At 38.1% G+C, this 144,179-nt stretch overlaps 5 protein-coding genes across 9 annotated transcripts; 2 read left to right on the top strand and 3 right to left on the bottom strand.

Annotated features, from left to right (window-relative positions):
- The first annotated feature begins 8,268 nt into the window (after positions 1-8,268).
- On the top strand, positions 8,269-9,479 carry LOC130420077 (leukotriene B4 receptor 1). Its single transcript, XM_056747157.1, has one exon. It carries the CDS (start codon positions 8,269-8,271, stop codon positions 9,157-9,159), a length of 891 nt encoding a protein of 296 aa, XP_056603135.1. The 3' UTR covers positions 9,160-9,479.
- A 1,667-nt stretch (positions 9,480-11,146) lies between these two features.
- Positions 11,147-40,102, top strand: nsmfb (NMDA receptor synaptonuclear signaling and neuronal migration factor b). The gene is made up of 16 exons (XM_056747158.1): positions 11,147-11,404; positions 18,259-18,320; positions 18,607-19,281; positions 19,365-19,437; positions 20,433-20,438; positions 22,833-22,901; positions 27,594-27,646; positions 28,929-29,018; positions 29,989-30,116; positions 30,243-30,326; positions 30,612-30,645; positions 30,807-30,877; positions 30,993-31,072; positions 31,168-31,270; positions 34,569-34,644; positions 35,540-40,102. Exons 1-16 carry the CDS (start codon positions 11,334-11,336, stop codon positions 35,635-35,637), a joined length of 1,773 nt encoding a protein of 590 aa, XP_056603136.1. The 5' UTR covers positions 11,147-11,333; the 3' UTR covers positions 35,638-40,102.
- Positions 40,103-55,351: 15,249 nt separating this feature from the next.
- On the bottom strand, positions 55,352-67,125 carry zgc:162952 (PKc_LIMK_like_unk domain-containing protein). Of its 3 annotated transcripts, XM_056746222.1 has the most exons (10): positions 66,819-67,125; positions 66,318-66,411; positions 61,224-61,417; positions 60,786-60,907; positions 60,121-60,169; positions 59,795-59,944; positions 57,257-57,424; positions 57,087-57,170; positions 56,874-56,960; positions 55,352-56,769 (listed from the first exon to the last, which is right to left on the bottom strand). In XM_056746222.1, the coding sequence occupies exons 2-10, from the start codon at positions 66,346-66,348 to the stop codon at positions 56,668-56,670; spliced, it is 987 nt and encodes a 328-aa protein (XP_056602200.1). In that variant the 5' UTR covers positions 66,349-66,411; positions 66,819-67,125; the 3' UTR covers positions 55,352-56,667. The 3 variants fall into 3 exon arrangements, with proteins under 3 accessions (XP_056602200.1, XP_056602202.1, XP_056602201.1); XM_056746224.1 differs by lacking the exon at positions 66,318-66,411; XM_056746223.1 differs by lacking the exons at positions 66,318-66,411; positions 66,819-67,125 and adding an exon at positions 61,701-61,829.
- A 333-nt stretch (positions 67,126-67,458) lies between these two features.
- b3galt8 (beta-1,3-galactosyltransferase 8) lies at positions 67,459-70,159 on the bottom strand. The gene has a single exon (XM_056745862.1). It carries the CDS (start codon positions 69,585-69,587, stop codon positions 68,616-68,618), a length of 972 nt encoding a protein of 323 aa, XP_056601840.1. The 5' UTR covers positions 69,588-70,159; the 3' UTR covers positions 67,459-68,615.
- Positions 70,160-74,526: 4,367 nt separating this feature from the next.
- tncb (tenascin Cb) lies at positions 74,527-118,476 on the bottom strand. Of its 3 annotated transcripts, none has more exons than XM_056745860.1 (23): positions 118,399-118,476; positions 97,581-98,123; positions 95,943-97,442; positions 95,530-95,793; positions 95,282-95,397; positions 94,346-94,499; positions 92,001-92,270; positions 91,653-91,838; positions 90,347-90,436; positions 89,514-89,777; positions 86,429-86,704; positions 81,682-81,954; positions 81,053-81,175; positions 80,374-80,517; positions 79,746-79,865; positions 79,493-79,636; positions 77,641-77,771; positions 77,373-77,505; positions 77,125-77,276; positions 76,803-76,899; positions 76,493-76,654; positions 75,904-76,067; positions 74,527-75,815 (listed from the first exon to the last, which is right to left on the bottom strand). In XM_056745860.1, the coding sequence occupies exons 2-23, from the start codon at positions 98,047-98,049 to the stop codon at positions 75,705-75,707; spliced, it is 5,343 nt and encodes a 1,780-aa protein (XP_056601838.1). In that variant the 5' UTR covers positions 98,050-98,123; positions 118,399-118,476; the 3' UTR covers positions 74,527-75,704. The 3 variants fall into 3 exon arrangements, with proteins under 3 accessions (XP_056601838.1, XP_056601837.1, XP_056601839.1); XM_056745859.1 differs by lacking the exon at positions 118,399-118,476 and adding an exon at positions 106,361-106,649; XM_056745861.1 differs by lacking the exons at positions 86,429-86,704; positions 118,399-118,476 and adding an exon at positions 106,361-106,649.
- Between the last annotated feature and the right edge of the window lie 25,703 nt (positions 118,477-144,179).

Here is a 144,179-nt window from a genome sequence, read left to right on the forward strand (position 1 = left end):
GTTGTGTAACCAAAAATGGTTCTTCTATGGCATCGCTGTGCAGAACCTTTTAAGCACCTTTATTTTAGGAGTGTAGTGTACATTTGTTCTGTATGTGAATGTAACTTTGAGCTTGAACTTCAAATGCAAGGATCAAAAAAAGATTAGGTTTAAAATTGAGAAATAAATAAGGTACAATTATCCATTCAACTAGTTTTATAGGAATTTGCTGATAAGAAATCACACAACAGGTCAACATCTTATTAATTTTCTAATTTTAGGCAGATTTAGTTTCTCACATCTGCTGGTTTTATTTTATCTAATTATTGGCGCCCAAGAAGTGTAAAAATTAAATGTGGTGAGAAATTATTTGAACATAATCCAGCTGAGGGTATGTGGGTGAAGACTCCAAGGAGGTAGTGAGTGAATCATAGTCTATCGTGGATCAATATTTTAAAGTATTTTTGAATTCTAACTTTCAAATCTGTGAAAGTGTTGTTGCATTAGACCTACACATATTTACAGGACAAGAGAGACAGAATGTCAATTTTTTTTCAAGTTCATATTAGATCAGCTAACCTTTGGTCATTGTACTTTTTTTTGCTTAAACACTATGATTCATTCAGTTATATATATCAAAGCATATATCATTACATAATATAGCCATTCACTCTTAAAAAACATTTTTGGTTCCACAAAGAAACTATTAAGTCAAAGGATCTTTAAAGAACCATCTCTTCCTTTCTCCTTTTTTCACCACAAAGAACCTTTTATGAAACAGAAAGGTTCTGCAGATGTCAAAGACTCTTTATGAAACCATTGATACAAAAAAGGTTATTCTATGGTATTGTGAAGCAATATTTTTAAAGCAATTATTTTTAAGAGTGCACTGGAAAGTGTCAGAGATTGCCTCTTAGTTTTTAAAACCTCATTATGCTTGAATTTGATTGGACGAGAAGTGCTCAAAGAGTGCTGATGAAAGATCCCAATTAACTCGTTCTTCACTGCTATTGCTTTAATGTGACCCTGCAATAGTGTTTCATGATTTCTGACTTCTTTACAATATGGTCAATTTGTCAAAAAACGAGTTGAGGGTATTACATAGTATTTCTATGGCATGTCAAATTAGCTTTAAATCATTCTTAGGACATGAATTTTTGATATCAACAATTACATTTTTACTAGTGAAAATTTTAATTCTTGACACCAAGAATAGAATTTCTACTGATGACAACTGCTATTTTTTTTCACTAGTAAAAATGTGAAGTCTTGATAAAAACCTGTTATGCCAGCTTTAATACCTTCTACCTAAGCTAAAGTGTCTGTTTTGTCATTCAATTGCTAGTTAAATGTTCAATGATCCTTTCCAAAATTCAGACATTTATCATGATTCATATGTCACCTCAAAAGAACAGTGCAATTAAACTGACTGTTCACGTCAAATATCTCATCTGACCTAAGCAGTGACGCGTGCAATTAAAAAGAGCAGCCTGACCTCTTGCAGCCCTCCCATTGCTTCTCAGGAGGAGACAGCCGGATCAATCCACGCGTTGAGCTCTGGGATGAGGTTTGCGGGTAATAATAGCACTAAGACGAGCCTGCTATTTATATGCACTGATTTTTTGGTGAGAAGGTGGGCAGGCGGAGATAAATCCTCATGATTTGCGTCACCAGTTACCTCAATTCCTAAAAACAGCTCTGAAAACACGTGAAAGCCCACGCAGGACACACACACACACAGCGAAAAATGTAGTGTTGCCTTTACTATTGGCGCTGTGTTTATCAGTAATAAAATGTTAGCTTTCTCTCAGTGAGTCAAAGCTGCAGGCATGCCTCGAGGGGTTACCAACTAGAACACAAAACTAGATTCATAAGTGACATGTTTTAAAAGAGCTCTGCCTGCTGTTTCTATATTAAACATGAAGACAAATGTAGATTCTATTCAGGTTCCTCCAATGAATAAGCATAACATAATGGTGTATTCTGAACTACTGAAGTCGCTTGCATCATTAGCACGCGGCTCCCACGTTGGGAATTGAAAAATCATGATGCTCTCCTCACAGAGCCATGACCAGACCTGCCTCACAAGTTGAGACGTGGCCCATGTCTGATGACCCTGAGAATGTGGGAGGTGTTAAAACACATCTCAGCATCTTGGCCGTTTCTTATCGACATTTCTGAGAAGCGTGATCTATCACAACAGGTCTGTGTGTGAAATGTGATGAATACTGTGGCTGGGAAGTTCACAAAGTTCCACAATCTCTCTTCAGACACTTCGCATACAGATGGCCTGCTTGTCTCTAATCTCGCTGTCTATCTCTGTGATCCCTGCACTTCTGGGACTTGATCTTATAAGTGTCTGTGTGTCTTTTTGTGTGAAATCCGAATCTCTGATTTTTCAGGCAGACATCATTATTATGTTAGTACTGTATGTGGTTAGCATAGCTGTAATGGTTTGCAGAAGATGTTTTGGTTAACGTTTTATGTAAGAATTGTACATTTATTATTGGTTATTGTAAGATTATTACTTATTTGTCCCCTAAATCTAAGTTTGATTAAATTGAAGAGTCGAGTCGATTGAACCTTCAGAGTTTCTGGATCCAGGAGACCAAGGATGACACAGACACAGAGATGTGCAGTTCAATCAGAGTCCAAAGTTTATTGAAAATAGTTCCCATATTTGTATTCAGAAAAGAGGAAGTAAATATGTCATTGAAACTATGAATATTATTCACGTGGGTTAGATCTTTGTTCTTAGAGCTCCTTATAAGTTCATTAGTATTAATGTTGGTTAGTTCCTTGTTCTGAACATTCTGTTAACTTGGTCAGCGCTTGAACTCAAGTAAGGTTAGACATAATTCAAGAACAATATTCATTGAAATACATTTCTCACAATATGGTTGTGAACAATAACCATTGCAATACATTTCACATAATGTGTATGGGACACAGGCAAAACCCAAATTCTCACAATTATAATGTGGAATGTGAAATTGAACCTTTAGCAGGAGGTATATGCTTTTTGTTCTTAAATTTAACTCAGGTTTTCATTTGATGTGTAAAAATTTTCGTTAGTTATGCATGCAGGGAGATATTGACGATTCAAGTCAGTGCATAATGTCTCAGCTTTGCCTTAATGTTGTTGGTCTACAGACCAATTTTAACAATCAAGATGGCTCTGAAACCCAGCCAGCTGTGGCCTTTTTCTTCCTCACCTGTTATTTTACCTTACCTATTCTACCTAATGTCTTTCTAGCAGTCTGCTGAATATATTTAGGTCACCGATTCAGAATCAGCCAATAGAGGATTTTAGGCAGACGCCTCAGAGAAAACTGAGAGAATCATATGTAAATATTTTAATCATACCAAGATGTTGTGAGATAAAAATGCTTACTAAGCATTGCAAAACTAGATTTATAGATTTTGGTGAAGACCGTCACATTTCTCAAGAACTGTACATTTTAAAGGACTGTTTGATAGAAACTAATGTAATTGGGTGGACAGGATGGATAGACACAGTTTTTAATTTAACATTAACTTTTTCATTAAACTTTACTTACATGTTAGATTCTTCAAAGTTGCCACTTTGGCCTTTATTGGAAATGTGCTCCCTGTTTGGCATTCCCTAATCTAGCCTCATTATTTGTACACCTGGAATGTTTTCCAAACAAAGTTCCAATACATGCTGGATGGTTTTTCTGTAAGCAAAAAATGTATATAAATATATAATTTATATTTGTCTATAAAACAACTTTAATTGAAACTTTTTGCGGTTCTGAGAAGCAAAAACGTTTGACTGGCATTGAATATGTAGACATAATTCTGTAAGTTTCTCCACAACAGAACAGAAAACTGATTTGATTAACCTTCCTACCACCAAATTAACAGACTTCTTGTTATTTGCTGGCCATTCGTTTACTCCTCCTCTCTTCCTCTATACTTCACTTTCAATATCAATCTGACTTTTTCATGTCTCTTCTGTTATGCATTTTTACAGTATATGTGATCCACTCTTCTGGCCGAACCCTCACATGTGCTTCTCGCTGTCCAATCACGCAAGAGTGATCATTACGGTCATACAAACGAACAGATCACCCTTCAAATGGCTATTGACATGCATATCAATCAATTGTGTTTGCTCGATAAGAAAATCGTTTAGGATGACAAGATAAGATACATTGCATCTGAAAGTCTCCTGCCATGCCAATGTTCTGCTCCTATACAAAGTCATACTGCACCCTGTTGATTAAATTACACAAGTTTGCATTGTAATCTGATTTAAAAACAAGTCGCTCATAATAACTAAGTTATCCTCAGTTTTTCATTCCCATGGCACATTGTAAACCAAGAGACATACCTGACACAGTGAAAATTTACAGTGCAGAGAAACTTCAGACCATTTTATTTGGCTTGATTGTTGTGCTTTTTGTGAGTGTGTACTAGTTTGCCCTACATTGTGGGGATGCAAATTGTGAATATTTTCTCCGTTCTGATAAACAACAAAAGATGTTCTGTCATGACAACTCTCAGGTTTAGAATGGTACTGTTCATGACATATAAATATATTTGGTCTTGGCGGAATTGATCTGCTACGCTTCTGCAGCGGATCAAGTACGGATTTTGCTCCACCGCAGGGATACATGCTGCTGTGTGCATATGAGGAATGCTGCTTCTGCACATATAACATATATGAATAAACCCCCATCAAAGCAGGAGACACAGAATGAACAATGCAGGCCAAGAAACAGAAACGCCCCCCAACTTAACTCTTATGGCCTAAGATGGCCTATGGTCATCAATCAAAACAGGCCGTCAAAGTCTGTTCTCTATATCAAGGATGCATTGAATGTAGCCTTGGGTGCATACGGAACCCGCTTGAGGTCCCAGAAGTCACTGAGGTGCGTCCATCCAAGTTCATTCTTCCGAGGCTGCCTCACAAATCCGGTCCACACGAGAACACAAGTCCGTTCTTTGCGTTATCGGAATTGAGAAATGGCATGTGAGCATTCATCAATTTGTCTTCCTGTGCAACAGTTACATCACTCTGTGTGGAAAACAACTTTGGTTCCTAGGACAGGCTGTACACCAGTAGAAAATACAAACTTCAGAGAAAGTTTATTAATTAAGCTTGTTCTAACATAAATTCCCTTTCTGTCGGTCTCTCGCCGTTGTGTCGAGAACGACAGATGGGGTTCGCCCTTGAGAACCAATAAACTCTGACTACTATAGAAAAGGCCAATGCAATTTGGTGAATGAAATTTGCATGCCGGTCTCCGCCCCCGGATGTCCAGTATAAAAGGAAGCCGGCGTGCAGCATTCATTTTTTATCTTTTGTTCTTCAGAGCCTTCGCTAATGACTACGAACAAAACGAATTCAACGAATTCTTCTTCTACATTGCAGGATCTACGACGTAGAGCAGCGGTTCGTCCCTACCTGCAGCGACCTTCCCCTGGGTGCCTCGGCGGTGCGGTACCCTCATCCAGGAGGGGGATGGACACGATAGCTGCTTCGAGTGTCTGGGCATGTGCTATCTACCTCTCTTTTTACCCAAACATATGGCTAAGAACAGGTATCTCATCAACCTTCCTTCTTACTCAAACACTGGTTAAGAACAGGCATTCGATCCATCACTAAACAAACACCCCCAGGGGGTTAGCTGGGCAGAACAGCCTTCCACCTTAGGCCGGGACACCATATAAACTATCACAGATAGCTCTAACCGGACCTAGAGCTACCGGACGTCTGTAACACCCCCTCCGTGGGCTGTTCCGTCTGATGTATCCTCATGACAATGGTTCCCACTCCTGGTAACCCATGAGCTTCCCCAGGTGGACCTCCACCTCGCGCTTAACTACTCAGTCCGCACGTTCCATGTCTTCTCCTCCATGGATGAGACCATACCTATGTCCACTATATACCTTCCCACGACCAACACACTGGAAGGTTACAGTTTCATGAAAGCTTCGAGATGATACTCCCAGGCCTGTTATCGTCGCTTCGCTAGAGATCGTGACACGATACAGCGTTGTGCCGTTTTCCATAGGTAACCCCATCTGTCGTTCTCGACACAACGTCGAGAGACCGACAGAAAGGGAACGTCTTGGTTACGTATGTAACCTCAGTTCCCTGATGGGGGGAACGAGACGTTGTGTCCCTCATGCCACAAACACGTATCGTATTCTGCTGCAGTCGTGAGAGGCTCTCAGGCTCTTCAGAACAAGAGGTAAATGAATGCTGCACGCCGGCTTCCTTTTACACCGGACATCCGGGGGCAGAGACCGGCATTTTTCATTCGTCAAATTTCATTGGCCTTTTCTGTAGTAGTCAGTGTTGATTGGTTTTCAAGGGCGAACCCCATCTTTCGTTCTCGACACAACGTCTTGTTCCCTCCATCAGGGAACTGAGGTTACAGACGTAACCAAGACGATAGTTATGTACGTCTGAGCGATACGTGTTCTAGACTTTTTGTTGCTCGAGCTGTATAAACGCAGATGGGTAAATCCTGCAGCCAATAGCTTAATATTAGCTCAAGCATGCAATGCAAGACTGCTAACTTAAACTTATTTATCTTGTTATACGGTTGCTCATTTTTTAAACTACGAACTGCATCGACAATCACTAGCCAAGATTTAAACGGAACAGCAAGCTCATTGGCTGCTGATATGGAAGGAACCAATCAGCTGTGCCGTGTAGTAAAGTTATTGTGTCAGATTGTCTTACAATTTAGGACTGTCTAGTTTCATGCCATAACATTTCTCTGTCATAACTTTCTCTTTGAAGAATTTAGGAAAACCATAGATCCCTTACAGTTCCTGTAGATAGAAAAATGTAGCTCAACCTTACTTGGGTATTCGAAAATAGTTTTTAGAGATGCTATAGATGCATGAGTACTGTACATTATGCATACTCTGTGCAATGCAGTAAAATCTGTTCCGGCCAAAATGAATGTGCACCTTCACTGGCTCCATCTAGTCCATCCAGGGTTTTTTGGTCAGCTTCAGCATCAGGAAGTTAAAGTGGTACGTTTTTGATTTAGAAATCCCCTTATAGCACATTTATGTAGAATATAATACAAGCAAGCCAAAAGTTTGAGTCAAACTGATTGACTCATCTCACTGATTGATATCAGTAGTGCAATGGAACTTTTTCAGTTCCAGGTCTCTGTGTGCTAGAGGAAGCTACACAGTAAATCAGATAAGAGCAACTTCCATCTAGATGGTCCTATTAAAATGATGACATGATGTACTGTAAAGACTCAGCATGTGCACAGTTCACAAAATGCAAGACATACTACAGTGAGGATGGTTCTGCAACAAAATTTTAACTGCCCTGACCTCAAGGAAAATCTTTTTTTAGAGTTTCTGAATTTTTTTCAAGTAAAGGAAAGCTTTCGACACTGCCATTAGTTTTTAGACATAAAGGTATGATTGGATGTCAAGGTTATACGTTCCTGTAGTTTTGCAGGACCTTTGCCAATAACTTACTGTAAATTTAATAACTACTTAATACTACTTTCCCATGAGTACTGTTACCAATTTGAATTAAACTTTACTTTAATTCAAATTAAAGCACTTCAAAATGAGCAAGAGGAGACTGGTCTTCTAATTACTGGCATTAGCACAGAAACACTGCAAAAAATGACATTCCTTCTTAGCATTTTTGTCTTGTTTTCCAGTACAACTATTCAAAATGTCTTAAATTACTATTCTGTACATTTACATAACAAGAAAATTGACCCAAGACATTTATTCTTGGAACTAGGATAGTTTATGTTTAAAACAAAATTGTAAATTAAATCTACAGTTATTTAGTGGCAAACCTGCTGCAAAACTACAGCAAAGTCTTACAGTGTGTTGTACTAGTGTAGTATATATTAACTGCATGCTATCAACTGCACTACTTCAACTATCATTTAGTTTGAAGTAGAAATACTTTCACACTTTCTCATCCCCAATGCTCATTCACACTTACAGAACAGTTAACAGCAGTGATGTCTTTCCTGTTTGTTCTGATATTTCCTGTTCAGTCAGTTGTTTCTTCCCATAATATGTTCAACGTTCATGCATTGCAGTGTACTTTGGAAACGCAGGTATGCCTTAGCAACTAAAACACACAGGAGGTTAAATATATTTGAATATCATTCAACTGAAAAGTAAAACCACAATACTCTTTTGTCTGGATTCAAGATGATCTGTCACCGTACCAAGGTTTACTTCCTGAGACTATACTTCCTCAGCCTATCTCGCTCAACACACATCAAGCTTCACATTCACATTAGCAACTGCGAGATGACAATGGAGAACCTGACCGTTTCCAACAGTTCTGTCTTTACTTCAGCGGGTGTGCTAACCACCAGCACTGTTCTGGGAGTCTGTTGTGCGCTGGGTGTACCAGGTAATGTGGCAGTGCTGGTAATGCTCGTCCAACATTTAAAGGAGGGAAGCTTCACTCCAAAATTGATGATGAGTCTGGCTGTCTCTGATCTGCTGAGTCTGATCTTTCTTCCTCTGTGGATCTATGCTCTCCTGAACGGTTGGAGTTTTGGCCAAGGTCTGTGCAAGTTTTTCTCCTACGTTGTGTACTGGAGTCTGTACAGCAGCGTGTTTTGCTTGACCCTGATGAGTGTCCAGAGGTACCTACAGGTTCTGTATTCGCAGCGGTGGGCTAAGCTTGGAAGACGTGGTGAAAATGGACTTATTTGTGGGATTTGGATATTAAGTGGCATTTTGGGCTCTTATGCACTCATTTATAGAACGGCTGGTCAGATTAAAAAGAAGATGCAATGTTATCCAGCCTACAGGAATCATCAAGAAAAAATTGCGATCATACTAATGGAGACTGTTGTGCTGTTTTTTTTACCTTTAACATGCCTCGTCTGCTTCTACCTTCGACTCCATAAACGTATAAGTCAGTCGTCTTCTTTCAACAGTCACAGGTTGACAAAACTGGCAGTGAGAATTGTTGTGACTTTCTTTATATTCAGCACTCCCTGTATGATCAACAACATAGTCCAAATAGCAGTGCCAAATAATTTAGATGACAGCAACGATGTAACTGGGGCTCTTTTCTTTATGAACAGTTGCATGAACCCTTTTCTTTATGCCTTCTCAGCCCGAACACTACGATGCAGAGATAAAGCGCATTCAAGCCATTCACACGATACAAATCCGAATGAGTAAATGCCTCACATGTCTAAAGTTATATCTGGTTGAATTTGCTAATTTCTCTCAATGTAAAACTGGGAAGTACACAAATACATTTCAAATTGTATTTAGTATTTTGATGTGTTCTAACAAGAGATTTTTCTGTAGAATAAAAACGTCATATTTCTTATCTCAGAAGCCGAAGTTAAAATCAGTCATCACTTGGGTAATGAAATGTGGTAATGCTGAGGTAGATATTAATCTCTTGAATAGTGCACTGCTCAATAAGGGAACTTTCCATCTCTATTGCTGTAATTTCCTGTCTAAATCATTTCTATTATTATTATTGTCATTATTATTACTGGTGTTGTTGTTATAATAAATGGTCTCTTTAGACCCTAAACATACCCACAGGTTTATTAAAATCATATTTAATTGAAATGAGTCCAACTATTTATGATACACAAATTCTTAAAAAAATGATTGCTTTTGAATAAATGTAACTGGAAAAATAATGCTATGCTTACAGTTTTAAAGACAATCTCCACCCAAAATTCTGTCATGAATTACCCCACCACCAAGCTGTTCCAGACCAAAATGACTTTGTTATGTTAGTAAATTGTAAGTTACTGACATTTCTGGTACATGATTGACTACCATAATACTGTAAGGAGAATTAAAAGCTGGTCAAAGGTGCCCTAGATGTTATAATACGGATGCAGACACGAGAACAGGAACAGAGGACCCAATTGCAGACAGTGGGTAAAGGGTAACAAGGACTTTAATAACAAAAATAAACGCGAAACAGAAACAGAAACCCACGAGCGGGTAACAAAACATAACAGCAAGGGTAGGAACAGGAACATAGACTCACTACCCTAAACTGGACTAGACTATATACAACATTAGACATGACAACAAATAACTAAACTAGACTTACATACTCTTGAACCGCAAGTAATTGTGCACCCTAGAATCATCTATTGGCCTTTATACTGCTTCAACATACGGTATAATTACAGTACACAGTTTGTATGAGAGAAATTTGACTATTCTGTATCCAGTAAACTGTAGCACGTGCACACCCTGATATTTGTGATTGTCAATTTTACAAATTTGTATTTGTAGCCTTTTTTACCTGTTCTGTATTTTTGCAGAATTTAGTGACGACTAATTACGTAAAGAAAGCTGCTATATAAAATTGGGCCAAAGGTGCAGAGGATGCCATATATTTACATGGCCTTAATCACTTCGCGGTATCGTTTCCGTTATCTTCTCTGTAAGTCACTTTGGATAGTAAATGTTATGTGCAGTTGTAAACTGTTTTGTGTTGCATGAACCATTCATATTGTTCTTTGTTTTTTACTGTAACTTTTCTTGTCTTGAAAGATTTCTTTATAGCAGTGTAATGTTTTATTTTCGTTTCCTAAAGCTCATTGTTGCATTTTGCTCTTTTTGCACTCTTTTATGTTGTATTCTAATGAACACTAAAAAGTTCTTCAATCTCAATAAGAGGTAAGAAATAGTGATTTGAATTGATCTCACCAAGACTATGTTTTAGTGTGAGCAATTTTGAGGGCTTGTGTCATGTCGGGGGAAAAGTTCAGCGAGGGGTTTCAGCAAGTTTGAATGGTTTTGAGAATATAGCTTCACTTTGACATGAAAATTGGAGTTATGGATTTGTGTATTGAGAAAAGGAGTGATAATTTCAAGAAATGTGTTTAATCAATCATGAAAAACTGTACCCTAATAAGAAATCTGCTATTTATATTGTACAATATATTTATTTTGTTATTTTCCAAGCCTGCTGAAAAGGGCAACACAGAAGGACATTTTTTCCCTAAAATATCACGTTTCCATATAATGTCGAATAATAAATCAATAATAGGCAGGTCTATGTATGTGTGCGTGTGCATGTGATAGAGTGAGTGAGAGAGAGAGAGAGAGAGAGAGAGAGAAAGCGCGCGCGGCACTCTGGCAGCGCGCTCTCTAAACTCAGTTCACGACAGACCCGACCGCACACTTGATGTAGTAACATTATGCTGGACATCTCATTCCTAAACATGAGCAGCACACGGAGCACTTTGAATCAAGGAGAAGACAGTTGGCCAATAAGCGGATGATTCGTTTGCGTTGTGCATTTCTCTCCTCCATTATAGATGCGACGAGTGGAATGAGCTGTTTTACACCTCGGTCGTTTCCATTACAGTATGGGAACTGCCGTGTCCAAGAAGAAGAATTTAAGGAACGATGCCATTTCTTCCGTTGCCGCAAAAGTTAGGTGAGTGTCTGCAGCACAGAACGGAAAGACTGAGCTGCGTATCATACAGCACTGCTACACTAGATAGTGTGATGTTGCAGTCCAAAACTAAACAGAACTGACAGAAATGTTACCATATCTCACTGTTCGTATAACCTTTAATTGAATTTAAATGTCGGATTAAAAACACAACCTTTCAGAGATGCGACTATGTTAATTACGGCACGATCTGTATTCAATTTATGCATGCAAAAGGTTTATTTAACTACCGCTTTTATTAAAAAACTACCCAAAATTAAAAAAGCCATAAAATCGGATTTGCACTGTTTGTCCCCATAATGTGTAGAAATCTTAATTCGTCTCTCCAGAGGATATTAAGAAGATATTCTGTGTATTAGTATCATTTATATTGAAGTCTATTTTAAAGATTTTGTGATTCGCAACAGTTGTGTTACGCATGCATTTTCAGCATTTTATAATCTGTCATTTTAAATATCATTTTGGGTTTTTATTTTGGTATTTTTGTTTACCTTCCATCTTTATAGTTTACATCCAAACCCCTTGTGTGTGCAGCTGCGATTTTCACAGGCGATGACGATTTGTTTGGATGTTTATAGTCTCCTCTCGCGATCATTGTCGCGTAGCTACTTCACCCTTGTGTTTTACCAAGAAATGGGCAAAAGCAATCGGACATAGCATTTACACTCCCTTGTTCTACTCTCCAAATACTGTTTTAGAGGTGAACATAAATGACAAATCTTTTACACATTTAGTGCATGTGGCACAAATTAAAGTGAATATCCAAGTCTCAGGTGGCCTGAACTAATGTTGGTGTTTGAAATATTCTGTTACACTCCTCCTGCTTGTGTACTTTTGCACTTGGCAGGTTGGCAGTGACCTGTCATTCTGTTAACTCACTTAAGTGAATCCCTGACTAATTTATTTAGATCGCAACTCTCATGCACTCCCTTTTCTCACTACCTTTTTCAATTACACTATTCTCACTTATTCAATCATATCAGCCATCGCTGGCTTATCACCTCATTTATTAAGTCGGTCGGTGTCATTCGCACACTCAAATCACACTCGCTCACTGATTCATCTCACCCACACCACGTGCAGTGACCTTTAACAAGTTAAATGCATGATGACAACCAATTTTTCACAATAACATCATACTTTAGACTAATCTGCACAACAGTGAAAATTGGTGGGCAAATGTGACTTTTACAGTATTCATCCAAACTTTATAATTCATCTGTTTTTCTGGGTGATGCTTTACAAGTCATAGTTAATTAATTTTCAGTTGAACTGACAGTGAAAAAAACTCTGGACATGAAAAAATGTTGGTTTATGTCCTCTCCATCTGCTGCTGATGTAACCTAGTCGTAATAGTTCTCTCAGGTGGGTCATGGTTGTGTAAGATGCATTTACACCAAGTTTATATATAGTCTGGACTGTATTACAAAGACCTCAGGGGAGCTTTACATGGCTTGAGCTGACTTCAAGTTGATGTACACTGCGCTGTCATTTAAATTCACAGAACAATTTTTTTCTCAATTCTAGACGGCTCTAGATGCATTTCAAATTTCCAATCTTGTAAAGTAAGATTGAAGGGATGATTTGATGAAATGAAATGCTAATTTTTAATCAAGGTTGAGTGCAATTTGGAATCTATTCTGCATAAAATGTTTTCATCAACATATAGAAAGTCTTGTTTATATTTTCGTCTGATGAGAGAAGGAAAATCTACTTACTGTATGAGTATTGACTCAGAACCACAGCATGTTTATAGGCTACGCATTTGTATTCAGTGTTCTTCTTTATTCATCTTGGCACCTGAACTTTTGCACTAACAATATATCTGGTGTTGCGATTCATCTCCCTATCATTAAAAATCCGATAGCCAGTGATACATTTTACACTCTCACATGCAAAAATAGGTTTTAGTGCTAATTATTATGAAAAAAAATCAAATTTGTCAACAGAACAGAACAGAAAAGAACAGAACATTCTAGAAACAAAATATTAAAAATATACGACCATTAAGGGCATTTTCTAATATTAATTGTTATATTGCATTTTAATTGTTGAGAATATTACATAAATATTTTTTTTTTTCATTTTACAGTTACAATAACATACTCAAGATTATAGTATTATCGTGTTTAAGGTGTAACAAGGTCATATTAAAGACATACTAGTAATAAGATAAAAGTGAGAAGAACATTGACCTGTTTTAATGGCTGTGTTGACTTAAGGACTCTGTCCCTCTGCACTTTCAGCCTTAACGTTTCCCCTCATTTAAGGACAAGAAGAGAAAGTGAAAACCAGGCTGCAGTGACAGACCAAGCCAATTAAAATTGTGCAGTAAGCTATACTGTGTAGTCTATGAGCTGCCTCACTGTTTCACAGTCTGATCTGTAAATGGTCTAATTGGAAGATGAGACCACCTGCAGTTGTACTGGAGGGAGGCCCAGATTATGTGAAACCACGTATGTGTTGGCTCTGTAAAACGACATGATGTGATGTTGGTCTGTTTGTGCTTTTATTCATTTTTTGTCACTGTACGTTTAAGATACAAATGTCATGATTGCGTATTCAATAAGTCACAATGCTTAAAGGGATCGTTCACACAAAAATACAAATTCTGTCATTATTTTCTTACCTTCGAGTAGTTCCAAAAATGTTTTCCCGATGAAACACAGAGAAAGTCATTTGGAAGAATGCTTCTAACCAAACAGTTCCTGGACCCCATTGACTACCAAAGCAGGATTTTTTAAAGGATTTTGTTCTGTTGAGCAGAAAAGAAGAATGCAGGACAGGAAACAGTTCTTTGGCACTATTGACAACCATTGTCATTTTTCCTACTATGGTAGTTAATGGGGTTCTCTTTGGTTATAAGCAGCCGTCCAAATATCTTTCTCTGTGTTCAACCCAAAAAATACATTTTACAAAGCTTATAGGTTTCCGTTTGATCCAATATTCCTGGTCCAGCTTCTTGCAATATAAAACCCTGCTTTACAAATTCACAAAACAATGTGCAGCACAATATGTGAAGGTCGGATTGATGTGATACCTTATTAAATACAACATTGGGATAATTTGGAATGCAAAGATGTTAGCCCACACCTGGGAGCAGCACAACATTTAGGAATAATGTACTATATCCTCCTGGTGGTGATGAATAGTTGTAGTATCTCTCCTGCTTTTCTATTTATAGCACTCTAGCTAAACAGGCCAAGTTGCTGAACGCAAAAAAAATTGTGGAGTGTGTTTTGAGTTCTGAAAGTTCCCAAAAATGGATCAGATTTTGATCCCTTAAAGATTTTGGTCTAAAATATTTTGAAGCGATTGCTATAGTGTGTCTAGAGACTTGCAAGTCTCTTTTAAGTGATAATAAATGAATAATGAGGAGATTTCAAAAGCTGAATGCCAACGGCAGATGTTGAGAATTTTCAACGATGACTGTGACTCAGTGTTTAGTTCACACTACAAGCCTGCATAAATCCAACTGTAGCTGTCAATGACAAAAACTCTCAGCTGGCCGCAGGAACCGTGTGAGATAAAGATTGAAGTATAAACTGAAATCAAATTGGCAAAGAGACACAACGTCTTTTAAGTTCAGCTTGAGATTGTGAGCAGGAGGATGGAAAAAGAATGCTGGAGGAAGGGTCACGTCTCACATACAGTGGTCGGCTTAATGCACGCTGAGAAACTGTGGAACAAATTGGGCTTGCTTTTTACTAAATTCGTGTGAGTCTGCTGAAGTCAGAGTCACCCAAGGCAAAAGCATTGGTCCTGCTTTTGAATGTGTGGGGACAGACAGAAAAACAGCAGTGTATGAAAAAAAGCTGTAGGGTGGAAACATCATGTGCGCATCTCCTTTCTCTCACTCTTTGGGCTTAGTCTGTTTTCAATCTGTGTGTATTTGTGACCAAGTTTGTTTTATATTTACTGTATGCATTTGGCAGACGGTTTTATCCAAAACAACTTTACATCCTATCAATAGGGAAATTCTCTGAGAATTTAACCCGTGACCTTGACATTACAAGAATTATGTACCTGCACTACTTGTTGAGCTACAGGAAAGCGTTTTATTTGTATTGTTTTTGCATCTGTGTCTCTGTTGAACTGTTCTTCTAAGTCACTCTGTCCACATCTCATCCAGCAGTCCACAGCCTGGTTAAAGCATCTGCTTTAAGTAATACTGTATGTTTCATATGCTTCTCTCCGTTCATACACTCTCTGTTCAGTTATTTCCCTTATCTGTGCCACTCTTCCCTTGTCCTGCTCTTCTGTGTTTCTTCAATCTTTCTTACCCTTCCCCCTTTTATTTTGTCACATGACTGAAAACATGTGAGATGCTCCCTGATGCGTAAATGTATCCTCAAACTGGCGGATGATAGTGTGTCTGTGGAAAAGGTATTTGTTCATTTTTATCTACTGCATGCCACGTAGTAGCATCAGCATCTTAAATAAAGTAAGTGTCTTTATTTTTTAGGGCTGTCAAACGATTTATTGCAATTCATTTACATACAGTAATGTATGTCTGTGTACTGTGCATTTTATGTTTAAGAAAAATATCAAATGTAAAAAGTATAAACATTTATATCTAATTTAAATTCTTGAGAGAGATTTGGGCCTCCGATACCCTACAGTGGGTCTCGTTATGTATTATTCATGTTGTAATTTGCTATGACGGAGCAGCTTTTGCTTGTTTTTCATCTGAGTCCTCGATTTCTAGTTAAAGAAAAGAACAGTAAGCCATCCTCATGTTAATACGGGGTAATTTCTTGCGCCTGCACTTATGCCAGAGCTATTCTTGCAGAACTGAATTTCAAAAAGGCAAGCCAAAGAAACAGAGCAATCACAGAGGGTTTAAGGTTCAATGGTTCACCCTAAAGGTCAGATGTGATGTGATGTATCACTCCCCCATCCTTTACTTATTACGGGCATATGCATTCGCATTTCATTCCCTGCAACTCTTATGATTTTGATTGACCCGTCACTGCAGAGAGACAGACAGACAGAGAGAGAGAGAGAGAGAGAGAGGGAATGATACGCCTGTGATGGGATGATTCCACTCTGCATCACTCTTCCCATCTGTTGTAAGAGTTTGTTAAGTGAGGAGAGAGAGCGAAACACACATGCTGGCTAGTATTTAATTATTCAGCGTGTCGTCGGAGAAAGCACGGCTACTCCAACATCACATTAATCCCATTTCCTAGCATCCCGTGCGATGTGTGGAGATTTCTCAGTTTCCCCAGCATGCGGATTATGGGTTCGTGTTTCTCTGTGGGGATGTGTTGGTGGGGATGCTAAATTGTTAGTTCATCTCTGGGTTTTTGAGTAACATGCACATTTTTAGACAGGATGGAGGTGAGCCTTAAAGAGAACTCATTGTATATTGACATTCTTGTTTTTACTGTTTTATTTAACAATGTGTGTGTTTGCATGCGTGTGTGAGGCAGAGAGAGGGTTTGTTCATTCTACTAGAAGAACTTGTGTGGGAAATCTTTATTATCATTCGCTATGACTAAATTAAAGACAGAGTGAGCAAAACACTGGTGTAGGTTGGGTACGATTAGTCATTTGTCCATGCTAGTTTGTGTACTCTCCCAGTGGATGAAAGTAATTAGGGTGCATTAGGAGTATTCTTGGTGGGCCACACAGGACTGTGTTCGTCTTTTGCACAGTTCTTATGTAGAGTCATAATGGAATTTGACAGCTCTTTATGTTAATTATTTCTATAAATTATTCATGCGGATTGTAAAGATTATTGGAAATGAGTTGACAATGAATCTGTTTTTATTTACCATATAAAAACCAAACAGCTGCATTTTTGAAAGACATACACATTCCATAAAGATTTTTTTTTGGTTAGACGAGAGAAGGGTCTGCTAGTGTAATCTAGGACAGTGCAATCTCTGAATTTAGCTTGTTATTATTGACCACATCAACAAGCCTTTTTCTCTTCTATATAACTTATTCCCCAAACTCATCTTCCCGGCTGATCACTATCATCCTCCCGTCTGTTCACTCAGAGCTATAATGCCCTCCCTTTCTACAACAGGGAGTCTTATGGGGGTTGTGTTCTCAAAAGCACAGCTGTACACCCTCCGCATGTCCAGCACTTAATGCTTTCAGTACACATCTAGATTTAATTATCTGCTTTACTACATATTGCAATACCTCTCCGGGACTACATGGTTCAGGTTTTCTTCTATTACATTTAATCTATGCTCCCAGGACACGTTGCCACCTGGTGGTTAAGATAATTACTGCGAAAAATGTGCACTGTGCATTATCTCACACGTACTCGTAAAAAGGGAACTGCACTTCAGGCATTACACTTCATTACCCACTAGAAGTCATAGCATAGGATGTTTGACTTGTTTTTTCTGATAGCATTTGAGAGAGGGGGTTGATGACCCCATTTTAATTGCAGCCCATATCTTATGACATTGAACACTAATGTGCTGTCATTTTCACTTGTGAGGTTTTCTTGTTGTGAGAATACTGTTAAATTTAAAAAACCTCATGTACTGTGCAGTACATAGTGTTCAGGTGAAAAATGCGGTCCAATTATAAAGCATTATAGTACATTTTTATATGAAGGCATGAATCACCCAAGCTGTTTAGAATTTTTATGGTTATGGTTAATTTTAACCTGGATGCACCTCGAAAGTTGTGTGAATAGCTACACTGTAGAACAAAAAAGAAATTTGGCAGCTGAGGCAGCAGAAACATTTAGTAATATTTTTTCACGTACAATTATGTTTTTCTTGTCAATGTCTTTTTTCTGTAATTTTAAATTTATACCATATTTTTAAAAAAAAAATTAATTTGATTTTCTGTTTGTCTCTCTGCAGAGCAGCCCGTGCATTTGGAGATTGCCTTTCTCACGCGCACCCTGAGAACCGCAACGGATCAGGTTAGGTCCATTTCACTTTTCTACTTCCCAGTAGGCCACTGTCCAAAAAGTTGCCATTTGCCATTAATTCCACCACGTACCACTCACTCCTCTGTTTGACTTTGTCATCAGCCATTTTAGTTTTGCTCTCCTCCCCTCCAGACCTTCACAGGCAGGCTTTATTTAATTGGTAATTAGAAAAGAGCTTCATTGGCAGCCTACTCCCTGTTGCCAAGCCACGTTGAATACACTGTACTAAGAAAAATGTGTTTTTCCTTGTTCTGTCTCTCCCACTCTTCTTCTACAGCCCATTTGCTATCTGACACATTCATTGGTCAAGACACGGACTCTCCAGACATCAGCCGACTAAACAACAACGACAGCCTCAAGCCATACTCCCGTAACACTCTCATAGTCGAGCCCAGTCAAGAAGAGCTTCAGCCAAGCAGCCAGTCTGCTCCTCTTGCCACAACGTCCAAACGGCGTCTTTCTGTAGAACGCAGTCTCTCTTCTGAGGACCAGAAGCATCACAGGTGCATAGAGAACTCTTTGAAACCAGCCCGTGTCTACACTATTACCAGAGAGGGAGATATGCTTGGCGGTCAGGGAAGCGAGGAGAGCTTGGAACTGGAAGTGCTTAAAAGGACCACAGAGCCACAGCGAGCCAACGCTCCACGTGGCAGCCATCATCGAGGAAGCCATCATGGTGGAAACAGTAGCCACACCCACCAGCATCACTGCGGCCACGCTCCTCCGACGCAACCGTTGCAGAGCTCAGGGAATGCGCATAACATCCGGGATTGGGGATCTAGAAGGAGTAGGTCAAGGGAGGACTGCACCCCAGATTGCGTGGCCTGCATTCGGCCACACTGTCAGAGCCAGCGTTCGCTGGACCTGGAGACCTCACCTCATGATGGTGGCAAACATCATAGGAAGCTTGAGAGGATGTACAGTGAAGACAGAGTTTCTTCTGAGGACAGAGGTGAGGAGATTTACACCTTTCTTTTGTGTAAATGGTTGTTTGTTTGGTTTACTCATATCTTTTTGAACTCTGTTTGTTTGCAGAGGATCATTCCAACAGTTGGTTCCCTAAAGAGAACATGTTCAGCTTCCAGACTGCGACCACCACGATGCAAGCGTGAGTACACACGGGAATTCATGACATGAGCGCTCATCTTCAGTTTCTTCTGGAGAAGGGGTGGTTTATTAAGCAAACATGTAATTTAGGTTTCTTTAGACTCATGTATGGGAGGGCAGGAGGTGTTCTTTTATATATTTTTTTATTTTTTCAATTTCTTTCTCTCCCTCTATGTTTGTTTCTCTATCTCTTCTTTTACATTTTTCTGTGATTGATCATTTTCTATCTTTATTTTTCTGTTTCGCCTTTCTATGTCTTTCTCTTTTTCTCCTCTTCTTTCCTCATCAGTTTTTTTCTATCTTTGTTTTTTTATCTATTTCTTTTGTTATTTCTTTCTCTCCTTCTTTTCTATTTTTATGTCTCTTTTTCCTCCTCTATCATTCTCTTCCTCTCCTTCAGCTGTTCAGTCAGCCGGATTTGAGGTTCATTATTCTCTGTGTCAACAGTCTTGTTCAGTCTGACTTCATAATTATCACCTGTCTGGCAGAAGTCTTAATCACAGAGCCCACCAGTTGAGCCCCCCACTGGGGTTCAGTCCACCTCCCTCCAGCTGACATGCATGTTTCCTCCTCAACCTCGCGATGCCCTCCCTCATCTGGCGTCAATTTTTCTGCCATTTCACCTCCACAACCACCTGTCTCCCTCTGTTAGAATCAATTTCTATCTCCTGCGCTACTTAATTCACTTTACTCCGGATTTGCTTATTTGCTGCTCTTTACTGACTTCTAATTGACACTTTCACGTTGTAACCTTTTTTGAGTTTGTGTGAAATGTCAGTGTTTTTGCTGTCCTTCATTGTTGGCTGTATAACTGTCATTTTTAGTGATAATTGACTGTATTAGAGAGTGATGAAGCACTTGGTGAAATTTTTATGGCAGCTGATAGAAGATGCTTTAGCTTTCTTGAGCAACTATTTCACTTAATACCATGATGTGATGGCTAAAGTACTTGTTTTTGTCTCCCTATTTTTTCGTATATGCTTCTCCGGTTTAAAGAATATCGTAAGTATCTTTTACACTGGCCCAAGAGTCAGCACTTCACCTCATCCCCACCCTCTGCTCCTCTGTACTGCTGCATTTTTCCTGTCCTGTGTAAACCTCTCACTACACCAGCATTGGACAGAGTGTTTGAAGGTATGAAGGAACCCTGTCTCAAACAACATTCACAAGCTGTGTTCCAAAAGCTGTTCTCTTACCAAAATCCTTTTTAGTGAAGTCACCCCACTTGGCGGCCATATTTGCAACAACTCTGGGCAGCTATTTTAGTCATACAAGACCAAGTTAAAAAATAAGTTAGAATGATATTTCTAAAATCGCTTCCTAAGTTCACAATACAAAACAACACATTTTAGACAAATGTTAAACCTGACATCAAGTTTACGGTACATTTTGTTTTGTACGGTACACCTCCTGTGCATACGCAAAAGTTCACAACACTCTGTAAAGCCTCCCGCCCCCAGAGAACTGTGCCATCTTGTTAATATCTGTAATCTTTGTATCTCACTGCCTACATAGGAAACTGCCATCTAAAGCATCATTCCAACTAAAAAAGAAACTTGCATACAAATAGCCGGAGGTCAAGGCTATAGATTTTGATGTGTACCGGTAGCTAATATTTCATAAGTATGAAAGTTGCGTAAAGTAATTATTATTATTAATTATTTACATTTTGATTTAAGTGATTTAATTAATATTGGGAATTTTCTTAATTTAGTTATATTTAGTATATTTAGTATAAACATTTGTCTTAACAGTACATTAGTTGTCAGTGGCTTAAATGCTCTCTATAGACAGTTTCGTTGGTAACTGGCCCGAATTGAACTTTCGGTCTGTGTTTGGTTATATCAATATATTTTATATTAACATGAATTAATATGAATATTTATTGTATATTAAGTGTATTTAATTACATTAGAGTTTGGGCCAGATAACGTGTTAATGCGGTTACCCCTGAAACCGTATTTAGGCAGTGTGCTTAGTTTTGTAACTGAGCTATTAAAGATATTAACAAGATGCGGCACTGCTATTTCCATGACCGGGGAGAAATGCGATGCTCAACATGCTACAATGAAGGAAGTCCTGCCTTCCTATAACAAGAGCCAATCAGTTGATAATGACTGGCAATTCTTTTTTCGAGGGGCTCTATACATAGTCTTACGAAGTGCTTGCTAAGTTAAGCAACCCTGAAAAACGTAATGTTATTAAGTGCAATTTGAACTTAAGAAACAAAGGTTATGGTGCAGTTAATATCAGGTCTAATTAATGGTCAGAAACTTGATATTAAATTGTAATTTTAAAATGAGACTTTTGAGGAATCTTTCTTCCCCCGTTTAAGCACATAGGACTTTAGTCTTGCATGATTGAAATAGCTGCCTGTTGGCATTGGAAACATGGCTGGCATGTGCCACAGCTTCCTCAAAGGGACTTAGTCATACGGCTCTCACTAAATATTTGGTGATTATAGTCTGAAGTCATCACGTATCCGTGTTTTTTGCCAAGTTTAAGAAGTATAGGTAGTTTATATGGTTAGAGTTAGGGTAAGACTGGAAACGGCAAGTATTCAGTCTAAACCATCAAGCCACACCCACGGATCTGACTCGAAACACAAAGTTAAACATTGTTTAAAGCTAAATACATTTTCAACAGTTTTGTAAGAACAGTTTGTTTTTACTTCTTTCAAATGCAACATTTTAACATAAATTATGCTTACAACCTTAAAATCTTGATTTGTTTTACACATGAGGGCAATGGGAACTTGTTCAAAAGGGATTAAGTAATTATTACCACCACCACGTTTAATATTACATGCGAAATATAGCCTGGGTGTACCCCAGAAAAATCACTCATATCGCACACAGTGTTTCAAGACTGTCACCAATCTGTCATGTTTCTTACAGATTTCAAGCACAGATTTTCATCACAAACACATTCACACGCGCTGACTCACAAAGACAGACAAACACTGTCGGAATTTGGCCTCTGGTCTTATATTACCCTCATTTGTTGAGGACAAGAGTCGATTTAACAGCTGTCAATAATGAAGGCTATATCTTCTGTCACCCTGTCAAAATCAGTAGAATTAGATACACGCTACATATGATGCAGGGTTACACTCACACACAGAGGATGAAATAGTTTTTATAGGTGTTTGTATAGGCCTACTTATCTTCTGTGCTGGTTGGTGAATGAGTTTCTATTACACTTGACCTCCCCGTGGTTGTAGTGTTTAGTGTGTATTTGTAAGTGTGGTTGTGTCTAATTGACCTGTGGCTGATCTAAACCTTTTGGCTTGAGCAACTCTAGATTGTTCCCTTGCTCTGTTCTTCCCTGTGCGCACACACAGTATACACACCCACATACACCCACAGCCTATAACGTTGTGACCGGTCCCAGCAGGGCATTTCATGGAATTGCAGAGAGAAAGAGGAGGAAAAGAGAGCAAGAAGCCACCGCACTGATGGAGAGGTACTATCGAATGCCCACATTGTCCTGTCTCCCGGCTATACACATTTCATAGTGTCTACTGCCCATCATAGGCGCAAGGACTCGCCTTACTTGGCCAATCAGTGCATATTTGATATGGAATATTTCACATGAAGAGATTTTCCAGATCTAGTATGAGCTATTTTTACTTTTGGGTTATAGTGTAGGTAACCTATAAGTAGACCCGTGATGTTAGGTTTATTGATCTGAACCGTCAAAAACATACCAAGCACCTGAGTGCAAGTCTGTTCGATTGTTCAGATCAATAGGCCAATCAAGATATTGAACTCGTGGTGCAATTCCTGAAGGGTGTCAGTCGATAGAGCTGACAAATGAACACCTCCTGTTTTTTTTTCAGTCAAGTGTCACGCGACACGCTGACACCATACACGTGATGAATAACTCTACTGCACATTTGATTCTGCCTGCCTGAGCTGGCTTTCATATTCAAACACACCTTCTAATTGACTCGCTGGCAGCTCTATCATCAAAATGTCAACAAAATTCTGAATTGCTAGAGAGAATGAGTGCACAGTGCACGGAATGTAAACCGAGAGGCGAGATATGAGATTTAACTTTATATTTTAAAAAAATGTCTATGACAATACTGAAAAACAAAATGTTATGCCTGTTTACCCAATTTTATTGGTCAGATGTTGCTCTATATCTCATGGGATTCGGTTGTGTTTCGTCTAAGATGTTGCTTTATTGGAGAAATAAAAATGGAAAATCAAACAATTGTCCAAACACACTGAGAGTATGGACTGTAAAGTGAATGTAGAGTGGATAAGTAAAATAATCAGGATTTAGGTTCATTTGTTGATAAATGTTTTAGTTTGTTAAAATCTTCAATAATCATTTACCTTGATTAACTTTTCATTGGAGACTTTGCAAATCTAAGCTCTCTTTGTCATACTGTTGAGATCGCGTATGAAACTGTAATGGAGAAATATGCAAGATTTCTGGCTTTTTTTCTCAGAAAGATATCTGAGACACATAAGACTCCATTTCATCTCATTGATGTTTATCAGAAATAGATCTTATCTGTGATGTTTCTTCCTTATGGATTCATCCTGTGAGACAAATATTTTATGAAGTGGCTAATTCGTATCTTATTTGTATGTTTTAGTACGATTTTATTTCTCGCTGGCATTATGTTTAGGGCTGGGGGGTTTCAGTATTGTTTTTTTCTATTAATCATACGTTTTTGTGCGATTCACATCATATAAATAAAATCTGTACAAATTCCTGTGAGATCAGGTTGGATGTATAATTATACATAACTGGTAAAAAATCTTTATATTCAGACGAGAGTGTGTTTAATGTGCAGTTTCTTTATTTGAAGAAAGGAGCATGTACTAAACCAGGACATTAAGCAAATAAGACCTGAAAAAATCCAGGTATAATGTACATTAAACATCAAATGATGACCCAATACAAAAATATCCTTAAAACATTGAAATGTATTGGTAATAATAATAATAATAATTTTGGCAATCAAAGGGACACACAAAAGTGCTGTTGTCTAGATACAGTACCATTTTCTTTCTTTGCAGTTTTGATTTCATTAATGCAACCTGTCCATTTTGGCATCCTACAATCCGGCAATCTTGTACCAAGTAGGGATGGGAATCGATTCCAAAAATAATCGATTCCAAGGCGTTGAGAATCGAGAGTCAATTCCATTAACTCATTCGCCGCCAGCCTCTTTAAAAAAAAGTTGCCAGCCTACGCCAGCGTTTTTTAACATTTTACTGTTTACATTATTAAAGTGTTAAATATTTTTTAACATTTTAATGGCTCACTGTAAATTTTCTGTAAAGAATATATTGACAAACAATATGTCAAATGAAAGAACAGAGTCTCAGATTTTAAACAAAAGAAACCGTTCATTCATTTGTTCGTTTTTTATTACTCCGTAGATTTGGGTAGGTTTCTTCAAAAATGCATCATTTTGATTAAACAGCTGAGATAATTAACGTTAAAGATATTTTTAAAACAATTTACTGATTATCGATCTGTCTATCTATATTCCTCAAGTACTTTTGTGTACACTGCTGAATAACTTTAAAAACCGTTAATCATGTAATTTGACCTGTGCTTTATATTGGACACATCTAGTAAATTAGAGTATTAATGATATTATTAGTGATACATTGGAATTGCAATTTTTATAGGAACAAAAAACAATAAATGTGAAATAATTTATAAAGATCTCTGGTAAAACAGGGAATTGAGCAGGTTCGAAAACAACAGCTAGAAATCAATTCTTGGAATCTATTCTTTCGATACCCAAACCAGGAATAGGAAATCGACTCCAAAAAATGTAACACCCCTAGCAAGTGACAGATAATTCTTTGCCAAACTACAATAGAGTTTTTTCTCCTCCCTTGTAAAAGTTCTAGTTAAATCATGTTTATGTCCTATTATGAAGAAGAATATTTTTCATTTCCATATTTCTGTGACATTCTCAGATCTGACCCACGACCTACCAGTTGAGAACAACTCCAATATATCATTCAGACCTGATTAGCTGTTTGTCAGAATGAGTTATTTCCATGCTGCCCATTGGACGACTGTGGTTCTTGAGAAACGTCTAATTTATATTCTTTGCATAAAAAGCCAAGGGTGAGGGTAGGAGAATAGGAGACTGTTGATGAATGTATTTATATATACATATGCGTGAGGATCAACATGTCACACACTCCGACAATCTGACTTATCTCTTTATTTTAAGCACGCTCACGACCATTAGAGCATTTCATTAAGAAGAGGGAAAAAAGCGCTGAAAAGACGTTGTTCTCTTTGTATGCCTTTCTATTTTTGAAACTTGATGAAGATCTGCACTCCTTCCTTGTCACTCCGCCTAATGACTTTGACAGCAGTTTAGAGGGACGTCAGCAAGACGGACATATGCAGAAAAGCTATTCTGACAACAGATGCAGATGCATTGTCACATCGCTCTTTGTAACCGCTTCAAATATGAGAAAGGTATTAAAAAAAGCCTTTGTGTATTTTGTGAAATTTTCACGTTGGTGGATTTGATTAGAAGCTCATAGCTGCGCAGCTATATATAAAAGTCGCCGCTGCTATACATCACTTGACTGAAAGAATATTAGTAATCCTGCGATTTATTTCACTGCAATGCTGCTATCTAATATTGCGGTATTGTGCTGCAGAATTATGCCTGCAGAAAAAGCTGCTAACTCAAAAAAATGAGCAGCCTGCCAAGTGCTGGAAATGACACCCTGCCTATCAGTTTCAATGTAGTTTTATGTCTTTTTATCAACTGCTTTCGACACCTCCTAGTCTAGCTCAGTGTTGGGTAAATTATTCTGAAAAAGTAATTAATATAAGTTACTTATTACATATTCACTAGTGTAATTAGATTACTGTACAAATTATTTTCTCCAAAAAGTATTTAATAACTAATTACTTTCTATATCCTACGTCAACATTGATTATATTTGATTCAAGGATAGACATGAAATAACTACATAAATGATTATTTTGAAACTGACCAAAGTAAACAAATGAGAGAAGGATACAGCATACAATTTAAATATAGATCTTGTTTCCATTTTTTTATATGTTACACAGTATTTTGTTAAATACATCCCAAGTAACTGTAAATAAATTACAGAAAAATTATAGTTATTCCTTACTTTACCTTTAGAAGGGAAAAGTAATTCATTTACAGTAACTAATTGCTTAGTGACTAGTCACACAGAACACCTTGATTATAAGGTTTGACTGAATGAGCTGCTGTGTTATTAGTCAGAAAATGAAAAGACCATCTATCTTTCCACATGCCTACTTTACTATAGCACACTACAGTGTCACCATGGAGACGTGATGCACAGTAAACAAGTGTGGAGTGCTAACAAGAGGAGAGAGAGTGCATGATGGAGAAGGTCACCTGAACTTGCTTTGTTTTTCTGATGGTTTGTTTTTCTGCTTTGTAGTGGTAAGTTTTGTGTGAGCCTATATGTGAGATTTTAGTTTCAGTGGAGGGTGATTAGAAAAATAACAATTTGTTTTGGCAAATATTATTTTATCACATTTAACATATATAAACATCATACTGTCACCACACAAAAGTCATTGGTTTCCTATGATGACAGTGTTAAAATACCCTATTCAGGGGCATGTTTGTTTACCATTATTCATTTATCACAGTACTACAATAAACAATGCAGAATTTGTGGAGATTAGTCGAATAGTATTTCAACATGACAGCACCCATGATGGTGTGATGTGCATTATGAAAAATAACACATTGTGAATAACAATTTTCTGTCCATTATTTAAATCATATTAAATATATATTTTAAAGTACGATCAATTTTACAGATTTAAAGCAACGATTGGGAATAGAGAAATTATAATATCTCAAATACAGACAGAAATGTCTCGCTCTCTATTATACGCTTGAAGCAATGTTGAAGGCAAACTGTTGATATCAGCTCATTTATTACAGAGAATTTGTGAGGAATGAGTTTCGTCTGGTGTGCACTGAGGTTGTCGTATAACTTCAAACACTCATCACTATTCAAGCATGGCTTGTCTTTAACATCTCCATTTTAGTCCCATCTCCAATTTTTTCCCTCTTGTTCTCTTATACCTCTTCCATTGTACAATCCACTGTACCTTTGAAAATCCTTTCTATCCCAGAAACTTCCGGAAGCACCTGAGGATGGTGGGCAGCAGGCGGGGGAAGGTCCAAAGTGAGTGTTTGCAGATGTCAGTGTGTTTGTGTATGATTAAAGAAATGTGTGTGTGTGTGTGTTTATGTCTAAGAGTGTGTTATTTTTTTTTATTCTGATATCATCTTTATGTTTGTGTTATTCTTCGCAAATGTCAATGCTTGACAATAATTCATGATGTCACATGAATTATTTTCAGGGGTTAGAGATGCTCCAGACATCTGATGAAAGTAATGAAACAAAACCATTCAATGCTCGTGTCTGATATACTGGTGACATGGTTGTTACATCGTGTTTCCAACTGGAGATGCATTTTACTGCCAGGTGCAAACGCTGTAGCTCAGTGGTGAGAGCATTGCGTTAACAACGTAAGGTTGTGGGTTCGATCCCAGGGGATTGCAAATACCTTTGTAAAATGTATAGGATAAAGCAATGTAAGTCGCTTTGGATAAAAGTGTCTGCCAAATGTCTAAATGTAAATGTAAATGTAAACGCTGCTGCATCTCGCCTATGATGCGTGATTGGACCACACGAGTCAGATCTTAAAGATCGGGTAACATCTATTTCATGTATTCTGACTTCTTTAAACGTGCTGGCTTCTCATGCATAACATGGTCAACTTGTTAATAAACGAGTTTGACGAATGATGTAGTATTTCTGTGCTACACCCTCCCACCCTCCAGCTTGTTTCGTTTTTTTTCTAACACCTTCTCTACACCGGACGCGATCGGTGTGACGCAACACGACAAAATACATTAGAAATTTACATTTTGTCCACACTAGATGCAGAGCAGCGCGACAAACCAATTAAGAACAAACAGGTTGTCATGTCTCCTTGAGCCTGTTGCATCCACGACACGGTGTCCTATTCCCTTTATTGGCCATTTCTCACAGAAAAGCACGCCCACGGCAAGGCAAAATAAATAGTCTGCTGCATCAAGATTGACTGCGCTGTGGGCCTGCAGCTGCAGCTCGCTACTCTTGCGACAGTGAAGTTTAGGTGTGTTTGTTTGTTCATGGCATTTCAGTGATGGATGTTATGTAAACGGTGGATATACGCTGCATTTGAAGATCGTTTGAAACTGATAGATGGCCTGGTCCCAGTGCTAAAAGATGCCGGACATGAACTGCAAGCCGCAAGTCAAACTAAGTCATATGTCTGTGTTTTGTTGGCAATCAGTGTGTATGTGCATAATGTCTCAAACACGTCACACCAGTCCAGACTCAGATATGAGCCCAGAATGTGTTTGTGTGTGTTGAAGAGCAGCATGTATGATGCTTTCCTCCTCCGCTTCGTTATTAGCATTTGCTGATCGCAAAGCGAAGAGTTTCAGCCGCTCCTGGAGTGACCCCACCCCCGTCAAGCCTGACTCTCTCCATGACTCCAGAGACAGTGAGTCCACACACACACACACAGATTGTCTTTTTTTCTGATTTGATCACTTCCACATTATTGTTCACTGGCACAAACTACACATATACAGGTGGACCTCACAAACCCAGTCGAGAATATGTCCGGTTCATATTATATCTCCCCCCAAAATGTGTACTGTTTGTATACACGTATACAGCCAAAAAATTAAGAGAACACTTCAAATACATTTTTTTAAAAATGTACTATTTATAGATATGTGTAAAAGTATCGGATTTGTTTTATTCTTTAAACTCCTGACAACATTTCTTAAAATTGTATGTAGTTTAGGATCAGTTCAAAATGAATATTTGATTGAAACCGTTTATAAATGTCAGCTTTCAGATCTTTACATTCTCCCAGTGTTTCATATTACTGTCGGGTGATTTTGTCTCTCCTCACGTTTGTTTCTATTCAAATTTAACAGGTACTGCGCTGGAATTGCCACAATGTAGAAGTGCTATTTCAATTATTACAATTGGGATTTTTGCATTGTGTCACAGTAATAAGATCTCTGTGCTTAATTATTGATAATGATGCCTAAAAAACCATACTGGTCCTAACAAAAATATTCAATATGCAAAATTTATTTTCTGACAGTCTTGACAGGTTTGAGACATGCACACATTAACAAAAATACAAAGAAACATTCATGCTTTGGCCAACATCCTCCCTCAGACACTTTTATCATTTTTTTTGTTCTCAGCATCTGTGTGTAAATCTGTGTCTGTATGCGTGTGATTAAACAGAGCATTAAAATCCCTTACTTGTTTTAATGTTTTCTGTTGCTCTGACACTTTAAACCTCTTTCTCACAAACAGCGAGCAGAAGGGGTCACATTTGAACCCTTAATTTTTTTAACATTAATTATACAATGCATCTCATCTCAGACCAGTCATAGGCTGCTTTCATGCCTGCCTGCATTTCTGCCCGCGTGTGCTCTCGTCCCCAGGTGGAGACCTTCAGGCATCATCTGGAAACCTAGATGAAGAAGACTGTGATGACGTGGACTGGGAGGAAGAGAGGGAGATGGAAAAAGCAGCATGCGAGGGCGACGATTTTATCCCACCAAAAATCATGGTGCGTGGATCCTGCCATGACACGGGGCAAACGGCCTCCTTGCGACCTGCTGGTTACACAGAGCTGTTTGATCAAGGATGGGCTCATTAATAAGCATGTGTTCTATTCATCTTTGTTTTTAAACAGCTAATTTCATCCAAAGTACCAAAGGCAGAGTACGTACCAAACATCATCCGGCGGGACGACCCATCCATAATCCCTATCCTTTACGTGAGTAGTTTATTGCCGCAGTCACACGCGAGATCAAAGGCTACCTACATTTTATAATCTAGTTCGAAGGCCCTAGTGTTAAGCGGCGCTAATGCTCTTTTCCAGTCAGCTTTCTCATGTAAATTTTAGTAGTTCTAATCATAATTTGAGATTGCTCTGGCGACTGTTTGTAATGGAGAGGATTTAGTGCTGACATTATGCTAAAATTGTGATAAACAATAGATAAAAGTGTCACCTCCTATCCTTTCTTGCATCATTTACGCATGCCGTGTTTTCTCTCCACAGGATCACGAACATGCCACCTTCGATGATATACTAGGTATAAATGTGTTTCTGCGTGCATGCCTGCTGCCGTTTGTTTACTATGAAAATGCCGGATTATAATTTCATTCCCTTGTTGCTGCTCACCCTCGCTCATCTTTTTCTCTCTCTCTCTCCCCACTTCTGCGCTTTCTATCTTCTCTCATCTCTGCTCTTCAGAGGAGATTGAAAAGAAGCTCACCGCGTACAGAAAAGGCTGCAAAATCTGGAACATGCTTATCTTCTGTCAGGTTGGAAAAATATGTGTTATAATTTGCATATCTGGCTTGTTAAGAAGTGTTCATGTGGTGTTTTTATGTGCACGTAAGGGCGCAGTGTGTAAATTGGCTCTTTTCTATTCTCCAGGGAGGTCCGGGTCATCTTTACCTATTGAAGAATAAGGTAGCCACATTTGCAAAGGTGGAGAAGGAGGAGGACATGATACAGTGAGTGGTCTTCTTTTCAAAGTTAAAACAAATGATAGACCATAGTGTAAATGTAATTTATTCTTTCTGTAATTGACTGGAACGTTCTTGCCCAGGTTCTGGAAAAGACTTGGCAGATTGATGAGTTTATTAAATCCAGAGCCCAACCTCATCCACATAATGGGCTGCTATGTGCTGGGAAATGCAAATGGTGAAAAGGTAGATACTGTATACACACTCATTTCAAAATTGCAGTTTACGAACATTTTGTCTGTCAGTGTTAACATAAGAACAAATTCATGCTACAGTACTTGTACTTGTAATTATTCAGTATATACTGTATCTATTCTTTAGTACTCATGGTATAAGACATGAAGGAGTGCATTTAGGGTCAAACTGGGAATTGATGACAAGAGATGGAGATTGACAGCCAACTCTTCAGTGACTGACAGATAGACTGTCTGTCACCCTCCAGCCCCCGCATTTCTCTGCCTGGCATACTCACACAAAAATATACACAAACACATACGCACATTCTTTGGCCACTGTAGCTCAGGACATGAAATTGGTTTTGTCAGGCTGGATGTACATTGTGGTACAGTGATGGTATCAGACAGTACTAGCATTGGATTTTAAAATGTATACCATGGTGGTATTGTATCCATTTCTCATAAAATCTTTCTTAATATCTCTATGATTTATTAACTATATTCTGTAGACCAAGAGGAGCTCAATTATGGACAAGAATAATTTAAGACACACTTTCAGAGATTATAAAATAACATAATTGTGTGTTCTTGTCAAATCATCGCAAGATCAGGATACATTTTTGTTAATCCAGATTTATCAGCAAAGTATTTCTACAAATCCTTATTCAGCACATTTTATAACACAACATAATTACCGTGATAAGGTTTAGAAGGCTGTGTGCTGTGTGTCATTTGGTGGTCTTCTAAAAAAGGAACTAAGGGCCTTTTCATTTTTGTTTTGTGGTTTCAGTTTCTTTCATGTCTATACGGTTTCAGTGTTAAAGTTGCGGATGTGTATTTAAAGAAATTGCTAAAATTATAAGCACCGACTGTATATGCATTATTCCATGGTCTGCTTGAATACTCAATTCTGGTTGGCTGCAAGGTTGTGCAGTAAAACCATTTAACGCACGGGTAGCTCCAGTCACTTTGATTACATTTGACGAAAAATCTGTAATTTTCACCTATTTGATGTAAAAATTTCACTGTAAACAACAATTAAAGCCTTAACTTGGCAAATGACAGTGGTATAAGCAGGATAATCCACAGCTAGCCGTGCATTAAAGGATCCGCTTTGCTTCGGGTGGTTCTTGACTTATCCCTTACGTATTCAAAGATTCAAGTTTATCTATATAGTGCTTTTTACAATGTTGCATTGTTTCAAGTCAGATTTATATAAAAAAGAAAACACAAAAGAGGAAAATGATATGTAAAGAATACAAACAGAGAGGACCATCCTAATAAAGCACTGTTAATGGAATTTGCTTTACCCTAAATTATTACAATATCGGTAGTCTCCGGATAAGCAAGGCAACTCGGCAACAGGAACTAAAACTCCTCTGATGAATAAATGTAGAAAAAACCTTGGGAGAAACTAGTCTCAGCCGGGAGGGCCAGTTCTCCTCTGACGCATTACAGCTGCAGTCAGTGACATTTGATAAGAGATGCCTCTGAGACCTTATCCACTAAAGTCACTTTTGTTACTTTTAAAAGGTTATTGTTGTATTTCTTTTATTGTTTGGTTTTATATTTGTTTATTATTTTCTTAACCGTTTTTGTCTGCCTGGACATTGGCACACAAACTCCAGGAAAACTATCCTTGAATGATACGACATGTTGTATTAAAGTGGCCACAGTTTTCAGACTTAATTCCATGTAGACATGGCGAGCACGAACCTGTAGTGCTTACCCACTCTCACACTCTCACGTGTACCTGGCTAGAATTTCTGCCACTTGAGCAATTCAGCGAACTGGTTTCTGAAGGCAGGTCCACAGAGAGCACAATAACAACACGGAGGCTTTTTTGCTGCATTTAGCAATTTTCCCCCACTGTCCTCTCTGCGGAGGCACGTTACTTCAGGAGTGGAGCTGAGGTGGTGTTTCTTTATATAGCTTCTTACCAGGTGCAGCATATATCCTCTGTGTCACGTTCACTTTGCTATGATTTAACGCTCCTGCTTTTGTTCTTTGTCTGTGGTGTCACCGTCAGATAATCACTAACACATTGTTTCAGTGATTTGTTGCTGTTAGGTGTGCCAAGACAGTAGCAGGTGGCCATATGTCTGCTGCGTTCTATACCAGAAAGATGATAAGTCTTTAACAACTCCCCATTAGCTAGACCAATCAAAGGCCAGCTAAAACAAAAACTTCAAGCTTATGCTTGTTTAATCTATTTTGTCTTGCCAGTAGTTTTAACTTTGAATGTTAAAGCTTTCGCTGGCGTATATCCTATTTGGCTTGTGCTGATAAAACAGGGTTCTTAATTGCAGCACTTTGTTTAGTAATGGTTTGGAAATGGCCTGGCGGGGCTGACACTCACCATCACTACAGAAATGTTTTTATTGATTTGGAGCATGTGGATTTGCTAGGAGATCTGGGGCTTTCATGATTGATGAAAGAGGTGGAGAGGAGCTTCTAGTACATATGAATTGTGGAAACACCAGATGAGGGATAATGCTGACAGCCATCACAAAAACAGAAATCGAAGGATTGGGAGGGGAATGGCAGGAGGCAGTTAATGCACTCTGAGAGCTTTGTCCTGATATGAAGGATTTTAATTGACATTTCCAGACCCCGTCCAGTGGTGGTTGACCACAGCATGGCAGAACAAGTCTTAACCGTTGGCTTCTGTTCACTTCCCACTGGTCTGTAAAGCACACACACAATATGTCTCCTATTAGAAGCTATAAAATTAAAATAATATCAAAGTCAACCAGAGCTGCGGTGCCAGAATCATTGCTAGTTGTATTTTGATGTTAAATTGTTGGCATTTTTAAGGGAGAGTTCACATAAAATTGACAGTTCTTTCATCATTTACATAAACTTAAGCCATTCCACACCTGCCTTACTTTCTTTTGCATAACACAAAACAAGATATTTTGACCCCCAGTGACTTCCGTTGAAAAACTCAGACATGTCTCAAAATGTCTCCTTTTGGTTTCCAAAGAAGAAAGGGTCATATACATGTTTTGAACAATATGAGGTTGAATCAATGGTGACAGATCCAAATAGCATGAGTTGTCTAAGCACATCAATATCCAACAGTATTGATACCCAACAGTATACCAATTGTTTTAAAACAGTAAGGACTTGGCTCATGAAAATGAATCAGTCCTACATTGTCATCACAGCTTCATAGTCCCCATGCCACTGAACCAGAAGTGCATTGAGTAATAAAAGTGTTCCACATTTTCACTTCATGAAAGTTTTTGTTTTTAATTACTGTGAAAATTCTTATGAACTCACAAAACTTTTTCCCTCTTCCTCAGCTTTTTCAAAACCTCAAGCGACTCATGAAACCACGAGTCATTGAATTTAATTCTCCTCTGGAGCTATCAGCACAGGGTGAGTGTAATCCACACACACACACACAGACACACATACAAATATTCTTTTGTAAAAAAATTGAAATAAAGACATAGCTTACCTCATCTTCAGTCTTCGTTTTCATGCTTTTCATAGTTCTTGAGACCATCCTTTGATGCAAAAATCAACCATGGTTGATAATGCCTTTCCCTAATCTCTCCTTTGCAACTTGACCATTCAGTGTAATTGTTTATCTTATCTATTTTTCATGCAGAAACTAAATAAACCCCAAAAGATCCCCATGTCAAAGAAGACAGAACGCAGCCCCCTGTAAAGTAATGGCTATGGACCAATGGTAGATCAAAGGTGTTTACCGGGCAGTCCAAGCATTTCTGGGAAGTTTACTTTGGTTTACTGCAGTTTTCTTTTTTGGCCAAATTTGTTCGATATAACATTACACTTTCGTTCTTCACCTGATGTGTTTCACCTGATGTGTATTGACACCTTAATTCATCAGGCTGTACCAGGCAGACTAATAAACCCTTAAATGTCAGATTACGTGAGCCGAAACCTTTGTGTCAGGTGAACTCTGACCCCAACATCATTTTCCCATTGATTTAATCTTCAATTAAAACCTCATTATCACTCCCGCTGTTTCTCGGTTCATTGGACTCAGGAGGCCATCTCTCTCCTCTCTCTCCTTTCCCATTCTCCTTTGCCCCTATGGACGGTGCACAGTTTGATTCTCACTGTTGAGGATAATTACCACAGTTTTAAATAGAGAACTGTATTTAAAACACCCACAAATGCTTAGAAATGCTTCCTTATGTAGATGTATTTTACGCAGCGGATGGTGCAGTAGATGTGATATCATGCCTGTGATTTTAGCATCTGATATATTTAGAGGAGCTAAAAATGCTCTCTCTGTTTTCAGGTAAGGAGATGATAGAGAAGTACTTTGACTTCCGCCTGTACCGTCTGTGGAAGAGCCGTCAGCACTCCAAACTTCTCGACTACGATGACCTTCTGTGACATTGTGGCATCGATTTAAGAAGCCCAAGAGGCCGGTAGCTTACTTTAGGGCCCACGGGCCAACGTTCCCTCCCGAAAGAGCCCAGGCAATGTCCTGAGGTGGAGGATGGAGATGAGCTTGAGGATGGTGGATGACGGTCGGAAGATGTTTCCACCTTCGGATGTAACGAGGGGGAAGCAGCCATTACTGTTAGGTGCTGTATGTTCACCCCGTCTGAGTACAAGAGGAACATTCGCTAGATAACTCAATCTTATCTTTTAGCCTTTGTAAAGGTATGGACAATGTTCTTCGGTTTCTATGCGAAAGGCAAAGAGGATGGAAAAATGTGACATTTTTTAGGAAACATTCGTGATTAGTTGTGTTTGTGGTAAACTAACAGGGACAGTCATTAAGACATTTTCTAAACAAGACTAGATTTTACATATTACAATTACAGGTAAACTGTGGAACTACACTTACTTATCCACTCTATAGAATAACTACTGTCCTTTACATTTCCGCGTAAAATTATTGCACAGTTTAATTTTTTTAATGATTACGGCGTTTTTCTGGGATTCTTGAGAGGGAGGAAAAACTCAGGTTTCATTTTATTTCTGACTTGCGTCAAGAGACCGTTGATCAGTCAGAATGATTGAGTTTCCTGAGCTGGGATGAAATAACACTCATGACTGATTGAGTAAGTTTGGTTGTTTTAGATTTCTATAGATTTAGTTTGCAGGTCTATTGTCAACGTTTCCACGTATTAATTGTGTAATCACGTTTCATGTTAAGGCATGTGTAGACAGAGCTCATTATAGATACATTTTGTCTTGTGGTGTCTTTTACCATTTACCGTCGGTGGACATCTTTCAATTTTGTAGTATCTTAAACAAACATTGAAATAGATGTTTTTGCTAATTTATTTAAAAATAGACAACAGTGGACGCTGAATTTCTCACAGATTGCGTCGAGTTTGTTTTGCATTCCTCTGGTTGTGTTTTGTCACATGAATTTATGTATTTGTCACAAGCTGTTCTTAGGTCTTCAATATCGCAGGCGTCCCGGGTTTTGTGGTATTTTCTCTGTAGCTGGAGGAGATGTATACCTATTTACATCTCATAAGTTAAAGCGTAATTGTATCTGCTATATTTCTTTTTGCATAGTAGTACTAAATGTGATATATGAGGACTAAAATAGATCTAATGGTTAGCTTTTCACACTTACTGTTTACTTTACAAAGAGTATATAAGATAGTACACTTAGACTCTGAAGTTGTACTCTGGGGAGGAAAATGTTCTCTTAACTCTCGAGTTGGTGCGTGGGTGTTTTTTGGACGCACCAGAGAGATAACAAGATAGATTGGTTGATAGTTGTTCTTTAATGGTCACTAGCAGCTGTTACAAAAATGGTCCAAGGCATTAGAATGCTGGCAGATATAAAATCTGCAGTGTGGTTACTGCATTGCAATATGTATTGGCAGAGGTTTTCAGTAGTCCTTTAGGACCACAAACAGGCTTTATGTGGCCTTGAGTTGTTGATGTGCAGAATTACATGAACATGTATGTGGTGCTTGTACCTGTGTTTGTGAGTGTGGCTTTTTAAGTTTATTGATGTGGAAAAGGGCACTGAGATGTGATTTCATGCATCTGTGTTTTCCTTGTGTTGAGTCACGAATTTTTCATCTCGTGCAGCCACCCAGAAATTCAAATAAAGCACAAAGGCACATCTATGTACTTGAAGGTCCATCAGAGTAGCGGAGTGTGTTCTCTTGAGATATAATCAAAACAATCCAACCAATCCTTTACTGAGGAAATCTCAGCAAATTGCATATGTAATACAAAACCTTCGTGTTTTGCCTTTGGCTCATTTAGATTTATGTAATCTTTTCTACGCTATTTCTACCGAAGCCATCGAATGCCATTATTATGTCAAAAAAGATAAATATACAGCCGCAGAAAAATTAAGAGAACATTTTAAATTTATTTTCAGTTTTTGTTTCATTCTGTGAACTGCTAACAGTATTTTTTCCCAAATTTTAAATTAAACACATGTTTCTATTTGCATTTATTTGCAGAAAATGAAAACTGGAGAAACGGGTCAAAATAACAGATTTTTTTTGTATTTATTCAGATCTCAAAACTGCAAACAAAGTTCACTTTTAAGCAATACAACAGTCATATTTCTACATACATTTGCGAAAAGTTCCAAAAAATGTTTTTATGTGATGACCTCAATTTTATCAAAGTTTCCTATGTCTTGTCATGCTGTCAGTCTTTCACATTGCTGTTGAATGACTTTATGTCACTCATGATGTTTGACTAGACTGAAATGACCACAATACATCTAGAAGCGCTCTCTCTGTTAATTCTCTTAATTTTTTGTGGCGGTATGTATTTATATTTAATATTTAATATTGTCAGAGTAATAAAACATAGACTTTTATTTGTAAGGTTACTTATTGTGTGGTGTCTCAGATTAAGGGCACTGAATAAGAAATATGTTAAATACTCAGTTTGAGGTTCTGTGAAAGATCTATGAACTCCACCACCACCACTTGCAATATGAGATTTAGTGTGACCTATGGCCTTGTGTTGAGTTTATCATGTAGGCATGTCTAAAACCTTTGAGAGTAACTTTCCTTATTCAATTTAGCATATGTGTGGGGGTCTGAAAGTAATGAAAGCAGAATATAATGGAAAGCTCAGCTCAGCACTTTACTCTGAGGTTACTCCATTTAAAATCGCACGTGTGTTTCGTTCATAATACATCCATCTTGAACGATTTTGTAGCAATAGTAACCTTAACCGTATTGTTTCTAGGTAAGACTGTACTTGTATTGTTGTCTGAATTTTTGGATGCTGTTCATGTTTTCAACAGCCTCTATTTTATTTTAGCCACAAATGCTGGCTACATACACCCTTATAATCCCATTATAATAGGATTTTGCAATATTGTGATACACTTTACCTCATGTAAACGCAATCATTCAATCAAAATAATGTGATTAAGCTCATAATTGCAGTAAGCATAGTTGAAGTAACATTGGTGGCACAAACCAATTTTAATCGCATTATGCATGTTAACACCTTAATCGCATTTATGCTTTTCTGACCAAGGCACACATGTGCTTCTGTCATGCATCGTAAGTGCAAATTCATGGTAAACATGACAGTATAATTTTTTCCGATCTACACAACTTGCATTCAGCAGTCTGTCCTCCCTATCTTCATACAGAAACAGGCCGAATACGATGACAGCGTATACAAATGCTGCAGAGGCATTTTCATCATGTCTATATATTTATCACAGCACCAAATAACTATGAAACAAATCCAGATGAAGGCATTTAGCATTTGAATCAAATATATTAAAGGATAGCCAGTAACACACCTACTGTACCCGAGAGCATTATTTGTGCTGTGTATTATAGCAAATATACAGACTCATAAAACTTTCATGTAAATGGGAGTAAAGAGGAATTCTCATGTCATGTAAACATGTTTATTTATTGGATTATTTGACATAATCGCATTATTGGTGCGCATGTAAACATAGTCATTGTTATCTGAAAGCTACAGTCAGGGTTTGTCTCACTTTATTGATGATTCCCATATGAAACAATAAAATAATTTGTGAATTATGATGTTATGTTATTACAGTAATATTGATATGAATAATTTCTAAACTTTAATATGAATATAGTGTTGACAGACATAACATGAATAATGGAAACATACATAGCCAATACTTGAAGGGTTTGTCGATGTGTTGAAATGAAAGGGATGTCCGCAAATGGTACTCTCTGGTTTAATGTGATACCTGGTTCAGGGACAGAAAATACTTCAAGGAGACATTTTTTAATGGCTGGACCATGTTAGACTAACTGAAAATGTAAAATCTTTTATCTCAGCATTTCAAAGCAGAACAAAATTATTTAACTTTTTCCTTCTCCTGCTGCTCTAAGGTGACGTCCTGGTGTTTGATGTGATGTTGTTGAGTAGATTAAGTGTGGAATGATTGACAGCATCATGATTGCACAGTTGGACACTTCGGCGCATTATGTTTTTAGTAGAAATGTTTTTACAAAGGACGTGCTATGTCTCTCTTATATTCTCTAGTGTGAGTCTTATCACTATTCTAAGCATCTTCAGTAGCAATGATAATAGTCTCTACCTAGAAAGATACAATATCTGGAAAGTGTTGAAAATTGATGACTGTAACATGTTCTCTTAATGTGGCTAAATTGCCAAATATTTCAAGTGTCTAGTTCAACAGTGATTTCTTGAGGAAACTAGCTCATCTTGTTATTTTTGCTACTTTAACACTGGATGTAAAAGTTTCTTACTCCTTATTAGCACAGTATTTGCATAAATTGTATTCAGGAAGTAGTTTGCTGTAAAACTGTTCTTTTTTTGAAAAGGTTGTTTTTCATTGTGCAACCTCTTCACAGCAATGAAAATGTTTCCTAATCAGTTTTACAGTAAAATGTGCCCAGTTTTAAGTGGAATTGTGTCCTGAGTCTTCTTTTCTCACCTTGATTGTGGTTTTTAAAAAGGAAAAATTGATCAGTGAACTAACACATTTTTATAACTAAACAAAAAATCTGAAGCGCGTGAAACCAAATAGCCAGCCAAATCCACAAAAGATTTAAAGAGATATAAATATGGATGGGTATTACTCAGAGTTGGAGTTATCCTAGTGCTTCACTTCTATCCAAGATAATCTCCAAATGCTGTTTAAACAGAGCACACATGCGGACATAAGGGATGTAGACATAGCCTGCACTGACACTGAGTCCAGCGGGGTTTGAATCATTCTGCCATGGGTGAAATAGTCTAGTGTGAATGTGAGTAATAGAAAAATGACAGGGGTGAGATAGATTCTCACCAGAAAGCTGCTTCTGTGTTCTTTCAAAAGACACAAAACCAATCTGAACACCATGAACTAATCTTGGACAACCTCTCTCTTTCTCTCTCTCTTATAAAGCATGTGTGTTAACATTCACAATATAACAACAAGTACCAAAACATACACTGTAAACAATGAAAAGGTACATTAAGAATTAGTTCTTATTAGTCATAGTTCACCCCAAAATGAAAATTCTGTCATCATTTCCTCACCATCTTGTCATTTCAAACCTTTATAACTTTCTATCCTCCGCAGAACACAAAAGAAGATATTTTAAAGAAAATTGGTAACTGAACAGCACTGGCCCCATTCACTCCTATTGTATGGACATAAAACCAATGCAAGTTAATGGGGGTCAGTTAACATAAACATCTTCTTTTGTGTTAAGCGGAAGAAATTAAGTCATACTTTAAGGTAAAATACGTATCCCATGAAAATGTCACATATTGAAGTGTTCAATGTTCATCACCGCAGATGTCACTGTGGTTCTAAAGTTAATATTCAAAACCCTGTCTTGAATCTTTTTCTCTTTTGTCCTTTTTCTCTTTTACTCTCGTTTCCAATAATGACCTGAAGTGTGACAAAGGTCACGCCACCAAATCTCTTCATATGATCACAGTTTGCTCTGGTTAATTGGTGCTGCAGCAGCGTTGGGTTGTGAAAGCCACGGTACCAGGGGAATTGTGGTTCATTAAAAATCATGAGTCAGAGACAACTCCATCAGCACCTCTATATTTCAATTGGGAATTATGAACATTAAATTACGGCATATCATCATCTGCATATTCACAGTGAGCAGCGTTTTTACAGGAAGAAATGATTGCCATTGTTTCTGGGAGCATGGGGGAGGATAAACAGAAGTGCTCAATCTCCCACAACCACCCATACAGGCTGTCAGAGAGAACCAGAATGTGTGCTCAGGAACTCATTGGCATTTGGCTCAAATAAACCAGGGTCACAAAACCACTTACACAAAAATGCACTTCAGTGTAAAACACAATTATCCAACAGGATCTGAAATCTGTAATGCATCGCGTCTGCTGAACTATATTCCACCGCCTGCTGCTCTCAGGAATTTGACATGATGTAAAATACGTTAATCTTTAAGGCTGGAAAAATTCCTGATCCTGCCGTTTCCCTTTGTATCCAGATATAGCACAATACAAGCGAAAGGATCTCTGCAATAGTTTGAATAAAGGTTTTCAAATGCTGTGCTTTGCACAGTGCAGTCTCACGCCAGTTCATGGAAAAGATACGAAATTTGGAATCTATTAATTTGTGTTCATGGACATGAATATCCCCATTTTTTGTGTCAGTGAACACAACTTTTTTAATGTCACTAAGCACAACTTTCTTTTTGTGTCACTCAGCACAACTTTCAATACACAGACTGTGTGTGTATTTACATTTATATATTTATAACCTGATATCAAATCTAAAATCACATTCGTAAAGGCCTAGTGGTAAGAGGCCAGACTCTGTCAAGACAGGATGTTAAGGTTGTACAGAGCTTAACAGTAGCTTCCTCAGCATTGAGAGATGAGTAAAGGGTTGAGGTGGGTATAGGGAGAAAGACACCATGGACGAAAAGCAAGTGGGAGAGAGGAAACGAAGATTACAGCGGAAAGAAACAGGGTTGGGGGGTCAAGATTACAGGGATTGTTACAGTGAACTTTATAAAGAAATGATCAGAGACATGCAGGGGAGTAACTAGAATATTATTAGTGTGGAGTTATGAGTCAATCAAGATCTAGCTGTTGACCTCCTCTGTTGGTGGTAGGGGTGTTGGCCCTGTGAAGGTCAAACGAGGAGAAGAGAGCTTAAAAGTCAACTGCTTGTGGTTTGTCTGGGTGGATGTTGAAGTCACCTAACAAAACTAAGCTCCTAGCATTACTCTCTCCAAAAAGTATTTAAGTACTAATTAATTTCTATATCCTTTACAAACTTGATTAGAATCGATTCAAGGATAGACATAAAAAAGCTTATTTAATTAATTCAAATAAATAACTACATTAATTATTCTTATTCATTGACCAAAGTATACAAATGTGAGAAGGATACACTTTAAATTTACACTTATAATATTTGATGTCATTTCCACTATTGAATATTATTATTATAACATTATTATTATCATATTATTTCTGTTACATCAGAGGTAACTGTAATTAAATTACAGAAAAAATTAGACTAATCCCCAACTTTATCTTTTCAAGGGGAAAGTAATTAAATTACAGTAACTAACTATTTAGTAACTAGTTACACAGAACACTGAACATGAGTTAAAAAAACTCATTTTAAAATAGTGGTCAAATATATTTTTCAAGAATCCACCTTGACAAAAGTCGTGGGTGAACTTTTCCTCAAAAGGAAATCAGTCGGCAGACACAGTGGACTACAAGGAATGTAGAATCTTGACTGTTTTCTTCTTCTTTATATGCTTTTCAAGGTTGTCAATCATCCATTTCAGTCCCTGGTGCTCTAACATGCGTTATCCTTGGTTCAAAATGATGATGCCTAGATGTCAATACATCATTTTTAAGGTTAGACTGTTACTGACTGCCCCGACGGCTTCAATAAAAAGACGACTGATTTAAAGATAAGGTTTAAATGTTTGCACTATCTATTTCTAGTTTGGTTATTAAGCGTGACTGGCTGGAGCATTCTGGTGTCTGAAGTAATTAAGCGAATGTGTTCTGATGGGAGAAAGGAGTTATTGGGTGCATTGCCCAAGTGCATCCATCATGATTATGTGGAACCGGGGAACGCTCTTACCCGCTCTGCTTCACTAAGTCGTATTGCCCTTTTGCCACATTGTGATTCTGGAGGTTGGTTTACGGTATACAGAGAAGCTCTACTGAGACTTTTTAGATATTGCTGTTATGTAATGTAATTTCAAATTGTGTTACGTGACTCCATGTAAACTGTATTAAAATTACTAAACAGGGTACTAAACATATAAACCTTTATTGAAAGCATCTGCTTCTGTAAGAGAGTCTATTTCACTGCAAACATCTGCATTATAAACACAATCTTTAGATCATTCTGTGTTTTACCAACAGAGACATCCTTCTAGATTCTTCTCTTATTTATAAAATGTTTTATATGTTTTCTGTAAAGTAACATTGAGTTTGGAAGGGTGCTATGTAAAATGTAAATCTAAATTGCAGCGATTTCGCCGCTATGTCATTTTTATGTCAATTGCCAAAATAACCTCCAATTCTGTTTCAAAAACACATAGGGATGTGCTTTAAAAAAAGCTTTAAAACAAATTTGACCCTGGACAACAAAACCCTGGTCTTAAGAGTTTTTAAAATTACCTGAGAACTGAATAAATAAGCTTTCTATTGATGTATTGTTAGGGTAGGATAATATCTGGGCAAGATACAACCGTTTAAAACTCTGGAATCTGAATCATCCACAAAAATACAGTCTTTAGATGTAATCATTCAGTATTCTTGTGATTTTTGGCATAAAAGAAAAATCTATAATTTTGACCCATACATTGTTGGCTATTACAAATGTTTTTGTGATCCAGGATCACAAATGCATTAACAAAAAATATTTTATAATGCTCCAAGACTTTTATTTTAGATCTGTAAACTTGAATGTTATTTTAAAGCTGATTTGAGTGACTTTTAAAAACTGTTATGCACAGCAAGTGGTTCAATTATTAACTTTGACGACTTTAATCAGAGAAAAACATTCAATCGGATTGTTTACCAATGCGACCCCTAAGGTTTGCGCGTATATCTGTGATGCTCTTCTTCAGCACCATCTGATGCTATCACGCTACTGATTGGCCTAATTTCCTTAATCAGATTGCTGTGATGACTCTCGGTGAGAAAGTCTGTCTTCTCATTAATGTGTGGATACAGCCCCAACATCAAAGAGCGCAGGCATTCACTGAGCTGTGGGTTTTATAGTATTTAGCTCTGCTATGAACAACACAACATTTAGTGTGTTAAGCCGTGTCTTTATCAAGTGAGTGCTGACCAGGGTGCAATTCTTTGAAAAGTCGTATGCGAAAGCAAAATCGGAGCAAATTGTACTGTGCTTTTAAGTGCACTGTACTGTATTCTGCAATAATACAAAAGCAACAATAATTTATTATTTGACATTCTTGATGTGCACTCACATGCTCACTAACCAAAAATTGCCTTTCAGTGCTGCTCACTAGATGTAAAAACCAGATGCTTATGGAGACGACAAGATGAGTCATTAATGCATAAGAACAGCTGAACATATGCAGTGGCAAAGGTAGTGTGTTACATAACTGGCATTTCCACTAAACATCACTGTTTGTACTGCTTGTGTTCCCGCAGTGTATGTGCTTTTTCCTAAACCTGCTCATCCAAGACAACAAACACCTTACTGGAAGTGTGGCGTGTGTTTCGCTTGTTCAGGTGCATGCTGTGCTGTCAGGCCACGCTGACCAGCGAGAACTTCATGTCTTGAACATCGTAACGACTGGAGCACAGCATTCAGGGTTTATTTTCATTTAATCGGTCTCACGCACTTATCTCGACGGGAGTGCAGTCTCATCAGCCTGTGGCAAATGTGAGCCGCTCTACAGGGAGGAGCTGGCGAAAAGAAATAAAAGTTCACCAAAACATCATCTTCTTAAAGAAAGGTTGTCGGGAAGCTTTCGACATCTATTTTTAATGTGGACATATGTCAAGAAACTTCGGACAGGTAGACATATTCTGGTGAAATTTTTCTGAACTAATTTCTAATGGCTTTCGTCTTTCTCTTCGATTTGATTGGATGATTAAAAACAGCACTTGCATTTTGAAATGGAACTGGCAGCTAACAAGCAGTTGAAGGGGAGGAGTTAACTGATGCTCCGCCCAAGCCATCTAACATATGTCATTTAGGATAGATAGTCATTACAGGAAGGAAGTGCATTTTCAGATGTTAACTAAAGATTATGAGGGCACACAGATTTTAAAAAGAGAATGACCAACATTGATAAACTATTTACAGTAAACGTTAGAAAATTTCATATAAAAAAGGCGTTGTTATTTTAGATTTCACTGGTACTTTAAGGTTAGTGTTATACTATTAAACCAAACAATTGTTTTTGATTAAAGCTTTAAGTGATTTACTCTTTAAATCGTTTTAAAATGGATAGCCTTCACTGCACACAAACTAAATTCAATAAAGCATTAGAAGTCTCATTTTACTATTATATTCTATATTTTAAAATTTTCATATTATTCTCATTCTAATCTCAACTCAAGAATACTTCACTCAGAATTAAAAATATTCCAATGTGTTAATGTCTTCTGAGTGGAACAATGTGTAAAGATATATGTAAATTTCAAACTTTAACTATAAACATTGGTTAAAGTAACAGCCACACAAGCCATAGATATAGGCTACACATTAAGTTAAGTTTCAGTGTAAGTGGACCTCTAATTTTAGCAATGACATAGACTGTTAATTTACTTATTTACTGTCTTAATCCAACTGATTTCTTCTTCTTTTATTTGTTTGTATAGCACATATAAACAAAACAGAGCTTGACCATAGTGCTTTACAGAACAACCATAAATTGCATGAGCAACATATAATTATAATAATAATAAAAGACATAAGAAATATAACTAAAATGCCTGGGAGAGAAGATGTAGTTTAAGTTTAGAACTCATATACAGAAGGAACACAGGGATCGTAGAGGTAATTGGAGGCTATTCCATAGTCTCGGCCCAACGTCCGCAAACGCACGATCATCCTTTTTATTTCAGTCTCGTGTTTCGAGGCTGCGACAGAGTGTAATTGTTTGTGGATTGCAGGTATCTGCAGTTTTTGAAATTGAGATTTTTACATCATCTGAATGCTGAAGAAATCAGCTTTCTATTGATATATGGTTTGTTAGGATAGGACAATATCTGGCGGAACAACAACTTTTCACAAAGCTGGAATCTGAGGGTGCAAAAAAAGCAAAATATTGAGAAAAATGCCTTTGAAGTTGTTAATCTGAGGCACTGTAGCAGGCCATCAACTAACAAAAATAAAGTTTTTATCAAATTAACAGTAGGAAATTTACAAAATGTCTTCATAGAACATATGATATACTTAATATCCTAATGATTTTTTGTATAAAAGCAAAATCTGTAATTTTTACCAATAACATGTATTTTTGGCAATTACTAAAAATGTTCCCGTGCTACTTAAGAAGAACCGTAAGTGTCCAATCTAAAGTCTCTGAAAAGGAAAACACATAAACAACAACCCCAAAATCCAGCAATTGTCTGAGCTGAGCTAAACTAAGCTAAGCACATGTGCCATTGCTGCATTCATTATAATGAATCCTTTCATCTGACTGATTTAGAAGCATTAAAACATATCTGCTAACATTGAACGCGCACCGTTCCGTAAATTAATTCCAGGTTGAATTTGGAATTTACGACTCTCAGAGAGCATGTAAAGGCAGCATTAAAAAACATGTACTTACATAAACATTAAGGCTGGATTCACAGACATGGTTTAGTTTAAGCCAGGATTATGTCTTTGTTCAATTAAGATATTTATGTAGCTTTATAAAAATACCTGTGCATCTTAAAAAATATATTTTTTTTATATTTCTGGGCAAATAATACGTATTTAGTTAAGACAGGTCACACATTAATTTTAGTCTGGGAATAGCCTTAAGCCTTGTCTGTGAAACCGGGCCTAAGTGGAATAAAATGCACCTCAGTCATTACCCGCCGGCCATGAGAATTGAACCGGAAACTTTCTATTGACGAGTCCGACCCTCTAACGATTAGGCCACAACTGCATTGGCTAACACAACATGTAAAACCTATTAAAACTCTATTGTGCATAAACTAATGCAAGATGATGACCAATCCTCAGAAAAGAGCGCGCTCGGTCATGGTTCAGATCTGTAGTGACAGATGTTTTTAATATCTGGATGAAAGAGACTTGCACTTCTTGACCCAGCCATGCCCTATTCAGAAAGGTGAAAGCTTGTGTCTGTCTCCATGAATACAAAAACATACATTATTCACCCAGATAAAGAGTAAATGTACTTATCTCTGTCTCTCTCTACATCTCATTCAGTATCCCTCTCCCTTTGTCTCGCCCTCATTTATTTATTTTCATCAGGTTTGTTCACAATATCCAATGTGCCCTGTTGATATTAATTTTTGTGATAAGATGCAATTAGTGGATGAACCATTTTTATACATCAAAGCTGTCTAGCATTCATTACCAGAGGTGGACAGTAACGAATTAAAACAGTAATCCTGTTGAAATAAAAACAACAGAACCCTGCCCAAAATACAACATAAAATGTAATTGATTTAATGGTTATAATGGGAATTGTACAATGAATACTTGTTGTCTACATGTTTGTGATGGATTCTATTGGTGGGATGGTAAATCCTATTGGAATAAAACCCAAAACAGGCTACAAAGAGGTATTTAATGTTAAATCAAATTCTAGTTAAAAAATGCATTGATTTTTTTCAGCAGGGATGGTATTTGCAGTAAATCCACAGTATCCACAAATTAATCATTTTCTATATATATTAACCATACTCCAATGAATAATCTTTAGTAAAATAACAGCAACTAAAAATTCCATAGTTTCATTTTAGTGGCTATATTTTGTGTTTGTATTTAAATTATAGTAATACAAATGGTAATAAATCCAACAAACACATGGCTTCATCACTTTATTATTTACAAGAACCTTACTACTTAGTAAATTGCTGCTAAAACTGGTAAAGGGAATATACAAAATAAAAAAACACTGCTCATGAATACATATTGGCCTGGGGGGCAAATGAGGATAATTAGGCTAAATGATCATACAGGGTTATACCTGAACAAAACATATATGTCCTAAACATATAATGCTCTTGAAGGATTTGCTGACTGAAATATTTCCCCACATTGACTTTCCTTAGTAGGAATAAAAATTACTATGGAAAGTCAATTGGGGCAAATTTTGAAGTTAACTAATACAACTGATACTCTGAGCTACTAATAAACCCCTGAGACATAAGGTATACGACAATAAAAGAATGCACAACTGACATAAAGGAAATTTACTTTTAATACTTGAGTACTTTTAAAAGCACGTACTTCTGTACTTTTACTCAAGTAAGAATCTGTCTTTCACAACTTTTACTTGTAGTGGAATAATATTTGACCAGTAGTATCTGTACTTTCACTCAAGTAAGGAAGGTGTGTACTTCGTCCACCTCTGTTCATTACTGAACACTTGTTAATTCATTATTATTATTATTATTATTCATTCATTTCCCCCCGCTAATATCACAGACAAAACCCAGATGCAGCTAATCATTTTGACAGTTTTTTTGACAAATTAAATGTAAATATATCTTTAAATAAAACATATCACATTATCTTTACAAATGATTAGACAAAATAACCTGTTCGTGACAAGTAGCTGTGTAATGATCGGGATAATGTACAAGCAGATACATCTGTTATCTTCAGTGTGATACAAGACCCTCCGCTTGCGTCAGGTCCTAATCACACTGTCTGGGCTTATTCTGCCATACAACAACCGGCTGCCTGTACATTATCCCTTACATATGACCCAATTTGTGTTTAGCCAGTCTCCACTGGCTACCTAGTTTAAGTCCCCATGGGTGAAGGAATCAGAAAGAGAAGACAGATGTCGTCCTCGTATCTGTTTTAGGCCATTTCATAAAAGTAGTTCAACTCCAACAAAAGAGCTTGTCTGTCAAATATGCTTTAATTAGCAGGTGGGTGCAAAATGAGATGTTTGGAAATGTCAAATCTGTAGGGTCCTGTGCGCCTGTAGATTTTACGTATAGGGACACTAATGAATCATGACAGAGGTTTTCTGAAAGCAACAGGACGGATAATAGGACCCCAGCATAAGACCTCCTATGTTCTTCTGCTTAAAGGTCAGAGAACGTTATTGTAGAGCCATTATGTAGAATTTCTGCACTTTCTGCCTGGCTGAGAGTCATTCCATCAATGATACATTGTTTCTTTTCGCAGAGGTCCATGGGGGTTTGTTGGCAGCTGGTGTTTGACGTGTCATGGACATCTGGGTAATCCTTTATCTATTTCTGAGTTTGTTGCTCAAAGAAGCTTCTTGATGGTCGAGTGTCTGGTGCTCAACTCCAATATCTACCTTTCTCTTTCTTTTAAAGGAAGTTTTTAATGGTTTTAATGTTTTGCCGTTCTACACTTTCCCTTTTTTTATATAACTAAACATGTGGTAATGTGTTAATGAACAGATTTTAACAGATCTGCGAAAACATAATGGCAATAAAACATTATTTTGGGGGAAGCAGTGGAAATTAGTCACCAAAAAAAACGAAAATTCTGTCATCATTTTAAACCTGTATGTCTTTCCTTTTTCTGCAGGACACAACATATATTTTGAAGAATGTTGGAAACCGAATCATGGCAATTGACTTTGGTTTTTGTCCAATAGAAGTCAATGGGTACAGTCATTGTTCAGTTACCAACAGTCTTATTATATCTACAGAATATCTACTTTTGTGTTCTGCAAAAGAAAGAAAGTCTAACAGGGTTGAAATGACAAGAGTGAGTAAATGATGGCAGAATTTTGAATCATTACTATCATGTGAACAATTGCATTTTTTACACTACAGTATGTCCTACTTTTCTGTTTGCTGTTTTTTGAGCTTTGTTCCATATATAAGTCTTCTGGATGATGAAAGGCAGTGTATGATAGTTGTGGTAAAGATCGCATTCGGATCTACAGCTCATTTCTCAACAATCACATACACACAAAAGTGCAACCTCCATTAACTCTACCTCCCTTTCTCTGTGCACCTCATTGGTTGGCGAGAGCTTAATGTGTGGCTCACGTTACCACAATTGTGCAGACTGTTGTTCATTTATCACGTGTGTATGTACACATCTTCTCCCGGCCATTTTTCACATTCTCTGATGAGTCTTCTAGCCTCAGGCTGAGTTTCTTCATCATTGTTTTTGCCGTTTACAGCACTCCCTTCTATTTTCATTATCTGTCCTTCCACCTGCTTCTGCTGAGCTCAAAGCAATAGAGTCACTCACAAAGACCACAGTACATAGAAACAGTCTGCAATTTAAGCACTGCGGTTTAAGTGTTCTTCATGCAGCTGTTTGGCTGCTAATACTGTATATATGTATATTATTCCAAATCCTTCCTATATCATCTTGGGTTCACATTAAAATACACAATATAAAATGAATGATGACAAAAATGCACTAATAACCATTTATTCATCATATTTCATTCATGTGGTAAGTGTTAAAAACTATACAGAACATTAGACATGTCACCATCGATTCCTTTTATAATCCATTGACCTATTTCAGAATGAACTTAAACAGTCTTGACTTATACTTTAAGTATAAGGCAACGGAGAGATATGGCAGCACTCACAAAGCATTTCTTGTTTCTTAAACCGATGTCCTTGTAAAGGGGCCGTTGCCCCACAGACCTGATGTTAAATTTGATTTTGGTATTAAAGCAAACACAAAAACCAGCCTAAACCTCTTATCAGCAGCCCTTCAAGCTTTCAAAGAAATGAGAGAATCCGGCATCAGTGTTCAGACAGATTACTGTCCTACTCTCTTCTTCTTTCTCTGGAGGGCATTGGTTATTTTAGCACCAGTTTAAGCAAGCTGCCTCCTCATCCTGTAAACAGGAGCCATGATGGATTGCTCATTTCTACAGTATGTTGATCTATTTCTGCAACCTTTCTCTTACTCTTTATCACCCTGACCTGGCACATTTTCCATTAGGGGAACAGTGGGGCTTCATTCTTGCACTCAACCTGTTTCTCTGAGCGTCAATGTCAGTATTTGCTTATCGTTGACCTAGATAGCTGCTCTCTCTGGCCTTTCAGTCATCACATTCACTATTGATCACTGGGCAACAGTTTGTGCTACAAATCACAGTGACTTCTTTAATGTTGGACGTTTTTGGGGCAAGCTTGCATGAGTAGAGTATTGGGATTAGGTTTATCAAACTCGTGTTTGCTCTATACTCTTACTGCCCCTTTTATAGCAATTAGTGGGATTGTGTTGTTTGTCATACACACCAGGTTCATACAAGTTGCATGAAGTGCTTGAAGTGCATGGATTTTTCAGGAAGACCTACTTTAAAAGTGCATAAATTATTGAAGGCAAAATAATTTCAGAAAAAATGTCACCTACATCTCAGATGGCCTGATGGTGAGTAAATAGAAGGCAAACTAGAGTTTTAGGCTGAAATATCCCTTTCATTTTATTGACAATTCACAAATATTTGCACAAACTGATCAGCGTACTTATCTCTGCCTTTTCTAAAATGTATAGATCAACATTTCTGTGATAAATGAGATCTAAAATGGTAATCCTTAAAAAAAGAGACGTGAAAAGTCCTTGAATTTCAATGTACAATGTCTTAACGAAGCCTTTAGACCCTATAGTACACTTTCTGCATTTTAGAAACTCAGTTCTGGTGCCAATATTGATGGATTAATGTTATACCGTTCCAGTGAAGCATGTCTGGTACAGTTAATACTTTGAAAATCTCCTTCTTGTCTCTGTGTGAAAATGCAAATGGCTTTCTAATTCATATAGGCACTAACCCACTTTATGATCTTTTCTTTACCATGTCCACTCTGCTCACGTTATAACATACAGCCCTTTTACTGAGACCAGCATAAAACACTTTGGCTTGCCAGCTCTGATCTCTCCCTAAACGCTTGAAACCGGCAAAGCCATAAATTCAATGTCATCTCAGTACTTCAATTACAGAAAACAACAGTAATGTACAGCCCCATTTACACCCACATGAAGCTTCCCAGAATACAAATGACTGCTGCTAGAGATTTTGCCACACAGAAGGACCTTCACTTTATGTGGTCAGCAAAACAGAGATCAAATTTTAAGTGAACAAATTAATAGGCTCTCCTTCCAAGGGCACGGCATACATCATTACACAATTTACTAAGTGGGATGTTTTCTGAACAGAAAACCGACGGGAAGTCGGGATACATCCCATATGCACAAAGCTTACTGGGTCAGGATAAGATAGAATGACTACAAAATATTATTACACAAAAAGATCAACAAATATTAATAACAGATGTATTCATGTCAGTTTTTTGTTTTTCCAAAGCATTTTTGTATACACGTATTAAACCCATTATCCCCTAATATACTGCATTTCCTTTTTTTATACAAATAGTTTTGCCTGATAAACACCTTAAAATGTTAGTGTTTTGTAAATTATGTACCATATACTGTACAATCTAACCTGAGGGGGCATTCACATAAAAATGGTACTATATAAGCCTACTACCATTCATCATTTTTGGCCACTACTGTATGTGGCTACTAGTACAGTATATATAAAAGTGTATATTCCATAAAGTCCAGGGTTCTATAAATTGGTGTCAATCCGGCGTCCTACATTTCACGCTCCATTAGCCACACACATTCCTATTATTCTGCTGAGAATATTACTGTACTGAAACAGTAATACTCAGTGGCACGTGAAACTGAATTTTTAACCACAAAATCTCTTCTCTGTGTTGCCTTGAATAGATTTTCTTGTATATGTTTATGCCAGTGCACATTGAGCATATCCCTGCATTAAATATTATAGTATGTTGTTATGATGTTATACTGTATACGTTGACTGTTCTGCTGTTATAATTCATTGTCAAATGTGAGATTTGACAAGTTTTTATGGAGGAAGCTGCGGGAAGGAAGCATATGAACCCCACTGAGGATCCAGTGTCCTGTAATGCATGCGTTTATGGTGGGGGTTGTATGAAGGTTAAAGGCGTCGGGCTGAATGGCCATCAGGCCTCTATCACTTCAGGTGGACACACAACATTAAGCTCATATCTGAAGGAGCAGATGTGTCATAAACGCTTTGATTATTGCCTTTGGTTCTGCAGGCTCTTCACATTTCTGGGAAAGAGAGTGAACCCCATTAGAAATTCTAAACAACATGAAGAGACATTTGAAGTGCTTTTTGTGAGCTGGTAATGATAATTTTTTCGTGATGTAGAACAAACACAAATGAATAAAAAAGCAGCAGGTGATTTAGAGATTTCAAAATGAGTGGATAAGCAAAACAAAGATCATTTATTTATTGTTGAATCAATGTTCAGAATAACCAATATGATATTGATTCAACATGAAAAAAATCTTTGCTATATGTGTGGTTACAGCAGATTTACTGATGAAAGCCTAACTGTGTCTCAGTGGTAAGAGCATTGCGTTAACAACGCAATAGGTTCAATCCCAGGGGATTGCAAATACCCATGTATAAATGTATAGGATAATGCAATGTAAGTCGCTTTGGATAAAAGCGTCTGCCAAATGGTGAAATGAAATGAAAGACCTGCTACTGTAACATAATCCTGTGGTTATGAGGTCCTGATCACAGTCTTAGCCATGTAGGGACCAACAGTCCTGTTATACAAAGATTATTGTATTGTTTTATTAAACAACAAAATAAACCCAATTTATGAACGCAATGAACAATTACTAAATGCATTTGAAGTGGACATACGCACGGTGACGAGAATAGCGTTTTAAATGTTGAAAGACACTGCCATCTAATGGAAAATTAGTGTCACTACCAGTGTTGGTCACCCACCACATAAAACCAACTGAACACCAGCTTGACCAATATTGCTGGGATGGGACCATCTTAAACCAATTATTTACTTTAGCAGGGTTTAAATTTGTATATTATAAACAAGTTTGAACCTTTTAATTGATTTGACAAACACCAGGACTATAATCTCTCCTAATTTCTAGATATTACCATTCTCAAAGATGATTCAGTATCAGGTCTGATCCATTCAGATAAACATGACATCTGCAGAGAAACAGACACAGCTAGTTAAATAATACAGTAACTAACAGTGCTTTTATATTGGTAATAAAGGTCAGTAATCGCCCTCTGAACAAAAATATTAATCCTAAACCCCTCCAGAGTTTTATATCTAAATCCTGGCTATAAAGCTTGTTAAAACATAAAAGGAAAACATCAGCTATTAAAGAGGTACCTTTGATCTGTACAGCAACAGACTGTTGCCATGCCTTAACAAAAGCCCTCAGCAAACACCTGAAAAGGCACTGTTGAATTATTCATTCATAATAATTTAATGTTTGTGTACAGATGGAGATTATGGCAGGCCAATGTGAAAACACTGAACGCAATGACTGAATTCTATTTTATGTATGCTAAACATTTCATGTCAGGAGAAAACAAAGAATAACTCAAAATATAAACGAAACGTCCTGTGTAAGTGTGACTCTTACTTCTTATTTGCTTAACTTGTAACTGCTGAGCTTTATAGGATTAAATATATAAAACATTTCCATAAAAATGTAACTAAATCAAAGTTAATTAAACATACTGAAACAAAGCACACTATTTCAAGACTGAAGATAATTCAATATGCCAGCTTCACATAAAAGAGGCTAATCTCATGATACTCTGATTATTATTCTTTCATTCAATATTTCTTATCTTTAGCATTGAGTGGTTTGATAACAGGTCCCACAGCATATTAGATTGAAAAATGATTGGCAATGGGAGTCTTAAAAGTCCAGACTGTACAAAACGTTGCCAGGTAACCAGACATGAAAGCAACCAAAGTCCATTGATTTAGTTGATTAACAATGAAAGCACAAAATCTCCATATCGTACTTCAGCATCCATCAGAGAAAAAGGACCATCCCCTTTTAATACAGCCCCCCTTTTAAAACAGATACTTTTTTTATATAATGAGTATAATGAAATTAATAGAGTTTAGTGGCATTTCCCAGAATAAAATGAAAACGTTTATTTAAGTTGTTTTATTTGAAAAAATAAACACCGTTCAACGCATTACAAAACACTATAAACCACAGAACATTTTAGACTATAAAGAAATTGGGCCTGTGTACCTGTGACAGTGAGGTTAACATGATCATTTCAGAACTAAAAGAGAGCACTTAGTATTTCCTAGGCACAGAATATCCATTTTGTTTGTGTTAAAATGTAAGATGTTTAAAAAATCAATTCACAAAGTCATCTAAAACACACATTAAAACTAAAATGAGAGAAATATTAAATAAGATACAAATAAGATGAACAAATTAAAGAACTAAGTAACTAATCTGAGTTATGGGTAACTAAAACTCACTTTTTGCTATGCTTCTTAAGCATTGCAAAATTGCATGCAAGTGCATGTCGTATTACCACGGTATGTTTAAAGACAGGAAATATTTTACTATACGTAAAAGAAACGGTTTGGTGTGACGTTTTTGGCCAATAACTACTGAAATTCAGAACACATGGAAAGAAGTAACCTGAAGTAAAACGTGAAATGTTTAACTTTGTTGGAGCTTTGATGTTTCAAAGAAAATAGAAATGTTCACCGAACACAAACCAGAGCATTGCAGAACCAGTGCTGGTGTGAGTAACAGCAACACAGAGACCATTAAAGACAGAAAACAGGGCTCTATGAAGAGCTTAAAAAGTGCGTGACTTCAGCTCAAAGTGGAAGCAAATACCACAACTTTGAACTTGCTTCTGTGTAAATTGCTTAATGTTGTTGAAATAACTTTACTGACTTCTCCAAAAGACTATACAAATTAATTCTGGACAAAAACCTTTCCCCTGGTGTATAAATAAAACAAATAATTTATACTGTACATTATGTTTACTAATACCTTAAATATATGAAAATATCCAAAGTTTAACAAATTTAACAAAGCTCTCAGACTTTGAGATAACTGAAATGTCAAAATCCAATTTAGGAGATTTTAAATATGAAAGGATTAATAAAAACACAGAAATAGCAACATGTTTTTGGTAAAGTCTTTTGCTTGGAAATGTTGACACTGCAAACAGGTAAACACACTTTTGGCTGGAACAACAGTTCTTTATACTATAATATTCTGTATGCTGTGCACAATATGTTCAGTTGTGCTGAATTAAACTGTAATGAGTGAAGCACTTGAAGCTTTAGGTCCATAAATAAATTCCTTACTCTGCTTTTGCGGTGCAAACCGCTCAATAATAAATCTTCAGTTCAGCTATATTTCTCATTTCTCATTGACTGAGGTTGGTGTCCATTGCAGGGCTGATGGGATACTGAAGCACCTGCTGTAGCTCAGCCTGTGCTGAGATCAGTGTGAGGAGACTCCAGAGTTTCAGACATTTCACCCAACTCCTCCAAGAGCTCTGTGAAAGAGGGTCTCCTGAACGCCTCTATCTGAGAGTTTCAAATAGAAATGCAATGGGCCTCTATACTTCATGGGAACAGGAAATATACTGCATTATAAATTTCACATTCTCATTTGATAAAAATACACTTACCAGACAGCAGCTGGCGGCAAGCTCCAAAAGATGCTGAGGACACCCACTGACCATTCTGCTTAATGCTGCCACGTCCAAACCATAATCCTGCAGAACATCCACGCAGGAATAGTAGTTTAGAAAAAGAAGAAAATGTTATGAGTCGTCAATCAAATTCTGAAGTTGGGATTTATATTTCCGGGCTTTAGTGTCAATCGTGATATTTATAGTCACCTGAGTTCGTGGAAGGATTTCAGGGTCTGCCGTGATTCTAGCCAGGATTTCACACAAAACAATTCCAAAAGAGAACACGTCCACCTATCATTATGTAAAGCAATGTATACTTGAAAACATTTGATAAAGAATAAGAGAACACATTTACATCATAAATTTGGGGTCCTCACCTTGCGGTCATAAGGCTCCCCACGCAACATCTCAGGGGCCATCCAGAACGCTGAGCCCACAAGTGAAAGCTTTCTGTCCTTTGCAGGGAGTTCAACCACTTCTCTAGCCAAGCCAAAATCAGTTACCAGCGCCTCTCTGCCTCTGCCCGTTACCCTTATCAGACAGTTCTGTGTAAAGTAAAACACAAACACGGATTTTGCCAATTATTTTGTCTCATTATAATATGGCTATAAGTTTAAAATGAACTTGTGAGTGAATAGTTGCAAGTTTTATTTTAAATTTTGTTGTAATAACAGATATATTTGACTTTTAATCTAGACTGCAACATTCTCTAGAATGCATATAAGCAGATGCATATCTTACTACTACATTTGTCAATAAAATAAATACATTTGTGTTCGTCTGCCCAATCTGAAGTTAGTTGGGGACTGTCGTTGTAATAAGTACAAGGATATTTACATTTATCCATTTGGCAGACACTTTTTTCTCAGCTGACAAATGGTGAATTCAAGCTATACACTTTATTAGCATGTGTGTTCATTGGGAAATCAAATGAAAACAATGCAATGCTCTACCAATAGTGCTGGAACATGTTATTTATATACATTTTGAAAAAGCGTTCACATTATCAAAGACAACAATATTAAGAATTCTAGGAATGCCATAAAAGACCACTTTATGTATAAAACAGATAATATGCACTTCCGGTGTTCAAGTTGAAGTGTTTTACTTAAATACTGCCAGAAGGGGGCGGCAAAACAAGCAACAAAGTCTACTTACAATATCCCATAAATCTAAAATTGACATCCAGTCTGAATTATTTTGAGTAGAAATACATAAACACATAAGAAAGAAAGCCTGAACCTAAACTATGATAAATAATATTTTAAAATGACATCGAACATATGCTAGATAAAATAAACACAGATCGTCATTATGTGTTTTATTTTCTCTAGACTTCCTATTGAATTGTAAATTGCTATGGAGACAAGGTGCCTGCTGGCTGATGCAGAACTTCCAGATAAATGAACTTTGTCTGTTTAATAAATTATTCAGATGAGCCGAGACTTTGTAAAGAGGCTTAATCACCCACAGCTTCTCTCTTCCATTTCTACACAGAATAAATAAAATATTGTAGTTGTGATAAAAATGACCTGATTTTGGAGGAAAGGCATTTGAAGAGACTGAGCACAGCAAGATGATGCCAGGTACAACGGAGAAATTACGTAAGACCAGTGAAACCATTAGAGGAAAAAGTGCTGACGGACGAAAACGGTGAAGTAAGGATCTGGTTTAAATTAGAATCTACACCACAGTTCAGGCTCAATTTTAAGTCCCTGAAAACCGTGACCAATGATTATAGGACTAAGAAAACCCAAAGCACAAGCCTGAGTCTAAAGCCTCCAAATTTAGAACAGTAACTCATGCATATGCCAAGTGTTGCAGCAGCCTCTGGCTGAGCTGCTAATGATGGGTTTGGATGAGATGGACTGAGGTTTTCCAGACTCCATATAAAAAAACTATAATAAATTACTAGATAAATGAAAGACAAAATAGTTACGGTGATTAAAACTGTTAAATGTATCATATCATATCCCATATTCACGGTAAAAAACAACTAGTAAGATTTACTTTTAAAAACTGTGTGAAAAAGAAGAAGAGAACATTTCCTCATGGAAATACAGTATAAATATATATTAATATTAATCTTCCACCATCTAAAATTATGTAACTTTATTGTATATTTGTGAGATATGTCATATTGATACTTTCAAAACAATATGCAGATTTTTGGCCAAAGTTGCAAACACTAAGACCTCTTTGTCTTTTAGTCAAAACTCTTTTTTTCCTCCTTCTCTCTTCTCTTTCTTCATTGCGACAAGTTCTTTCACATTCTGCAAATAAGGTTTCAAAAGCATTCATTGCGTGTTACAACAGCTTAGTACAGTCAACTTTAGCAGCTCCTATTTTCTCAAACAACGTCCCACAACCGTATAACTTTCAGTACAGTGGAAACCAATTGACGTTCCTGGTGACCGACCTGCGAGATGTGACTGTTGTGCATGTTAATTGCGTGGTTGGCATTTTTGTTTGCTCATTGTTCTTATCTGAATGGATGACAAATGGGCTGTGGCGTAGTGACAAGGCCAGAGTAAACACGAAAAGAGAGGTGGGGGGGCCAGCCTGCTCATTGTTTGTGCGTTTTGAACTTCCAAATTAGATGGGAAGAGTGTGTGAGAGAGACACAGAGTGAGGGAGAGAGAGTGGTAGAGTTTATTACCATCACAATGAAGTGGCCTCGCTGCCTCGCCCCTCACCCCGGGTTTGGTAAGCACTTGTGCGAATCCTGGCAACCCCTGACGCTCTCGCACACAAACACCTATGCCTGATTATCTCATGGGAGAATTCTGGGTAAAGTCTAGACACGGGTGATCAACTGATTTCTCAAAGGATCTCGGTGTAAACCATACGAGACTTTCTTCAGTGCAGCGGTCCATTGCTTATGCGTGTTATTGAAATGAGGAGCGGTGCTTTACCTTAGAGTTCAGATCTCGGTGGTAGATGTTTTTGTAGTGTAGATAAATCATCCCTCGGGTGATGTCAGAGGCCAGGTCAACTTTCTCTCTCCAGCATAGGGGAACATCTTTCCGGGCCAAAAGCTCCTCTAAACATCCTCCACTAACGTACTATCCAGGAAAAAAAAAACTGTCAGCGGAATATAAAGTTGCAGTTGTTTAATTACCGTTGTGTGTCACATAATAAAATATTTCATCATTATATTTCATTAATATACTTGCAATTGTTCTGTTGAAATAACAGAAGTAAATGTAACAAAACAACGCAAAGTGGACAGACTACTTACCTCCAGAATTGGATACAACTTGTCCTCTTTCACACAGATACCCAGATACCTGGAAACAAAAGATGAGAGAGGTCGTAAGCATGTAACATGCATTAGGAATTACCCTGAATAATAAATAAATTGAATTAAGAAGTTAAAGTTCTTGTACCTTAGCTCGATTGCTAGAGCATTGTTTTATATTCACAAAACAGATGCACATGGGTTTAATGCCCAGGGAACACAAACACTGGTAAACTTGAATGGACTGTAAATTGCTTTAGATAAAAGTTTCTTGAAATTGAAAATCTTTCATGCGGCATCTCATATCGCAATGTTTTATGGTGATCACAAATGTTTTTGGTCACATCCATTAGTCCCGTTCATAGTTCATTGTGACTGTAATCTCTAATGGCGTAATGAAAGTTGACATGTAACTGGAAAGTTGTGATAAGTTACAGGTGCAGAGTGCTTTAAATGTAGCTTTGTCCTTTCATAATGCACTGGAAAAAGGCTGTTCAGAGATTGCTTAGACAAACACACGTGTTTGTGGTGGTAGATCAACAGTGATATACAAGTGCGTGACTGGCTGTTTTATCAGCAGGAAAACTTTCAATAATCTCATAAATTGTAACAGTCAGAATTTAATGAAAATCTTTGTTGGTGGTGAGGGAGATAAAGCAGATTACCTTACTATGTTGGGGTGAGAGAGCTTTTGCAGAAGACTGATTTCTCGTACAATACTGGCCTGGTCCACATCGTTCTTATAGATCTTCACTACCGTCACTTTCCGTGTGGTATTGTGGCTTACCTGCAAATGCAGAATACAATATTAAATTACACAGATTGACAGTACTTGAGTTTTGTACATGTACTATGCATCACAGATACATCAGAGAATGCATGCATCATAACAGCAAAATAATTCATTTACATTTGGATACAGCATGGAATTTTATTTAAGCATGACTGGACCTTTTAATACTGACTAACATTTATAAGGAAGTTTTATATAAAATGATTTATTCTTATCACTAACATATATTATATCACATTGCACACATTTGATGTTATTTTATGTACATCTCACAGTATCATTACAGATTCAGTTTTTTTGAAAGCATCACCTTGTAAACCTTTGAGAAGAAGCCACTGCCAATGAGCTCATGCGTGAAGTTTTCCCAGAATTCTAGTTTGCGGACAGCTGTGCGTAGTTTCTGCCAGCGATCCACATGGCAGTATGTATCAGAAGACTCGCTATACAGTGTCGGGCTGGTGGGCTCAGACGAAACGTCTACCTCACACATCCTGGAGACCTCCACTAGAAACCAAACACACACACACGCAATTAATTAATAAGGGAAATAACAAATATGTAAAGATAACTATAAGAGAGTCTATGGGAAATGTTCAAGATTACAATTTCAAATCAAACAGCATTAGAATAAAAGTTAAGTATTTAAGCACAAAGATTTAACTAGAAAAAACATAACAGCCTCAACTAAATAAGAGAAGTTGTGAAGTGTGTGTGTATGTGCGCGAGTGTATGAATGTGAATCTTCACAGCATCTTGGTTTTAGCTCACAAGCGCTCTATTAGCTCACTTAGTAGTAAACTCTGGTTTGCTGTGGTAGGGTATAAATCTGGCAGAATAATGAGGTCCTAAAATAGACAGGCTCCATGCAGAAAAAGACTGATGTGCTGATGAGAGACTTCAGTGTGGTTTCTTCAGCGAAACTCGCAACAGCAGCAGCATAGACAAACAATTCAAGTATCCGCTATCTAAACCCACACACAACACCACTATCACAGCATATTTGCAACATGAAATGTTTCAACACATAACAGTGGTTTTCATCTGGTTAGTTGAGAAACAAGTAGAGAAAAGTTTACAAAATAAGAAATTTTTAAGAAATATTACGTTTTCACCAAAGCAATTCGATAATGAATTTTAGCGATGGGGAGACGCTGATAGAAAAGCAGGGCATTGAAGTCAATGGAGACAGTTGTCACAGCTCGATGATTCGCCGGGGAACAGTACGGAGTGGCACGCTTACAAAACCCGCCAGCGTTTGTCACTCGAAAGGGAATCATCTAGCTTTATTCATCCTGAGCTGAGTGCATACATGAGGCTTTTGTGTTTCCAGCACCAGTCACACATTCAAATCCCTTTCAGTTTCACAGCGCGCTAAAATAGTAAAAACTAAAAGACTAAGCACTGCCTTTGGTTTTGAAGGTCATTCTATTAAAGAGTTTGAATAACACTACATTTGGTTGTTTGTCATAATGCCTATTGCCTACACAAAGTACTAGTGCCTGTTGGTGTTTCGGTTATAACGCATTCTGAGAAAATACAAAACTTCCTGTAAAAGACATAATATTTCACCCAGGTGTGAGTTTCACCATCTTCCTACCACAGGAAGACTTACGAGAAAAAACTGCAGAACAACACAGAAACATGTCAAGGAGAGATCAAGCATGCAAGCCAATATAGCTTTAGACAAAGATCACATTAGTTAACAGTGCCGCGATAAAATGTACCACTGGAATTGAACTCCGGTCTCCCACATCTCTCAGTGGGAACTGACGTCTGGCATTGTAGAGGAAACTGAAGGTTGGTGATATACGAGGGTCAAAGGGAGACATTTACTCAGTTTACACAGTGCACCGCACGTCAGAACATGCTGTCATGAGACCTGCAACCTGACTTCACATGTACACTAGAGGAAGTCCAGCCTCAACCTGATCTTTTAAAAGAAGACAAACACTTCAGTGTGCAGAATGGGCACAAAATTAACAAGAAACGTTCTGGATTCATAAGAAATTTTGGGAAAAAACGTTTTTATTTCAAACAATTTATTCAAACTAAACCCCGATTCGCAACTGTATAGCTTATAAAAGCTATACAGTTGAGCTGTCGTTGACTGTTTATTATGAAATGTTAGTTTGATCTCATTTGATGTTTTGATAAACATAAGTAGTTAAAGTAATCTGCAATTCTGTTTCAACAAACATGCTAATATAGCAGCGAAAGTTACAGATTACAGCTTCAAGACAGGTTGAATAAATAACAAAAACCACGACATGCACTGAAAAACTTTGCTGTAGTTTTGCAGCAGGTTTGCCAGTAACTTACAGTACATTTAATTAATTAAAGGCGCAGTTTGTAAAAACTAACGATAAAAACAACAATAATGCCATAGCTTGATGACGCTGTGAAGAAGCGTGGAATGATGGGATCTGTTGTCTTCAACTCAACCACGGATGGCCATCAATCAGACGGGAACGAAAAATCATGTAAGCGGATGAGTTAATGTTTTATAAATGTCGCAAATAATTGTGGTCCTGCAAAAAAGTGACTGCTCGAAAAAAGCTAGTGGCCTGCTTGACGCTGGACACTACTTCCACATTTATCCACGACACTGTTGTCATGCGGTTTCTACATCATGACAGGTGGTAACAAAGGGTAACGGGGATTCGATGCCATTGACAGGCGACTCCACAGTCCCGTGTCACTGTCTAGAATGGCGATTTTCTCACGATTCACAAGTAGTTGGAAACATTTGAGAAATTGTTACAAACTGCACCTTTAATATTACTTTCCTATTAGTACATTTTCGATTTGATCAAAACTTTAATCAAAATAAAATCACTTTGACTTTTGAGATTCAAAATGAGAAGGAAGAGACTGGCCTCATTACTGGCATTAGCACAGCAACACAGCATAAATGACTTTCTTCCAAGGCATTTTTGTCTTGTTTTATAGTACACTATTTAAAACTTCTTGAATAACGATACATTTGCATAACAAGAATAGTTACCTAAGATATTTTGTCTTGTTTTATGAAAGAAAATATAAGAACTAGGAAAGTTTATGGTTAAGACAAAATTGAAAATTACATCTACAGTAAGTTACTGGCAAAAGTTTAAAAGGGCACATGGAGTCAGATTTTTTTCCTCAAAGAAACTACCATGCTACAATAAAATTTTAGTTTAAAGTACAGAACAACTAAACAAGAGGGTGTTACATGTTCAAGTCACGAAATTCACACCAAGTAAATCACTTCCACTCACACCATAATACACCTTCATAATCTTTTTGCAGTAATTTTATCCACATCATGACATGTTCTCAGAGAAACAGAACATTCACATTGGATGGTGTGAAGTGCAGGGGCAGTAGCTGTAAGTCTGTTCCAGATTGGATTTGCTGGAGAAGAGAGCAGCTTTGGCATCAGCCCAGAGATCTCCCCCTCAGATTCCCTCCCACTCTTTCTCTCCACAAAACAACATTCAGCACAGTGGTCAGGATGGCATTCCATACGACAAAAATGCCAGAAGTCATACTGATGTCTCTGTCTTTTCAGTCTGTGTCTATCCTTCCTATCAAGACTCAAGAAGTATTGAATTCTGACTGTTTAAACACAGCAACCGATCAAACTCCCATGTGCTTTCATGAATTCTCAAAGCAATTCAGGAGTGATGGCAGTCATAATAGAGTTTAAGCGAGCCCACCTTTCTGAGAAAATCAATCTGAAGAGAGAAGACGAAAATTTGTTTCCTTGACCAATAAGATACAATTGCAAATGCCTGTTACATTTATACCAATCAAATGTTTTGTTGTGGAAAGCTGTGGGTTTAGGTTGTGAAAGTTTAAACTGTGGGTTTAGGAAGTTTAAAAAATATTTTGCATTAAATACTAAAATGATTTTTAAATGTTAAAACAACTTCCTTGCGTAAATGTTAAACACCTAACATATCTAAGTATACAGTACTTATCCATTATCAGCTAGATTAAGTCTTTCATCATATTCTTCTCATGAACTAACGAATGAAGTACCTGGTGCAAAGAACCTTGCATTATTCTTTCATACATTTAAGCTTTACTGTTGAAGACAAAATGACAAATAAGACAGTATTTGTAAGAAAAGGTATTGAGCAGCTTTAAATAATACAAAGAAAATACCAAAGAATGCAGAGGGTATTTTATAGTATTTCAGAAATAGTTGAATCTAATCTTCAATTGGCTTTAGGCTGTTTCAAATTACAGATAAACTGGGATGTGTGCTGTACTTTTGGAAGGAGATGGAGGGAGGGAGAGCTATGTTTTCCTGTCTCACACCAAAGGCCAGGGAGGATCACGAATATGTCATCACCAGAGCACAAACTCTGAAGAACGGAAAATAGCTGCCTACTATTCATATGAAACGAAAGGAAACTATTCTTTTTTATATAAACTCAAACAAGGCACCTCACAGTATGGGCTAGACTAAAAATATTTGTGAAAAATTATATATTAAAAAATTATATGTTAAGAGGACAGATCCACATATTCCACGAAATGTCAAAAATTTGACATGATTAAAAACAGTTAAAATGTTGAACGCTGACCAATGAGATATTTATGAATTTTTGTATTCCCAAATTCAACCATGTGACCCATCTGACACTGGAAATGCAGCCATGCACCTGCAGTACAGTTAACATTTTATACCCGCATCCCTCCTATCTGCATATGCTATACATTCAGATTGTATATATTATTTACACTGTATAAGATAATTTTAAAGAGGTATAATGTTTAATAATTAACAAATTAGCACACATTAGTATCAATGGTGATTACATCTGTTATAATTATCATATATGTATGGTGTGTGTATGTGTTTAAACATATATCAGACTCTCCGAACAGCAGAGCCTTCGTAGCTTTCAAGGATTCTTCCACATGTACTAAAAATCTACAAAAAACAAGAGGCTTCAAAGACATCTATCCACTGTGAGTGATGCTTAGAAACTGTGCCAGTATATGTTGTGAATATACACTAGAAATACACTGTGATCTTGCCTGAGACTTAATGCTGAGATACTGATTCAAACCAAGACACTGAGTAAAGACACATTGATCACATCCCCGTAAAAGTGGCCACAAGATTGTGATACTCTGATAAGCAACCCACCATTTACAAGGAACATATGATGTTAGAGTATTTTAGCCACATTCAGGCTTTCATAATTTCCCCTCATCATGAAAACCTCCCCAGGAATCCCCCAACTTAAATGTCAAGTGAAGATGTAAAAACTCTAATGAGTCAGGCATCTTAGATCTGGTTATAATATCACCCAATGCGACATGTAAAGAAATGGCATGATGTTCATGAAATAGCACAAGTATAAAATCACTTTGATGATTAAAAAACAAAACAGACAATGTTACTTACTGCACTGGTTTAATAAGCTATTCATTTGCATCTTGGGATGGGTGGAGAGCCAGTCAAAACACAGACAAGCTTGGTAGTGCCTATATCACAGAAACTATGAGAAAACGACACAAATACAAGCAACAATGAATGAAGACACAAAACACAGAACCACATAAGTCTTAACAGAGCCAAGATGAGCAAAAACCGACTAACAGAACAATACATTCACCTGGTAATTCAAATAAAGTTCACACGCTGTTGTGGACTACATAATGTGCACTAAGAGCTTTTAAATCGCAATTTTTTATCGCATTACATCAAATAAATTGTATAAACACAAAACTGACAAACGCACGAGTATGGATTGATGGATAGTGAGCAGTATTTCCATTCGAAATGTTATAAGATGAATTTGCACGTGTAGGCTTTGATTCTTTGTAAATAAACACACAGACATAACAATGTTCTCATGAAAATGATGTAAGTTAGTAGACCCAGATAAGAGCATCTATTACTTACAGCTGTCAAACACTCCGGCGTCTTCACTTCCGCTGATGATTAACCGATCATCGAGTGTTCCAATAAAATCGATTATGACTAAACACGTTATGTTCTTTGAGGATGAATTGGGTTTCTAGTGGGAGGCAAATCGTGGCGTCGCTCTTTTTGCTTCTTGGAGGGACTCCATGTTCCGTCACTCACTCAACTCAACCCAGACGATCGTGAAATATAGCAAAAGCACCCTCCTTCACACTGACAGCTTCATGGGTTTAAAGTAGTCTAGCAAACATAAAATGCGGGTTTGATGGGCTGTGTAGTGCGAACTGCGAATAGTGACGTCACGATTCTTCCGTTCAACCACGCCCACCTGTAGAGACCAAGGACGGACTGCAAACCAGGAGTGTTCAGCGTTGCCTATTTCGACAGGACTTTTTGCATTATCCGTCACTATAGGTAGAATGCAACAGGACAAAATCATTTGGAATTATTAACAGATTTTTCATGATGTTATTTATTTTAAGAAGGCAAGCAAAAAAGGTGTGGTAGAGATTACAGTTAATTCCCAGACACAAATTTGATAGAAATTTGACAGTAAATATAGTCATGGGTGCAGCTGTATAATCCATCTGTAGAAACTCTTAGTCACGACTGGTAACTCAAAACTATGCTGATAATACTCAAATTTCCTTAATATAACCCGATGTTGCCAATCATAATCTCTGTTTACTTTCTCATTTTTATTTTCAGATTCTAAATCATTATTAGTTTCTTTCTTCTTTCTTTCAATGATACAAGTACAATTTAAGCTACTGTAAGTGCAATGTGTTGGTTTGTTTGTAATCTTAACAACACGTAAGTATTCATTCATTTAACAGTTCTTGGTTTCCAAAATACCTCACTTAGTGCGCCAGTCGCTATTAATAATAGGTAAACAGCGCCACAATGTGTTTAATTGACGCATCACATTCTTTGAAATGAAGAGGGTATACTCCACCCACAAATTAAAATTTTGTCATTATTCACTCTTAAATTGTTACAAACCTGTATAGATTTATTCCTAATAAACAAACAGGTGCGGCAGGCAGTTTTCCCGGCATGTTTCAACAGCAACCTGTTCCTAAACATATACAGGTTTTCTAACAACTTGGGGAGAGTAATTCATGACATATTTTTAATTTTTGGGTGGAGTATCCCTATAAACAAACAGCTCAATTTGTAATCTAAAAATATTTTATTAGCAAACACATATCATACATCACAATATAATTACAAGTTAATAAATGTAATTTTATGGGAAAGTGTATATTTACGCGAGCTGTAGTACAGAATGTAAATGTGAACTAAGTGTGTTTTGTAAAATAAAAAAGAACACTAAACATGTTCTTTAAAGTCAGTATTCCGTTATCATTATAAAGCACCACATAGAATAAAAAAGGGTCTTGAGGCACAAACAAAAATGTTTATAAAAAAAAAAAACTCAACTTTACAGTCATCTCAAAAGTACATTCAGTCACACCAGCCACAATTTACTGGTCAAAATTGATTTATTCGGTCTTGAGGCCTGGAAAAGTTTTTCAAGTGCACCATATTACATCAATGGAGCAGCAGATGATCACATGATGTTTACCTTGGTGAAGCTTATTCCCAAGTGAGACCAGTCCTGCTGGCATAACGAGACGGACTACGCACGGTCTACAAAAAGAAAGCAAAACGATTGTGTTTGGTTTTAAAACATGCAGGATTGAGAAAATAAAGTAAAGGACCTGATTGATGGGTTATAAGAGCTCAAAAAGAAAAAATGAGTTACAAACAGAACTAACATGTAAAACGAGCTTTCTGAAAGTCAAACCAAATTTTAAGCAGGTTCTGTGGTTTAAAGCCATTCACTGTAATGCGTCTGGCAAAAGTGCACCTGTCATACTTCATCTTACGCACTTCAAAAAGATTCCTGAGTCTAAAAAAGCGCGTGGAATAGACTGGTTGTACACCAAGTACATGCAGGCACAACCCCACATAGACATCTTCAAGTGGAATTGGCTGAACAAACCTAGAAGCCAAATAAATTTTTGAGGCCAGGTCAATAGAAAAGACATACGCTGCCCCAGACAAATAAGCAGGATATGAAGTGTCTGGGTAAATTTCCTCTGAGAGAAACCATTTGCTGAGGATGTTTCTTTTAGGTTGAGCGTCTCTGATGACTGATCCTGAGATGTAACCCTCTCTCGAGGACTCTCCCTTTGCATGCAGGTAGTTCACAAGGTAAGGCAAGTTGAGAAAAGTATCTGCATCAATTTTCATGGCATACCGGGCACACTGGCAGTGTGTAGCTATCCAGTACATGATCATAACCGTCTTGATAGTGAGATTCTGGTAGGTGTCCAAAAAATCCATTTGAATGATATCCCCATATTCCTCGCTCTCCCTTTCCAGCTGTTGCTGATGTGTTGGGTCGTCTTGTACGGGCTGTCCTATGACAAAAAAACTCAATGTTGACACACCAGTCAAGCTCTCGCGACCCCACGTCTTTCTAATGGCAGTTCTCGCCTCTGTTTCTCTCAGAGACACGGGGATCATAAGAACCAGGTAAGGTCTCTTCTTCTCACAGAGGTCAGGCTGGTTGAGAATGTATCTGTATGATGATGGTGATATCACATCATAAAGCTCTTTAGATATAGGAGTCCATTTTTTGTGATATGGCGCATATAAATTGTTTAAAACCAGGAAAGCAAAAACCGTACTCAATCCAACCACAGCAATGAAAGCCCTGCGTGGCGAAAGTTTGGGCATATCACCTTAATAAAAAAAAAAAACTGTTTATATCGCGTCCAGATGACAATTTACCAAACACAGTCATAAAGCAGAAATGCTGAACATATAACGTCAAGCGCGATGTCCATTCCTGCTTATCTGATTCTTTAGGCGTTGATTTGAAGCAGAACCAACCCTTCCTCTCGACTTCTTGCTCCGCTGGATATAGAGTTACGCAGTAGCTTAGGCTGGTTACACAGCATGTCAACTCTAGAGAAACAAAACGGCACCTCTCTAAGGTTATTATATTATAATGTAAGAAACGGAACAAGAGTCAGTGTGTTATTAGGAAACAACGCAGATCGGTACGTTACGCGAATGTCCTGTTGATTAAACCAAACAGGAATACAGTATAAGACGGTGAAAGTAACTTCAGTTCTGGGAAAAGCGGTCAAAGTATAATTCCTTCCTGAGACATGTTCCTACTTCTGGGTTTGAGGTCGGGAATTCCCGAAATCCGAGTTGTATTGAACAATTCGTTTATCGAGTAAGTGCGTCTTATGCAAGGCGAGGCGAGGCAAGGCGAGGCAAGAGACTAGGCTGAATCCAGCTTCTTATTCGCAGTTCTTATTGACTCTATCCGTTCCACCTTAAAAACGCGAAGCATCTACTTTTCCAGTTTCTTATTTACGCTTAGCTTAGGGACCATCTCGCGTTTCTCTTCTTTTACGTTTTTAAAAAAAAACTTTTTGTGTGTGTGTGAGAGTGCACAGAGGATGGGCTGCTGCTTGCTGTTGAAGAGTACTGTGAGATATGCCAAGTTCATGAGTCCATAACTTAAAAATACTACAGTAAAAATGTGTGCTTTTTGGATAGATGGTAGTCAAGGATACTGGGTATAAGACCCATGTGGAACTTTCAACGCACCCTCAAAGAAAGTCGAGATATGGCACCTCAAACTGTCCCATAGGTGCAACGGCACATTGAAGAGTACTGTAAGATATGACAATTTCATGCTGCATAACCTAAAAATGCTACAGTAATAAAATCAGCTTTTTGGCTAGATGGTAGTCAAGAGTACTGGGTATAACACCTATGTGGAACTTTCAACGAACCCTTAAAAGAAAGTCGAGATATGGCACCTCAAAATGTCCCATAGGTGCAACGGCCCATTGAAGAGTACTGTAAGATATGACAAATTCATGGGTCCATAATCTAAAAATGCTACAGTAAAAATGTCTGCTTTTTGTGTGGGTGGTAGTCAAGGGTCCTGGGTATAACCCCTATGTGGAAATTACAACGCACCCTTAAAGGTTTTTGAGATGTTGCACCTCAAAATGTCCCATAAGTGCGAAGGCCCATTGAGCAGTACTGTGAGATATGCCAAGTTCCTGAGTCCATAACTTAAAAATGGTACAGTAAAAATGTCTGCTTTTTGACTAGATGGTAGTCAAGGATACTGGGTATAACACCTATGTGGAACTTTCAACGCACCCTCAAAGAAAGTCGAGATATGGCACCCCAAATTGTCCCATTAACCCAAAAATGCTACAGTAAAACTGTTTTCCTCAATGACAGTAGACATCAAGACAAGGTATAACCTAGCTGTGGAACTTTTAACGCACCATCAAAGACATAATTGTACAAAAACACAGTTCTGACATTAGACATTTTCTGTATATACAACAAGTGACAAAGTTTACATAAATCTATATACATGTAACTACATAGCAGTAATATAATGTGTGTTTAACGCACAGGCTAAGACCAACAAGAGTATAATAAATTGTATAAGAGCAATGGATCAGAAAAAAATTCGAATAAGCTTTATTTTCCAATTGTGCACACACAGACAAGCAACGTGTTGTGGTTTGAGGAGCCCAGAGTGAAAAAATACATAACAACATAAATATATAGAATAAAAATAAAATACATGAATGACGAAACTATATACAAAAAATATACACGTAATTGACTTAATTATGAATAAACCGTTCTGCATGCTCTGCACTAGCACTTTCAAACATGAAGGTACTATTGGATGTGATTAATATTCATGGTGGAGATAGGCTGCCTAAAAACTGTTCTATCAAAGTAATATAGCGAATGGTAAGGGGAGTGGTGATGGAGGTTCCACGTGAAGTCCACGGTCATCTAAAGGGGCATTCAGCAAATCATGACTTAGACAGCAAGCAGCAGCCCATCCTCTGTGCACTCTCACACACACACACACGTGCGCACACACACACACACGTGCGCACACACACGTGCGCACACACACGCGCACTCACACACACACACACAAAACGTTTTTCAAAAAAAACGTAAAAGAAGAGAAACGTGAGACGGTCCCTAAGCTAAGCGTGAATAAGAAACTGGAAAAGTGGATGCTTCGCGTTTTTAAGGTGGAACGGATAGAGTCAATAAGAACTGCGAATAAGAAGCTGGATTCAGCCTCGTAGGCAAGAGGCAAGGCGAGGCAAGGCAAGTTTATTTATGTAGCACATTTCATACACAAGGGCAATTATAAGTGCTTTACATAAAATGATTGACAAAGAGAAATAAGACGTATCTTTAAAATGCAAATTATTTAAGATCACAAATTAGATTTAAAGAAAGAATAAAACAGCAATAAAATTGATTAAAAATGGGAGAAAAAGAGAAGAATAATAGAAAAATAGAAAAATAAATCAGAAATAGAAGTGCAGGGGATGTAAACCAGCAGTACTCGCACAGTAAATGCACAGCTAAACAATACTAATTATAAAAACGTTTAAAAAAAATAAAATTCGTTTAGGGCTCTTTTTTAAACATATTAAAAAGAAACCATGCCATTTCAAATGTGAACCCGTATCACAAACTAACGTTTTTAATGACATTCTCTGTGACTATGACAGCACTGTTATACAAATAAATATGCTCAATCACTTAGTGACATTGAAATCGAATCCATCCCCGTGTTGTTTGAACATGTTCGCGTACACAGAAGTAAACAAAAAGGCATGCAGTACGTCACGTTGCGCATGCGCACTTATACATGCATGACGTCGAAATGCATGACATCACCGCTCTACAGTCTGCAACGGGGACTCCTTGTTCAGGTCTGCTTCATATCTCAACTCTCTGAGCTGTCGAATACAGGTGCTGGTCATATAATTAGAATATCATCAAAAAGTTGATTTATTTCACTAATTCCGTTCAAAAAGTGAAACTTGTATAATGTATACATTCAATCCACACAGACGGATATATTTCAAGTGTTTATTTATTTTAATTTTGATGATTATAACTGACAACTAATGAAAACCCCAAATTGAGTATCTCGGAATATTGGAATATTGTGACAAGGTTCAAAATTGAAGACACCTGGTGCCACACTCGAATCAGCTTATTAACTCAAAACACCTGCAAAGGCCTTTAAATGGTCTCTCAGTATAGTTCTGTAGGCTACACAATCATGGGGAAGACTGCAGACTTGACAGTGGTCCAAATGACGGCCATTAACACCTTCAAGGATGGCAAGACACAAAAGGTCATTGCAAAAGAGACTGGCTGTTCACAGAGCTCTGTGTCCAAGCACATTAATAGAGAGGCGAAGGGAAGGAAAAGATGTGGTAGAAAAAAAGTGTACAAGCAATAGGGAAAACCGCACCCTGGAGCGGATTGTGAAACAAAACCCATTCAAAAATGTAGGGGAGATTCACAAAGAGTGGACTGCAGCTGGAGTCAGTACTTCAAGAACCACTACGCACAGACGTATGCAAGACATGGGTTTCAGCTGTCGCATTCCTTGTGTCAAGTCACTCTTGAACAACAGACAGCGTCAGATGCGTCTCGCCTGGGCTAAAGACAAAAAGGACTGGACTGCAGCTGAGTGGTCCAATGTTATGTTCTCTGATGAAAGTAAATTTTGCCTTTCCTTTGGAAATCAGGGTCCCAGAGTTTGGAGGAAGAGGCACAGAATCCACGTTGCTTGAGGTCCGATGTAAAGTTTCCACAGTGATGGTTTGAGGTGCCATGTCATCTGCTGGTGTTGGTCCACTGTGTTTTAAGAGGTCCAAGGTCAACACAGCCGTATACCAGGAACTTTTCGAGCTAATCATGCTTCCTGCTGCTGACCAACTTTATGGAGATGCAGATTTCCTTTTCCAACAGGACTTGGCAACTGCACACAGTGCCAAAGCTACTAGTACCTGGTTTATGGACCATGGTATCCCGGTTCATTATTGGCCCGCAAACTCGCCTGGCCTGAGCCGCATAGAAAATCTATGGGTTATTGTGAAGAGGAGATGCAATATGCCAGACCCCACAATGCAGAAGAGCTGAAGACCACTATCAGAGCAACCTGGGCCCTCATAACACCTGAGCAGTGCCACAGACTGATCGACTCCATGCCACGCCGCATTGCTGCAGTAATTCAGGCAAAAGGAGCCCCAACTGAGTATTGAGTGCTGTACATGCTCATACTTTTCAGTTGGCCAAAAATTTCTATAAATCCTTTCTTTGCAGTGGTCTAAAGTAATATTAAAATTTTCTGAGATACTGAATTTGGGGTTTCCTTTGTTGTCAGTTATAATCATCAAAATTAAAATAAAGAAACACTTGAAATATATCCGTCTGTGTGGAATGAATGTATACATTATACAAGTTTCACATTTTGAATGGAATTTGTGAAATAAATCAACTTTTTGATGATATTCTAATGATATGACCAGCACCTGTATAGTAGAATATATATTATAATTGAACAATTCACCCAAATGCACAATAAATAGGTTTTTAAAATCTATAATTTTTTTACTAAATTATTTTTGTTTTTCTGTTGGCAGACAACAAAAACTATGTAATAGTGAGTGAACTCGACCTCTTTTGAGTTTGTTGAGTGAGGAAATATCAGATTTAAAATATGCAAAATTATGTCAAAATTACACTTAGGTTCTTTTCTGTTTTAAATAAACAACAAACAAATACGTTTTATTAAACAAAAATCTGTTTTATTGTAAGAGGGGTTACAAAGAAACACCTGTTGTACACCCATTTAACAAACAAACAAACAAACAACAGAAAAATCAAATATCGAAACAAGACATAATTTACACAAGTATCGTATAGGGTCAGTGGTTTAGTCGATAGCAGGGTAAATGGGGGCAAACACGAAGACTTATTCTGTATATTAATATTTTTTGCTAACAGGACTTTCACATATGGCTATAGGATATGTACCACAACCAACAGCCTGGTATATTTTTTCTCTCTTATCTTTGACTTTTTTCATTATGAATCATCATATAAATGACTATCTTGAATCTGACTGTAGGTCCAGCCTTTGCTTTCTTTAAATGTTTTACAAAGCAACAAATCAATGTTGTGTCAATGAATGCCAATATAGGTATAGGGTAAAGAAAACACAAAGAAAGGTGCATATAAATGAACACTTACAGTAGTGGTACTGTAAGGACATCAGTTCCTGATGTTAACACGTGCCACTTCAGAACTGAGTTGTGGGAAAGAGAAGGCAAAGAGCATGTGTATTTTTGTCACAGCCTAGAAAAACACAGAACTTCTCTGAGCCTCCTCACTAGATATATTTATGCAGTCCATTTGTTATCTGCATATAAAACTTTTTAATCATAATGTGCTCTTCTCATTTAAGATGAGAATTTAGAGGATAAAAACACCTAGCTAGCTACAGTCTAGTGAAGAGACTCCAAAACAAAGAATACCACACACAGACATTCTACTCTCTCAAGATCTGATCCACTGTGACTGCATGTGAGATACAGAGAGACGATATCTTGATTTTTCAATGAAAAGCACCAAGCCAAACTCAAAATCCCTCCACTGGCATTATATTATATGGACGTATGTCTTTGGCGTGTGGTGTACAGGCACAGTGTGTATAGCTGAACACTTCACTACGAGTCTGGTTTACTCTCAGATCGGTGTTAACGGAAGTGGTGCACACACTGTAGAGTATGGTCTTTAGCTTTAAATGGGGAAAGAAGAAATGTTTTGTTTCTGTTCTCCATGAAGAGGAGAGTGCAGAGAGCTGGCTTGGCTCCTGGCAGTGGCTTTGGTAGATGAAGGGGATGAGATGATGCAGGTGAATGGGCGGCTGGGGGGCGGTGGGGCTGGTCAGGGGTCGAGCCTGCCAATTTACGATCGCTTTCTCCTTCCCTCAAAATTCCTGAAGTTGGCGGGCCTCATCTTCATTTCAGCAAACTCAATGGAGTGCTCATGGCCCTTCCAATGGAACCAGTTTACACCCTGGATATAAAATAATTACATTTTAAGTATCTGGTTAGCATAAAAAATTCTGCTCTACACTGTGTTTTGAGCATGCATCAAACTTTACCTTGCTGTGACTGTTGTCTCCATATCGGCCCATAATATTCACTCGATGACAGTTTTTATACCAGAATGCTCCCTTATAAGATAGAGCACAGTTGGTGACAGCTATGTCCTTGTCATGATCGTAGGTGGAGAATGGGCGGCCATTGTGATAAGTCATTGAGTCACCTTAAAAAAAGTATTTTCACAGACGTCAATTTTTAAAACAATACCTCATAAAATTTTACCGACCGCAAAAGAAAATTGAAATATAACATATAGACTGTTATGTGGCCCAAATTTCACTTCCGGTACACCGAAAAGTCAATATCTGTTTTGTAGTTTTAATTTAAATGAATTGAATTAAAACTAAAATGTTTTATTTTTATTATTATTAAAAATATATATATAAAATTTTTATTTTAGTATTTTAGTATTTTTATTTAATTGATATTTTTTAGTTTACTATTTTACTTTATCATATCATTTTATTTAATTTTAATTGTTCTAGAACTAGCCCCTAGCCAGTGCGGTAACCAAACACAGACTAAAAGTTAACTTCAGGCCAGTCGTGTGTGTCCGATAAAACCGTCTATTTTTAATAACAACTTTACCTGCTGTGCCAGTGTATCCTCCTACATGGACTTTGTAGTGACTGCGTGGTTCTGAGATTGAAAACTTGTCGTATTGTGCATATGCAGACTCATCCTTATCTTTCAGGTCCACACGTAGTTCATATTGGCCATTTGATGTGATCTTATGGAGGTTAGAGAGACCTATACACAAGCAATGAGGTTAATAGACAAACAAGCTCAAAATTTCTCACGATCACAAAAAAATATTATGTTGCTAAACTAATGCTTTAGGGCCCCCATATTAGTAACTTCATGTGAGTGCACATGCTGGATATTAGATCAAACTTACCCAGCCAGAATTCATCATTCAGGTCACCGAAGCCTGCAGTGTAGTTCCTCCAGTTTCTGAAAAACTCCACTTTACCACTCTGACGTCTAACAAACACCTGCATAAAAGTACCACAATATTACTCTTACATGCACATTTACATTAATGCATTCAGCAGACAGTTTTATCTAAACCATCTTAAAATGTGAATGAATCCATGACCTTGGCATTACAAGCACCATGTTAAGAAACACTATAGAGTTTAAGTAAAGAGACTATACATTAAATAACATCTCTTGGATGAGTCTAACACATCTGTTACTATAGAGTGGGAGTTACTCACAATCCATCCGCCTCCATCAGTGGTCATATCACAGTAGACCTGCAGGGGCTGGCTCTCATCTCCACGCAGGTAAATAGTGTACAAGCCTGAGGTCGTTTCCCCATTTAACAGAGCCTGTGAGCAGTCTTTGGGGTGCTTGTACAATATTCCAGCTGTGAGAAAGACAGAACAAAATGTCTGATCAATTGCCTGTTAATTTTAAAGCAGTTATGATTTATTGTTAAAACTATAGAGGGATATTAGCTTACTGGTGCTAAAAACTGTAGAGATGATTCTGCTTCTCTTTGGCCCAGCAATGGCCTGAAGTTTTACTGTGTACTCTGTGGAGGCAGTCAGCTGCAACAAGCTGTAAAATGTTGCTGTGGGGCTAAGGACTACCTCCTAATGCAAGAAAAGAGAAACAGGATCACACCCCTGTGAGTACACTCAATGCAGTACAAAATAAAATGTGTGTGTTATGTAGAATCCAAAGACAGGTCTAGCTTGTCCATAAACTTCTTTTTTCAGACCACTCACCCTGATAATGCCACCAGCAGACTCAAAGCTGAGGATATACCCACTGATGTCTGCTCTCGGTGGTTGCCATGTTAACATTGCGCTCTCTGTTTGAATATTATTGGCAGCCAGGTTCTGGGGAGCATCAACATCTGTAGGAGAAGATTTTTAAATTATTATAGTAGACAGTAGAAAACACAAATATCACAAACATTTACTTACACTGCAGAAATCATTCAAAAAAATTGATCACAACGATACTGTTTCGAACGGTAACAAATACTACACGGTGTATAATGCATTTATAGAAATAAAATTGACTTGAAAAACACCGTTGAGAAAAGTGCTATCAGTGCCCCACTGTGGGCTGTAGAGGTATTGCAGGGCTACATTTTCTTGCAATAATGATGACTTAAGTAGCTACTGTTACACGATTTACAGCATATTTAATTTTGTAATGGCAACAATCTTCATCGGAGTTGCAAATTTTATGGTAGGCCTAATGCTATAGAGAAATTCTCACAAACTCACAAAGAGCCAATCTACCTAAATTATTATATTTATACTAGTGGTGGGCATAGATAAATTTTTTTAATCTAGATTAATCTAGATTAATTCCAAAATTAATCTAGATTAATCTAGATTAAAATGGCTCATTTGAATTCTGCCGAAGGCATTCAGAATATGTGTGCTACCCAAATAATGACTAAAAGTAAGTCTTTGAGAACGGGTTTCTCAAGCCAGGTGGCGCATTAGACCAGGGGCTCATCTCCTGTTTCCAAAATGCATCACAAACTGCTTGAGAAAGCTGTTCTACTATGATAATTGGTGATGAAAATTAAATTATGTTCAATAAGATGAACTTGTGTTTACTTCCGCATTAGCTAAGGGATGATTTCCGTTTAGGTGGTACTTGAGACTGGAAGAGCTCCTACAGTACATTTACATTTAGTCATTTAGCAGACGCTTTTATCCAAAGCGACTTACAAAGAGTGAGGGAGCAACAAGCGATATGTCATACAGGAGCCATAATACATTAGATCTCAATACAAAGTTACTGGTTTCAACTAAAGCTAGACCAGTACCTGTTGAGAGAAAGTGTTTTTTTTAAACCAATTCCGCATTGCACAAGGTGCAAACAACCTTAGTCTTGTCGATGTTTCCATTGGGAAGCTTCTTAAAAATTAATATTCCCTGAAGCAAACCCGGCGGCTTCATAGCTGCATCCATGTTAGCACGTCACTTTTGATGCGGTAATTTCACAGTAACGTTATGTTGTGTTCAGACCAAACGCGAATGGCGTGTCAAGCGCGAGTGATTTATATGTTAATGAAAAGAGCCAATAGACCTACTTGCGGCGCGAATCGCGCGAATGAAGCCCTGGTTATGAGATGATGAGGCGGCTTCTGCTTCCGCGAATGACGCGAGTTGAAAAATATCGTTCTCGCCGCGTACAGTGCAGTTAAGCTGGTATACATCCGCGCTAAAATATCAAGGTGAAAGTCATCATAGCTTGCGTAGTATAGTCCCAGCTGCCAACCCAACTTTGAGAATAGATTAACGGCGACATTTTTTTTAACGCGCGATAATAGTCTCACTGCGTTAACGGCCCACCACTAATTTATACATATTTTCTCTATTTTATTAATCCATTTTTATTACAACCAAGACAAATAGTATACTTGGAGTGCTTTGTATGTTTTGTAGGCCTTCCCTCTTTCAAGTGTGAGAAGCCCTGTGTGCTATAAAATAGTATTGTTTCCTGTATTTTTCCTCAAGAGAAACAAATGCCATGAAATTGCACAACACTGGCACTTAATACAAAACAGTCTTTCACCGCTTGTGTGGAAGGGTGAGCGAGTATTAACCTTACCTGTGGTAAACTCTGTGGTAGTTGGAGCGCTCTTGGCTGCCTCTCTGACTGCATAGACCTTTACTGTGTATAGAGTGGCAGGTGTGAGAGAGCTCATATCAAACTCCATAGTGTTCCCCGATACCCTGTCCATCACTGGCTCCACTGAGAGACAAAAAAACAGAAAAAGCTGTAAATGCCGTTTGCCTAATGCTCTTTACAAAGTGCTTGAAGTTCCCTCAAAAGTAATAATAAACAGTCAGAGTTGAATTACCATTGTCTGCACTGTAAGTGATAACATATCCGTCCACAGTAGCGATGCAAGGCTGCCACACTAGCAGAGCTTCAGTGTCTGTGATGTTGACAGCTGTCAGGCCTCGTGGTTTATCCAGGGCTGGAGGCCAAAAGATGATCACACAGAGAGATGCAAGTATTATGACCGTGGCTTAGAAAAAACATAGTGCCCTGCCAGAAGGGAAAGCACTAACAGCTAATCTTACACTGTAATAGTATACTGTATGTCTATTGTTACTAGTACGGACAATAGTTCAAACTACAAACTTTCTGTTTATGAAATTCTGAGCATCCCTTAAACAAGAATAACATTTTAAATGTTGTTAAATTTAGGATGCAAATTAAGAAATATTAAAGTTATTAATAAGGTTGAAATAAAGAACTTTTCCAATGGGGTAAGATAAACAGAAATTAAAATATATTTTATGAAAATCTTATTCAACTTTTCTATACATACAATTTGTTTAAAATGTGCTTGGATATTAGGGTTGCACACTGTTGATGAAAATGTGATATGCTATAACTTTAATACATAAACAAGTATTGCGATATACAGTTTGCAAATCAATTTAAATCTATCAAAATATCATTAAATATGATAGTTGTACCTGTTGTGACCCTTTCAGATCCTGGCTCACTCTCCTCCAGGCCCTTCACAGCAATAACAGTGACCTGGTAGGTCACACCAGGGGTCAGATTTTGCAACAAAGCCTGAGACTCTCCTCCATCTACTCTCAGTGTCAGCGGGCTGCCTGCAGGGGGCGACAGATCATAACACACACAACAACCGATCAGTAGAAGTAACACCTTTTGTCACAAGAGGGCAGCATTGGCTTCCAGTCAGACTATTTAAAAATCCTTCAATGCGTTCTCTGCTGAAGAATAAAACAGGCTCGTTTGATTAATGATATCCACTGATAGTTTGACATAACAGGATGTGTCTGATCTAAAAACCAGAACAGATCATTTGGAGGCCAAAAGCCAACTACGGGATATTTTAGTCAATTTAATGTTGTAGACAATTTCCGTCTAGACTTATGCAGTCTATTGCGTAAATGGTGATTTATAACAAAGCATAAAGTGAAGATGTACAAATAATACTGCAAACTGCCAACATTCAATAATAAAAATGCTAAGAAAGTGTAATCGTACAAAGTCTTCATTTGTGATTCCTATGGCTGTGTAAATAAGAAAGAAGGATTTTGTTTTAATTTCCAGGCCAACATTAATTTTAAAAAGCATAAAATGAAAGCACTTCTCTACTTAAACCAAGACTACATTACTTACCACCCTGAATGGGTACATAGGTGACCCGGTAGCTGTCTACTTGGTTACCAGGTAATTTCCAGTGAACAGTAGCCGATGTATCCATCACGTCAGAAAAGCTTATCCCTTTGGGCGTACCCAGACCTAACAAAGAGAAAGCATAACAAGAAAGAGTTAGTAAATGCGAAAACAAACAAAAAATTGAGTTGATAAGAAAAACATAATGTCACATTCATCCTGTTCGAAAAACAAAAAGTCAAAAGTTGACATTGAGAACACGAGTACAACCATCCATGCGACTACAGTTAAAAGATACACACACAAAAGCTCTGGCCTTAAAGCTATTTCTCGATGCGGGACCTCGAAATCTTGCATGACAGATGCAGGAAGATTTACGTGCCCCCTAGTCTAGAGACACAATACTGTGACAGGCCAACAGGCTCAAGTAGTAAATGAAGCCTGCTGAAAATCTCCAGAGACAGGCACGCAATCATGACAAATACACAAAACAGTTTGCCATGTATTGTCACACTCAATACAAGACGATTTGTGCATAAATCATTAGACACCTTACATAGAAACTAATTCAAAATGAAATATAAATAAAAATAAGTGATTAGACCACCAGATTTCCTTAAAAATGCAAGTACCTGTTCGAGCTACAGCCAAAATAGGCTGGAATTTGCGTCCCAAAATGGTCCCAAAGAGCTCAATTTCGTATTCCGTATCTTCATTAAGACCTGAAACCACTTCTGTCCTTTTATTTCCGGACACACTGATGTGGTGAGGTTCGCCTAATCCATTCGAATCAATGACTTTGATAGAAAACGCATCAAAGACGTCTTCTGGGGCTGTCCAGGCCAGTTTTAAGCTGTGTGGGGTGATGTCCAAGACCAGCAGATGCTCCACTTCAGGTTCAGCCTCTGGGTAATAAAATAATAAAGTTGTTTTTCATCTAAACTCTTTGAAATGTGCTTAGAATATCATGAAGATCAGACAATGCTTTCTAAAGACAATTCAGAAGAAGGTGATTTCTGCATGAATTATTTTTTTTAAATCAACTGTTCAGCCATCCATCAATTATTCATGTGGCACATGATGTTGAAATGAGTGAGACAGTAAATTCAATTTACATATTTGTATTAGAATATGGAATGAAGTCTGCTGGTTAGTGGAAAAAATATTGACATTGATGTATTTTCTCTATTTTCCACCATTTTATTGGGTTTTAGTGTCATAATTGTATCTTCATATAATGGCAGTCTTTCAGAGGTCACGAGAGAGCTTTTCCAGAGTGATGATGTATCTATATTACCCATTTCGAGTGAAGGTCTCATCTTAAAAACGCATTTCTGTTTTCTTTTTAGCTGAACATGCAAGAAAGGCGCCGACAATGAGTAACGCAAGGACATGTGGGAAAGACATCCCCAGTGATGCAATTGTTGTGTTGTGGAGGATTTGTAAAACTGAAAACCTAGAGCTTGTGGGGCCGTTTTAATATGCTGTGATATTTATTTTCTCTGATGCAGTATATACACAGTTTACACATGTAGGGTTAACAGAAGTAGTGTATGTGTATTTAACATTTTATTTGCATTCTTAAACTGATATTTAATTCATTTAAAAATACATTTCAGATAAGTCCTATCTTGTTTTCATTTTGTTTTATTGTTTTAGTTAGCTGTTTTTTGTTGTTGTTGTTATTATCTATTCGTCAAAACAACTTAACTGTAGTTTGATCCATATTTTGTATGCACAATAAAAAAAACACGATTTTAAAAATGGAGTTATCTGTTTTTGCAAATGAACTCTTCAAATGCAGATGGATGCAGATTATTTGTCCTTGTCACAATTTATTTTGTAATCGTTGCTGCATATTTCCATTACTTAATATATTTAATAAAAACTTCATAAGTGCACTGGATTTGTTTAATCTCTTGACAATCATATTCTGATAACTTGTTCCACTGCATTAAACGTGCATGTAACAAACTTCTTCAGAAGTTATTGCCAAGTGTTTAATTTGCTTGCAACATTTAGTTTTTAATTCACTTAAGTGGAACAATATGATGGTGAAGAGAAGGCCATTAGACTACTACACTGATAATGGATGCTGAAACAGCAAAAAAGTCTCCACAAAAACAAGTGCGCTCAGCTGAAGCACTGAATGTGTTGTCTGTACAGTTATCCAGTACAGTGATCGAAATAAATTATACGCTAAATAATATGATAATGAAGCTAAACAATGTAGTTTTGATTTAAACCAACAATACATAACAGTGCCTGGTTGTCCTAAAATGAACTTTCAAAAGTACCCTTGACCAGAATTCTTTCTCTAAAGCTCGGGATGATGTGAAACAGAGGAGACGTTTGTTGAATTGGGAAAAGTGTTGGAAATGAAAACCAGAGAGGACAAATCCTGTGGAGCTGTCCCTCTTCATTAGCACTGTTCACTTGTTTAAGAGTGTCAGTAAGGGTTTGAGGCTCTTCAAGAGTACAAACATGCGCTTTCCAAAGATCACTTTCATCTGACTGCCTTCTAAGTCTCTCCGCTTTGACAAAGAGGCATTTGTTTGCGGAGGTGGAAAAAGGCGCCAGCTAACCTACAGAACCAGAGTCTGGATGCAGTTATTCTACAGCAGGCAATGAAAACTCTGAGGCTTAGGGGGATATCGTTGTTGGCACAGCCTAATGCAACAGTGAGGATAAGCACACTAGGTATAAATTGAAATGCATGGAACGGTTTGCGTTTGTTTTGGCTTACGGGATCTGATTTTCGAAACGTGTATTACTCGAGATGAATGAGCAAGAGTTCATTGTGAATCGTATGACACGTGGATAGACTAGAGGTTAACAGAAGTCCAATAAGTTCTCCGGCTCCTCTGCCTATTTGCATGCAGACTTGAGAAACGCACATGACTGTGGCCCCTGCAGTCGCTGACTGATAAACGCCAAGAAAATGTGTGAAAGTGAGGAATAAGAATGAGAAGTAGCGCAGGGTCATAAAACTGGGCGTGCATACTGAAGAGATTCTTCACAAGCGGCGACAAAAACTCTTCAGGGTCACTTCCATGGCAGTACGCCCCAGTTCAGCCAGCCTCTCTATTCGCTGTTGCCCTGGGGAGGGGCAAAACTGTGGTTTGTGCCTGATAGATATTTGTTGCAACAGTTATTGTCTGGTATGCTTGTAGCCTAAACGTAACATAGCAAAAATCTAAATAAGACAAATTGAATCGTCAAAAGCTCAAAAGCAAAATTCGCTTTTTGTAGCTGTTAACACACAAATGTAGCGGTGATGACAGACAGAGGTCGTATGCGCACCTGCAGGCATTGCTGGTGATTATACAGACATGCGTTTGATGTCGTGCAGGTGTGCTCTGAGTGTCAGTTTGCTTTAACATATAATTAAGCAGAGGGGAGGCGTGTGGATTTTTCTCAAAATACACCAACGCCGACTTGAAACGAATGCCTTGTTTGCTTGTAGTTCTATGCACGGTTGAAGTAATAGTTCATCCAAAAAAGAAAATCCTGTCATCATTTACTCACCCTCTCTACCTAAAAATGGCGGTACTTTTTTTCTGTACACATGACATCCCTAGGTTCTATCATTCGGAAACATGCTTTTCCTATCACTGCTATGTGAATGATACACAACTCCACCTGTCATTTCAGCCTGACGATCCGACTGTTTCTGCACCCATTTCAGCATGCCTGAGTGACATTTCGATCTGTATGAAGGACCATCACCTGCAGCTGAACTTTGCAAAAACAGAACTGCTTTTAATTCCAGCGGACCCAAAGATTCATCATAACCTCTCCATTCAACTGGGCTCATCAATGCAGCGGCAAGAGTGTTCATCACTGAACCGAAGAGAGCACACATCAGTCCTCTCTTCATTAAGTTACATTGGCTTCTCTGGATCTGTTCCACATTTTTGGAATGATATGGCCGCTGCAACAAGATCAGCAGATTGTAGCATTCTTTAAGAATCGGCTGAAAACACGTCTCTTCCATCGGCACCTGACCGATTAGTACTGACTTCTATCTCTTTTCTACTCTTTCTATCCTTAATAAAAAATAAAAAAAATGTATACTGTGGTAGGCAATATTTGACCCTAGATCACCAAACCAGTCTTAAGTAGCACGGTAACATTTTTAGTAAAAGACAAAAATACATTGTGTGGGTCACAATTATTGATTTTTCTTTTATCCCCAATATCATTAGGATATTTAGTAAAGATCATTTTCCATGAGGATATATTGTAAATTTCCTACCTTAAATTTATAAAAACTTTAATTTTATGAGTGGATGGCCTGCCACAGTGCCCTTGATAAACAACTTCAAAGGCCATTTTCTCACTATTTTGATTTTTTGCACTCTCAGATTCCTGAGATTTAAACGGTTGTGTCTCAGCCAGATATTGTCCTATTCTAACAACCTATACATCAATATAAATCTTATTTATTCAGCTTTCAGATTATGTAAAAATCTCAATTTCGAAAAATTGACCCATAAGACTGGTTTTGTTGTCCAGGGTCACATGTGAGAACAGTTTTACTGCGCTAATGCTTTTATTGTTCCAATTGCTTCCATTGTTTAACTCATTTGTACGTCGCTTTGGATAAAAGTGTTTGCTAAATGACTAAATGTAAATTTACTTATTCATTTCTGTTGTATAGACACAAAACCAATGCAAGTCAATGGGTACAGCTGATGTTCGGCTACAGACATTCTTCAAATTATCTTTCGTTCTGCAGAAGAAATAAAGTCATACAGGTTTGAAATGACAAGAGGGTGAGTAAATCATGACAGAATTTTCATTTTTGGATGAACTATCCCTTTAAAGAATCAAACGTAGTGTTAAAGGACCATTCTGCGAAATCTAGCAGCATCGAGCGGTGAGGTTGTGAATTGCAACCAACTGCTCACTCCAACCCCTCCCTTTCAAAGCATTACAGCTGCTGACACAACATGGAATAACAACCTAAGCAAATTACATGCAAGGGGACCCGGGTTGTATGTGGATAGAAATAGCTCATTCTTAGGCAAGAAAATGGTAATGTTTCATTGCGTGAGGTCTTTAAACACCTCTTTAATGGGGCTGAAGTTTGCATTATTTTGATAAAACCTATTTCATTTGTGGTGGAAAATATAAGAAATACATGAAAAGTACATAGTAAGTTTCAGCACTGGACGACATATGATGAAGAGAGATGACGAATCCAAGAAGGCAACAAAGGAAGAAAAAAAGCTGGCTCAAACTAAACAGAAAAACTGGTGTTAGTATGAAATGAACTGTTCATTACATGAGATAAGATGTTAGTTTGCTGCTTAAGATGCAACATTTGATCCGAAAGATGACTTGGGTGGTATAAGACTTGTCAAGTATAGATACCTGTGACGGCTTCAGCAAAGACAGGGTCAATTAAATCTCCCTTGAACATGCCATAAAGAGCGACCCTGTAGAAAGTACTAGGGGAGAGGGCCGTGGCAGCCAGGTTGAATTCCTGGCCTGAGAGACTGTGGTTCTGGCCATCTGACAGGCCATCAGGGTCAGAGACTTCAACAAGGAAGCCATCAAACTCTTTTCCTTCCACGTCCCATGACACGCTGAAGCTGTCCCAAGATACGTTGGAGATGGTGATGTTCCCCACCTGAGGCTTCTCCTCATCTGGATGATAAAAAATCAAAGCAGGAAATTTAACATCGGCTCCAGCAAGGAAATGCATCATGGGTAATTCCATAGTGATTCCTTGAGGCTATCGGAATTCAAGATGAGGATCCTTTTTGTTGGTTTGAGCCCAGTGTGAGCCTAACCTTCTGAAGAGAAAAAGACGATTGCATTCAAAACACTGCTCCATTTCCATTTCAGCTGTTGTACCCGTACGAGAAAAAGTTAATTTCGCATTGTGAGCAACAATGAACCTCCTAACAAATTAATCTCCATCTGTTCCAAATGGAAGAGAAACATCTGCCCTCGCAGTGGAATAGCTTTAAGTAACAACTTTACGAAAGTTGTGATGGCAAACAAACACATTTGCACTCGCATCCATTGAAACTCATTAACAGCCAAGCACCTAACTCCAGTTTGCTGAAACAGCTTTGGTATTAATGACCCAGAGAAAAGCCATTAATTCTTGAAGGCTCTGCCTAGCCTGCCTGAGCAGCGGTAAGCAGAACACTTCAAACATGGGAGGCAGCCATGCAGCGCAACCTATAATTGAACATTATTGTGCATTGTCAGCATTCACAGGCGAAGAGGGGGCAGATAGATAGGAGATGCGCGGTGGGCAACCATTATCCTCTCTATGAACATTCAAGTGGGGAGAAACATGGCGTGCAAATAGGGTTAGAGACAATGGAAATGAAGTGAATGACCTTCCCAGGCATTAGGCCCAGTTGTTGCTTTTGAAATCTGGAGATGAAATATTCAAAGCTGTCAAACAGCAACATCAACTCATTGATCATTCCACGTCATTCATGGGAACTGAGATTTGGGAAAATGGATTTATTTTATTTAGTGGATACATGTATTTTGAGTAGAAATGCCTGGTAAAATGCCCTTCACTGCATGCAGATGAGAATAGGAGGAGGTAAAGCATGGCTTTATCACTGCAATATCAACGCAAGACACAAACACCTCTAGGGTGTTTGGATAAAGCTTTTGTTGCAAACATGAGCGGCTTTTTTGGCCATCTGGATAGATCATTGTATGTGCTTTTAGACATACATGATCTTCAAACCATCTCATAATACAACATGTATGATGTTCTTTAGCTTATTTAAAAAATCATACTCCTTTTGTTGAGGGTGCATGCCCGAAGGAAAACGGTATTGTTCAGATGTTTCACTTTCATAGCTCAGGAGATTAAATGGAGCTTCCAGTTATGTTTCATAGATGTTTCTCGTAGACATTGATGATGACCTTATGTCATTCCAAACCTGTATTACATTCTTGTGACGGACACAAAAGAACATATTTTGAAGAACATTGGTAACCAAAAACTGCCCCCCATTGATTTCAACTGTAAGGACACAAAACCATTTTTGAGACATTTTACTAAATATCGTCTTTTGTGTTCATATACATGTTTTGAACCCCAATTTACTGCCCTAGTAGTAAACAAAATACTATGGGAGTCAATGGGGGATGATATCTGTTTAGGACTGACATTCTTCCACATATCTTCCTTTGAGTTTAGCAGAACAAAGAGATTTATTATAAAGGTTTGGAACAATATGAGGGTGAGAAAAAGATGACAGAGTTTTCATTTTATATGCCTTTAAACAAAAGCTTACATTTTCTCTCCATTTAATCCCCTTGCTGTCTGGAAGAAACCATTGAGATATTGAAAAGACTATGGGTACACTTTCATTTTTAATCTCTATTTGGCTGAGTGTCCTCACATGTTTCTCCTGAACTGATCCTGGTTGGTCAAGCATTGTAGAGCTCCACATCTCTGCATTTCAATCTAAGTTTTTGTCAATCTAAATTCATTTCAATCTGCATTTCAATCAGTCCTGAGGACCATTTAGTGATGTTCAAACAGAGGGAAAATCCAGACCCAGAAGTCTCACTGCCCCCCACCTCTCCGGTTCCATTATGGATGTGAGGAAAGTGTATGTGCGTGTTTGTCTAAGGGCCGATAATGGCTGCTGAAATAAATGCATTGGGATTATAGAGATGGTGATTTCAGAGACAACATTTTAACAGGCGTCTCAGCATGTGTTCCATTTATCAGTCCGCCCCGGAGTTCATTCTGGTCAAATCACGCAAATCTAAAGGGGAGTGGGCTCACTCTGACAATTATCACATGAATAAGCTTTCTCCCTCTGTGTATGTGTGTGACTTGAGAAAGACTATTGCTGTTGTCTTGGAGACCAAAATAAACTATGTATAGTCCTTGGTACTGTGTTAATACTCACTTTGTTATGTAAGCAAAACATTTTTGGTAAAAAATGCAGGATGTTGGATTGGAAGCAGCATCCTGAGCACATTAAAGCGAGACTTTAAAAAGATCTGAATCAGCCATTTTTGGCTTTTCCTTAAAGCCACGTACTGTAAATGAGGAATTAAAGATGAGGGCTGAATATAGACATTTCCAATATCTATTTTCAGTGCACGATGGCACAGTGACAGTAAGAATATTGTTGTATCTTTAAGTATGTTTTCTCTGCTTAAATAAAATTCAATGAACAATGACCACAGTATCAGTAAACTCCAAGAAAAATATTGACATTCATGGGGGAAATACTGAAGGTAATGCATTGCTCAGTTTCTTTCGGACCCCCCAGAGAACTGCTGAATAAATCCTTGTGCTTTAAAAGAAATACATTCAAATCAAATATTCCATAATTCAAATCAAGCATTGCTTTTATAAAATTTAAACCAATAATGCAAATAAACAAGTGATGTGCAGAAAGTAAATAACTGTTCATAACTGTAAAATAAGTTTATGTGATTTCAATAGTGGACTGACCTGTGGATGCAGAGAGAGTGACTGGAGCACTCTTCATTCGTCCTCTCTCAGCAATCAGGGTGATGGTGTACACCGTGCCTGGGTTCAGGTTCACAAGGGTGTGGGTATTGACACCGCCCGGTACCTCCGTCTCGGTTTTCTTGCCATCAGGTGATACAAACACAAGTCTAAAGTAATCGATCTTGGCCACCGGTCTCCTCCAAACCAGCATCAGTGTGGTCTCTTTGGTCTCAGTGACTTGGAGTTCTTTAGGAGCATCAAGAACTGAGAGGACAGGGGACATTAAATCAGAAATTAGCATTATATCCAGAACCTTAAAGCTGGGCTATGTTGTCTTGCATGCAAAGGATAGTTCACCCAAAAATGAAAATTCTATCATCATTTATTCACCCTCTTGTCATTTCAAACCTGCATGACTTACTTTTTTTCTGCAAAACACAAAAGAAGGTATTATAAAGAATATTGACAATGATGTCATGTCTATAGTACAGACACAAAACCAATGCAAGGCAATTGGTACAGCTGGTGTTAAATTACCAACATTCTTCAAAATATCTTACTTTGTAGTCTGCACTATAAAAAAAAATTGTACGGGTTTGAAATAGGTTGAAATAATGACAGAATTCTATTTTTTAGAGGAAGTATCCCTTTTATTTTACTTAAAATGTTATATATTATGAGTGAATAAACAAACAAACACATTAACATAAAAGTCTGTAGTTTTTAAGAGTAAGTGACCGTGTTGTAATTGTCACGACCATAGCCACCACATACAATGAGCAAATGTTTTTTTTAAACAAAAATTTTCCTTTGAATTTTTAACAGTTGCTTACCAGTTACACCATTGGTCGTTGCAGGCATGCTCTCACGTTCGTCCTTTATAGCGGTTACCCCCATTCCGTATTCATTCCCAGGTCGGAGACCTACGAGAGAGCCCGAAAAATTCAGTCATCTCAAATCATCTGATAAACTAAAACCATCAGTCTTTTACTCTGTTGTTTTTGGAACCTCTTCGGTAGACGATTGTTTTCCACCTCGCCACAGTGCTGTTTCGATTTCATCTGCGTTTCCATATCAATCTACTCCCTTTCTTCAAAGAGCTTCTCCACAGGCCAGAAACAATATTTGCCATCATACAAGAGACTCCCAGATCCCCAGATCCCCACAGATCTCATTCATAAGAGCCCTCAGCCGAAATCCCACACTTTGCCGCTCTTAACACCATTGGCTCCTCCAGAGGTCACCGTGCAGCATGAAATTACGGCTAATGCAGAGGAAGCTCATTATCAATAAAATCACAGGCGTGACGGCAATTACAGATAATAACTGTGTGAAAGAGACAACTAGTATGGTGTGCGTGTGAGAGTGCCAGCGAGAGACACCGCGTTATTAGCAAAACAGATCGTCCGCCTTATTATAGGGAACAGGACTCCCAAGGACAAAGAGCCGAACCAGACAAAGAATCTATTATCTGTTTTGAATATTTTTTTTCCCAGTCTTGATAATCCCTATTTGGGGTAGCACATGGTTGTAGAGAATAAAGAATTAGCGTCAAAGCTAAGTGTAGAAAAGAAGTGCTGCTGGGATGGAGAAAGCATCTACTTTCCCTTTTTGACTGGGAATTCTACATTGAAACAAGCGCTGGTGTTAATTTGTTTAAGGCATTGAGTCCCATAGGCCATTTAGGGCAGCATCTCATTCCCTTTTATTTGCGTAAATGTTTCAAGACACAAAACAAATAGGCTTCTGTGGAAATACGGGCAGTGTGTTAAATCCTGCAAATCTGGCAAAAAACTAAAAGCTAGTCTCTATCCAGGACACAATTTTTCCTTCTCACTCTTCAGTGAAATAGATCCTCTGAGAATTGTATTCAAAAGCAACCCTTCAAACATTTTTAAACCTTATAATTACATTTCTAATTTCAGGAGAATACAGATGGTTTGGACCAGTGGAGGGGTGGTTTTCAAGTAATAAAATAAAATTGGTTTACTGAAAATTGCTCCGGTCTCTAGTGTAGAAAGCAGCTGAGCCTCTTATATTTCACTCCAGCCTATCAAGCATAGGTTTTAATCTCCGCAATTTGTTTGTTATTGATGTCGTCTTTAATCTCATGAGAAAAATGATTGTGTCGTCTCTCACCGGTGATTTTAGCCTGAGTGGTGCCTTGTGGGCCACTGGGGAGGACCAGTTCTCCATGCTCCCCTCCAGACAGTGGGCCGTATTTGATGCGATAACTGGGGACATTGGCTTTGCTGTTTATCCATTCCAGAGTAATGCTTTCAGCTGTCTCTTCCACTGTCTTTAGATGCTTAGGGGGATCCAGGTCTGAAACATATCAACATGCTTCCTGTACATGAGTGGTTTTACAAAAGGCCGAGACGAACATAATTGCTTAAGTGCACGTCTTAGTGCGGCAACATGACTGGAGCAGACTGAAGTTTCAAAATTATTTTGATTTGTTGAACTTTGCAAGAAGACTTGTCGTACCTGTTGTGAAGGTTTCATATATAGGAAAGCTGGTCATCTCTCCCCGGCGGGCCATTAGAGACACTTCATACTCAGTGTCAGGATGCAGCTCAGACAAATGGTACTGGGGATCCATGGGGGAAAGCTCGATCGTCTTCTTGTCCGAGGAGTCTTTGTTTGGGCCATAGGACATGGAGATACCGTCCACATGAGCTACAGGCTGTAGCCAGGTGATAAGGGCTGTAGAGTCTGTCACATCACGTACATCCACCTGGCTGGGAGCGTCAATCACTGCGGATGGGAGGAGAGGAATGTGATAGCTGCATGGAAGTTCATTCATGCAGACAAATGAGCTCATAAAAACTGATGTTTGTAATAAGATGAGATTTTTCATCCATATTAGAAAACTGAACTAACCTTTTCTACTTAGGGTTAAATAGGGTAACATTTTTCAAAATTTTCTTCCCTGAAACTAAAATCAGTGTGGGTAACATGACTGTATTAAAAAAGATTCTGAAATAATAAAGTTGTGTATTAAAAGATCACATTTATACATGTCAAATGCACCAGTGATCTCACAGGAGGGGAATATCTCATGATGCTAAGTGCTGCCTCCCACATACAGAGAATCATTTGAGCAATTGATCTATCGCTAGGCTCGCCCCCCTTAGATACTGTCGCTTACTAGGAGGCTAATGTCCTACAATGAGAGCTGCCAGTGTGAAAGCCTTGACCAAAGGAGAGGCCCTGACATGTAGACATTCGTTTATTTATTGACCTGCAAGGAACATGACGTGAGAACAGTTAGCCATTAAGGTTTGTATGTTATCATGGACTCCCTAACTTTACAGTTTTTAACCAGTGATACCTACTTGCTGAAGCACATGATGACATTAAAGTTCAGCTTGAGCAAATGAAAATTGTAAGAGTAATCTTATTAGAAAGTACAAGAGTATGACAACTGTTTTCTTTGGGATTGTGGCTGAACCAGGTTACTGAGCCTACATTTTGCTCTGTCTTGTTTGGGTTCAGCAAATGGAATAAAATAAATCCTCTCTGGATACCTGAAATCAGTGTTACAAGCACCCCAAGCACACCGTTTCACTATTTTTCTGGCATAAACATCGTAAAAACGATGAAAGCTTCGGATTTTTCAATGCTTCTCTATGGCTCTGAAACCTAAAGTTGTCAGAGTCCCGCTCCCTGTGCAATTTATACTCAGCTGCCATTGGATCATCTGCCTTTGAGGGGAGGAGCTTAGGGATAGGTCAATTAGTCAAACCACTGTCCAAATCACATGTGGCACAAGTTGAAGAAATGGAGAATGCATGAGGTCGAGTCATGGAAAAAAATGGACAAAAAAAACTGGTTGCAAACACTAGACTTTGAGATCTAATGATGGCTTTCTTTACAGTGTAATAGTGAATGTAGAGTATTCTAAAATATGCAATTGATGAAAAGTGAAAGAGGGTGTTTTTGGGAAATGCCACATTGGTTTTTGGTTCTTTATAAACGACTAACCAGGTATAAATGGAAAAAAGGCCTTTCCAACAATGATTTGGAATGAAACCTTTCTGAAAAGCTAATGCAAAATAACTTGTTTTGTCGTTTTATTGGCGCTTTTTGAAACTACAGTCTAAACTGCCCCTGTTGAAAAAAGGCCCAGCACATGACCAGCTTAAACCAGCAAACGACCAGCTTAAACCAGCACAAACCACTTCAAAACCTACCTAACCAGCATATGCTGTTTTTTCACCAGGGGCAGCTCAGAAATGTGTTGTATTCAACTAATTCGAACATTTCAATGTGATTCAGAATTTCAATATTGTTCCATACATGAAAATGGATGAAGGAAATAGGAAATTAGAAAATATGAAAGATTTATTATTTCAAAAGCATAAACACAAGTTTCAAGAAATGTTTCACCAACACAATTTTGTAACACAGTCACATACTCAAATTTCTTTTAGAAGCACATCTTGTTAACTGTCACTATTCGATCAGTGAAATAGATAAGCTTTCTTGAAGATTTCACGATTAAACTCTCATCTAATCAACTGTGGTATACTGAGAACTATCAAGGTCTCTGTTTCTAATATACATCTGTCTAGTGTATTACAATAAAAATTATGTATAAACAGTAGTTGGTCTAAAATACATTCACATAATTACTTGAAACTGAATTTGAAACTTGATCTGACAAGTGTAGTTTTTCATTAATGACCAAGAATGCATTCCAATGAATGCATGATTTACAACCATTTAAGTTTGGAATGTGATTTTTATGTACCGTATATTCTCCATACACTTTGTGACAGTTTAATCAATGTTTAAACACCTGTTTATTACTTTTGACAGCTGCTTACTTGTCACTACGTTTTTGCTGGCTGGGGGTCCCCGGGTGTTGTTTTTTACAGCCTCCAGTTTGACCTCATACTCTTGACCAGGTCCAAGACCAGACTGCTCAAAGGTGGTCTCAGGTGGGGTGAGAGAGTTCAGAATCTCTCCATCCTCTTCTTTCTGTCATTCAAAAACAGAAATTTGAAAAACAGTTAAAATGTATAATATATACTATTAAATCTGAACTTGATAGGTTTGTGGGTAAATGTTTAGTATCTGAAAGTTTGAAAAGTATACAGTATTTATTGGCTGTTCTGATAAAGTCTTTGTTTACGGTATTGTATGGATTATTGTATTTGAAAAGATCATCCAAGACCATCAAAGAAGCAAGCTCAGTAAAACAAAGTGAAACTCCCCTGAGCTACAGGGTAATGAGAGAGCTTGCCGAGAATAAACACTCTAGGCTTTTAGTTGATACCACTTGGATGAGTGTTTCACTTCTCAGTGAGGGTTATTTTGGCATTGACATCCTTAAATTTGGTGCGAGAATGAGACTCCCAAACTGTGTTTTGAAAGGGGGATGCAAGGGAGGATTGCATGTTCTAATAGAGCTACTTTTTTGGCGTTTGCTTAAGCCCCCAAGAAAGAAAATAAAGCATTTCAGAGACAATAACAGTTTTGTGGCTCATGGTCACGCATGCTGTTGCCAGGAGCTTCTTACAGGGTTTTGTCTTACAAAACCACAGACTTCTCGACAGTAGCATTTTGGTTAGTGGCACCACTCAGCTATTTTCCACTGGATGCTCTTACAGCTTCCCGTTTTATACTCTAAATTGCAAACAGAAAGCTTCTTTTATATTACATGTGGGGGTTTTTGGTAGAAAATATAAGGCCAAAGAGAAGTTTTGTTAAAGATCATATAGATAACCCAAAAGCTATTCTGTTGATGCCGGTAGACTCACTGTGTTTCTGAATATAAGGTTCCAGCCATCAAATGGAATGTTCAAGGGGTCCCACTCAACCTCCACTGCTGTCTCTTTTACAGATTTGAATTTCAGTCCCTCGGGTTCAGGAAGATCTGACATTAGGGTATAGAAAAGTATAGCTTTTACAAATACAATACTGTATACTCAAGACAAAATAACATTGCAACTGTAAGCAACCTTGTGTTGACTGACAAGCAAGGCAGTGGGCAGCAAGGCACACTTACGTGTGGCTATTCTGGCACTGACAGGAACGCTCATTTTGCCGTTCAGGATAGCAAAGACACTGATTAGATACTCTATGCCAGGCTCAAGCTCTTTAATGGTTGCAGTCTTCTTTTCACCAGACACTCTCATTTCCATCTCCAAACCACCAGGAGCCGTTGGCACGTAGGTGATAAGATACTCGGTTACAACCATCTCATTGACCCAGGAGATGTCCACTGTTTCTGGGTCAACTACAGTAACAGTCAGGTCTCTGGGTGGGGAGACTAGGGATTGAAACAGGACATTTATTTAATCTCTACACAAAACCTCTGTGTGTCAAAGGTAATATTCAGAGCTTGGAAAAATACCTTATTGATACCTTGCAAAATGTTGGTTGAAAGAAATAATTTCATATTTGTCATAAGTGACTTACCATCAGAGCAGTCCTCGCCAGTGAAGCCTAAATCACAAATGCATATTCCATTCAGACATTGGCCTTGGTCATTGCAGTTTCCTGGGCAGGTCAGCTCAGCGCAATCCACGCCAGTGTAGCCTTCAAAGCACACACACTTTCCGTCTTCACAGAACCCATGATCCAGACAGTTGTTGGGACATGTCTTTTTACCGCAGTCCTCTCCGGTGAAGCCGCTGTGACACACACATTGGCCATTTACACAAAGTCCTTTGTTATGGCAGTTATGGGGGCAAGTCAACTCACTGCAGTCATCCCCAGTAAAGCCGGTGTGGCAAACACATTTCCCATCCACACATTGTCCACGGCCCTGGCAGTCATTGGGACAAGTCTTTATGCTGCAGTCCTCTCCAGTAAAGCCCTCTTCACAAACGCATTGGGCATCCACACACAGTCCACGATCATTGCAGTCATTCAAACAGGTCCTGATGCTGCAGTCCTCTCCAGTGAATCCCTCTTCACAAATGCATTTTCCATCCACGCACAGTCCACGCTCGTTGCAGTCATTGAGACAGGTCTTGATGCTGCAGTCCTCTCCGGTGAAGCCCTCTGTGCAGACGCATTTGCCGTCTTCACACTGACCATGCCCATGGCAGTCATTGGGACAGGTCTTGATGCTGCAATCTTCTCCAGCAAAGCCCTCTTTGCAAATGCACTGGCCGTTGACACATCGCCCGTGACCGTGGCAGTTATTGGGGCAGGAAAGCTCAGAGCAATCGTCCCCTTCATATCCAGCATCACAAATACACTCACCTTCCACACATTGTCCCCTGTCATTGCAATTGTCAGGGCAGGAGAGAACACTACAGTCCTCACCCTCGAACCCAGGGTCACAAATACACTTTCCATTGAAACAGTGACCCCTCTGACTGCAATCGTTGAGACAGGTAAGCTTGGAACAGTCTTCTCCACTGTAGCCGATGTTGCAGACACACTGGCCATTCACACACCGGCCATGGTGGTTGCAGTTTTTGGGACAGGTAAGCTCCCCACAGTCTTCCCCAGTGAAGCCCTCATCACAAAAGCAGGTTCCATTGACACAGCGTCCACGATCGAAGCAGTCTTTAGGGCAGATGAGCTCAGAGCAGTCAAACCCAGTCCAGGGCTCATCGCAAACGCATTCGTCTTCCACACAGCGCCCCCTGCCGAGGCAGTTATTCGGGCAGTTGGTTAAACTGCAGTCCTCGCCGATGTAGCCCTCCTCACAGATGCAAGCCCCATCAATGCATTCCCCATTCTCCCCACAATCAACAGGGCACAGCTCAATTCCACAGTCCTCACCACCGAAGCCATCAAAGCAGACACACTTGCCATCCTCACATCGGCCTTGGTCCTGGCAGAAATTCGGGCATTCTGGCTCAGAGCAGTTAGATCCCTTCCAACCAGGCTCACACAGACAGCTGCAGGTGTCAGTGCTGTAGTTTCCCCGGCCACTGCAGTAGGGTTTGGTAGTGACTTCACCTGAAAATAAGATTTTTGTGGTAATTTTAGTTTTAGTGCTTTTTGACTTGTTCTTGACGTGATTCTAAGACTCAATTCTCAATTACAAAATGGTAGACTGTACAAAACAGTCTACACTTATGTTAAACATAGCCTTACCTGCAACTTGAGCACCACAGCAGCCTGCTCCACTTGTGCATTGCTCTCTTAGACTGGACACCTCCGCCTCCAGCATATCTAGTCTGTTCAGAAGATCCTTCAGGTCAGGCAGATGGTTATCACAACCACAAGCTTGCTTGGGAATGTTAATCCTATGTGTAAAAACAATCTGATTGTCCCCATCCATGGTGTTTTCTATGTGCTGGTCAGATTGTTCAGATCTGGGCTTCATTTCTGTTGTTCCAGGTGAATCCAAGTCCACCGAGCAAAGGGATCCAGAGGGGACATTGATATTGTATACATGGTTGAAGACCACAGGCTGATCATGACTTGGGACTGTCAAATTCTCAGTGGTTGGTGACAGTGATTCTCTTCTATGTCTAATTACTCTTTTCACCAGGCCTGCACTAGAAAGGTGGACTAGGAGGGCCACCGCTACAAAGGCCAGGGGTAGGCCTTGCATCCCCATGATGATGTGCTCTCAGAGAACTCTTCTCAAGTTGTAAACAGGACTGTTTAAAGATACTGGGTTTGCTTGTAGACCTGGAAAATATAATAAGAAAACCATTAACCGTTTTAAGCCACCTTGCTCACCCGACCTCAATGTATTTTGTAAAATAAAAAAATATATAGATTTTCAAATTCCTACATCAATATCCAGTATAGACAAAATATAATCTTGATATCTTTAGTATTGAATGAGTTAAACCATATAAAAAATCGAAACCAGTGGTTAGAAAGTCAACTTTCAGTATTTGTTTTGACAAAATAGTTAAATGTAGTATATCAATAAAATCATTTATTTCATTATTTAAAATCATTAATTTGAGGATTATAATTGAGAATTTGAACATTAAAGTACATCATTTACAGCGATAAACCACATTACCTATTTTAATCATCACACATTTTTGGAAGCCTAAAAAAGTTAAATGTTGTAAACTTTCAACTCGGTTGGACGCCCTTGCCAGCCCTAATGACTCACACCTAAAGACAGAAAAGCTTACCACACCAGAGACCATATTTAGAACACAAAATCGTGCAAAAACATTCAAGCCTGCCTGCTGGTCTCTGACACTGCAGGGTATACAAACCCTTAGTAGCACTCTAACTGTTGTAACTGTTGCCTTGGATTCCATAAGACTAGGACAAGGCAATCTTCTACTCAGGAGAGCAGCACTCCAGCAGAGCTTCCTATGACAAGCTGCCATGACACACAGCAGGCAACACCTGAATCTGGGGAGCTGCTCTCTTCTTTGACGCTCTGCCCACAGCCCATGCTGACAGATAAATACTTGCGCGGAGGGGACCATCTGCAGTGCTTCCGCTTGCGTGGGCGCTCAGAGTTCATGCTTCGCATAAAAGTTAGCATTCTTTGACCACCCTCCAAAAAGCAGCAGTTTGCATTAAAAATAAAGTTCTTTCACAGTAAAATAAAAAAATCGAATGTTTATTTATATTGGGCTCAGGAGTCATTTCACCTTTTGGTATTTATGTTACTGCTCGTGTGAAAGGAGACTCCTGAATTGGAATATAAAGTATATTGTAATTTACATTTATATTGATATCTGCATATCCTTGGCACAAACATTTACATTTATGCATTTGGCAGACGCTTTTATCCAAAGTGACTTACATTGCATTATCCTATACATTTGTTTCTAAGTATGTGCAATCCCCTGGGATTTCGAACCCACGACCTTGCCGTTGTTAGCGCTATGCTCTTACCACTGAGCTAGAGGAAAGGATTCAAGTCTCCATTTAGCTGTTTTTACAATCGGTATTCTTCATACAACATGTAATTCAACACCGCATCTTTCAGCTTAGTCTCGAATAATTTTCTTCAAACGTGCAACCACATTTAACCCTTCAAACTTAATAAATCTCTCACGTAAAATGCTTATCTCTTTACAGCTGTGAATTAGATTAAGTCAAGCTTCCTTCAACAGCATTAATGCCCCCAAATACCCTCCAGGGCAGCCAAGCCTTCAGCAACAAAAGGCGACGCGATGTAGCAAAACAGATCATAATTTTGTCTAGGCTGCCTTGAGTTTGCGGGGGGGTTAAGCTCAGCTTGCAAGGTCAAAAGCAGGTAATATCCTGCCAAAATCTGTTTAGTGTGCGGAGGGCTTGCGTTGACATGTGATTAGAGGCTCTGACAGATGAGTTGCAGTAAGAGGGATCCCACGTCCGTTGCCGCCCATCAGTGATTGGACAGACAGGGATGAATGCTTCCATGATGGAGCTCTAAAGAGGGGCTTGATGATGGGAGACTCCTGATCTGGACCCTCGGGGGTGATGGGGACCTATCCCGCATCTCGTTCGTCACATCTAGACCCTGAGATTAAATCAGCAAAACAGGCAGAAAATTGCTTTGAGTCGCTTTGCAGTTTTAGTTCTGGATGGATAGCTGGCTTTTTCACTTTGAAGCCTGGCTTGTTGCCACAAGAATCGAAAAAAGAAAATAAGGACCAAGCTGGCCTTTTGTAGCTGGCCTTGACTGTAATTGAATGAACGAATAAAGGAAATGCAGTATAATTATACACAAAAACGTACGCTTATCTTTATGATGGAGATTAAAGAAATGCTTGACTATCAAAAAAAGATGAGCGGTTATCATCATTATATTCCACATTTTGATCTGTGAGAAGCATATAAAGCCATTCTCCTTCATTTGAGCTCCATCAGTGCTGAGCTCAGAGCAGTATGCTAATTCTCCTGCTTACTGCCACTTTCAGATAAAACCAGACACAATGTGACTGCTGCTTTCTCATGGCAGGACTACTTTTTAGACATTGTTACTTTCTCAGACTGTGGCTGAGCCAGTTGGCTTCCGCATGTGTAATGTGAGAGGAATTTCAATGCTGGAGGTGAACCTGCTGGCCTAGAGCAAGCGATCTAAATTGGCCCTATGTTGGGTTTGGTACTGAATGCTGACTAAAGCATTTCAAAGAGAATACCTCACATGGAGCCCAGATTTATACAATGGAAGTCATAAATTATACGGAAGTATGGTTAAAGTGATTTTTACCACACTAAGTGTAGGAAACAAATTAGTTTTTTAAGTTTGACCAAATCAAATTTGTTGCCGTTCACATAGCAGAGCAATGAATTTTTCCTGCCGTTTGCAAGTAAGGTATATTTGACTTCCTTTAGAGATTTAAATGTATACCACAACTGGTGTGCGACACGAAAGTTTGAAGAGAATGCCAAACACTATGATTACAGAGCACTGGAAACTGGATGTGATTTTATTAATAGATGACAACATTCTGTTAGTTCGGTCTGTTAGCAAACTTTAATTGCTCAGAGGCTGTACTTTTATTCTGGAGCTCTGGGACGTGATGGAGTTTTCAATCATGTTTAACTGAAGTGATGAGTTATGTTATGTTTATCCTAAAAATTATTTTGAAAGGAAATTTGCTGATGTATAAGTCCAGAACTATAATTGCCTGAATTAACATTAAAATGTCAGATTTTAGTTGCAATAAATAATGTTAAGTACAGTCCTTTCTTAGAAACAGACAATATAGGGATAGTTCACCCAAAATTATCATTCTATCATCGTTTACTCACCTTCAGATTGTTCCAAACCTGTATAAATGTATTTGTTCTGCTTTACACAAAGGAAGATATTTGGAAGAATGTCAGTAACCCAAAAAATATCACCCCCCATTAGCTCCCATAGTATTTATTTTCCCTACTATGGCTGTAAATGGGGGATGGATAATGTTTGGTTTCTTACATTCTTCCAAATATCTGCCTTTGTGTTAAGCAGAACAAAAAAAATGTATACAGGCTTGGAACAATCACAGGGTGATTAGATGATGAAAGAATTTTTATTTTTGGCTGAACTCTCCCTTTAAGAAACATTCCCATTAAATGTGATCTTTAACCCAAAGCTTTCTTTTGGCAACTCTCCCATGAGTAAATTGACAGCAAGTTGTATAAACTACCCAGAAACCAGTGCCTAAACACATAAGTTTTGTGTCCAACAATACCATTTCTATAAAAACACAATTAAACAATGAATAATTTTGCTAGACTGATGCAAATTTTAGAAAGACTTTAAGGTCTCCATTTGCTTTCTATTTAATTTTATTGCTGTCACAGAGAAAAAATTGTGATTCTAAAGAAAGATATGTGATTTTTCCTTACAGGTTCTATTCTTCTTTTAGTGTGCAAATAGTAGGAGCAATGGAGGAGCCTCACAATTAAGAATTAAATTGAAATACAGTCTGTGAAATAAAGTAGTAACTTAAACCTGCAGCACAGAGAAAATGCAGTGACTACTTTAATAGCTATTCTTTCAAATGAATTGTAGCTTATTTAATCATTAGAGATAATATTCATCCACAGTCTGTTGAACATTGAGGAAGCACATCTCTTCCTCACTGTTATTTTGTTCACTCCTATGAAATCATTAAGCAGACTTTGTAGGTCACCCATGACAGAAAGCACTTGCCTTCTTGGGACGCCGCCTTAATGTGGGTCGCCTGCCGTGCTGTATAGATTGCTATTGTCTGCCAACTCTATTCACCTTAATAGATTCCATAAAAATGCCCTGACAGTTTGTTTAATACTGGGAAGAGTCGATGATGAAGAACCATGTCTCCCAGAGGTGTGCTGTATATACGGTTTCATTCTACTGGTGCAGAACCGACTTCATTAAAAATCAATAGGATGAAGTTTAGAAAATACTTCTTAATACTGTCAGTGAATCTAGACTTAAAACTTCCTGGAAGGTGTCTGATCTTGATTAAGGACAAAAGTTTACTGATGATAAACTGATAAAGCACAATAAAAACATTACAAATATGAGACCGTTTGGAAACTCTCTTTGTGAAGTAGACGCTTATCGATCGGAGAGCGTTCAGGGTCAGCCTAAGAATCAGACGCGGGTTGCTGAAAGCAGCAGCGTGGACCAGCTCATACAGTAATCATCTAACATAGAGATGGATTTCCAGGACAGCTTATAACACCGCTCAATGGTGTGGGCTTGGATCGATGGGAAAGCATACAGCCACTGTTATTATTTCATAAATGGATCTGTAGGTCATCACCAGCATGAGCAATTCTCATTCTCATTACACTGACCAGTCATTATTTTCTTTTATTCTTTTAATTCTTTACACACTTCTCATTAATATAAGTGAGATTGTTGTCTTTTACATTCTTCTAAATTTGGTTATGTGGTGCTGCAGTGATGTGAATGCTGAGTGTTTATTCCGTCTATCGTTGATATTGTGTCTGTCCGCTGGCCTCGAAACAAGCTCTTTCTGGGCTGCTGAGTATCTATGCCACTCTTCTCTATTTTGCTTGGCTTGTCTCTGGTTCAAAGGAAGTCAGAGGCAGTAGCTCTGGATCAGTGAGCAGATTCAAATAATGAATACGTCTGGCAATCATGAAAACACAGGCACACTTTCTCACCACTGTGTGTGCAACGTGAGTATTAAGGTCTCTCAAATGCCACAAAAAGTGATCTCTAACCCAAACTTTCTCTTGGCATTTCTACCGTGAGAGGATTGAGAGCAAGGTGTGAATATGACCCAGAAACCAGAACATAAATACATATGTTATGTTATATCACGTCCAAAAAGCACAAGTAAGTCATTATTACCTTTGATAGACTGTTGGAAAATTCAGATACACGCTGGTCTTGCCAGTTTAAGGTGGCGAGCTGGCAGCTGGATGACCAACTTGGGTCTGCTTGAGACCAGCAACCATGTTCCAAAAAACATGTTAAATTTGGTAATCTAATTTCATTGTCAGAGCTTAAAAGTTTTTCTTCTTTAATTCAATTTAAAGCCAATGCAAAGGGGCTAGATGTAAAGTAAAACCCCTTTTATGGCTAATCATTTCATTCCCTGAAGCAATATTTTCTCGCTCCATAGTAGAGGCATAAGATTACATTCAAAATCGGAGTTTCTTGACAGCGTTTCTTGAGTTTCCATTTACAGAGCTCTAATGATGCTGGAATATAGGATTGCAGCGATAAGAGGGTTTGTGTGTTAGAGCGATAAGCCAGAAGGGCAAATCGTGGTGTTTGCGCTGCACTGAATGGACCTGCGGTTCACTGACATGGTTGCACTTTCAGCACAGTAGCATTAAAACCAGAGGAGATACGGCTGGCCTACGGTGACATTGCCAAAGCTGAACTCAATCACGCTGATTAAGGAGAAATGGAAAGTTTAGGACATGTCAGTCAGCATTTGAGACCGGAGGACACTGGAGAAGTCTAGAGGGGTTAAAGTTTAATAATTCCTGACTTTAGCCATGTGTGCTTTTCTCGCTCGTTGTTGTAAAGTCCAGATGGAAGGAATGAAGGAGGAACATTTGTTACTTGCCGTCTCATTTTACGTTTCCAGCAACCGGTGACCCAGGGTTTATTAGCTTAACCTCTACTGCTGCCAAAAAAGCAACCTTATGTGTTCAGATGTTAAAAGCACAATTTAAAGTTCCATCACTGTCACCATACCAAACAGACCGTCCCTTTTACATCATGGTGCATGGTACAAAAACTATATTGGTTAGCCCCTAAAAAGTTTTCTTTGGGATATCGTGAGATGTGGGGAACTGCAGCAGATGTTTTTTTTGGAGCTGGAGTCTGGACGGAGGGCAAGAATGCTCATACGGTTTAACCTAGATGGTCCATAAAATAAAGTAAATTGGTGCAGGGAAAACAAACTTCAGATTTCATTTGTTTTCACACGCAAGATACATCCTTCCCCGACAAAATGGCAAGCTATTGATCACTTCTATCTTGCGTTCAAATAAATATCAACAACTTTGCTGCACTTTGGAATTGCTTTTTTGCCAACAATGAAAATTGCGTATTTCCTCTCTCTGACTGAAAATAGATAAGAAATTAAAGATTGATTTACTGTATGAGATATCTTTTCTCCAATAGAATTCACTTTTCGTTATCAGTTCCCAATGCTCACAATGCATATAGAAATCTGTATCATCACAATATATCATCTGGTTTTAAATGAGCATTAAAACAAGCTCTTTGTCTGCCGCAACAGAAAAAGTTGACCCCATTGTACTCACTATTTACCTATCTGTAAGAAAGAAACTGTCTTTTTTTTCATATTGAAATGCAGACGAAACATGTCATGATGCATGCGGGTCACGGACAACAACCAGAGCAACTTTTCTGAAGGGAAGGTCTCTTGGCTGCCAGGAACAGGTAAAACTCAGCTCGAGCCATTTTACAGTACATTAAGATCAGACAGCCATTAAAACCATCTGGACCTGCAACACTTTAACACACTGAGGAATTTATTGTTCACTGATGGCGACAAATCTTTCCGAATGCCTCTGTGGCCAATTTTAAGTGTGAAAGAAAAGAATCCATCTTTAAGTAGTATATTCGGAAGCAAAAGACCGATTTAGATAGACAGAAAGATCAATGAAAGATTGGATGGATATACAGACAGAGATTAGACTAAACATTAAAGAAGTACACCAAGTCTAATAGATGCTCCAAGTGCATTTCCAGGCCAGGAGCAGCACGAGCTGACAGCTGTTCAAACAAAGGCTAGTTTCCCACTCAGCTTTGTTCTGAGTGGCACCGTCAAAGAATACTCGGCTCATGGCATCATAAAACATTTAAACATTCCGTTCGGGCAACAACCATGTGTGGTTGGCACCTCAAACCTCCTCAAGACAATGACGGAAAAAACTAAATAGGCATTAACAACCCAGGAGGCATCATTTGTGAGAGAAAAATGGCTTTTTTGAGAATGTATCATGTTCCAAAATTCTGAGAAATTCCATGAAATAAGATAAGTGTTTGATAAAAGCTTAACTTTTCAATTTTTCAAATCAAGAAAACTCAAAAAGCACTGTCATGTAAGCTTTGCTCCTCATTTCTAACTAACAAGGTTCCTTCACTCCCAGTAGAACCTCCCTCCTATTTAGGACCCTTGGATCCAGGGGGTCTCTGTCACAGACCTCCCCCCCCTCAAAACTCCCTTTCTCTCCCTCTATCACAGACACGTATACATACTCGTGCGGTGTCTCTCAAGCCCTGCGTTTCCCAGCCTAGACCCCTCCCCCTCAAGCAGAAACTCACACAATCAACTCGCATCTCAGCTTCCTCATTCTCTCAAATGGATACAACCCATCAGCACGGACAGATCGCAGATCTCAACACCCCTTGCGGACAAGGCGAGAAGCAAGCAGCCGGCGGAGCTGGGAACTAAATAGGGAAGCGCTGGCACGAACCAGCTGCCGCTCTCCCCGGCTGGAGAGGACACGTTCACCATTGAACAGCACTGAGAGGGCTCACATCTTCTGGCAGGTAACAGACACCAGCTGACTCACATCCGAGAGACCGCAAACTGCAGACAAGCCCACCACGTGTAGAGTTACGGCGAACCTGAGATCAGATGCAAGCTACCGAGTATTTCCTGACTGAAACTGCAAGCAGATTTGGAATAATTGCTGAGTTAAGAAATGTGGACCACTTCCCCTATAAACCATAATGAGCACCCTTAAGCAAGTCGTAATGCGTCGGTATAAACGCCGCCAGAGTCCCAGACTCTGAGATAGCTAATAATCAGTACTTCAGTTATCCATCACAATATTCAACATGACTTGTGAACTATCTAGCTTATTTCACAAAAGCAATACAAAGTGACAGCATCCTCCCAATTTTTAGTCTCAATAAGACTTTCAGCGTTAAACTTACAAAACGACCCAAATATGAAATAGGCTACTCATTTCACATGCTCTTCTCTCATGCGAACAGGTAGATGCACAAATGATCTTACCTTAGTGAAACCAGTCCCTTTACCACAGGCTCAAAGATGCGCCTCTCTCAATGGCATGAAATGTGACACCGAGCAAAGGTTGCACACGTCGGTAACTTGCTTCTTGAAGTGTCTCGAGAGAAATGACAGTTCTGTCATTCCACTCTGTGTCTCTACTCTGACTGCATGTGCTCCATCCAGCCACTGTGTCTGCTGATGCTGAGAGAGGGAATGAGTGAAAGAGAGAGAGAGGGAGGGTAAAGTCCCTTTCTTTTAAACAGTAGACACTTTGCGGTCAGACCCCACTCCCACCTACCACTCTTATATACCCCCCCTTCCCTTTCTCGCTCTGACTGGAAGCTGAGGAACTGAAACGGGATGCCTCAAGGCTGTCGCAAACACACACGCACACACTTGGAAGAGAGAAGAAAGAGAGAGAGACCATTTACTATAAACTGGAGCAGCCAGTGATTGGATGAAAGGGATATATTCAAAGCTGCATTAACATACATTTCAGATTAGAATAACGGAGGATAGAGGAGGAAAGATCTTGTGTGTTTGATGACACAGCGGATGATGGGATTATGTACGGTGATCAGCATAATCAACCTCTAATCCCAAATCCAACCAGCCTTCCCATGGAAAAGAGTCGTTTTAGTCAAGGTCGGTCCTCCAAAGGTTTCAATGTCTTTTCTAAACCGAACCAACCTCCGGCTTTTCACGCTCCCCTGTGCTTCTGTAAACACACATCCCTTTGGAGTGTTTGGATATTCACCTTTCCATCTGCACTACACGCAAACACACCTCCCCCATGTGCACTGCAGGTAGAGCAGAGCACCCGACCTCACCGGCTGCAATTACCGGACTGGGCTCCATCCTGCTTTTTATGCAAACGGGAGTTTTTTCCGCCAATAAACGAAGAACTCAGACACAGCGGATGGGAAGATTTTCTCTGCCATCTTCAAACAGGGGACATGCTCTCGAAACATATTTCATTAGAGCGCGATCGGCGCGAGAAATGATGTCTCTCATCATGTAAAAAATTGACCTTCAGTCCTCTTGGGGGGCGAGAAAGCTCGGGAGATACAGAGGCACCCGTGGAGACGGGGCGCTCGCCCCCCAGAGAGGAATCAAGAACGTTTTTTCTGGTGAGAGAAAATCAACCCCCATCAGTCTGTGCTCAATAAGTCATGAATCTGTGATGATGATATCCCTGGTCGACAAGGGATTTTAATCTAGGTCTCATTTCGGAGGCTCGAACCACTACATTTCAGATCAGGCCCAGGCAGTTATCACATTCAAGTGCTTCCCTTTTTTTGTTCCAAAAATGATATCAATTTCACTTTTCTCTTCCATGGAAAAATACAATGTGGGGAGCTGGAGATGAACAAGATGAAGCGGAGGATATTTCCCAAGGTGAACAAAAAAGTACTAGTGTACGTGTGTGTGGATTTCTTTCTGTAAATGTATATAGTGGGCGTTTGGGGGAATGCAGCCAGAATGAGATCTGAACTTCTTTACAAGAGTCTTTATGAAAGTACATTAATAATACGCCCACCTTATGTCACATATCCAGCCAATATGTCTTCATTATCAGCAGGCGGAAAGCGAAGGTAGTTTATGCTAACAACATAATACAACTGAAGCACATAAACATTTGTAATTGTGTCTGCACATTGCTTTTAGGGTCTCTGTCTTCCTGAGAGCACATTTTCATCTGTTCTTGCTTTCACCTTTCTCTCACACTATCTCCTTCACCGAATCACAGCACTTCACGGGGAATAGGAATGGCACTGAAGAACTCCATGTTTGTCAGGTGTTCCCATGCTGTTGACATCCACGGGAAAACGCATCCACCGGCTCTGATTTCCCAGCTGACAACGCTGCACGCTCCCTGTCAGCCAATTTCTTTCGAGACGAAACCAGACACAAACTACATGAACCCATTTTATTTGCGAGGAGACATTTAGATAATGAGGCACACATTTAAAAGAGGCACATTTAGATCCTCTGAGTCAGAGGGGAAAAGGGTCCACCCTTACAAACATTTAGTCTTTTCCTATTAGCATTTTACCATTTCTGAAGGTAAAAAGGTTTGTCCAAAAAGAAAATTTCATTTACTGACATTTTTGACTCACCTTGTGGTTAAATTTTTCCAGTGGAAAACAAAAGTAAAAATTTTAAACACCACTGCGGCCCTTCTGAAACCTCTGAAATCTCCATATTTTGTGATTTACATTTTTTTGCAATAAATCGTCATTATTAGTCACCCTATATGTTTGTCACTGGGCTTTGCAAATACCTAGCCAATAAAAAAATGACAGCTTTGACAACACAGTGTGTGTAATCAGTGTTTTTATTCTCTCCAGAAAACAGCAGCAAATTTGGATATACAAGGTCTCCAAAAATCAGTGATGATATACGTACAACTACACAACTAGTTCTTTCTGAAGTCTTAGACAATCAAAAATGTTGAAATGGAACAACCCAGTCAATGAAAACCCAGCTGAAGTCATTTTTTATATGTGGAAAATATAACCATAATAATAATACTGACTTATTATTATTAATAATAATATGGCCTAATTAAGGCCATGTCAAAAATGTTATTTTAGTGAAATGAATGGTTAAAATCAAACTTTGATGCTCATTATATCACTACATTCAATTTGATTCTGAGACTTTAGTTTGGTTTTTACAGACTCGGAAATTTCAACCACAAAGCAACAGGGTCCAGACTGTTCTTTCAAATTATTTTGACATGCCAAAACAATGAAGTTACACAATCTCATATGTACGTTGTAGTAATTGACTTTAGCACTATGATGGTTAGGTTAAGGGGTGGGGCTTAATCATTTATTTTTCTACTAAATTTACCATTTTGTAATGAAAGAATGTTTTTGCAAATATTTGAGAAATACCATAAAAATGGTCACATGCACAAATAGACTGCACTTTACTTTACTACTTAAAGTGCAGTAGACTAAGTAAAGTAAGTAGACTACTTACTTTACTTTAATTTTTTTTGTGTATAGGCTATAGGATTTTTTACACCTATATATAAAAATTAATAAGAATGAGCCTCTCTCTAAAATAGTTACGAATTCCTGTCAGATCAGATGTCCAGTACTGGTATATTTGTTTCAACGCTAAATGCTAAAGAAACAGCGCAGTAGATATTTTTCCACATTACTGCACATTTGCAGCGCAGAGCTCAATCTACCAACAGGTAGTGTTTCTACAAATTATTAAAAAGGCTGCTGAGAGCACAGGCTGCATACACTACATTTACCCACGTAATTGCTGGCAGGAACACGATGGCTTGACGGGTAGCAGGGCACTTTCTATCAGCACCGGTGAGATGTAATTATGAGCGGAGAAGTCCTGCCTGAGGCTGTCAGAGGAAAGAGGGGGATGTTGAGAGAAAAGACAGTTGCAGATATGGAGTCAACACTCACAGTCACCCTCATGACCTGAACAGACCTGTTTACCTCATTAAAAATGAATTCACAAGTAATATTGGCTTATGTCCTGCATCCTCCGTCTCCAACCCAGTCCTTCCCAAACCCAGCCCGAGGAGGATGGGTTAACTGGGTGGGAAGATCATCTGGACAGTGAGCAGAGGTTAAAGTGTCTTTCTCTTACCCAAAGTGTGCTGCCACTAGAAATTGAAATAGGCCTATATTAGTGTAAAAAGCATAGATTAAGCGCAAAAAGAAACTGGCCATCAGTGAAAAGGTGCTGTGGTTATATATTAAGTTAAGAAAAAGAGATTGATTCATAATTTATAAAGCAAGTGTTTGTATGAATACAGTGATACACAGGAAGAGGTGAAATGCTCTTTTCTGCCGTCAATGTTTATGCATTAATCCGGCATAGGCGATGCGGTAAATTATGGTCATTAGGCTTTGGGGAACGGAAAACAGCTATTACTGCCCTCAGATATAGAGGGTGGCTTTTTACATAATAGCAAGTATATTATATAGGCACCAAAACACGAGAGCGGATAAAAGATTTGTTGCAGATGCATGTGATGCGGTGATAATCAAATGTGGCAGAGAATGTTTTAGACCACACACAGGTCAGCACTTCCATGCACGTATATAAAAAGCCTGTAAATTTCGCAGGACAAAGACAGGAGATTAGGTCTTTCTGTGACCTCCATGACCTAACAACCTCTGAGGGGTTCAGACCTCGGGAGCCACCGAAATCGTCTCAGACTTGTTGCTTTTGTTCGCCGATGGATGATGAACATCTCTCAGACACAGAGACACGGTATGTGAATATCCATAAAAATGTCAGATTTACTGCCTTTCGGAGAAAATGCGCCATATTCGACCACACTGCACTTCCCATGAATTTACCACATTTACAAGAGGCTCCCTTCAGCACTTCTGATGATAAGATGGAAATAGAGAAGTGCAAAAAATCAAGAACATTTACAACTAGCGTTAAGGGTAATTTAGAAAGGAGAATCTGCATCTTTTAGTATTCACGGGTCTGTATATTTTTAAAAAGAGGTGTTCTTTAATTCAGCAATGCAATGGAAATTGATACACATTCCTTTGACATCAATGGCGCTGAAAAAATAAATCCCATCTCTCAAGACTAGCTCTGTGAGACAATGTGAGTCCAGTGAAAGCAGAGAGTTGGGGGTTGACAGAGATTTCTATTCTGAAAGAAGATTCTATCGACTGAATAAAAGATATAGAGACGAATGTGTTTCCCATAGCTCCTAAAGGCAATGCAACACAAACATCATTTACATTTATGCAAATATATCAGTAAAGTTTGCTAGCTCATTAGCGAATGTATACATTCGGTGGATTTATATTCAAAGATATGTTCTCACAAAGAAATCTAGATTGTAAGTTTAAACACAAACCTGAACAGAATCCAAATGAGAAAGGCACATTGAGAATATTTTTTGTTTAATGCTCATATGGTAGGAATCTCACCGCCTGTCTGTTTGTTTGAGTCCATGATTTTTTTTGCTTTCCATCATCAGGGTGGATCAGGTGGACGGGACCTGAAGCCTAAAATCCTACATTCCTGTCAACTGCTTGTCATGGTCGGTATGAACATCGAAAGACATACCAGCCATGTGCAGTTCTTATTTAAGATGCCTATTAATAGAAGAGTTGAGAATCAATGCACCAAATAAGCTGTGTTTAATGGAAGCTCATTTCATTCGATTTTTTTTAATCTACTTCCACACAGCCATTGTTTTAGTACCAATAATTAACTGCGCATGACTGAAAATTTTAATAGTAGACATGGGATGCCTAAGGTCAAACTAAACATCACTGGAATGTCAGAGCCACATAGGGAGATAAATCAACTGTCACATCATGCCATTATAGTAGCCCAAAATACACTTGCTCCACACTTTAATTTATTGCATGGAAGTATGGTTAAGATTGACATTTTTCCACTAATATATACAGACTATGGAGTATTCCTGACAGATATGTCTAGCCATCAAAGTTGTGACTGAATAATATAAGAATCATATTTATTTATGTCATAGTTTCATTCCTTTTACTTCCCTTCATGAATTGAATTAACAGTTAGGCGTGCTAACCGTTAGCATCCACCTATGGCGTGAATTCATGCACCACCACAGACAGCCCACACACATGCGCTGAGAGCTGTTTATACTCAATGTGTTCTCCGTTAACTGTTCTCCCAAATAACAGGAAGGAACATATTAGCTGAACTAGCAAGAAGAAGCAGTGAAAATAGGTAGACAGCTGCCTGGTGTGCCTGCCTCTAACTTGGCTCAAGTGTTTTGCAGTTTACACAGAAAACCCATCAAAAGCACATAAAGTTTTATATTGCATAAAATAAGATCATTATTTTTTTAAATCCAGGTTTTTGTACTTTAAAAAAACAGTACTTTCATTTTATATTATTTATTATATTATACTATACTATAAAAAAGTATTATTATTTGGGAATATTCGGTTTACAAAAGTTGTTTACAGACATAAATACTTAACTACTTTAACTTTACACAGTAAAAATAGTACACAAAATGACGAATTAATATAAAAAAATTCTGTATATTTTTCTGTTTCACCTTTAATTTGGCATTGCATTGCGATGTGTTTTAGCATTATTCGAAATGTCCTGGCAAAAATGACCTGTACATTTTTCATACATTTTTTTACAGTATAGAAATACGAAACGAGAACAGCTAAATAGCTGTGAGTGCAAATTGAACAACATGAGGTCAAGACGGAAAGCTATCATATTCCATCTGTATATTTTGATGAATTTTATCATGTTGCTAACATGAACCAAAGCTCTGCCTGTGTTTCATCACACTGCTCCTTAAAGGCATAGTTTCCCCCAAAATGAAAATTTAATTACCCTCATGTCATTCCAAAGTTTTTTGACATTCTTTCTTTAGCAGAAAACAAAAGAAGATCTTTTGTAGAATGTCAGTTACTAAACAACTTGACACATTTCTCAAAATATCTTCTGTTGTGTTGCATGGAAGAAAGAGTCATATACAAGTGTGGAACGACATGAGGTTGAATCAATAATGTCAACAATTTTATTTTCAGGTGAACTATCCCTTTAAACAGAATGTTACACAGTTTATAAGTGAAAATATAAATGAATCCGATTCCAAACCCTTTCTCTCCCTCATTCCATTCTGACTGAAGTACAGCTCTCTTTGCATGTCTGATATTTCAATCTTCTCCTCAGCTCCCCATCCTTCCTTTCTAAACACCTCATCCCTCCCTCCCTCCACCCCTCTCTCTATCCGTCCACCTCCATCTGCCTTTCCACAAACAGCTCCAATGACATCGCACGATGTCCCGTGCTTCCGCAGAAACCGCGTAATCCTTACACCACCATCACGTCGAACTCAGAGAATGACTGTTTACCCCTGTGACTTTCAGCGGTTGTGACAAAAGACGACACTCTTATCCAATGCCCCCTGCCTCTCCTTCCCTTCACAAAATAAATGGGGTAATACATCAGTTTAGACACGTTTTGGCACTTTTATCACAATGTTCACTCCTTCCCTTCACCTTATCGAGTCTGGAAATATTGAAGCGAATGTGAGCGTCTATCTGAACCCTAGGAGCATTAAACCGTATCTCTGGCAACACTGGGAATGAGGCGTCGTTACCGGTGCTGAGTAGAGAGACACGCCGCCAGTTTGGACGGATGATTTATTCATACGAAGCAGGCAGAGACACAGGTCTGCATGTCAGGGTGTATTTCTGCAGAGATTAAGATGTCCTGGAGGTTTATGTCTCTGTTTCTCAGAGCCGGGACCTCAATAACATGTGTTGACTGCGTGCCGCAGAGAAGACTAAGCTTTGGTATTCCGGCGAAGCTTTACAAGGTTATCTTTTGACAAACACAGACGCTTCACAAATCCTGGAGTTAGAAAACTCTTTCATCTGTAGGTGATAACTGCCTGAAATTGAACCTACAAATTTGTAAGCGTGGTGCTTTTTATAACTTTACTGATAGTTTACTGTGGGATGGATTGGGTGCGGGGCTATTGCGCTGGAAGCATGATAGGAGATTTCCTGGATGGTCTCATTTAAGACGCGGGCTTTGTGAACTTCCAGCGGGGCACTGAGCTGTGGATCGTCTTCAGGCTTTTCTTTGTCCTCTCTCTGCCATGCATCCTTGCTTAGATGAATGAGGGGGCGGAGAGGGAACAAAGAGCAGGATAAGGGATATTTTACGGGGCAGATGAGCTCAGTTGAGGTTATGGCGAGTTGCTGGGAAATCTTGGGTCAGCTCTGTTCTTTCAAACCCTATACAATACCCATTATGAGAGAAACACCAGAGCAGGTCTCAGATCAGTTTGAAAGTCTCTTCTGTCAGCAATGGAGCATGCTGTCAACTCATTATTACCTGCACCAATGGGACAGGCGTGTGTGGAGCCTGTACACACACCTAATTTGTATCTGTCTTTCTGCACCTGTCTCACTCAACAGGCTGCTCACATACTGCTGCAGAGACCAAGATGTGTGTTTTGCGACTATTTTCACAACTTTAAAACCGTAACAACAAGGAATATTTAAATATGTTTGTGTTTCTGTAGATAGCAAACAATTAAGAATAACATTACTGTCTGTATTCGATTCTGATTCAAATTAAATATATTTATTGTATAATGGCGGATACACTGTATTAAAATTGACCTTGACAACCAAAACCTACTGCAGTTTAACATCTCTTGTATCGTTTCACTGTTTTTTTCTTTTATTAATAAAAAGTCCAATAAAATCAATATTGTCCAATCAATAAATCAATATTTTCAATACTTTATTTACTTAAGTAGCCATATACTGTTTAAAGAAGGATGTTCTATAGCTGGTCATGATAACAAAACACACCGCTGCAGGAATATGCAAGACCTGATCATTCCGTCCCGAGTTTATTTTGCGATAATGAATGACTGACTGACAATTATTGTTTCTTCATGAAATACTATGAAAATATCGCCATTTCTCCAAACGTCCTCCCCTACAGGGATACTGGCCCGTCTGTCTTCTTGACTGAGTTTAAAATCTCATTTTTCAGTGTGATAGCATGGCATTTTCGTATGCTATCGTTCAATCCTTATATTTTCCTGTGTGCTCTTTCTCACATGACCTCTGAAATACCATCCCTTGGCAAAGCCAAATAATATTCACACTCAACCCCGTCCTCTCCTTTTCTCTTTCTTATCTTCATTTCTTTTCATCTGTATATCCACATCCCTTGTGTGAGTAATCCTGCCGGGTGCTAAATAGAGGACAAGTCACGCCTCAGCACGTGAGCTAGCACTGTCAACTCAACAGAACGCTTTCTCTCTCTTTCTCACACACACATACACATACTCTCACGTTTTAATACATTATGCACCTGTGCCTGTGCAGAACACATCACAAATGTCCATCACATTCCACCTGGAATAGCAAACTTGGCTATGTTTGACTTATTCCACCAAGCTGTGTTAACAATAACCTCTAAATCTAAAAAATGTGAGACAGAGATGTTACTGGGTTACATCATAGAGAGTTATACAGTGCAGCATATAGAGAATGCTACTGTACATTTGAATAAAGTGTATAAAAGATTAAGCAAACTAAGTTTGACTAAGACACAACAAATGAATCGAAGTACAGTAATACACAATTTTCTTTCACAACATTGCATTTGAGTTTCGTGTCTTTATCTGTGCAGAAAGAAAATACGTTTATGAGGAACAGTTTGTTCATATCGGTTCGGTTTAATGTGGAGATGATGCCACACAATTTTTGATATAGTAAAACATTAACACTAAGGTCAAGTCTCAAAGTCAAGTTTTCCTGTTGCTCAGAGGTAAGAGCATTGCGCCAACAATGCAAGGTCATGGGTTCGATCCAAGGGGGTTGCACATGCATAAATGTATAAGACATTGCAATGCAAGTCGCTTTGGATAAAACCGTCTGCCAAATGCGTAAATGTAAAAAAGTAATGAATAAAATATTTTTAAATGCCGTGATATTGCTCTCCATCAGTGCGCTTCAATTACTACTTTGCTATCTTTGTACAACTGTAACACATGCGAAATGTAATACTGAATGTCGAATTAAATGAAATTAAATGTATTTGAATATAATTATTAGGTGCATAAGTACATGTGTTTTGTTAAAGTGCTTTGCTAAGTTTCCATTCATTTGTTTGATACTGTTACTACAAAACCAAATCCCACACGACCCAGCAATCGGCTCTGTGTTTACAGGTTATTAGGTTGGACAGGGTTTGTAGCAGAATAGATCCCAGCTTGTGTCCTCTCAACCTGAGCTGGACTTTAGACGCCTTACCCAACTAAACTTTGTTTGACACTCCAGGCATCAAACATTTGAGGAATCAGAGCTGCAAAGAAACCAGAAGAACCGCTGGTGTCAGTTTATGTACGTTATTGAACAAGTGTCTTCAAACCATAATAAATTGGAGATTAAGAGAAGCTTATTGCTTTGAGACTTTAAATAAACAACTTCTTTGTTGAGAGGCGAGAGAAATGTGGGCAGCAAACAGACAAAACATAGGAAAACTTTTAAACATTGATTTTGCAGACAGGCTCCAGTAAAAACGCTATTAGATCAATGCCAGAAGAGATGTATAGGGTAATGCACGCTTTTAAATAACATGGCATTTTATAGGCACTCTGAATTTTACTTCAGATTTAAATGTGAGTGACATTTGTAAGGTAAATGCCAAGATGGACCACTTAAAAAAACATTGCTCTTTCAGCTCTTTTCATGTAAAGCTCTACATACTGCATAATGCGTATATTTCTGGGAGAAAACAAGAAAACATTAACATAATTTTTACACTTGCATGCAGTTAAAAAAGAACATTTACTGATTATAACAGAATCATTCTCTCCAGGTGTTTCACAATGCAACCTCACTTCGAGACCATCACATTTTGTCAATTGTCATCAAAACAATTTGCTACAACAAGAAAATCTAAAGATACACATGGACATATCCATGCTGATGTCTCATTTATACTGTCCCTTCAGGTGTCTGCACCACACATTTTTAACTGTTACTTTAACTTTCTCTCTCTGTCACAATTCTGAGCACAAAAACATCCCAGGTCACCTTCAGCCGCCAATCACACCTATTGTTTGCACTTAAGCTCTCCCTAAGGACAAAGCAAGTGCAATTACAGCTTGAAAAATTCCAACAGCAACGCTCCACAAATCTCCATGAGCTCTCCGGGGACCCAGGTGTTCTGAAATAACAGTGAAATCTGCCAGTGCATACACCTCAACAGCTATGCCTTTATGGCATTCTCATTTTTACAAAAGTATATGTGAAATTTTCAACACGAATCTGCAGCGAATAGCTCTTAAAGAGTCCCTAAATGAGCATTTCTGCCCCTTTTTACGGGGGGGTGGTGGGTGGTAAGAATCCTGCTAGTGTTCCCTTCCAATAAACTACCAGTTCAGATTTCTAAGAGGCCCCACAAACCTCCCGGAGTGGTAGGGTCATTCTTTATTTTCCTACCCCTACACATGGCCCTTAAAAACCATGGAGGCATGTTTTGAGTTTACCACATGCAATGCAAACCTATGCAGATTTTCCAATTATTTTAAAGCACACATAATGTTTGAAATATGTCCAGGGACAATCTATAGACAACAAAAATAAAAAAAACTTCAAGAACACAAGAAACAGTCAAATTATTTGCAAAGTTAGAGGGATAAATATTGTTAATATGCTAACAATGTCTCCGATTTGTAATGTTCAGAAATTCAATGTTGGTTGAGATATTCAAATTGCATTCAAACTCACTGACTCTACAGTCAGATCTGCCAAAGTCAAATCACAAATGTTTAAAGATAATAAAAACAAATTGTTTTCTTGTTACATTTTATACAGAGAAGACGAAAAGCGTTTAATCATGTTTAAGTTACACATCTTTAAACTACTGTTTGTTATGTTGCCATGCATTCTGTCACTTCCATTCTTCCATGTGTTTGTGAAACAGGTGAGTTTGTAATCTAGCGTTCAGGGATTCAATCTGTAATTACAGAACTGACTTCTGTTCAAGATTGCAAAGCCAAGGCAATTTCCTCCCGAAGACTTCAACACTTCCACCGTGTATTTAAATGCACATGCAGGAACATTGACAAATCTGGGCCAACAATCAAATCCCTCGCCTGCTTCCCATGTATTAAAGGATTAAAAATAACATATAGACAGTGCCAGAAAAAAAGAGAGAAAATGTTCTACTGATGTGTTTGCTAAGGAGAACGGGTCCTTTTTTAATTCTACTATAATGGTTTTTCTTTGTGGAAAAAATATGTACTTCAAAAAGAATGATGGGTTTTGTAACACTTTTAACCTGGTCTCCGCTTGTGAACAAAAAACTCTCATTTTTCAAAGATGGCATCTCTATGAATCACAGGATACATTGTGATCTTTAGCACACACAATCCTGATAAGCGTCTCCCTAAATCTCCAGAAACCTGTGAAAGGTAACACCATTGTCCAAAAAACTGCTCTATAATGACATCTGAAAGTTTGATATACACTTACCTCCTGTGGTCACTAGAAGTTCACAGTGGCAGATGTCAAGACCTGTGTAAAAGGAAAAAAGAAAAATGACCGGCCAAATAGAAACTAATCTGCTAACATATTTCTTATTGATATGTTTATGGCACACATTATCAATTAAACAGGTTTAAGCAGTTTCAGTATAGAGTCGCATACACAAACATGACCAAAGACGTATCGCAAAGCGGATGGTTTACATTAAATATACTGTTTGAATACTCATGTTGCATTTCAGTCGTCTGTTTTCAACTCTGTTTATAATGCAAAGAGAAATTTAATTTAAATTGTACTTTCCCGTTAGCACAAATCAATTTCTGACCCCTCCAGGCGTAACGTAATGAAAATTTATTGAGAAAATAGCACCCGATTATTTGAGGAAATTTCGTATGTATTTCCAAAGCAATCACAGAGAGATATATCACCTACCACAGTTACCATGACAACATATTACTTTTGCGTTCTGATTATTCAGGGCAACTGGTTCCACACCGGATCTAGAACCCATGTGTCACTCCGCCATAATGTTAACAAATATCCTCATCCTTACTCGCAAAAAAATATAAATGACTTGAACATTTCAATCTAACAAAGCAAAATGTAATATTTATGTTTTGTTCTTTAGAAGTCTTTGCTTTTAGTAGAGGGTGTTACATGTAGTCGACCACAGGGATAAGAGACACTGTATATGTGGACGTCTGAGAGCAAATAGATCTATTAGGTGTAACTGGAGATGCACATTTGCTTGAGGTCATGACCTTTGGTGTGCATTCGATAAAGTACGAAATTGCAATAGGTCCGACCGGTCTTTTTTTTTTTTTGAACCATTCAATAGACATATTCATAACAATGCCCCCAGGTGAGAATGAATCCTTAAGGTGATGGATCTACGAGCAATCACATAAACCCACAGAGATTTTCACTGCTTGGTTTCATAGCAACAAGCTGACATGGAGCAGAATCTCATGTCCTTCAAAACAACAAGCCCTTAAAACTCCCCGCTAATTTAAAGCTTGACTTCAAAGCTTAGGTTTGGTTCATAGAGATGGAAACGTAGCGCCGTCCAGAAACCATAAAACAGTTAAACGACGAGTCTTCGTCATCCCACTGCAGCTGCACATTTCCACAGATCTCCTCCAACGTACCAACCTTTCACTCAAAAACTTGAGTTCCTTAAACATTGATTAAATTAGCTCAGTGACTGACTGCCAGCTCAAGCATTCAAAGATATGCAGAAGATGGCCACATATGTGCAAGCGCTGGATAAAACAGCATGGGTATTTCTGATGTATTACAGTTAAATAGTAAAACATGAGGGGAAATCTTGAATTTAAATAAAACTCAACACTGGCAGATTAAAATATAAATGACGCATATTATATATGTTAAGCCAAGGTAAATAAAATGAACATGGAAAAACATGAAACTCAAATTCAGCTGCATTTCCACTTTGGTACACTCGCGTCTCACAAGCAGTGCCAAAATCTACTCCTTCTGCATTCAATAAAAGTCTAACATCTCTAGAATATTCTTTTTCAGTGAGACAGCAAGTTTGAGGAAAGAAGTGGACATTTCTGAAGGGCATTGAAACGTCGAGAAAAAAGATTATCAGGGCACTGAGGCATCTCCGCTCTACCCTCAGTTGTCATCACCTGTCCCCTCAGACGGGTCTGAGACCTCTACAACCCCCGGATACTAAATTACTCTCCCTCTCTCCTCCGGTTCTCTCATTTCTTTTTCTACCAGTCAATCAACGCAGCCCGCCACGCATTCCAGACTGACGCTTAAGCAAGGACTTATCCAGCAAGACGTGTAAAGTTCAAGCAGAACATCCACAGCTCCCTTCTCTGAGAAGATTAATGGAGGTGAATAACTTAAAAGTTCAACCGTCTTTCTGTCAGCCGTGTGTGGCAGATTTTCATTTTTTTTACTTCCTTACAGCGATCTATAATGGAAGTCTGTATTCACTGGTGATTTCGCTCCCCACCCAGACCATCTAATGACTGGTGCATCCATTTATCTCAATATTCACTCCGTGACATAATGGGAGACTGAAGGGGCTAGACTTACAGGGTTCATTCATGTGTGACTGACATGCACAGCAGACCCCTGATCCCATTGTGGGCCGGGCTGCAGACGCCTGCAAAGTCCATTAGAGAAAAGGGGTGTGCATTGAAATGCTGGGAGAGTATCGGAGAAGAATGAATGGATGTGGTGGCCCTCTTGTTTTTGTTTCCGTAACTTCGTAAACGGCAGGGTTTAAGACAAAGACCACACTGTTTCAGCCTTAAGGTGCAAAAGAGAGGATGGAGACGACACACAACAGCATGTTCGCATTCTTCTACGACTGCTGAAAGACTGGCATTACTTCAAGTTTCATCCCTGAAGAACTGTTCAGTGTAATATTAAAACACAAGTATACATAAGTTTATAATACATAATAGTATACATAATATTTCATTAATATTCACAGCCACGGATTAAGGGACCATTCAAATTAATTTAATCAGCATTTCTATATGTATCGTGGCCAGTGTCTGTTGAATTTCAACTAAATCAAACCTCAGGGGTGACAAAGTCATCCAACAGCAATGTGAAAGACTGACAGCATGACAAGACACATGAAAGCTATGATAAAATCTACAGTAGGTTATCAGATAAATGTTTTTTTTTACTTTTCATAAATACACATATATGTGTTGCATTGCTTATAAGTGAATATGAACTTGTTTTTTTGCAGTATTTTAGGTCTGAAAAAATACATAAAATCTTGTCTGTTAGCTTGACCTCTTTCTCCATTTTTCATTTTCTGCAAATAAAAGCAAATAGAAACAATATTTGTATTTGAAATTTGGGAGAAATGTTGTTAGTATTTAGAATAAAACAAAATGATAATTTTACTTAAACAAATTCATGAATTGTCTATTGATATCTATCAATAGACATATACGGTTATGCTATACTGATATATACTGAGATTAAAAAGAAATAAGTTGCATGAAGTGCAGCAATATGCAATAAATGTTTTTTAAAATCATCACATTCTTTCTCTTTATTATTTGATCTTATTAGCATTGCAATGTCACATCCCTCCACAAAGCATTAGTGAGTCATCTGCATTCAACCAGAAAAGAAACCCACGGATAATCACAGCTTTCCATTTTCTCCTCTGGTTTCCAGTCTCACACAGCAGGTTTCACTCCCATCATACCTTGGGAGTATCAGAGCATAGTCTTATCGAGAGACCTTGGGATGCCTATATGGGCTCATCCAGTCTCAGCATGACACGTAATGCAGATATATAGATACAGATCGCTCACAGTCTTCACTGTATCTCGTGCCCAATAAGTCGGTTACCGGCCCAACTAATTTTCTCCCAAAACAATCACCTACATTGTGAAAGTAATGAATCACTTAATCCTGAAATATTACCCACTGAAGTACACCGGACCCTCCCCCCTTCTACTCTTGTTTCCCCCTTGTTAATATCCTTCCATCACCTAGTCAGAGATAAAGAAGGGCTGTGAACACAAGTATGCCTACACATATCGCCTTCGTTCCACAGTCATATTTGAGAGGCATTTTTATCAGGATCCCTCCTCTGGAGACTGGCATATGGCTGCACCATACCGGCCGTCTGTGATGTGCCCTGCTATTGACACACCGAGTTATTATTGCCTCCTGGGAGCTCTTAAAGAAGCAGCAGTAAACATCTCCATGCTCTGTTAATCTGCTGGTATGACGGCTTGCGTTTGAATGAAAAACAGAATGTAAACAACTATACAGAATGCATGTCAAAATAGAAATATGGGGCAGATTTTAAAGTTTAATTTAAATGTTTAGGGTCATTTAAATGGTACCATACGTTGTATGGAGATTCGATGATGTACAATAAAGCCACATAATTTTGCTCATTTCCATAAACCATGAACCGTGGAAATGGATTGTATTACATATGTTACACATAAAATTGTAATTTTGGTCAAAAGAAAACCGTTTTCGCTATAGAAAACCAACGCAAACATGCAATTCAGCATCAAGCAGAGGATTATAGCATGACAGAAACATGTCATTTTAATCATGTGCGTGAACCTGCATATCTTACCAGAGATCTCAACAGACAGTTTACCTCCGGAAAACAGTAAGTACATAAACGTGTGTCAGATTCAATTTCCAACCTGTCTTCTAATTTCATGATCTACTCATTAAGCCTGTCTAATTAATATGCATAATGTTATTCACAAACATATGGTAGAGCAAAGACATAGTTAAGCTATGAAGATATTAATAGAAGTGCACCTTACATCTGCAATTCCGCCATCAAAATGTTGATCAGAAGGTTCCGCTGTCGGATTATAGAATCTTAAAGCAAACAAGAACATTTCTTGTCATTTCAGTTCATTAACACCTTCATGGACGTAACACTCTCTATTTGAGACCCTAGATCACAAAACCAGTCTTAAGTATCAACGGAACATTTTTTGTGAAAGACAAAAATACATTTTTAATTACAAGGATATTAAGTAAATATCATGTTTCATGAAGATATTTTGAAAATGTCCTACCTTAAATACATAAATACTTTATTGTTGCGAGTGGATAGCCTGTCACATTGCCCCTGATTAACAACTTCAAAGGCAATTTTCTCAATATTTCGATTTTTTTTGCATACCTTCAGATTCCAGAGTTTTAAACGGTTGTATCTCAGCCAGCTATTGTCCTATTCTAACAACTCATACCTCAATAGAAATGTTGACTGTCAGTCATCAGGCCAAAGAAAGCGGACAAAGTTCCCAGACATTCAGTATGAAGCTATGCGAGACTACCTTTTTCAAGACTTCCATGTGTCATCTCTGCAGAGAAACAAATATTTGTTCAGACTTCTACCCTGATCATTTATAATCTTATGGTACATTATCCTCTAGGCATGAGTCATCACAGGCAAGTTTGACTGAATTTCTCTTTCAGTCTTCTCTCTCTCTCTCACTCTCGCTCTCTCTCTCATTTTCTTTTAAACAGTGTTTTCATTATATATTAGACATCCTTTCATTGACGATATCATCACATACCATGACCTCAGTTTAACCATCAGATGAAGGATGCCTTTTCATGCGTGTTAGAATAATATACTTGGAAAATGACCTCACTGTTTGATTCTGCCACGGGAAGGTCGAGGTTTTGCTGTTTTCTTCTGTTAATAAGAGAGCAAAGAACCCAAGTGATGCTAAATCCTGTTTGTCCTCCAGAGCTTCTCTGATTACTACAAGACCCGGTCAGAGTCAAGCCATTTTAAACCGCTCAATGAGATGAGGGAAAAATGCTTTGGATGACACAACACAGACCCCAAACACAAAGAACCAAAAACATGACCGAATGCTCCACAGTTCTTGAACACAGCTCATCATCGTGTACTTCTTAAATTTGGTTTGGTTTGCATATACAAAAAGCTTTTTGTGTACAAATAAATCTTCATAACTGTCTTTACCTTGATTGAATACGGAAAGCTTATAATAATTATCTATAAGTTGAGCTGCCAGGTAAGATTTTGCGAGAAATGTCAGTTTGATGTCATTTGACTTCAACTCAGGTAAAGATACATATCATCGTTGTCCTTTCAAAACCGTGGATGTCCAAATTCGCTGTTTTGTAGGAAAAAAAACAATGTACTCGTTAAATGGTCAAATACTGTGATGTAAAAAAACACTTTTAATACTTTTTATTGGTTAGATATTTGCAAAACCCAGCGATAAACATAGAAGGTGACTAATAAGGATTACAATTATGATAAAATCACGAAATATGGAGAAACAAACTTTCAGAAGGACAGCAGCAATATGTATAAAACCTGCAATTTTGGTTTCATACAGATATTCCCTTATAGAGACAAACGTTATGGAACATAGCTTTAAAGGGATAGTTCACACAAAAAAATTAAATTCTGTTGGTAACCGAACAACAGCACTACCCTTTCACTTTTTTCACTATTGTATGGACACAAAACTTTTGAATAGGTACTGGCATTCTTCAGTTACCAACATTCTTGAAAATATCTTCTATTGTGTTCTGAGGAAGAAATACAGGTTAGAAACGACAAGATAACTAAATGATGACATTTTTGGGTGAGCTATCCCTTTAAGTATGACATCCAAGATCTCTATTGATTTTTATATCATGAAATCAGGACTTCATTCTTATACCATGGGAAATTCTCATCAGGAAGAGTTCTTTCAATCTGGTTTCATGAAGCTGAATGGTCAACTTGGTACTCAAGTACATCTGAGAGAGTGATGATGTCAGAATGATAAACCAGAGCTGAACATTGATGAGCTTCTTTCCTCTTTAAGAGAGAAGAAGAGATCCTCAACAGACCCTTGATGTAAATAACTCTCAGGGGAGATTCAAAGCTCACTTTCTTCAGATTTGGTAAAAAGGAAACCATTGAAGTTTGTTGTTTACCTGTCCTTTGATTGGCTAACTCTCCTCTAGTCCAATGAACATCCACAGCAAAAGTGCCATGGAAGGTGTTTTTCCCTATCATCCCTTTGTCATTAATTGGCTGCCAAGTGCACTTGACTGTGGAAAGATGAAGCTCTCTCTCCACGGACTATGTGTTCAATTCAGGGGAGCTGAGGCCAAATGAGTTTTGTTTGTGCCAGAGCCCAGTGGGGAGCAGGGGACAGCTGAGTGGTGTGTATTCAGTGTGTGTACGCACTGTGGTCGAGTGGCCGTTAAGTGTCACGCAAGCTCAGCTCACCCTGCTCTTTATATCCATTTCAGGAGCCAATATGGGCATGTCATCAAAGAGCGGTCAATTCATTGTGTAAATTCAGTCTCATATCTTGGAAGGAAGCCAAGGATGTTGCCAGAACAAAAACCAAACAGCCTGAAACTGGTCACTGATTTAGTTGGTTCAGATTGACCTTATTGTTATTTATAATGTTTGTGTTATAGGGTAGGAACGTCCAAAAATCTCCCAAACCTTATCCTTGCTCATTTGATCAGAATGGGGTTCTGGACTACATCTGCCTTGACTCATTTTGTTTGTCTGTAGTCCTGACTGTGGTCTGTAATACTGGCATGTGTTAATTTAGTCTACTTAAGTGAGTTTAAGTTTATTTGCTTATTTCCACAAAAGTCCTCTGTCCAAGCTGACTCCTGTAACTTTTTGGGCTTTTAAGGGTTATTGTATTCTTGATCCTTCTATGACGATCCCATTAGGATCAGCTTACAGAAAAAAGCACTTGTCAGCCAAAGGTCTAGACATTTATAAACAGAAGCCATGGAGCAGAAACATCAGCACGATAGACTAAGAGACTATAGTCCAGTCAAAGGATGCTTTTAGGGCTTAAGGTTATTCAAATAATGGTTACCCTTTGGACCCATTTATTTTGGTTGTTAAAAAATGGTTCTCTCTAGCACAAATGTGTTTACCCCATACAGAATATTATAGTTTCAAACTTTTGGTAACAATAAACACAGAACTTCACACTTTCACGTTCATATGAGGGAGGAAAATTTTCCTGTCTCAACAACTCAATTACAAAACTACATGCTTCACTTCGCCAATCTTTCTTTTTCTGGTTCAGTAAAACCTATCATTACATGCTTCAGTCACCGATTTCCATGGAAACTTCTGTCTGATCATAACTTGACATGAAATCATAAAAGTAGTCGATTTCCATACACTAAACATGTATATATGTATGACAGCTACAAAACAAGAAGCATGGAGGTGCATCCATAATTAACAAGCAAGTCGATATCATCATATACCTCATTCAATTATTAATCTAAAACAATTTACACTATACACCCTTACAGGATTTTATAAAAATGTAAGAGGACTTTGTTTTTCTAAATGTAACAGAAAAAAGAAAGAATGCATACAGTATGTGGTCCTACACTACTCAGCAGAGACATGATAAAGAAGATATAGAAAATCCATTATTACAACAGCAGGAAAACGTAGTGCTTGCAAACACATTAAACAGCAAACATGATAGCATAATGATACCCAGTACTCTGCTGGCACAAGTTCCTCAACCTGTCTAAAAAGTGTAACCTGTTTTCTTGCCAAGGTAATTCAGTAACAATACTGTAATCAAATACTTCAGAAAGCCTCTCTTGGCAAGCCACTCTCCACAGTCTCTCTCTCAGTGTTCTGCAGTGCTGGACAGCCATGATGTTAATAGTATTTTGGAGAATTTTAGCCACCTTCTTATCAATAAATAACACGGGGACAAAATCTTAATTTCTGGTAGCTCTGAGGAGCGAAGCTAGGTAGACCTCAATCACTGAATGTTTAACCGGTTTCCTTGCTATGCTTATAAAAGTTTACTTTACAAAGTCTGTACAAGTATTCACACCACATACACATGTAGATCCCTGCTTGTGACAGCTTGGAGGCTTATTCAATATTTGCTTGGCTATTTGCAATTTGCAGAGCCTAACATAAACCCTGCTTCCCTGCACATTCTGTATATCACAGCTAAATCAATGCATATGTGCAACCTTCTATTTCCGTTCCTATTGGCAACTGTGAAAAGGGTTCACTGGCTGAAACTGATAACAGAAAATGTATTGCAAGTTTGATGATGAAATTAGATGAAATACTTGTGCAATTAAACAATGTATGGAAGGAAATTAAATACAAATATGATTTATCTTACCAAATTTGGAAATTAACTAGTTTTGCATATTTTTTTAGTTTTATGTAAACTAAAATGTACAAAAAAAAATGTTTCTTCATATAGAAAATACAGTAAAACAAAATAAAAATGTATAGTAAAAATACGAAACACTTGGGTATTATACTACTGTATGTCATTCTGACTTCTTTACACTGTTAAATGTCCTGACTTCTCATGCTTAACATGGTCAACTTGATACACTCCCCCAGCACTCCAACCAAGTTTTTATAATTCTGGATCCCTGTGTTGTGACAGGGATCCTAGTCATTTTATTGCCTTTTCTCCTGGAAAAGCACGGCAAGGCGAATGAAAGATCCAGCCCACGAGCCAACCGACGAGCGAGACCCTTTCAGCATCAAGGTTATCTGTGCTGCGTCAAGATGGGCTTGTTACTCTTGCGATAGTGAAGTTTAGGTGTGTCTGTTTTTTCACAGCATTTCAGTGATGAATGTTATATAAACGGTGGATAAAACGCTGGATTTGGAGATCGTTTGAAACTGATAGATGGAGCGGTCCCAGTGTTAAAAGATGCCTGGCATGAACTGCACGCGTTAAGTCAAACTAAGTCATACGTCTGTGTTTTGTTGCCGGTCGACGTGTACGTGCATAATGCACAAAACACGAAGGAATTTAGGTGATTATGTGTTGTCTTCTCATGCAGTAGTTCCATCCCACTCTCCCCACTAGTCTCACCTCTAGTAGCTCGTGTTTTTCCAGAAAAAATCGTACAGCTGTATCCCCCTTTTTTTTTTAAATTTGATCAAACTAAATACCCTTCGAAGATACTACTGTATAAGAAAGATTAATATGAGATTGGCAGAAACTGCCTGTGATAAACAATCTTTAAATAAATATGTTTCTTAAAAATGTTTGAGTGACTCATACTCATTTAAAAGGCGTCTCTCTATATTTCAGGCTTGCAAACTTTAGATATTAATGGAAAGTTATCATCCTTTCCATTCTGTTCCTGGACATCACCACATCCTCTTTATGATGTCATACTCAAATCAGCAAAGTAAATTTAATAAATTACACTGTGGTCAAAAAGACTGAGTTCAATTGAAAGCTTGAAAAATCTAACAGGTCATATACTCTGAGTCTGACTTCAGAAGATATTATCTGAAATCAATCCAACACAAAAGAAGCCCTGAACTACTTTCCACTTGTTGGTTTGTTTGAACAGTACAGTAAGCCAGGTATCCACAGCACCATAGAGCAACACTCCATCCATAACAAAAAAACTCTTAGTCTCTACCACCACTAATGAACGGAATACGGGTGAGTAATCACAACCACTCCATCTTTGCGTGCACAGACCTTGAAGCTTTAGAGCTGTCTAAAAACCTTCATCTCCCTCCTCACCCCCTAATCCCACATCCAGACATACTGATTCTAGCTTGGGTTATGACACATCTTCGGCTCGCCCATCAGCATGAAGCAGATCTGAGTTCACTGTAATGGATAAAGTGAGCGATGGATATCTATCATGAAACCCAAAATGCCACAGGCTTTGAAACACTGTTGAGATGATTGCATAGACATGAAAATCTGAGATTGAGTAAAACCTTTCAACCAATTAAAAGTGTTTCCATTTAAATGAAAGACAATAAACAGGGTACAAACATCAAGACAACACTACTGAATATGCATCTACATTCTTCAAAAAAATCTGTAAAAATAGGGCACAATATAGGCTACTGTATGTATATTATAAAGGAATTTTCCGTATTCATTTGTACGGTTATTTTACCTGTTTTTACATTGTGTAATAGATTCAATTAGATTTTACCATTAACGAAAATGTCCGTAAAAAACACTTTAGCATTAACAGAAATAAAGAAAAATGTACTGGTCCTTTTAACAGGATTTTTTTACAGTGTATGTTCTTTTTTCTAATTTAATACAAATGCTTTGGATAGAAATTACAGTAGCATAGCATTAAAGCTATAGTTCACCTAATAATGAAAATTCTGTCATCATTTACTCGCCCTCTTGTAATTTCAAACCTTTATGACTTTCTATCTCCCGCAGAACACAAAAGAAGACCTTTTAAAGAAAGTTGGTAACCAAACAGCACCAGCATCCATTCACTTCTATTGTATGGAGACAAAACCGCTGCAAGTGAACGGGGTGAAATGTCGTCTTTTGTGTTGTACGGTAGAAAGTCATAAAGGTTTGAAATGACAAGAGGGTGCGTAAATCATGACAGAATTTCCATTTTTGTTTTAACTAGCCCTTTACACTGATGCTAGTAGAAAAGGTTGTGGACTGGCATGAACTCCACATATTGACCATTTCTAGAAGTTAAAGGGATAGTTCACCAAAAAATGAATATTCTTTCAGCCTCATTCCAAACCTGTAAGACTGGTTTTTTTTCTGCAGAACACAAAAGAAGATCTTTCAAAGAATTTTACTGTCCAAACATCATTATTGAATTTCATTGCATAAACAAACCATAGAGACATTTACAAAAATCATCTTCTTTTGTGTTTCACAGAAGAAAGACTCATATACAGGTTTTAAAGGACATGAAAGTTTTTGACCGAATGACAGAATTGAACATTTTTGCTGAACTATCCCTTTACCGTAGTCAATGTCACCAATTTGATTATTAGTTATTGAAGAGTCTTAAAAGTGGTCATAGCACCCTTTTCATTATATTTCTTTCTTCTGAATCCACATTTTTAGATTTTCGTGGCACACAAGACTTCCCTCAACCGGCACCACTACAGTTTGTCTGTGTATGAGACAAATTGTAGGTTTGTCTCATTTTATTCTGAGGTTCATTAATATGTCTGTGGTGCACCGTTTTTATTTTAAACTGTACTAGGTACACTCTCACTGACCGGTTCTACAAAAGCCTCTTCTGTGCCAAAATGCCACCAAAACCACTCCATTGTTCAAACTGAATACCAAAGAATCTCGCTATAATCCTCCGGCTTATGATTCGCCTTCTCACTCTGTTTCTTTCTATCCTCTGGGACAACAAAACAAGATAAACCCACCACTCTCTTTGTTTGCAGTTGATTTTTATTTACAGGACAAGCACAAGACCGACATTCAATATCGTTCCCGTGCATGCCCGGAATCCTTATGAGAGCTCACCCCAGCGCTGCTACCCATCTCCCTTCTGTATTCTGCACGTCTCATCTATCCCCACTATGCACGGCTCCTTCGGAGATTGACCCACATCTTCCAATGTGCCATCACCATGTAGTGTATGTCAGGCTTCCTGTGATGTACAGTCATACACAAAACACAGTCGGAGCTTTCAAAATATTCCCTCCGAGATGTTGCATGCATTACTGATCAGAGGGCTTTTTAATCTTATTATCCAGGTCAAGGAGGGGAGGGGGTTTGGGGGTGAGGGGAATCCTGGCCAAATCCAACACGAAAACATGAAATTTATGAAGACAGAGCGCTGGTTAATTTTAGATGGGCATGGATCAATACTTCATGTGGGTGAGTAGGCTCTTGGGAATGATTTTATTCCTGGATATATTTCTTAGGAAAAAAGGTAAACAAAGACAAACTAAATATTTAATGAGGCATCTTATTGCTCTGTAGTGAAAATTATATAAATACACACAGTGTAACATTATCACAAGGTTAAGAAGTTTTAGATTGAAAGTACGTTGTAAAAATCCTAAAACAAGGCCAAATCTCAAAAGCGCCAAAACCTAGGACTTTTTTATGAAAAAAGTGTTCACCATCCCCTCTTCCTACTGTACCTCCTAAAATGCATTGAAAGAACGCTTCTCCCCTAATAAAATGTAAAACAAAGTACCTTTCAACGTGTGAACGGAGCTCATCAGTGCTTGTCGCCTGTTGTCAGAATGTTTCTCCTGATCTGCTTGTGGTTCCTCTGAGAACTGAGACAGATGTCAATGGGGACACCTGCTTGAGTTAAAACCCAGACCCTTCACAGGATCAGACGCCTGCCCCAAAATAGAGCCCATCCCATCTGCATATTCTGACCAATTATTTGTAAAATCTGATTGTGTGGTCTGTACACTATGTTAGACATGATTATATTTCTAAATGCAAAGGGACTTATATCCTTACACATGTGACCAATTGGAAAATACCATTTGAGGCAGAAATCAATCAGAATGGTATTGCACAAGATTTAGAACAAGTGATAAATTGTGGTGAATTCTGCCATAGTCTGGACGAGGAGTTTAAACAAATCTAAGGGGCTTACAGTATCCTACCGTTGGTTTATTTTAGGGGTATGTGGGGGTGGAAGAAAAGGCTTCATTCTCAAGACACCAAGCCATCTGTTTGCTTGTTTCTTGGTGGGCTCATATCCAGAGCACAGAGATTGATTGACAGGTCTGTAATCCAATCCCTCTTGTTCCACTTGTGAGGTCCACACATCCTCTTGTAAATTTGATAACTATGCAGCACTTTGTCTCCTTCAGACCTGGTTCAACACAAGGACAATGGTATCACTGGTTTTCAACAATTCATGGAAAATGAATGTCCACAGGCTTAAGGAAATATATGTACAAGAATATAAAATGTATTATACTGCCCACCTCTTGTTAAATCTTTTTTGAGACATATTGCATCGCGTTTCATTTCACACTGTGGAGTTACATGATAACATAGTTTGGCCTATGCATTTCCATACAACGGCGAATACTGTTTCTCAACTAGTGAACATTCAATGAAAGTTGTCCTTGGCCTCCTCTAAACTAGAAGTGCATGCTCAGACTCTCTTGATGATCTTGATTTAGATTATATTTAGTGGGCAGTCATTTTACAATCTGCCACAACAGATGGCTGTTTGTTAAAATACATAACCTGTCACGTTCTCTGCACATGTTAAGACACAGATCCAAGAGTAACTGACCTCATCAAAGTTTTGCTCTGTTTATGACTACTATCAGTTAAACAAGACCTTGGAAGACCTTTTCACAAATGTCTGTCAAAAAGAATAATATGACAGACAAGCACCTAAACGTAGGATAGAAAAAGTTAATTTCACTTAATAATAATTATTAGCTGATGCTATGTTTATTATAAGCTCATGCTCTGCAGTTTCACAGTCACAAAGATGTAATTGACCTGCTATTGCTTGACATTTGGCAAAAGGGGGAAAACATGCTGAAAACATTTTGAAATCATAGACGAGAACAGTTGGAAGGAGCCATAACTCTGATGGGAGTTCTTATTTAGTCAGTATCAGGAATCCTGGACATTGTGACCATCAGCAGCAGCCAAACTAATTTCAGGAATCCGATCGGTGCCAGAGACCACTTGGCAGAACGTCTTCAGGCATAATTTTGCTTTATAATTTAACCCACAAAAATAATTTTAATAAATAATATTATATAATAAAATATATTTTTATATATAATAAAGATATTTCAATTATATTTAATAAACATTAATAACATTTGTAAACATTAATAACATGAAATAAATTCCTTTAAATTAAAATGCATTTTAATTATTGACCTTTGATAGCAATTATTATTTGATATTTAATGTCTCTCTTTTGTACATTAATGTAGAGACAATTCCCACTAAATCATAATTTTGGGGGGGGTAAGCCAATCATTATGAGGATAAAGGAAACATATGGCTGTAATTTTATTTAAGCTTTTCGACATTTACACTATGATGTATGGCACATGTAAACACTTACATTTTCCAAGAGGCACATCACTACCATAAAGGAAATATACATTATACAAAAATCTTTCAAAACCACTTTTCTCGGCTATACCCTTAATTTGGGGTGAGAGACTTTGGTTTATTCTTTGAGTAAACAATCCTGATTTTTTGTCTGCAAACATTTTTAAAAATGAAAGGCTTTCCAAGGGCGACGTTTTTCATAACCCAGGGTACATACTCATATCAAAGCATTTCAGGCAGCTTATGGAACATATTCTCTATGACATGCTTTATCTCATTATTAGAATGTCTAAATGGCCAACCAAAACTTTTATACTTGAACAATTGAATGGTTTAATTTTTAGCCCCAGGCAAAGGTAGCATCAATTAAATGACAGTATAATATTAAATTATGAATTTGTTGTCTTATTCGCTTCTATCAGCATTACAATCACGTCTTTTATCTATATTACCCAAAGCCTTGCCAGTCTATCTCAACTCTGAGTACCACAGAATTCTAATACACTGCCATCACAGAACCAAAGGGGAAGGGCTCTTATCTGAAGAGGCCCAGCTTGTATTACCATTACGGGCTGTTTTTTCCACTCTGTGAAAAAAGACCAGATTTCTGTCTTTGTTCAAACAAGTCCATCCAAAACTAATAAAGCATCTCTCCTTTGGCCAACGTGTGCCATTTTTCTTAATTTTATATTTGGTTGCCAAGGGAACGGAGGACACACGTTCTAGAGGTTTCAGATGTCTGCTGGATATAAGGTTGAGCCAGTAAACACACATGCGCCCGCAGTCCTTGCGGATATTTATGTCAATAAGACCAGATTTTGCACCTGTACAGAAGCGAGAAACTGGAGATGAAATTAGGTCAAATTGCTCTGAATAGAAGCCCGTGCTTCGCATTGCTGGACAGAGTCTCAGGGCAATATGGAAAAATCGAGAGTGACAGCTGCAATGAGCGAGGCCTATCTCCCGAACTCATGAAAATGAATGAGCAACTGAAATGTGTTTATCTGCAGACTAGGGTACGACTAAAGTGATTCAGGATCATTAAAGCCCAAGTGCTGATAGACAGAAAGTGATTCACACCATCGTCCACTGGGAATCGTATTCGAAGCTCCTCTCGCCCTTGATTGTGCCATTGTAATCACAGAATGAAGGGAAATTCAATCCTGTTCAATTTTGGCTTTTCATTGGGAAATGTCATTAAACGAACGCGTGACCGGGTCCGTTTGAAAATGAGCTGATACGTTTTCGCCCGTTAAATTTGTTTTCATTGTCTTGAGATTCATTTTCTGTGGGTAAAACATCGGCTGGGTCTCATATGCTCACGGCCCTCTTTAATAGAGTTGTATTAGATTATCAGCGTTCTGTTGTTTCTGCCACACACCAAAATTTTAATTACTTTTCCTGCCAAGGTCATATTTCATTTAGACATCTCTAAAATCGGCTAACATATTAATGTGAGAATGTTACTGAATATGACCTAGCCACTAACACAGATCTATAATCAATAATTCTGGTATGGATAGGCTGTTAAAGTTAAATGATACTGACTACGTATCCCAAAGCATTGAGTGCAGTATTCTATGCCTGGTTATTTTATAGCTGCAAATTTATAGCTTTGCTTGATTTAAAGCATCTGATAAATGCATAAATCTAAATACACTATATGCATCTACGGCAGCATTGTTTTCTGAAAAGTATATTGACAAAAACGTATGGTAAAGACTTTTCTTGCATCACAGCTTATTAGAGAAAAAAAACCTTACCCTTTCCCTTAAAAAAAAAAACTATATGTCATATTTTCAGTGCCTGCACAAAATAACATGCAATTTCCACGTTTGGTAGTGCTTTCAGTGTATTCTTCTGTTGTGGAGACAAGCTTCAGAGATACAGGGTTTGGCTGAAGTTCAGCACATGTGCACCGGAGTCGTCTGACTACTTAATGATGGGTAATCTGCACGCTGCTTTGGGAAACAGACATTGCTTCTGTGTGAAATAACATATGAAACACTGTAAGTTGATCTTGAAAGAGTGCTCTGGAAAAACAGACTCCTTCAAACATAGCTGTCAAAAATGCATCTTCTAAATCTATGCACTGTCATGTATTGTTGATTTAAGTAATTGTGTGTATTTAAACCTCTGCATATCTGTGTACTTTATATTAAACGGAAATGTCATTTTATTGTTCTAATAATATTTTGAGGGAGTTTCATGCTCTTGCTTTGTTGCTATGACATCTGCTCTGCAATAACAATTCCATCTGTCTGTTTTCCCTTCATCTTTCAACATGTAATACACAGAAGCCAATATACAGAGACTGACTGGAGCTTGGACAGCTGGAAGACAAATAGGGAAGAAATTAAAGCAAATTGAAGAATTTTTATCTTTCTCAGTGTTAGGTGGACATGGACCGTGACCATATACTGTATGGTTGGAATAATATATAGACAAAGTCAACATTCGAGATATTTATTTTATGCAGTACCATTAATATGCCTTAAATTAAATGTTTTTAGAAAAGGTGATACAGGCTTTCGGAAAAATGCTGTGATTAAGCCCAGATACTTGAACTTTAATTACAGCTTCATCATTTACACTATGACAAGGAAATTAACTGTATGGCTAAAAGCATGAAAAAATATATAAAGTTAACCATTGCTTGGTGTGGATTCAGGGTGTAAACGTAAAGCTAATTATGATTTATTATAATCATGCCATTTTGATAATATAACACTTTACAGTGTCAATAATAATGCCACAAAACATAACAAAAACAAAAAACTACCAACAACCATATCCAACAGCACTTCAATTCAAATCTTCAGGAAGAACATCAGCTGATATGATAATAATTCAAGGCGCACCATCTGTTAGGGCGAACAAAGAGAAATGATACCATCTACTTGGCCAGTGTTGGCTATGTTACCGAAAGAAAGAAACTTCAAGCTTTACAGACTAATTTGTTTTTAACTTTTGTTTCTGTCAGGGCCGTACACGCGTGAGTAGAGATCTGACATGACACACAGCAGCATTATGGATGACCCCAAAACTGTGTGATTTTTATGGATATTACAGAGATATCAATGGCATCTTTAATCATTTATTCTTGTTCCTCTTACAATGCCCCAGTGACACAATAATACATCCAGATTTTTTTTCTCCTAAAGAATAATGTGTGGGAGAGAGCGTGCTTACCATTGTTGTTCTTTTGCTATGGTGGGCTTTATGGCTATTTTAGTATTTGGCAAAGTGATACGGAAGTGTAATACTGCCAACAGAAGTGGAACTACTTCATAGCTGTTCATTATTAGAAAATAATTCAAAAACGTAGACATTTAGCAGTCTTGTGGTAAATTCAAACACTTTTCCATGTGAATTTTCGCCTTTTAAGGCTTCACAAAAGCACTGATCTTCATTTATATATGTATCCTATTTATTTATTCCCTCACAAAGGCATTTTGAAATACGCTCAATAGGAAAATAGTTCTGCCGTTTCACTTAGAGCCGGTAAATTGTATGAATATTCCAATAATAACTTGCTCCATGCTTCCTACTCCTGTGCTCCTTTGAGGTCACCTGGTATTCTCATCAGCAGAAAAGCTAATGCTCCCGTAGAGAAGACACAACATGAACTTCCCACAGTAAACTCTGAAGACAAGACCAGGAGGAAGTATCCCTTCCCTCGGGAGGCCTCTCATGCCAGGATCAAACTGAACTCTCTCTATCTCCTAGAAATGTCCTAAACATTTTCCATATATGCTTTATGGATGAATAGGACCGTCTTGATAGAAATCATTTGACAAGATGAGCTTTACATACTTACTTTATTTTGCTGCTATTGGAATTAATAAATCATGAACATTTATCCTAAGCACATAAAGAACAGGTTTTGAGTAAAAAACAACTAAAAATGACTAACTACTAATACTGATTCTATTATGGTTTTTATAAAAAAAATAGTTTAGAAGATAGTTTATGCATGGGTACTTGACAAATAAACCTTGCCATGTGTCCTATGGTGTGACAGCAATTTAGAAAACAAGCTGTTAATAATATATTATTTCACATCATATTATTTATAATATAAAATAGCATAAAAGAGATTTATCTTCATTGTTAGTTTTTGTAAATTCAAAATTTTGTCGCATCATGGGACCCATTTACAGTTTATTTGTCAAAACCCATATATATTTTTTTTTACTTATTTGCACAATATGCAAAATTATAACCAGAGAAAATAAATGTACAATATATAAATTAAAGGTGCTAGATGATGCCATATAGTAAAGAAGAACCATTTTGTCTTTATGGCTCCACAAAGAACCTTTAACATCTGCAGAACATTTCTTTTACACCTTCAGTTTTCTCTTAAAAATAAAAGAGCTTTAAATGCCATAGAAGAATCCTTTTTGAGTAACTGGTTCCATAAAAACCTTTAACATCAAAGAGCCTTTCGTTTTTTAAGATAATAAAAGGAAGAAAATGGTTCTGAGAACCTATGAGTAAATGGTTATCTGAGCAACCAAAAAAAGTTTTTCTATGGCATCGTTGGGAGGAATCCTTTTTAAACATAATTTTTAAAAGTATATTTAAAGAGATTTAGACTCTGATTCCAATTCTTAGTTATTGAGATTTATAGTAATGGTGCTTGTAGTAACTAGTCCCAGTACACCTATTAAGTTGATTAAGGTAAAAAAGTTACACTAAGAATGAAAACGCAAGAAGAAATGTGAAAAGGTGGGACCCATGACACTGATGAATTATCTGTCCAAAGGGAGAGCTACAGGCTTTTAAACCACCAGGGTCACAATTCCCATTCATACATTTCCTTAAATTTCAGCCCCTAAAAATGTTCAACTAAGTTGAACACACATGAATGATCATTTCTTTGATGCGAGTCAGAAAACGGAACCCTTCAATCCATCTTGACTTGAGCTGGGCTCTCTTTGTATGACTGGTCATCAAGAGTCTGTGGTATGAGATGAATCATGAGGGCTCGGCTCAATAGAGCCACTGTGCGCTTGTGGAAATTGGAGCTCCCGGGAGATCAGCCACTTTACTTTTAACTTCTGATTGCCCTTTAAGACCCTCAGGAGAATGAGGCTAACCTCACGCCTCATAGTCCACAAAGATTTCATTTTTTGACTCTGGCCCCCGGTCAGTCAGTCACCTCAGAGCGCTTGAGCCACTTTACACAAGACTATCAATTATCAAAACACCCTCTACCTCTGAACTTAGGTTGTCTGTCATCTGTCAGCTATCCTAGTTTTAGAAATGCTTAGTCATACTCAGCTATTGTTCTAGATAAGTATAGGGTGAATTCAGGTTGATTGGGACACTTCTTGCCTCATTTGAGCATTAGGTATAAAAGGAGGAGCTTAATTGTGAATAAGTCATGGGTGAAGGGCATTGTTATAAAACGGCTACCACACAATACAAATATTACAGTCGAAAAATATGTGTCAATTCAACTTTCATGAAGTAAAATCACTTAAAGCCTTTCTTCAGCTGGAAAACAATTGTCCCTGATCAACTGTAAACGGCAAAAGGATGTTTAGTTTACATTGCTGAGGGTGCGTAGTGATACACAGAATAGACTTTAAATTATCCTAACACTACATCGACAACCAAAAAGGGAAAGAATTTCAAGCTACATCCACAAATATGAAAAATTAATAATAAACTTTTGCACTTACTCGAGTCTAGATCACAGAGGAACTCAACAATGCTCAGCTGTAGCGCTGTCGCTTCACTGAAATTTGAACGTTGTTTAGTAAACATTTCGTTATCGCTTGCTGGCAAATTACTTCAGTGCTATGAGAGCACAAGTGGCTTAGATTTTTGCAGAAATATGTCATCACCCTGCGTGCATTTAGTCTATTGTTAGGTAAGTTAAGGTAAACTTTATATTTGCTGATGAGTACTTTTCCATAAAAGGAAAAACTTGAATGAACTTGCTTCTTTATTTATGAAAGAAAGAGCTTTATGACTTAACCTGATGATTATATTATGTATAGGATTTCCCTATTTAGAAATGTGCATTCAAAATGGAGAAAATCTTTCTTTTACCATCAGAAGATCCTTCTGTTGAAAGCTCTTTCAAGTCAAAAGTTGAAAGTACAGTATGTTTATCCCATGAGGTGTGATTTTGTTTAAGAACAAACAGATAACAAAAAGCTGGGCTTTAACTCTCCATGCTTTCAGCACAGAGAGTAAAATGCAGTACTGCCTGCAGCCAGACATAAAACTCCAAAGTAAACATCTTAACTTAATTTTTTACTCAGCATGTATTCTTTTAACATAATTTTAAATAAAGATGATTATGCTTAGAGCAACATCTGCTGCAGATAAATGTTTGCAGCTTCTTCTATCAGCACACTTGGGAGAAATTTTTGATCAATGGGAGACGTTACGACTCTCTTGCACTCCTTTGGCTCTTGTTTCAGACGATGGAACGGAAGTGACTTTACCTGCCTAAATCCTAAAACAGTTTAAAGGTCAAAGGATACGCAAACCAGATGGTGTTTCTCAACCTTCCCAGGTTATATCACTTTCAATAATAAGGTACAACAAGTAAAGTATTTACGTCTTCTCTAAATTGCAATAATTGTGAGGTTTGATCATTTTGAGTAAACTCTAACCCAGACATATGGTGTCTTGGCTAAAATAAAGAAAGCACGTTCACATTAATTCAGTGAAGCCCAGCGGCCCCCAATCGGACACTTAAAGTGAAAATAACCCACGTGCGCATACACAGCTGGATCTCTCTGAAGCTTTCCCACTCCGGGCGTCACTCCTGCATGAGCGTGCCACAGAGGCAGTAAGAGAAGGTCGGATTGGGGCATTTCTGCACAATTACGTATTGAACTAGCCGTGGGGAATGACCCAGTTTCATTGTAATTGCAAGGAATGCTTTGCGTGTCCGCGGCTGACATCGCTTCCCTGTCAGCATCCCTAACTGCTCAACGAAGATACTGCATAATTGTTTATTCTGAGTTGGAGGATCTTTGTTAAAGAACGGTTGAAATACGAGACAAAGAATCAATCAGAGTGAAGTACAGGTCACGTGTCTACGAAGATCATGATTAAAGTCTTCCTCTGGTATCATGAAGGTGCCCAGATACACAAAGAAACACAAGTATACTGTAGGATCAAAGACACTGATTGAGCGAAAACTGATTTCAATGATATCAAATGTTGAGGGGACGGTGGTCTCCCAACACAAGACCATATTCAAGATCTCCCCCTACTGTTATTTATACTGGACAACAACACTATACTTCTATACTATCACTTTAAGGTTGAGAAAAAATGCTAAAAATGACACTAGAAGGAAATGCAAATGCATAATTTGTCTTGTTGAGGCAAATTAATACAGGATTATTATGACTCCCTTACATAGTCAGAATCCTATTAGACACGGGTCAATACACTGATAATTAGAGTCTTCTAATATTGTCTCATATTCGGCTGATGGGATTAGCATCTGTCAGTGTCATTGTTCCGCATGTCTTACCGCCCCCTGCTGTATCTGCCATGGCATTAATCATTAAGCTTTTACAGTATTACTGTAATGTAGGACCGACACTTCTTTGATAGTGTAACTTCATTGCTGTTTTGCATACATTTGTCATTATACACAATATTTTAAGATTACGAAAACCAGTCTGTGCGTATGTAGTCACGATGCCAACAGATCCTGAGGGAAGACATTACAGGTCACTGAACCTAAAAGCTAGATGGAACATTGTGTTAGCGAGCTAAGTATCCAAATACTGTTACGTAACTGGTCACGATGAGAAATTATGAGAAAGTTTTCAGTAAGAAGCATGTAACACTCTGACCACAAGTTTTCACTATATTTTCTATATTGATTCCGGATCACACATGTACCTCTAAGGTTGACCAAACAGAGGTTGTAATCAAATATGCCTAACAAAAATAAAAACTACATTTCTTTCTGAACAAGGTATTTATTATAATTTGTAGAAACATAAAGTAATATATTATAAATAATAACATCATCGCTCTCCTTCCGAAGCCTCAGATGTCCAAATTCACTGTTTCTCAGGAAATGGAATAAACACTGCACTTTTTAACAGTCGGCAAGCACTTCTTAATACATTTTATTGGTTAAGTATTAGCAAAAACCCAGTGACAAACATAAGGGGTGACAAATAAGAATGATCATATATGAACAAAAAAATCATATATTTATATATATATATCAGATAGGATTTTTCAGAAGGACAACAGCAATAAATTATTATTCATGCAACATTTAATATCTAAATATAATGTATATAATATATAAAGCATTTAAAAATTATAATTTATTATATATATATTGAAAATGCCACTGCTTAACTATAGCTTCATCGTATAATAGTTATTTCTATAGGCTTAGCTATTATAAGCTTAGCTTTACTATTGATAAATGTAAAATTGTAATGATATAAGCAGTTTTCCAACGTCTTCCTTACTCACTTAGTTTTTTTTTTGGTCTTCTGTTTCTCATTACTCATGGTCTATTCATTCATTTCCTCAAAGGCAAGTTCCAAAGTAAACAGAAAATAGCAATATGTCGGACGCCACCCCTGAAATATTGACTCATCAAAATAGCAACAAGCACGCATGACCATCCAAATTAAAACCACTGGACGCTTAAGGAACCAAATCGGGTCTTAATACAGTGGCGCAATGACAATAGCGCTCTGTTCCAGGCAGCTGGGCTCCCCCTCAGCAGTCTTTGTTTGAGGTCAGGGCTTCCCCAGTGACATCACCAGTCAGCTGATTTTAAGCACCCGTTTTTCATTATTTATAGACACAAAGACTTCCTCACACAGGCTCTCTATTCACATTTGGCGGATAGGCCCGAGACAGACTTCAGCTCAGGTCACAAAAGGTACAATGGAACAGAAAGTCTGTTTCCGAAATTTGAATTAGAAAAAATCTGAATTGGAAACGGAGCGTAAACCGAAGAAACCTTCAATTTAATTCATGAGCATTATTTAAACTGAAGCAGGAAATTTTCCTGATCACTAATAATAAACTTAAAGGCAATGTAGTCCAGCCAGCATGCAGATCTAATATTACCATTAATGGGCAATGGTAGGGACTTTGGAACTATAGAAAGGGTAACGATAATGTGACCCAGCTGGAGTGTTCCCGCTCCACATGTGAAAGCTCTTAAATGCCCAGACCTGGAGCCATGGACTGCTTTCAAAAAGAAAGAGACACAAAGAGAAGAGAGTGAAAGTGAAAGAAAGATAGATATAGAAGCAAAAGAGTAGATGTTGTATAAAAGTGATTCGTTTGGTAGTGAAAAAGAAGTGTGAAAGTTAATCAATAATGTTGGTGTGGATTGACTCTCACACCAAAGACTCACAGCAGACTGAATATAATGATGCCTCGGGTGAATGCTCTGTACTGAACAAAATCTTTTCTTCTGAGTGAGACCAAAGAATTTCATTTTGTCCTCAAAGAAACTGACAGAGAATTTGTGCTACATTTCAATATAAATGTAACATTTTCCAATCCTGACTATATTTAGAACAAGCTTAACTGTTACTTTCCTAGCATATAAATGTAGAGTTTATGATTGTGTGTTTAAACACTTTCCTTTATGCCAGCTTTAAAGCCAGAGACAATTAAAAGCTATTCATTTGTTTATTTTTTCCTGAAATTCTAAATTGATTGAAACTTTCCAGCCTGACAAATGGAGTGTTTGAAAATTATGCTAATGAAAATCATCATTATTCTTGTACTTCCTTTTATTGTAAATTTATTATAAAATTATTCACTTAATATTTAATTCTCTCACATTTTCTTGAAGGGATAGTTCATCCAAAAATGAAATGAATCCAATATGAAATTTAGTGGCATCTAGTGGTGAGGTTGCGAATTGCAACCAACGGCTCAGTCCGCCCCTCCCTTTCTAAGCACTACGGTGGCTGACACAGAACAAAGATGTCATCATATTTTCACATCTTTCCCAACTCAGATGTCGTATTTACAGAACACACTCTGCAAGCAGTTTGTCCTTTTCAGACTACTGAAGAAACAACATGTACAGGGGTTAAATCAAAAAACAATACTGAGCTTGAATTTCTTTTCGCGGGGTTGTGAGAGTAGACTCATAGGCAGGGTTATATGTCAAACAAAAAAGAACATTATTTGAACATTATTTCCCTTGAAACTAACTAGTAACATGCCGTTTTTGAGCGTCTCAGACAGTCGTTTCTTAAACTTTGATGGTATGGCATGTGTGTATGGACCACAGAATGACTCGAAAGAACTGGAGGCATAATTATAACGCATAAAACCATAGTTTTATGCAATTATGGTATGTAAAAACATAGCTTAACATACCATATTCAACCAAATTCATAATAATTGTAGTGACTGGATCATTGAGAGGAAAACCATAAACCCCCTCACTCCCCTTTTGTCCTTGTTTTTTTTATTATTCATCAAAAGACCTTAGCAAAACCTGGCTCCAAAGGTCAGGTTTTAGGTTTTAAACTCTCACCGAGAGTGTGATAACCCTTTTGCTTCTCTGTAGGATATTTACGACTCATATGCTTCAAAGCATTGGTGATAAGTCTCTGTCTCATCTCTAACTTAACATCTGAGGCTAACCAGAGAAACTTTTCTGACAAATAGGAACTTATGTGATTTAAACTATCCTTTTCTGATAATGTATCTAAAAGTCTAGGTTGTGTGTTGGCACTCGTGCCATTTTAAATAGTCTGTAACTGTTGAATGTACAAGTTTTGATTTAGGGTTCATTTGATGCATTCATACGTTAGGATGATTCACAGTTCAATGCATTACATGTTTCATATTTTACTACTCCTCTTTGAATTCCCTATATGATGAGCTATGTTATAAAAACATAGCATGCATCATACTATGTCCATAACTAAGCTAGTAACTAAAAGGGATTAAATGTAAACTGACCACACTGTCAGAGCTATGCAAATGAGGTGCCATGAGAAACAAATGAACGTTATCTGGCCCCGTTATCACTTTCATGGCATTGGCCTGCAGACCACCTGGGAGCAGGGCAGGTATGCATTTAAAAACACCACCACTGAATCCGCTTCGCATACCCTTTTGGAATTAGGAATTGGGAGGGAAAAGAGGATGCTGAGGACAATCCAACGGACACCACGGCTTGGGGCTTCCATCTGAGGTGTCCGATTAGGCCATGGAGCTTCGAACTCAGAACCTAAACTCAGCGTTTCAACAGGACTGCATTCTGAAACCATTCAAGAATTCCATCCACGCGCATACGGAAATTGGTCCAACACCAAGATTGCAAGTATCCGTTTCTAACTATAGAGTAGCTGTGTTAAGAGCGTACCTCTTTGTTAAAGATGGACTTATTGGTTTTCAGACATGTTATACCTGCCTCGCGGCCATCACCTC

The sequence above is a fragment of the Triplophysa dalaica genome, chromosome 4, assembly GCF_015846415.1.
Source record: "Triplophysa dalaica isolate WHDGS20190420 chromosome 4, ASM1584641v1, whole genome shotgun sequence".
Taxonomy (NCBI): Eukaryota; Metazoa; Chordata; class Actinopteri; order Cypriniformes; family Nemacheilidae; genus Triplophysa; species Triplophysa dalaica.

Excerpts from the sequence above, each read along its gene's own strand:
- zgc:162952 (XM_056746222.1), bottom strand. The coding sequence starts at position 66,348 with ATGCAAATGAATAGCTTATTAAACCAGTGCA. Across the intron at positions 60,170-60,785 it reads TCTCACCCCAACATAGTAAG|GTATCTGGGTATCTGTGTGA; the intron begins GTAATCTGCTTT and ends TTTTGTTTCCAG. Across the intron at positions 56,961-57,086 it reads AAATCCTTCCACGAACTCAG|GATTATGGTTTGGACGTGGC; the intron begins GTGACTATAAAT and ends GATGTTCTGCAG.
- b3galt8 (XM_056745862.1), bottom strand. The coding sequence starts at position 69,587 with ATGCCCAAACTTTCGCCACGCAGGGCTTTCATTGCTGTGGTTGGATTG.
- LOC130420077 (XM_056747157.1), top strand. The coding sequence starts at position 8,269 with ATGACAATGGAGAACCTGACCGTTTCCAACAGTTCTGTCTTTACTTCA.
- nsmfb (XM_056747158.1), top strand. The coding sequence starts at position 11,334 with ATGGGAACTGCCGTGTCCAAGAAGAAGAATTTAAGGAACGATGCCATT. Across the intron at positions 18,321-18,606 it reads TGAGAACCGCAACGGATCAG|CCCATTTGCTATCTGACACA; the intron begins GTTAGGTCCATT and ends CTTCTTCTACAG. Across the intron at positions 34,645-35,539 it reads TCTGGAGCTATCAGCACAGG|GTAAGGAGATGATAGAGAAG; the intron begins GTGAGTGTAATC and ends CTCTGTTTTCAG.
- tncb (XM_056745860.1), bottom strand. The coding sequence starts at position 98,049 with ATGGGGATGCAAGGCCTACCCCTGGCCTTTGTAGCGGTGGCCCTCCTA. Across the intron at positions 86,705-89,513 it reads CACTCTCTCTGCATCCACAG|ATGAGGAGAAGCCTCAGGTG; the intron begins GTCAGTCCACTA and ends TTTATCATCCAG. Across the intron at positions 76,900-77,124 it reads CTGATGGAGGCGGATGGATT|GTGTTTGTTAGACGTCAGAG; the intron begins GTGAGTAACTCC and ends ACTTTTATGCAG.